The sequence below is a fragment of the Gastrolobium bilobum genome, unplaced genomic scaffold (assembly GCF_033153095.1).
Source record: "Gastrolobium bilobum isolate Gb01-03AN ecotype WA unplaced genomic scaffold, APGP_CSIRO_Gbil_v1 utg32371, whole genome shotgun sequence".
Classification (NCBI taxonomy): domain Eukaryota; kingdom Viridiplantae; phylum Streptophyta; class Magnoliopsida; order Fabales; family Fabaceae; genus Gastrolobium; species Gastrolobium bilobum.
In genome coordinates, this window is record NW_026898885.1 from 417,122 (window position 1) to 533,729 (window position 116,608).

The 116,608-nt window shown below is 32.9% G+C and overlaps 7 protein-coding genes and 1 pseudogene across 15 annotated transcripts; 3 read left to right on the forward strand and 5 right to left on the reverse strand.

Annotated features, from left to right (window-relative positions):
- Nucleotides 1-4,621: 4,621 nt before the first annotated feature.
- LOC133285058 (ubiquitin C-terminal hydrolase 13-like) lies at nt 4,622-12,887 on the reverse strand. The gene is made up of 22 exons (XM_061482214.1): nt 12,879-12,887; nt 12,429-12,492; nt 11,868-12,021; nt 11,606-11,763; nt 10,512-10,759; nt 10,268-10,387; nt 9,237-9,359; nt 8,598-8,675; nt 8,415-8,503; nt 8,219-8,327; nt 7,560-7,628; nt 7,327-7,428; nt 7,060-7,115; nt 6,741-6,918; nt 6,566-6,667; nt 6,406-6,477; nt 6,141-6,206; nt 5,856-5,921; nt 5,583-5,669; nt 5,339-5,455; nt 5,132-5,206; nt 4,622-4,999 (listed from the first exon to the last, which is right to left on the reverse strand). The coding sequence occupies exons 1-22, from the start codon at nt 12,885-12,887 to the stop codon at nt 4,622-4,624; spliced, it is 2,520 nt and encodes an 839-aa protein (XP_061338198.1).
- A 4,785-nt stretch (nt 12,888-17,672) lies between these two features.
- LOC133285042 (ubiquitin C-terminal hydrolase 13-like) lies at nt 17,673-25,460 on the reverse strand. 2 transcript variants are annotated; one of them, XM_061482197.1, is made up of 21 exons: nt 25,431-25,460; nt 24,919-25,063; nt 24,641-24,798; nt 23,818-24,053; nt 23,406-23,525; nt 22,444-22,566; nt 21,815-21,892; nt 21,628-21,716; nt 21,434-21,542; nt 20,796-20,864; nt 20,594-20,704; nt 20,286-20,341; nt 19,992-20,169; nt 19,817-19,918; nt 19,651-19,722; nt 19,386-19,451; nt 19,196-19,261; nt 18,917-19,000; nt 18,667-18,783; nt 18,459-18,533; nt 17,673-18,337 (listed from the first exon to the last, which is right to left on the reverse strand). In XM_061482197.1, the coding sequence occupies exons 1-21, from the start codon at nt 25,435-25,437 to the stop codon at nt 17,960-17,962; spliced, it is 2,439 nt and encodes an 812-aa protein (XP_061338181.1). In that variant the 5' UTR covers nt 25,438-25,460; the 3' UTR covers nt 17,673-17,959. The 2 variants fall into 2 exon arrangements, with proteins under 2 accessions (XP_061338181.1, XP_061338180.1); XM_061482196.1 differs by having other exon boundaries at nt 19,178-19,261.
- A 5,243-nt stretch (nt 25,461-30,703) lies between these two features.
- LOC133285040 (ubiquitin C-terminal hydrolase 12-like) lies at nt 30,704-45,058 on the reverse strand. Of its 4 annotated transcripts, none has more exons than XM_061482194.1 (32): nt 44,918-45,058; nt 44,495-44,564; nt 43,986-44,130; nt 43,712-43,869; nt 42,846-43,111; nt 42,521-42,739; nt 42,319-42,427; nt 42,117-42,232; nt 40,875-40,973; nt 40,074-40,183; nt 39,391-39,465; nt 38,115-38,193; nt 37,876-38,022; nt 36,691-36,771; nt 36,451-36,570; nt 35,675-35,797; nt 35,040-35,117; nt 34,856-34,944; nt 34,664-34,772; nt 34,262-34,330; nt 34,070-34,180; nt 33,771-33,826; nt 33,455-33,632; nt 33,280-33,381; nt 33,129-33,200; nt 32,783-32,848; nt 32,554-32,619; nt 32,271-32,357; nt 32,026-32,142; nt 31,781-31,855; nt 31,577-31,663; nt 30,704-31,417 (listed from the first exon to the last, which is right to left on the reverse strand). In XM_061482194.1, the coding sequence occupies exons 1-32, from the start codon at nt 44,945-44,947 to the stop codon at nt 31,376-31,378; spliced, it is 3,351 nt and encodes a 1,116-aa protein (XP_061338178.1). In that variant the 5' UTR covers nt 44,948-45,058; the 3' UTR covers nt 30,704-31,375. The 4 variants fall into 4 exon arrangements, with proteins under 4 accessions (XP_061338178.1, XP_061338176.1, XP_061338179.1 ...); XM_061482192.1 differs by having other exon boundaries at nt 43,986-44,136; XM_061482195.1 differs by having other exon boundaries at nt 44,495-44,561; nt 44,918-45,044.
- Nucleotides 45,059-51,533: 6,475 nt separating this feature from the next.
- LOC133285059 (glycine-rich cell wall structural protein 1.0-like) lies at nt 51,534-51,848 on the reverse strand. Its single transcript, XM_061482215.1, has one exon. It carries the CDS (start codon nt 51,846-51,848, stop codon nt 51,534-51,536), a length of 315 nt encoding a protein of 104 aa, XP_061338199.1.
- A 3,696-nt stretch (nt 51,849-55,544) lies between these two features.
- On the forward strand, nt 55,545-58,967 carry LOC133285074 (uncharacterized; annotated as a pseudogene).
- A 7,910-nt stretch (nt 58,968-66,877) lies between these two features.
- Nucleotides 66,878-77,985, forward strand: LOC133285044 (serine/threonine-protein kinase TOUSLED). 2 transcript variants are annotated; one of them, XM_061482201.1, is made up of 17 exons: nt 66,878-67,241; nt 67,352-67,594; nt 67,862-67,951; nt 68,184-68,390; nt 68,940-68,990; nt 69,222-69,329; nt 70,438-70,482; nt 70,789-70,901; nt 71,707-71,773; nt 73,410-73,476; nt 73,856-73,950; nt 74,023-74,202; nt 74,378-74,588; nt 74,742-75,006; nt 76,545-76,599; nt 76,794-76,960; nt 77,620-77,985. In XM_061482201.1, the coding sequence occupies exons 2-17, from the start codon at nt 67,370-67,372 to the stop codon at nt 77,639-77,641; spliced, it is 1,968 nt and encodes a 655-aa protein (XP_061338185.1). In that variant the 5' UTR covers nt 66,878-67,241; nt 67,352-67,369; the 3' UTR covers nt 77,642-77,985. The 2 variants fall into 2 exon arrangements, with proteins under 2 accessions (XP_061338185.1, XP_061338184.1); XM_061482200.1 differs by having other exon boundaries at nt 76,794-76,955; nt 77,620-77,983.
- A 1,269-nt stretch (nt 77,986-79,254) lies between these two features.
- On the reverse strand, nt 79,255-85,475 carry LOC133285075 (uncharacterized). 3 transcript variants are annotated; one of them, XM_061482231.1, is made up of 7 exons: nt 85,328-85,475; nt 84,624-84,814; nt 84,345-84,425; nt 83,455-83,575; nt 82,095-82,409; nt 81,006-81,071; nt 79,255-79,587 (listed from the first exon to the last, which is right to left on the reverse strand). In XM_061482231.1, exons 2-7 carry the CDS (start codon nt 84,812-84,814, stop codon nt 79,507-79,509), a joined length of 855 nt encoding a protein of 284 aa, XP_061338215.1. In that variant the 5' UTR covers nt 85,328-85,475; the 3' UTR covers nt 79,255-79,506. The 3 variants fall into 3 exon arrangements, with proteins under 3 accessions (XP_061338215.1, XP_061338214.1, XP_061338213.1); XM_061482230.1 differs by having other exon boundaries at nt 79,256-79,600; nt 84,624-84,817; XM_061482229.1 differs by having other exon boundaries at nt 79,257-79,600.
- Nucleotides 85,476-92,170: 6,695 nt separating this feature from the next.
- Nucleotides 92,171-114,797, forward strand: LOC133285032 (structural maintenance of chromosomes protein 3). 2 transcript variants are annotated; one of them, XM_061482180.1, is made up of 30 exons: nt 92,171-92,185; nt 92,712-92,748; nt 92,946-93,021; nt 96,402-96,440; nt 96,573-96,640; nt 96,745-96,816; nt 97,800-97,879; nt 97,993-98,071; nt 98,180-98,297; nt 98,400-98,575; nt 102,072-102,317; nt 102,399-102,520; nt 102,880-103,024; nt 103,443-103,615; nt 103,826-103,925; nt 105,020-105,156; nt 105,553-105,754; nt 108,050-108,137; nt 108,226-108,375; nt 108,781-108,932; nt 109,043-109,234; nt 109,304-109,487; nt 109,573-109,643; nt 109,717-109,868; nt 110,569-110,737; nt 111,137-111,283; nt 111,627-111,722; nt 112,131-112,305; nt 113,267-113,458; nt 114,438-114,797. In XM_061482180.1, exons 2-29 carry the CDS (start codon nt 92,734-92,736, stop codon nt 113,455-113,457), a joined length of 3,615 nt encoding a protein of 1,204 aa, XP_061338164.1. In that variant the 5' UTR covers nt 92,171-92,185; nt 92,712-92,733; the 3' UTR covers nt 113,458; nt 114,438-114,797. The 2 variants fall into 2 exon arrangements, with proteins under 2 accessions (XP_061338164.1, XP_061338165.1); XM_061482181.1 differs by lacking the exons at nt 92,171-92,185; nt 92,712-92,748; nt 92,946-93,021; ... (2 more) ...; nt 96,745-96,816; nt 97,800-97,879 and having other exon boundaries at nt 98,184-98,297.
- The last annotated feature ends 1,811 nt before the right edge of the window (nt 114,798-116,608 follow it).

The window sequence follows — 116,608 nt, forward strand, 5'->3', positions numbered from 1 at the left end:
TGTTATGAAATTTTATTATGCTATTTCTGAATTGTATCAATGTGATAGATTTTAAGTTTTAACCCTTTAATTTTGTTTCTGTGGAAGCTAAGAATGATCCACATCTGTGAGAGAGGCTTGGGTGCAGTATATTTAGTACGTGCACGACAACGTTCAACAGAAATTGTTCGCAATAGTGTTGTTTATATTACAGGGAGAGATATGAAAACCTGACACACTTTTGTTTTTCCAATGTACAATTCATTTGTGCTTTTCTAATTGCAGTCTGGTTATGAAAGTTTATGTTCCTTACGGTACATGCAAAACCACGCCATTAAAACTTTGCCACCACTTGTGTGTTGCCTTTTTGCCCAAGCTAAAGAGAAGGTTATAGATATATAGAGCATGTTCATTGTGGTTGTAGGGGCTATACAAGAGGAACACCACCATTTCATAGAATTACTTTGTTTCTAATTCTTTTAACAAAAAAAAAAAAAAGAAAGAAAGAAAGAAAAGGCCATCGACAAATAGAAGGGAATCGAAAACCGAACTATAGTAAACGAAAGACGAGAGAAGGCCAACCATATAACCTTATCAAATGCCAAAGATGAATAGCCATTGCATATGACAAATGCATGTCCATATATATAGAAGGAGAAATACTAATGCTCGCTTAAACTAAAGCCCTTTTTATAGAAACGAATAAGGAGCCCACAGCAACTCAGCCAAGCAACCATATGCAAAATTTCAATATGCATAGCTATGAAGTAAAAAAATAAAGGAAAAAAACATTGTACTAAATATATATCAATTGAAGAAAAGCAAGAAATTTTTTTTTTTACCTTGGTCCAAATATCTGACCTTAGAATATCAAATTGGGACATATAGAAATTAACAGCTTAATTACAAACGCTCACGACAAACAGGACAAGTATCTTTTCCAAAGAGTAACCAAGAGATGATGCAGGAAGAATGGAACTCATGAGAACAGACTCCAAAAGGTTGAATCAACTCTCCATTCTTGAAATCTTCAATGCAAATAGGACAATTACTTTGAGATTCAGTAGTTTCGTCCTCGGTGAAGCTTTTCATTAGGGGTAAGCGTCCCATGGCCACCCTGATCCTAGCCAAATGTACACTCAGCGAATAGGACACTGATTGTGAGATTTGCGTATTTAGAAATTGTTCCCACTCAGCCCTTTCGCTTCCTCCACTCACAGAATGAGTCATGGTTCTACGTAGTAGTGAGAAAACTCTGATCAGTAGCATCAGCACCCTGTGTGCTTTGTACGCTTTGAGATTCTCCTATGCTATAAACGTATATGTGTCGTCCCTCGCAGGGTATTAGATTTTAAATAAATAAATAAATCATAAAATATAAAAAATTACCAAAATTATTTTAAACTATCATTTAAGATACTCTAAAACATTATCAGATAAGATTAAAATATTATCATATATTTTTTATATATTCTGAGATTTTATTTAATATATTAAATTATAAATAATTTAAAATATATATTCTTAAAAGAGATAATCTAAAATATTATCAGAAATAATTAAAAATTATCAGATATTTTTCATATATTCTGAGATTTCACTATGATACTCTAAATTAAATTATAAAATTTAAAAAATATTTTTAAAAGATCATAAAAATTATCATAGGATACAAATAATATTATAAAATATTTTTCATATATTTTGAGAGTTCACATGAGATACTCTAAATTAAAATATAAAAAAATTTAAGAAAATTATTCTTAAAAGAACATTTAAGATATTCTAAATTATTTTAAAATATAATTAAAATATCATAAAATATTTTTCATATATTAATTTTAAGAGTTCATTTTGTTTACTAAGACATTAATAATTAAAAAAAGAAAAAAAAATAAGAGGGTAAATTTTTATAAATCTCATTATTCTTTTAATTCTCTTCCTTTTAAAAGAAAAAAAGAGAGAAAAATAGTATATAGGTATTTTTTCTTTGGGATCGATAGGATATTATGCCTACTTTTTTTATGTCTACTCTACCTACTTATATTTTCAACATCTTTAGATTACAATTTAAAGAGAAAAGAGAAAATATAAGGTCAGTTGAAATTGTGATCTAATGATATTGAATGAATTGTATTGTAGCGGGTATAGTTTAGTGGTAAAAGTGCGATTCGTTCTACGGACCCTTAAATAGAGTAGTTGAAGTAAACATGAAAAAAAGTATGCATAATATCCTATTCTTTTTTCTTTTATGTGATTTTTTTTCCTTCTGGATTGCATGGGTAGAATGTGGCGGAGCCACATATAAGCTGGGTGTGACCTCGACCCGGGCTAAATTTTAACAAATTGTACTTATTATATATAATTATATAACTAATTATAACTTGGTCTGGGTTAAAATTATAATTTAGCCTGGGCTATAATTTATAATTCGGCCCTATCTAAAACTTAAAGGCCCTATCTAAAACTTAAAATATCTTTGGTAAAAGAATTGGGTAAGTTGTATTAGGTTATGTGTTCAATTTTCACTTGTATAAAAAAATAAAATATTTTTTTGTAAAATTAAAAAATATTGAATAAAATTATAATTCTTCTTGGTGTTGCCTACTCAAATGTTCTGTATTTAATATAATTTAAATATATTATGATATGAATTAACTAAAATTAAAAAAAATAAATACGCATATATTTTTTGGCCCAGGCTCAAATTGGAGCCGACTCCACCACTGTGGGTAGAATAACTAAAGTAGTACGACAACTCTATTTTTCTTTTTCTTTTTCTCTTTTCCTTGGCTAGCAAGGAGTCATGAGAAACAATGACAATATCAAGGACTCACTCCTCTCTTCTCTCTTATATAAAATTAGGGAAATATTATTCTTATTATATATGAGATAATTATTTCATGTTATCTCACTTCAAAAATCTCACTCACTCTTTTTGTTTTTTGTTTTTTATCCTTTAATGGTGGGCCCCACATGACTTTTCTTTGTAACATGAGAGAACTACTCTCATGTAAAATGAGAGTAGTCTATTCCCCATAAAATTAAGGTATAACCTTACTTCTGAAAACGTATTGAACCCGCACATTTTTGCGACGAGTTTGAAATGACAAAATTAACCCTTAAACTTACATTTTTGAATTTGAAGAACGTTTATGAAAACACAAAAGTGTCTGTGCGTCGACATTTGTTGTCTGAACCCCTGCACATACTTGTCTCTTCCTCTCTGCATCTCCTTTCTCCAGTTGGCAAGCATCACATCTGCACATACCTCATCACTGGCTGTTGACCTAGATAAATTTTAGAGATGCGTGAAAAAAAACTGCCCAAAAATATATGATGGATACTGGGGCAGAAAGTAAAACTCCAAAGCCATTAAATCCAGCGAACATCAAACGTTTATTGAGAAAATATGTTTTTTTTTTTAATATTGAGCTTGTGAATGGTTTCATTGAGCTTAATCAGATATGGAGTCGAATTGGAAACTATGTGGACTTTTGCTTCCAGAGTCCCGGACTCCCATTTCAGATGAAAGACGAAGATGAAGAGAGAATGATTGGTCGTAAATAATCAATATGATGTAAATAAGGAATCATGGCCAATTATCTACCATTTGAAAGTAGAGATTAGTGTCTGTGGAGTTTGAATCAAGGGTATTTTGGTATCCATCAGGTTGTCCATCTTACCATTTACCCATGCAATTACAAATACCACCATCGAAGTTGTCATTCAGAACAGTGATTTATTTCCCATTTTACATGCATGCTTCAAATGCTAGGAAAATCTGTTAGATGGAGAAATATTTTAAAAACTTTCACCAAACATGACGTTATGTTTGGTAGGAGTATTATTTTCAAATGCATGGGAAAGTCATGGTGAGATTTCAAGACTCCCATGTTTGGTAGCAAATATGAAAAAAAAATTCCACTATTATCATTTGCCTAGGAGTCCATTTTTAGTGTAAAATGAGAACAAAAATACAACCCAAAAATACCACTAAGATAGTGGTATTCCAATTTTGCTGGGGATATGAAAAACTAAGGTTGGAAACTTTGACAAAAATAACCCACTTGAATATATCTTGGACTATTCAGTGTTGAAAAAAGGATAGGTAGCCGGCTGAAAAAAGGAGACAGTATGCTTCATTTTCAAATCAAAAAATAAAAATGTTAACAGGGTTAGTTTGATAATTTTATCACATTTTCCCATTAATATTTTACCTTCAACCAAACATAGACTCAGAAAATTTAGCTCAATTTTTTCAGTAATATTTTGATCTACCAAACAATTTTTTTTTAACTTTCCTACTAAATTCACTTTCTCACTATATTCCTAGTAATTGTATTTCCCTAGTAAAAAAAATTTTCTACTCCACCAAACGCGCGCTAAAAAAATATTATCGTTCAATATATAGATGGGTTTTATGTCTTTCCTTTTATTACAGTAGAATTCCCATCCGCATTTAAGACATAAAACACTAGGGGCCCACCTGAATTTTGATGGTGCCCCACACCCACGACCTAGCAGGTGTCAAGTTCAAGTTCTAAGAAACTTAATAGTAATACGACTTTGACAATTGTGAATATTGCATCTTTTGAAAGGAATAAGGAGCTCATCATCTAAGCAACTTGTGAAAAGCACCTTAGCACTCCCCAAAGGATGGAATAAGGCGGGCAAGCCAGCTATGGTCTGAAAAAGCACAGCACCGAACATTAGCAACCAAGTTATCAAGCTCTTGCTTGCGATCACCAGCCGCATCAATAACACTGCAAGACCCCAGAAACCTCAGCAACTCGGCCAAACAACCATAGGCAAAACCCCGATACTTGTTTGTAGAAGCTTCATCACGAATACGAACACAAGGATACTTCAGCAGAAATTCAGTTAACAAAGGCGCATCCTTTTTAGCTAGGTGGTTGCTAGAAACTAGCAACTCCAACTCCTTCACTCTAGGGACGCGACAATTGTCATTATGCTCCAACCCAAGATACTGGTCCCATGAAACATAAATGTCTCTTCTCTAACCCAAAATACAATAAATGGACAATGTAAACATGAACTCAAACATGTGAAAATGGTACTCACTATCATTTGATTTTAAATGAATGCAAATGTTTGTAGAAAAAGAAAATTTATTTATAAATGAATGCACCTGAAAACGACTAGATACAACGTCATTGTCCTGAAGGTACTCAGGATGCCCTGTTGAAACAAAAGCAAACTCCCACTGCCCAAACAAGAAAAATAATAAAAAATTAGTTGAACTAACTAAAATATAATAACCATTATTTACTCAATGAAACATCCATCTCTGAAATAAAGGAAGAAGCCTGATATACACAGTAGAAACAGGAAATACCATGGCAAAGGCATCATCAGGAACTTGAAGTTTCTTCTGTATTCGCACTTTAATTTCACCCAAAGTCTCATCTTTATGTATGACTAAGACAAAGGGTTCCCCAAAGTTTTGAATTTGCTGTACATATCAAATGGAAAACAAAGTTACACAAGGTTTAGCATACCATTGAAGCCAGCACGAAGTATAGAAAAAACTAAAATATTACAAATTGTACAGAGTGAATTGAACAATTTTAAGACTATACCATTTGTTTCTGATCAGCGCCTTCAGAAAAATGATAGACATGAATTAAATGACCATGTGGACCCACATTTTTATCTTCTTCCGGAATCTGTAACATTTATATACAACAAGAAAAAAGACTAGTTTATTTTGTTACAAAAACAGGAAAAAAAATATTCGTATAAAAAGATCCACTGGTGCTATTATTTGAATAGATAAAAGCGGGAACGCTTCATGGACTGAGAACTATCTCCGCCCTTCCCATCCCCACTCACACACAGAAAGAAACTGCTACCTCCTCTGCACGAAATGTCCAGTATTGATCATTGAGGTTTACAATCTTTTCATCGGGAGAGAAGATCTGCACCAGCAGAAAAAGGATGTAATGAACATATTTCAATAATAAAAAAAGGCCCTTCTCCACTAGTTAATTATATTTTCAGAAACATAAGCAATTGGAGGATCACAACTCAACACTAAATTTAGAATATTTAATCCTGATTCACCAATAATCTAATCAAAAACTAATCAAGAATAATAATAATAAACAGAGACAGTGAACATAGATGTTACGCCAAACCTTGTATATCTTGTGATTGAAGACTTCAAGCAACCTAAGGTCAATATTACGATGAGACAAAGACACCTGTACTAGCAGTAAAAAATGAGCGTTAGACATATAATACTATAACTGCAAAAACACAGGGCTTCGTTACCAAAAAAAAAAACCCTCAGATGAAGCCATAAGCAAAAGTTGGGTACAGTTGTGAAAGTAGTGTTCTGTTAGTAGCATAGTACAATGTAAGCAAGTTAATAAACTAAAGCAAAACATCACACAAAGCCACCTTTGTTTTAAGATCATCAAGGACATCCGCCACAGTACTCTGCTTTGGGAGTGTGACAGTAAGAATAACCACCTGAATAAACAATAAAAAAAATAAAATAAAACTATATGAAAAAAAGTCTAGATGAAAACCTGAAGAAAAATCAGATCCCTTTACTCACATCGTCTTTGGTTGCTTGGTGAAATCCAATTTTCAGATTTTTCCAACCATGTAAATCAAGCAAAGGGATGTCAAGTACTTCATAGTATAATATATCCGAAGTCTGACATAGAAGAAAGGAGTAAGATGTTTTGTTTTTAAATATGAGATATTATTAAGGATTGAACTATATCTACCGGATTGTCATCAACCAGCATATCAGATAAATGTTTCACCCCTCTGTACTCAATAGGCTGGGGTTTTGGTTGTTGAGAGGAGCAGTCGTGTGGGGTAAGCCTAATTTTGGATGGATCATCCAAACCAAGTTGTTGAGCCACTCTCTCCACCACATCATCATATGTATAGAGCATTGGCCTAGAAATTATAACATAGAATATGTGATAAGGATGGGATTCGAAGCATAGTAATATATAAATACTTAAATCCTCTCGCAAGAAAAATAATGCAATTGTATTAAATATAATGAATCTCTCCTATAAATTCCAAAAGGCTTACATCTTCAGGCAGAAGCTATCTTCTTTAGGTTTAGCTAGAGATCGGAAGTGAAAAACCTAAAATACATCCATTAGAGATTAAAAACAATCAGCTTATAACATTCAATATAAACAACTCATACAGATACCTGCCGATATGCACACAACGAAAATGAGGAAAGTAATACAATTCAGACATGATCGCATGAACAAATATAAGGGTAGCTTCATTTTTGCATATCATCAAACCAAACCAATTGCATTTAATTGAACCCCAAAGAGAAAATACCTGGAAATTGCGCGCGTATTCTAAGTATGAAGGCACATCTGGATAGCGGAAGCTTTTCTCACTATGCAGTTTCTGGAAGCATACAATATCTCCATTTTCTAGCTGCCAATATATATATATATATATATATATATATATATATATATATACACACGCGCGCGCACACACAATCAATGCTCCAACCAAAGATACGTTATCTCAATGTGCATGAATTGCATATATAATTTATTTACCTGGCTATCTCGAAATGTTAATTTCTTATCAATAGGATGACACATGATATTTGGTTCGAACCTAATTTCCTGCACAAGAATAGGCACATTTAATTCAATAATGCCACATGATTCATGTCAGTCGTGGAGATAAGAAACAGAAGAAAAAAAAATCTTCTCCCATCTGGTACTGCTTATGCCGGAATGAAAAAATTTAATGGAACATGATACACTTTATTGATCATCAACCACTAACAAGCTTAGTTACTAAATAATTGAAACCATAACTGTTTGACCCAAGCTCAGCAGGAAGCAGGTAAACAGGTGTAAGAGATTTAATACAAAATTATTCATGTATCCTCGCATAACAACTTAAGTTTTTGGGAGAATTCATTCATGACATGGCATCATAGCCCTACAATAAAAAGTTAAATTTAAGCACAAAGTAGGTAGATATGTGCATTACTATAGCACAAAGAGCTCTTGTGTGAGGGTACCCTTTAGAAATATAACACAAAACCATTCATATGTCCTCACCTATCCTAACAACTTAAGCTTTTGAGAGGAATAATTCATGACACAAAGCACACAGTTTTAGATCATACATAGATAAATTACAGTGTCAAAATTATCATGATATTTTCAACTGATTAATAATAAAGGATACAACACAAACCAACCTCATAAAGTCCAATCACTTCATCCGGATCATAACCAGCCATTACATTTAACCTCGTCACAATTTCTGATGGCTTACCAGTACTCTTCACAAAAATCCTTCCAACATAACTGCAATCATAGGGAAATACATGCATGTCAAACTATAGATCCACCTTTTACCCCAACATATGTTAAAATCGAGAAGTTACTCAATACCGTAGCTCCTCTTTTTCAAGATCATATAACTTGAAGAATAATAATATATCATCCATTTTCTTGTCAGGTGGTGCAATTGGTCGTAAATCCTAAATCATATTGTAGTTTGTTAACATTACTGTGTTTGAGTATAAATTAACATGCTATCAAAGTAGTATACAACTTCCACAATACAAATGTTACCAGCCCAAGATCCACTTCCAAAAACAAATTTAATTCTGCATTGTGAACCTTGTTTGATAACTCTCTCAATTCTCCAACCTGCAATGTATATCATATTGAGAAAAAATATGGTACAACTTCAGATCATTGAGAAAATGATGTATCGCAAAATTAAGCACCAAAAGCAGGCAGACATGAATCACAAAAAATTGAGCACCCCCACCAACATAACGAGGACAAACTACAGGATCCAAAATAATTAGTATGAAAAATATTTATATGGGTTGCAGTTTTTATTCATTTTCAAGATTCAAGAAATATAAAACAGCTAGCCAAAGATAGCAGAAATAAAAATAACAAAGCCAACACAGAGAGAATCAACTGATGGTCCAACCTGAGAAATGGAATCTAAAAAAAATGCAACCAGCCAGAATAACGGGAAAAATAGAAGGTTGATATAAGATGAAATTAAGCAAAGAACAGATTCAACAAAAAAACATATACGTGGGGTAAAAGGAGCTCATTTGTTTTAGAAAACCAACATTACCATGAAAGCATGAACCTAAACAGTCAGAGCTGGAAAAATCATAGATAAGAAGCTTGAAGGCGGATTATGATTAAAATAATAAGGAAAAGCTTCTTGCAAGCTCAGAAAATTACAGGTTGTGCTTCCTCAATGTGTGTCATTGGCCGATTAGGACGATATGTATCGTTTTGACGCTTTGTCCATAGCCAAAAGCGCTGGAATTGAACTGGTATGCCAAACTCTTTAGCAACCTCTTCCTGCTTATCACCGATTAGAAATCAGACATGAGAATCAAAGTTCAGAAAAATAGAGCATCTGTTGAGCAATCATCACCAACTTCATAGATCAAAAAACATAAGACCACAAAGATTGATATTATATATTTTGTTTCCTTCCAACTAAAGCGTCAAAAGTTGTATATTTTGGTACCGTTCTAAAAAGTAATTGTTGTATCAAAGGATGCAACTAAAATAATGATTTGTACTTTAGGAGTTCACAAACTAAACTTTCTCTAGTTCAATGACACTTAACATATCTGCCTATAAATTTGAGAAGATAGTAAGAAAAATTAATGCATTTATCCAAAAAGTAAAAAGACCAGCAACAAAAGCACTGGCCACAACAGTCAGTCATCAAAAATTTGAAGTTGTAATGATGATTATCAAATATTCCCACTTTCCAAATCCATCTTGGATGACATTCCATCCTTTGACATTCAAGCAACTATTCAACGGGTATCATCCCTTGTAAAGGGGATATCTTACGGGCCCCTAAATCCCTTGCGAGAAAAAATACAAAATTTTAGAGTATGTTCACCCGCTTTAAAAAAAATTAAACTGAAAAAGTATCGATGGCATGAAAATGCCGAGTAATCCTATTTTGAAATTAATTCCACAGTAGCATCGAAGAATATAGTTCGGTGGATATAGACAATTTTACATTATCTCCCTCATAACTATATCATAAATGATTAGTTCAAGACACTTTATGTCAGATTATTAATTTCTCATGTTTACCAATTTTTCAATGAAAAATTAACATTTTAAAAGGATATATTTACGATTGAGATCACAGCAAATTAGACAAGAAACAGCAATAGTTGTCATAGCATGCCAGGTTAAAGCACTTCTACCAGGAGGGCTAATGGTGTGATTAGTGATGATACCTTGAAAAGGTTAAAAGACCTCTGATTTAGGACACGGAAACTCCTCACTTTGTCATGGTCTACGAGATCAAAATATATATCCTTTCCAATTTGCACGGCAAGGTCTTTATCTCGTGCCACCTAAGAAGTATCAAATGTTATCAGTAATATATAAATCCCATTTGATTAAGCAACTCACAGGGACCATCTTGGTAAAGACACAAGCAATAATCAATTCTAAAAAAGCAAGTTAGGAACTAGGAACCTTTATAACAGTGAAAAGGTGAGCCTCTTCCTTTTCTTTGTTTTTGTTGTCTTTTTCTTCCTGTTCTTTCTTCGGCCCAGCATAGCCAATCGCTTTAATTGATTCATAAGTCCAGTCAACAATCCTCGTTTCAACTACGAGAGTATCATTCACAAGATACCCTCTACTAGGATCATGCAATTCACCAAGTGGCATGAAGGACGTGAAACCCCAATCACTTTCTCGTGCATTGAATTGGTGCTGCGTGTCTACATGGTGTACATAAAATGAAGTTAAAGACCCATGTCTATGCCCAAAAATTACATGGAATTATACTTTCTTTACTCTTTCTTTTTGTTTCATTTAACAAGTTAATACTAACAATTTCATTCAAGACATGTAATATAACTATATCCAGATTTAGATCCAAAGTTAAAAGGAAAAGAATATATGTACAAGGGGTAGTTTCAAATTTAGTGAAAATGTTTAATGAAGTGAAATTTGAATGAGAAGACCAAAGGCATATGAAAAGAAACAAGTATGTTTGTTAGGTTTGTGAAATTTTTATCAGGATATGCAAAAATAAATACTCAAGAAGAAATAGCATTGGAGATGATTATGATATACAGAGAGGTATTATTATGTGGATTTGATATAAAAATCTACCACAATTATTCAGGTTTACCTGTGAAAAATTAGTATAGCGACAAAAATAAATTCTTCACGTATTAAGTGCTCTTCCATTAATTTCAACAAACATCTAACAACATTCTTCACTTTTAATTCATCCAACGCTCTTTTCTACATACATGCATGGTACTTCTAGTTGTAACTACTAGAGATATATAAACCATTGATAGGCCTTCACTTAATAGCTTAAGCTTGGCTGAATTGGTTCTTTACATGGTATCAGAGCCTCGATGTTACGGGTTCAATCCTCACCGTCCCCCATTTATTTAATAATTAATTAAGTCTTGTTGAATTTCTTAGCACAGGTAAGTGGACTTGTGTATTATCCACCCTTCAAGTCCAATGGGCTCTCGTGCGAAGGGGGCGTGTTAGAAATGTATAAAATATTGATGGGCCTTCACTCAGGAACAAACTGAAGAGACTACCTTTTATCACAGAGTGCTTATTATGGATTTGACTAACTACTGCCATGCTAAACTGTGCATATCTGCTCCAATCATTGTGCAAACTAGCTGACTCTGCAACATCCAAATATATGGACAAATAGTCCACAGTTTTGCCTTTCGGGAAAATAAGCACACGCCTGCCAAGTGCAAAACAAGATTCAGGAGAGATAACTGAAAATAAGTAAACCTAGGAACTAAAATTTCCAAACAAATGAACATTAAATATGTGTAAGCACGATACCATTTATAGCCACCAACAGCAAATATTTCAGAATAGAGCTTATTTGCAGTAATCCTAGAAAAGTTGTGAATTCTCCATGTGAATCTAGATGATGAAGGGTCCTCAACACGCTGATTCTCCATAGTTTTGAGTCTTTTGACAGTTTCAGTTTGAGCTACAAGTAATGATCATCAAAATAAATGAAAAGAACAATTAAGTAACATGCCTTAATTAAATTAGCTAAAAACTGGGGGCAAAAATGAGTGACCTTAACTGAAATAGACCCGCTACTTGCTTCCTAATAAAGTAGATGAGAGGGAAATAATAACACAATTAATAAAGATATTAAAAATACTCAGACCTTCTAAAATGCAAACTAACAAGAAAGCACATTTTGTCTAGGGGGGGGACTAGAACTCTTAGAATTGAACAATTTATCACCTAGATATTCCCTTTCTCTCTGGCAAACAAACAATGCATGAAGTGATTTCGTGAACTCTTAAAGCAATTTGATTAGATCGTCAAAAAGGCAATAAATGGAGTGAACAAAAAAAGAGGGACAAAGCAATCAGTATTCAGTACCTTCCATGGGTTGGTGATTATTCCCACCCAAATCCGAATGTGGGACAAGTATCTCTTCCTCCTCCTGTAAAAGAAACGGTCATATTCTAATCCTCCTCCTGTAAAAGAAATGGTCATATTCTAATCCTCCTCCTTCTTCTAATCCATTATATTCGAGAGAGAAAAAAATCAGTTGAAAAAGAAAAAAGGAATATGAAAACAACCTAAGCAAACAAAAGTTAGTGACCAGGTGAATTTTTTTTTTTTTTTTTTTTTAGGCATCCGACCAGGTGAAAGGTTTTACTTGCTGCTCAAGTGTGCTTCGAAATTCCAAATGAAGTCTTTTTTTTTTTTTTTTTCACCGGGAATCATGATTAATAGAAATATAGTAGAAATTGAGTTTACTTGGAATCTTACCAAAGAGATGTTTGGTTCGCCAAAATATTACCGGGAATATTGGATAAAAATTACTGATTCCATATTTAGTTTAGAACGAAACATGACTTGGAATATGAGGTTATTTTACAAAAACAACCCCAAACTATTTTTACTTTTATAATTGATAGATTGGGTCTAGATTTTTATGTGTATTGAGGTATTTTTGTCTCAAAATTTATTGTTGTGTTTTCTCTTTACTTAGTATTCTGATTGGTATTCCGAATTACCATATTATTTTTGGTAATCTGAATAGTGAATTTTTTTTATAAATCAAATTACCGGTAATCCTTGAATATCCGGGAATCGTAATTTATTCCTTCTACCAAACGTGATAATTACATTCACAAAGAAGGATTACCGGTAATCCTCTTCAAAAACTTGAAACAAACATCCCCTTAATTTAAATCATCACTATATAGATTTCAGAAATCAAATATCTATACCCTCAAGTCTATATAAAATATTTTGAATATAGACCGACACCCTGATTTAATTTACTTTTTAAAAATAAAATGTAATACTAAAATTCATTTTGAAGGCCAATAATAGGTTCTAAAATAGGTATGCGGCCAAGTTATTAAGTACTTTTTTTCACATACATAATGTGTTTTATTATTTAAGTTAGCTAAGGTCTAATATGCAGGTTCCTGATAGGTTATCTAACCTATTTATATCCTTATTGCAAAGCATGTTTAGATGGGCTTAAAAAAAAATTATACATTATTTTAAAAAATAAATTTCAAAAGCCAGAATAATTCTAGATTCGTGTATCAATATTTCAAAGCATTTTTAATGAGAAGTAATATTTTAAAAAAAATTCTACAATTTTGATTTTCAAAAAAAAAAATCTAATTTTTATTTTTCAAAAGCGACATTTAAACATGGGAAAAGTGTGTATCATCTTAAAGGATGTAAAGTTGTGTCATCTTAAGTGAGAGAAAGAGATAGATAAAGGAGGAGAGAAAGTGGACAAAAAAATATAAAGGTATGGGTCCCATATCTTTATAAGAGTGAAAAGATATAAATTGTGTCATTTAAAAGGATAAACACTTTTCCCTTTAAACATATATAAAATATAAAAAATATCTAAAATACAACTTTTTGAAAAAGAATACATTCAAACATCACATTAATTACATTGCATGGGCTGCATGGGCTGGGAAGGACCAACGTAACTAAACGGACGTAAGTAGCTCGATGAAATTGCATGGGCTACATGCGTTGGGAAGGACCAAATTAAGCACAATTTTCTAAAGTTAAATCAAACTAATTTTAACCAAGACACATTTGGTATATAGCTGGGTCCTTTAAGCATATTGACATGGATTCGATCTCTGGCCTTGTGTATAGAAAAAGCTTTGTTCGAAGAGGCTGTATCCACAATCACGTGATCTCTCCATCTCGAGGGGATTAGTCCTTGACTTTCGGTTGGGAGATATTCTTGAAATAATTTCCGAAAAAAAATCAAACTAATTTTATCAGAATCACAATTTTTTTTTTCAAATTCGGAGGCTATATTTATCATGTATGGAAAACTAAACGGCTCATTTAATTAAACATTACTATTGGCAAAAAAATTAATTTAATGCTTTTTAAATAAAAGAATTATAAATTTATAGTTGTTTTGAAAATATTTACACATTTATTGCACAATGTCATGCTCCTTTTGGGCGTCACATGTCACGTCCAAAGAGGGCGTCATTGCCTTGTGGGTCACGCCCAAACCAAGCGTGACATGTGACGCCCAAAAGGGGCATAACCCATGTAGCCTATATAAATCCCCATTTTTTTATTTTTACCATTTCACACTCTCAGTGTAACCTCTCTTTAAGACGATTGTGCTCTCTACCTTGCATGGAATTTTGCGTAGCGAAACTCTGCTAACAAAAGTAAGTTTTTCATGCCTACTACATTAGGAATATGTTAGAGTTTAGCGTATATTAGTGACTTAGAAAATTGTTATAGTGACTTAAGAATATTACAGTGATTTAAGATGAGTTATGCATGCTGTATTGACTTAGGAATATTATAGTGACCTAGTATTATTATTATTTAATTACGAATAAATTAGTAACCTAGGTATTATTAGTATTTAATTACGAATTAATTAGTGACCTATTCTGAATTATTATTTAATTACGTATTAATTAGTAACTCAGGTATTATTATTTAATTACGAATTCATTAGTGAATTAGGTATTATTATTTAATTATGAATTAATTATTGACTTATGATATTATTATTATTTAATTATGAATTAATATACTTGATTATAAAATTGTTACGAACATGATGTGATATTTTGTACGAATTAATTAATTACGAATGAATAAATGACCTAGGGTTTTTGCTTAATAATTTTGCTTAATTGTTAGGAATTTGCTTAATTGATTTTTAAATTAAGGGTTCATTTTTTCTACAGTCAATGTAGATAATTTATCTACAGTGAGCCCAAAACGACATCGTTTTGAGGCAGAAATCAATGTATTTTAGTAATTATAATTTATTTCAAAGTTATAATAGTCTTTTTTACTATAATTTTTTAATTTTTCAACCCAAAATAACGTCATTTTGGGAGCGAATGTAGATAACTTATCTACATTCGCTTTAGAAACGTTAAAGCCTTAAATAAATGTTGTTGTTACATGTTGTAAGTAGTTTTTTTTTGTAAATGTTGTATTACACTTCTATGCATAATTTTATTAGAAATTAACGGTCACAATAAATGCTCAATTGTATAGTTTTTTATTATCGCTGATTCATCATCATCTGGGAGTTTTGCATCCGATCATGAGCCAGAGTCTACCGATCCTAGTATCTGTATCATACGTGGGCAGTCCTTTAGAAGAGGATGCATAGTGTCTATATTTCACATTGGGTGTGGAATACGGAACATGTTCGTCAGTTGAAGACCCGGCGTGACAAGGTACAGGGGCCTAATAGGCCTAATAGGCTTTAAATATTTTACATTGATTTAAGCTATCAAAATCAAAGTCTGACCTAGGTGACCCATTTACATCCCTCCTTCCAATGTTCATATCACTTTTCCATGTGCATATTTTTTCTGTTTAAAACCGTATTGGCATTGTATCCACACAAAAAAAAACCGTATTGGCACGAAGACACGGGGTATTAGTTTTATTAAAGGAGTCGATTGTTTATTCTCATAAATAACGAGATTTGGTAATTTATACTTATTACTTTTTTTCTTACTATCTCTTACTATCAAATCTTAACCGTTGATTTTCGTCAATCTAACAGTTATAATTAATTGGATCACACTTATTAATTAATTATTAATTTTCAATAAAAGTATAACTGTTAGATTGACAGAAATCAACGGTTAAGATTTAGTAGTAAAAAGTAGTAAGAAAAAAAGATAGTAAATATAACATTTTCCTTTATTATATACAAAATGAAAGAGTTATTGATATATCATCGATTCTTATGTTTAATTCATGTATTTTGGTAGCAGATATAATTTTGTCATTAATTTATTTGTCAAAGTATCATACAATACATCATTCAATATTTAAAAGTTTAAGAAAATAACACCCTTCTATAACACTGGTGCTTGATAACTAGTCTAATATTGTTTACTTATTAGATTATTACATTGTATTTACTTAGCCTGGTAGAATATACGGTAATCCTTCGATTGGATGCATAATTTTATTTTACAGAAGATAGATAGATGCCAAAGGTAATGGCAACCGTGTTACGTACCCAGAGGGCTGGGATTTATTTGAGCCTAAACTTGGTGAACTTCAAGCAAAGATGAGGGAAAGTTGGAATCTTTTATGTTGGGCATGTGTGATGAAATTTTATTATGCTGCTTCTGAACTGTATGAATGTGAATTTTTTAAGTTTTTATTAACCCTTCTTCAGTATATAAAGTATGTGCACGACAACGTTCAACAGAAATTATATTGTTTGCAATAGTGTTGGTTATATTAGAATAAATCTTTGGTACTACTGTAGCACCAAAGATTCAGTACATCCCATCAATAAAAATATTACATGTCAGCAAAAGTTCTTTTTTCTCTGCCAAATTTTTTCTCTCTCCTCTGATGTGTAATGCTCCTATTAGTGAAATGTACTGAATCTTGGTACTACAGTAGCACCAAAGATTTATTCGTTATATTACAGTGAGATCTGGAAACCTGGCACATTTTTTGTTTTTCCAATATACAATTCATTTGTGCTTTCATGGATTTCGATACTTAAATCACTGCGTACTTTGTTTGAATTGCAGTCTGGTTATGAACGTTTATGCCGCTTACGGTACATGCAACCACACCATTAACATTTTGCCACCACTTGTGTTTGCCTTTCGCCCAAGCTACTCAGGGAATAGGTTATAGAGCATGTGGTTGTAGGTGCAATGCAAGTGGAACGCCATTTCCTACAATTATTTTGTTTCTAATTCTCTTAACCAAAAAAACAAAAACAAAATAGAAAGAAAGAAAAAAAAGGCCATAGACAAATAGAAGGGAATCGAAAGCCAACTAGTAAACAAAAGAGAGGAGGCCAACCATAACCTTATCAAATGCCAAAGATGAATAGCGATTGCATATGACAAATGATGTCGATATATCGAAAAAGAAATACTAATGCTCAAAGCTACTAAAGATATAAATATAATGAGGAATCTCCACACCTTAAAATGAGTAGCAAAATGAGAACAATGAAATTATGAAAACTCATCCAATTGGATACTTCGTTATGATCAATTCGGAAAACGAAAAGAAGTCTGCATGAATTATTCAAAGTTCTCAAGGAATATTATCCTTCAATATATAAATTCAGCAAAAAAATTTGTTGGGCTAAAACTCCTTTTGAAACCATAGTGTAGCTCCCAATGACATTATTCGGGGAAAAAATAAATGAAAACCTCAACATAAGTCGAAATAAAAAAGTGAAAATGACAAATTAGAAGGAGAGGAGAGGAGAGGATCCAAGCAATGCTAGTACACCATTGTGAAGTTCAAGTTCTCATAAGCTTAAACTTATTAGTACCACGACCGTGACCATTGTGAAAGTTGCTTAAACTAAAGCCTTTATAGAAAGGAATAAGGACCTCATCATCTTAGCAAATTTTGAAAAGCACCTCTTAAAACTCTTCGAAGAAGGGAATAAGGTGAGCAAGCCAGCTATGTTCTGAAAAAGCACAGCTGCGAACATCAGCAACCAAGTTATCATACTCTTGCTTGCGATCACCAGCTGCATCAATAACACTACAAGACCCCAGAAACCTCAGCAACTCAGCCAAGCAACCATATGCAAAACCCCGATATTTGTTGGTAAAAGCTTCATCACGAATACGAACACAAGGATACTTCAACAGAAATTCAGTTAACAAAGGAACATCCTCTTTAACCAGGTGGTTGCTAGAAACTAGCAACCCCAACTCCTGCACTATAGGAATGCGACCATTCTCATTATGCTCCAACCCAAGATACTGTTCCCAAGCACCATAAACGTCTCTTCTCTATCCCAACAAACAATAAAAGGACAATGTAAACATGAATTCAAACATATGAAAATGGTACTAAATATCAATTGAATATAAAAGAAAAAAGGAAAGAGATTTTAATCATAAATGAATGTACCTGAAAACGACTATATACAATTTCACTGTCCTGAAGGTACTCAGGACGCCCTGATGAAACAAAAGCAAATTTCCACTGCCCAAACAAGAAATATAATAAAAAATTAGGTAAACTACCTGAAATATACTAACCATTATTTACTCAATGAAACATCCATCCCTCAAAAAAAATGAAGAAGCCTGATATACAGGGAAGAAACAGGAAATACCTTGGCAAAAGCATAATCAGTAATTTGAAGTTTCTTCTGTATTCGCACTTTAATTTCAGACAAAGTCTCACCTTTATGTACGACCAAGAAAAAGGGTTTCCCAAAGTTCTTAATTTTCTGTACATATCAAATGGAAAACAAAGTTAACAAAAGGTTTGGCAAACAATTAATGTCAGCACCAAGTATGGAAAAAAATTAAAAACATTACAAAATGTACAGATCAAAATGAATAATTTTAAAAACTATTTACAGTTTGTTCCTGAGCTGCTTCTTTGATAAAATGATAGACATGAATTAGATGACCATGAGGAACATTTTTCTCTTCTTCCGGAATCTGTAAAATTTATATACAATACAACCAGGAAAAGACTCATTTATTTTGTTACACAAACTGAAAAAACAATATAATTACTTATATAAAAAATCCACTTGGTGCTATTTATTTGAATAAATAAAAGCAGGACCGCTTCATGGACTAAGAGTTATCTCCTCCCTTCCCATCCCCACTCACACAGAAATAAACTGCTACCTCTTCTGCACGTAATGTCCAGTATTGATCATTGAGGTTTTTAATCTTTTCATTGGGAGAAAACACCTGCACAATATTTTACAATACTTAATTTACACTACTTAATCCTGATTCACCAATAACTTAATCAAAAAAATAATCAAGGATAATAATAAACCCAGAAGCAGTTATTATAGATGTATCGCCAAACCTTGTATATCTTGTGATAGAAGACTTCAAGCAACCTAAGCTCAACATCAGGACGAGACAATTCCACCTGTACTAACGGTAAAAAGTGAGCATGAGATGTATAACCAAACAATTAACGTGAAAAATCATAAATAAAGGAAAAGTTGACAACCTTATATCTTAAAACTACTACTTACATAACCCTACAACAACAGCACAAAACAGGCAAACATGGAAGAAAAAAAAAAATCAAATAAAGCCATAAAGCAAAAATCACACAAAGCCACCTTTGTTTTTAGATCATCAAGGACATCCGCCACAGTACTCTGCTTTGGGAGTCTGATGGTATGAACAACCACCTGAATAAACAAATAAAATAAAATAAAAAACTTTAAAAAATATGAAAATAGGACTAGATGAAAAACCCGAAGAGAATCAGATCCCTGTACTCACTTCATCCTTGGTAGCATGGTGAAATTCAACTTTCAGAGTTTTCCAACCTTGCAATTCTGGCAGAGGGATGTCAAGTACTTCATAGTATAACATATCGGAAGCCTGACATACATGAAATGAATAAGATGTTTTGTTTTTAAGTACGGGATATTATGAAGGATTGAACAATAACTACCTGATCATCGTGAATCAGCATATCAGATAAATGCTTCACCCCTCGGTAGTTAATAGGCCGGGGTTTTGGTTGTTTAGAGGAGCAGTCGTGTGGGGTAAGCCTAATTTTGGATGGATCATCCAGACCAAGTTGTTGAGCAACTTTCTCCACAACATCATCATATGTATAGATCCTTGTCCTAGAAATTATAAGATATAGTATATGATAAGGATGTGATTCTGAGCATAATAATATATAAATACTGCAATAGTGTTAAATATAATTAATCACTCCAATGAGTTCCAAAATGCTTACATCTTCAGGCAGAAGCTATCTTCTTTAGGTTTATCTAGAGATCGGAAGTGAACAACCTAAAATAGGTCCATTCGAGATAAAAAAAAAAAAAAAAAAATCATCTGATTGTTTACAATATAAACATAATGAAACTTGCAAGTCTTTTCGGATACACATACAGTTACGTGCATGCGTGCACACAGGGAAAATGAGGAAAGCGAAATAATGTAGACATAATAGCATGAACAAATATAAGGATAGCTTACATTTTTTCATATCACCAAAAACCAAACAAATTGCATTTAGTTGAACCCAAAAAAAGAAAATACCTGGCAGGTGCGCACGAAATCTAAGTATGAAGGCACATCTGGATAGCGGACACTTTTCTCACTATCCATTGCAGGAGATTTCTGAAAGCATATAATATCTCCATCTTCTAGCTGCAAATATAAAAAAAGAAAAAATGAGTGCTCCAACCAAGGAAACAGTATCTCAATGTGCATCAATTGAGTATATATATAATTTATTTACCTGGCTATCTCGAAATGTTAATTTATTATCAATTGGTTCGCACACCATATTTGGTTTAAACTTGATTTCCTGCACAACAAGAGGCACAGTTAATTCACTAATGCCACATGATTAATGTCACTAGTGGAGATCAGAACCTGAAGATGCCATCATAAATAAAGTTCCTCTCTCATCTGGAACATGATGTACTTTATTGGTCATCAATCACTAACAAGCTTAGTTACTAATCAATTGAAAACATGACTATTTGACCCAAACATAGTAGGTAAAGAAGTGTTAAGAGATTCAATAAAAAACTGTTCATATATTTAACTAAAAGCTTAAATTTTTGGGAGAGTTGGTTCACTATATGGTATCAAATCCCTGTCACCAATTAGTGAAGCGTTAATACTTGCCACATCCATTCTTCTAATTAAAAGTTGAATTTATGCCCATTATAAGTATAAAGAGCTCTTGCCTAATGAGACGTGTTAAAAATATAAGATCATTCATGTGTCTTCACCCAACCTAATAGCTTAAGTTTTTTTGAGAGAGCTAGTTGATGACAAAAATTATATGGTTTTAGATCATAAACTGCAGTATCATTATGAAGTTTTACAACTGATACATATTAAAGGGTACAACACACACTAACCAACCTCATAAAGTCCAATCTCTTCGTCAGGATCATAACCAGCCATTACATTTAACCTCATTAGGATTTCTGATGGCTTGCCAGTACTCTTCACAAAAAGCCTTCCAACATAACTGCCATCATATGGAAATACATCTATGTCAATCTTGGTCCACCTTTTACCGCAACAAATATTAAAATAGAGAAATTACTCAATACCGTAGCTCCTCTGTTTCAGGATCATATAACTTGAAGAATATTAAAATATCATCCTTTTCTTTGTCAGGTGGTGCAATTGGTCGTAAATCCTAATCAATAATGTAGTTTGTCAACATTTCTGAGCTTAGGAATGAGTATATCATGCTATCGAAAAAGTGTACAACATCCACATTAATACAAATGTTACCAGCCCAAGCTCCACTTCCAAAAATAATTTTAGTTCTGCATTGTGGAAATTGTTTGATTCCCATATCAACTGTCCAATCTGCAATGTGAATCAGATTGAGAAAAAATGTAGTACAACTTCGAATAATAGACAAACTGATGGATCTCAAAATTAAGCACCTACTTCAAGCAGAAATGAATCACCAAAAATTGAGCACCCCACCAGCATAACTATAACAAACTACAGTATCCAAAACATTTAATATGAAAAATATTTATACGGGTTACATTTTTTTTATTCATTTTTAAGAAATATAAAACAGCTAGCCAAAGATGGCAGAAATAAAAATAACAAATCCAACACACAGAGAATCAACAGTTGGTCCAGCCTGAGAAATGGAATCTGAAAAAATGCAATCAGCCAGGATAACCGTGAAATTAGATGGTTGATTAAGATGACATGAAGCATAGAACAGATTCAATAAAAAACATAAATGTGAGGTAAAAGGAACTCATTTGGTAGAAAACTAACATTGGTATAAATGCAAGAACCTAAACAATCAGAGCTGAAAAAATCATAGATAAGAAGCTTGAAGTGGGGTGTATGATTAAAATAATAAGGAAAAGCTTCTTGCAAGCTCAGAAATTTACAGATTGTGCTTCCTCAACATGTGTCAGTGGCCGATTAGGACGATATGTATAGTTTTGACGCTCTTGCCATAGCCAAAAGCGCTGGAATTGAACTGGTATGCCAAACTCTTTAGCAAAGTCTTCCTGAATATCACAGATTAGAAGTTAGACTTACAAAATCAAACTTATGAAAATAGAGAGCAATCGTAACCAACTTCATCAATTAAATTATGTGTAACAATTGTAGCATTAATGATAATTTCGATTGTAGCATCAATGTATTAGGATTGATTATTGTTATCACTGTAGCATTAAAGTATTATGATTACAGCATTAATGATGGTTACAAATCGTAACATTTTAAATTAATGAATAAAAAAAAACATAAGTCACAAAGATTCATATTATATATTTTATGAGATAGGTTATTCTACTTACCATTTTTTTGCCTACCTTTGCCTACCACTCTTCAATACCGTTAGATTAAAATCTAAAGAGAAGAGAGAAAGATAAATATTCATTAAGATTTTAATCTAATGGTCTTTTATAGTGGTAGGCAAAGGTGGGCAGAAAAAAATAGTAGGTAGAATAACTTATTCCATATTTTATTTTCTTCCAGCATCGGAGGTTTAGTATTTTGGTACTGTTTTAAATAACAATTGTTTTATCAGAGGCCACTAAATCCCTTGCAAGAAAAAATATCGATGAGATGAAACTGCCGAGTTTACCCTATTTTGAAATTATCTCCATTATCTCTTTCTTAAGTGAATCATGAATGAAAAGATTAAAACACTTCATGTCAGAATATTAATTTTTCCTGCATTCAAATTTTTCAAGGAAAAACCAACATTTTAAAATGAAATATTTACGACTGAGAGTGAGAGCAGAGCAGATAGAAGAGAAAATGCAATAGTTGTCATAGCATGCCTGCCAGGTCAAAGCACTTCTACCAGGAGAGCGAATAGTGTGATTAATGATGATACCTTGAAAAGGTTAAAAGACATATGATATTTTACACTGAAACTCCTCACTTTGTCATGGTCTACCAGATCAAAATACATATCCTTTCCAATCTGCTCAGCAAGGTCTTCATCTCGTGCCACCTAAGAAGTATCATCATATGTTATCACTAATATATTATAGGGAATTTCGTTTCTCACGACCCACTAAGAAGAAGAGAGAAAAAAAAAACAAGTGTGTCTCATCCACTTTTATATCTGTCCCATGATATAATTAAAATTGTCGCATTATATAATTAAAATTATATCATGCGACATGAAAAACAATATTCTCTATATTATAAATCCAATTTGATTAAGCAACTCACAGGGAAAGCATCTTGGTAAAGACACAAACAATACTCAATTCTAGAAAAGCAAGTTAGGAACTAGGAACCTTTATAACAGTGTAAAGGTGAGCCTCTTCGTTTTCTTTGATTTTGTTAACTTTTTCGTCCTGTTCTTTCTTCAGAACAACAGACCCAGTCTCCTTCTTTAAATCAATAAACTTGGCTTCAACTACAAGAGTATCATTCACAATATACCCTCCACAAAGATCATTCAATTCACCAAGTGGCATGAAGTACGTGAAACCCCAATCACTTTCTCGGGCATTGAATTCATGTTGCATCTCTGCATAGTGTAAGTAAAACGAAGTTACAACAAAACCTATGTCTATGCCCAAAAATTATGTGCATTTTCACTTTCTTTACTCTTTCGTTTGTTTCATTTAACAAGTCAATACTAACAATTTCATTTAAGACAAGTAATATAACTATATTTAGATTTAGATACAAAGTTAAAAGAAAAAGAATATATTTTACAAGTGGTAATTTCATATGTAGTAAAAATGTTTGATGAAGTAAAATTTGAATGAGAAGACCAAAGGAATATGATAAGAAACAAGTATGTTTGTTAATTAGGTTTAGAATTTTTATCAGGATATGCAAAAAATAAATGCTTAAGAATAAATGACATATGATATACAGAGAGGTATTATCATGTGGATTTGATATAAATCTACCACAATAATTCAGGCTTCTCAGTGAAAAATTAGTATTGCAACGACAATAGAATGTACAAGGATTAAATTTTCTTCCATTAATTGAAACAAACATTTTACAACATTCTTCACTTTTAATTCCAGCAACGCTCTTTTCTACATACATGCAAGGTACTTCATCCTGTAACAATTGCAAAGAACAAACTGAAGAGACTACCTTTTATCAGAGAGTCCTTTTTATAGACTTGATTAACTATTGTCAAGTTAAAGTTTGCATATATACTCCAACCATTGGGCAAACTAGCTGAATCTGCAACATCCAAATACAAGGACAAATAGTCCACATGGTTCCCTTTAGGGAAAATAAACACACGCCTGCACAGTACAAAACAAGATTCAGAAGGGATAACTGAAGATAAGTTAGTTCACCTAGGAACTAAAATGATAGAAAAATGAACATCATGAACCAATTGAGAGAATGTGTAAGCACAATACCATTTATGGCCACCAACAATAAATATTTCTGAATAGAGCTCTTTTTTAGTCAACCTAGAAAAGTTTTCAATTCTCCATGTGAATCTTGATGATGAAGGATCCTTGACAGGATCACTCTCCATAGTTTTGATTGCTTCAGGTTGAGCTACAAGTAATGATAATCAAAATAAATGAAAAGAACAGTTGAGTATCATGCCTTAAATCAGCTAAAAACTGAGGGGGGGAAATGAGTGACCTTAACTGAACTAGACTCAATTCTTGCTTACCAGGAAAGATGAGTAAAACAAGAGAAGAGAAAAATAATAACACACAATAATGACCTTGAAAATACACAAACCTTCCAAAGTGCTAATTAACAAGAAATCACTTTTTGTTCGGAAAAAGTGAACATAAAAAGCTAGAACTCTTATCCAATTTATCACTTTGTTATTCAACTATTTTAGAGTAATTTGATTGGATCATCTAAAAGACAATAAATGGAGTGACCAAAAAAGGAACAAAGCAATAAGTACCTTCCATGGGAGATAAGTATCACATCCCCTCTTTCTATTGCAAAAGTATAGGCCAAAAAAAATCATCGCCCTACTTTTAATCCTTTATACTAGGGAGAAGAAAAATTTCAGTTGAAAAAAAAAAAGTTATGAAAAAAAAACTTAGTAAATAAGATATAATTATTATATAAAGACCCAAAAAATTGAAAATGAAGCCGCCAAGAATCTCATTAAAAATAGGGGGGAAATAAAAAAAGGTTCGTTTTTTCTGCAGCAGATAAGTTATCTGCAGTAAGTCAATACGACGTCGTTTTGGGACGAAAATCATGGTGTTTTTGTAATTTTAATTTATTTTCGAATTATAATAGTCTTTTTATTTATAATTTTTTAAGATTTTAATACTAAAATGATGTCGTTTTGGGAAAAAATGCAGATAATTTCTCTGTATTAACTGCAGAAACATTTTTCCCATAAAAAAAATACAATAATATTTGAAATCGACTAGGGTTCCTGAATGCTATTGTGTAATTTTATTTTATTTTAGTACAATGCTATTGTGTATTTGTGTGCAAGAAATGTCCCAACACATCTGTCTTAAGGTTATTTATTTTAACCCATAAATAAAACAAGGGGAAAAAGTATCTAATGTTATTTTAGACAACTTTTTCTATTGTTCATCGAAACGACGTAGTTTTGCGATTGAAAAATTAAAAAATTAGAATGATAAAAACTATTATAATCCTGAAATAAATTAAAATTACAAAAATACCATGATTTCCGTCCAAAGTTTCGATGAACATTATATAAAGTTATCTAAAGTAACTTTAGAAAATATAAACTCATTAAATAATGATAAAAACTAGAAAAAAAATTTAATTTCAACATTTAAAAAAAAAAATTTACAGTTTAAAAGTAATAATAGCTTAATAAGAAAAATTTACAAAATATAAAATTTGAACTAGAATATTTACAAAATAAAATCAAAATTAAAATCAAAACAAAATATCTACACCAAGAAAATAAGAAAATAAGAAAATATTTTGCGCTATTATATTTTTTATTAATGTTTAATCAACTAAAGATTATTTAAAAAAATAGCCAACTTTAACAAAATGACAACACTCAGTAACAAAAAGAAAAAAGAAACACTATGAAAACAATGTATGAATAAAATAAACAAAAAGAAACAAGCACTGAAAACAAATTTGTAAAATGACGTTGTTTGAGCTCAAAATGACATTGTTTTAAGGCAGAAATCATGGTATTTTTGTAATTATAATTTATTTCAAAGTTATAATAGTCTTTCTTATTATGATTTTTTAATCTTTCAACTCAAAATGACTTCATTTTGAGAGTAAATATAGATAACTTCATTCACCAAAAAAAAATATAGATAACTTCTCTACATTCACTATAGACTATGAAGCACCGACACTTCAAAAATCCCGACGTGTCGTGTCCGACACTTCCCGACACTCTCGGACACTCTGACACTTCCCGACACTCCAACGCACGTTGTAAAAACTCAAAAAAAGGTTCAAAGGTTGCGTTGTGTTGCATTTTTAGTTCTAACTATTAGATTCGTTGGATTACTATTACTATTTATTGAATTTAATATAAATATTTGTGATATCTCATGTTTATTTGCAAAATTAATGAGTATTATAAGTTTGGCTTTATTTTTTTGTAAAATTATTAAATATTAAATATAATATACGCAACATAAATTAAAAATATTATTAAATATCAAAATGTGTCCTAACGTGTCGAAATCTAACATTTTTTAGAATTAACGTGTCGTCGTGTCGTGTCGTGTCCCGTGTCTCGTGTCAGTATATAGTAACATTAAATCCAAAAATAAATTGTGAAAATTATTTTTTGGTTTTCTTTATTATTATTATTATTTTATTTTAATTTGAAATTATTCCAACCCTCGAAGCTGAGAGATCACGCGATTGTTGGTACAGCCTCTCCCAACAAAGCTTTTTCTATACACACGGTGAGGAATTGAATCTCTATCAACATGACTAAAGGACTCAGTTATCTACTAACTGTATGGGACTTTGTTGGTTTATTTATTATTTTTATTCTTTCATATTGTTTATTTGAGGGGTTTTATGTTTATCATGTAACATGATATAACATCACTTTCTTACACACCACATTAAAGAGGTGGGGTTCACATGTTTTTCTTTCTCTTTCATCATTCCACTTTCTCTCTCCATTTTTGTGTGTGTGTTAGAAACAACACTTAAATCAGGTAACATAACACTAATAAAACCCTTATTTGAGAGAGATTAATAACAAAATTTGTCCCTCGTATTCTTGATTTTAAAAGTGAAACCTCGACAACTTCTTATGCTTTTTCATATCAAAGTGGCAAAGAAAAAAAATTAAAAAATAGAAAGATTACAATCTATACGTTATTTGTTAGAAATCGACACACGTACAACACACAAATCCAGCTTGAAAGAGAAATGGAAGAGAAATTGATATAGCGGTTTATTCTGGTTCACTCACCGTAGATTACGTTCAACTTATATGTACTATACTTGTCTCACTGATACTCGTTACGAGTCACTCAATTTTACAAGGGAATATAAACATAATTTAGAAAATCTTAGTAGCAATATTTTTCATGGGTCCAAACCCAAACTATTAAGAAAAAAAATATACAGTAAGTTAGAGGCCTCCTACTGACCCTGCCAATAAAGATCTTCATCTTCTTAAAAAAAAAAGATCTTCATCTTAATGCGAAGTATGAGTTATACCTAACATTATTCGCATCTTGTCACTCTTTCAGTGTCGTATTTTCCTTTCAGATTTAGTTCTTATGGACAATGTAATTTCGTTGGCTGATATTCTTGAACTCTATATGCTCTGTATTGTTTTTTCTGAACTCTCTTTTTTAGTCTATCTCCCTTTCTCTATATCAGTGTTTTCTAATACCTTTTTTTTTTCTCAATGTTTGACTTGCTATTTAAAAATTATAATCCTTCAATCAATCTCTCATGCTCATTTTATTTTAATATGGTTGGTAATTAGGAGAATATAGGGAAAATAAATAGATTTTTTAACCAAATCAAATTAAAATAGAAAATTTATGTGTTTAGCCTCTATGTCTGAAATGTTTCAATTAGGGCTAGATTTTGAATCTTGAGGAGAGGGATTAGATGACTAGGGTTTTACGTGTAGAAGACATGAATTGAGTAGACTGAAGACATGAGTTGGTAAAAAAAATGGATTGAGTGGATAGTAACTGACTTCACACTATCAAGTTAAAAGAAGATTTATTTATCTTTTTTTTCATTTTATTAGGGAAAAATATTTTTGTTTTTAGTGCAAAAAAAATTCTCTATCAGACTTCTATACAAGTGAGTGGGCCAAATTATAAAGAGAAGAAAAAAAAGATTAATAAAATTCACTCATTTTTACGTGAGTGTATAGAGAAATTTTTTCTATAGAAAAAGTAAAAAAAAATAGTAAAAAAATTATTATTATAAAATAAAAGCTAACCTGTCAAAATAGAATATTCACATATCATCAAGTGAGAGATTTTAGGTGTTTAGTTGTGCTTATTTGCTCTAAAAGAAGATTGAGCAGTTAACGAGATTACATTTGCAATTGTGCTTGTACCTGAAACAGTTTTCTGACGTTAAATCACCCTGACTTTTTTAGAACAACAAACTTTTTGAAATTAGTAGGCGATTTGTATGATCCATCGATACTTATCATGCATACGCGTAATTTAATTAACCACTGTCATCATATTCAATATTTTTTATCCCTAGTGCAGTAGCAGCACTGTCTTCAAACTTCAACAGTATGCATTAGGCACTATTAAATTCTAAATGAATTTTTTCAAGTATCTCCACCATTTAATATATTTAAAAAAAAAACTTCTTTGTGCAAATTGACATATGTAATGAATACTGCAAAATAACATGGTTTCCTAAGCTATATGGAAATTACCGTAATTGGCGAATGCAAAGGTGAGTGACATGTTCTATGTATTCTTCTTATTGTCTCATATTGAGCCGCATTGTTGTATGAGACAATGACCAGAATGTCACTCGTCATACAATAAGACCATATAATATTGGGGAATACATAAATGATTATGGGAGAATCGAGAAATTAGAAGAATATTGCACATTAATTAATTATAAGAAAAAATATGTGTTATTTTAAAGGGTTTTATGTTTATCATTTAACATAATATAACTTCACTTTCCTACACACACATTAAAGAGGTGGGGTCCACATGTTTTTCTTTCTCTTTCATCATTTTACTTTCTCTCTCTTTTGATGTGAGAGTTGGAAACAACACTTACATTATGTTACATAACACTAATAAAACCCTATTTTAAATAGAGAAATAATTCTCTGCTGTTGCATGAAAATTTTCATTTTTCCTGTACAGTCATCAAACTTTGCGTTTTGTTTTTTTTTTCCTTTTTTTTTGAAATCTGTGAGATCCGTTTATATATTTCAGCAGGAAATTTTTTTTTTATTATCTGTCACATAAAAAAATGCAATCCCTTTTAAATAATACAAGTTCTGCCATTTTATAAATATAAATAGATGAGAATTATAACTTATTTTTTTTTAATGAAACTCACACTTTTGTGTCATTTAAAATAACACACTTTTTCTTTAATTATATGGGATAAAACCAAATTCATTTATTCTGTTAGATATCCCAGTGTAATTATTATATGTAATAAATGAACTTGGTTTTATTCCATACAATTAATTAATAAATTTGATGTTTGTCATCTTAAATAACATAAGTTATCCTCCCACATGATATGATCATGTTAAATTACACATGAGAAGATCCATTTTCGTCATTTTTTGAGTGAAAATCTCACGTACAATCGATGAGTGAAAATGCACTACATTCTAGCAATGATGATTTTAGTGAAATGCATTCAAAACCAGATTTTGCTCCTGACTACTTAGTATAACAAAGATTTTTAAATCAGTTTTTTTATTTGCAATTCAATTCAGTTGACAGTTCAATTTTAATTTTTCTGTATAATTAGTGATAAACTATCCTTTTTGATACGAAAAGTTTATTACTATAACGTACTCAGCAAATATATTTTAACCTGACTGAGGTAATGAAAAGTGATGCCTACATTGTGTTCTTCTGTTTACTTTGTCTATGGCATTTTTTGTGGTGGATAGCAACATTATACTTTTTCTTAGAAATCAGGTCCTTTTATTATTTATTTTTCTGCCCTACAAAGATGAAAGTATAAAGGAATAATGGGCAGGAGTGGCTGGCCAACCCAAATACAAACCTCTTTTTTCTTAGACCAGGTGAAACGACATATTCGACGGATATTCATTTGATATCATGTCCTTCAAGACAAAGCCAAGTGACAGAAAGAAATACCAAAAAAGTAAAACAGACACAAGAAATAGACCAGATGGCGCTGCACATTACTAAATTTTATGCTAAGAGATATACGGAGGCTGGCGAGTCTTTTCTACAACATTACATAAACTCTGCTACACCATTTTGCAGCCCTCACTTAACACTTCTAACTGAACAAAATCTGAAAGCAATCAAGAAAATGACAAAAAAAAAAAAGAGTCAACCAACTATACCCTGTATACACTCACTAATCCAAAAATCATATGTACTGATACAGTGTAGTGATGATGATCAATGACCTCAACTTGAAGAACTTCCATATAAAATGGAAGTAGTAAAAAGCTCAAGGGGTTGTGATCGGCAGAAACAAAGTGTTGAGAGCAATGTCACTCCGTCGACAGAAAGAATTACATACCACACTTCTAATATAAAACCTGCAGACACCACCTCGTTTGCTGATCTCACAAGTTGGCCTATACAGAGTAGCCTTTCTCTATTTTCCCTGTTTTTACAAACCCATAGATGCAGAAGAATGGCAAATTTATCCCATGCAACAAGAGAAATCATCCATACAGGTTTCCTAATTATAAATCTTTACTGGCTTCTCAAATGTGTGGCGATTCTGAAAACAAAACACATGTAATTTGAAATGGTGCAACAAACCAAGTTCTTCAAACCTCAAAACTAAAACGTAGTAGAACCAAGTACAACGAGTAACCACCAAACTAATAAAGAACAAAATGTACTTAAGAAATCAGTTCATGCCAGCAAAGTTACTAACCTGGTTAACAGCATATGCTCTTTTAGGAGCATTGTCAGTATGCTCCAAGCCAAGATACTGCTCCCAAGCACCATAAATATCTCTTCTCTATCATAAGATACAATAAAAGGACAATGTAAACATAAATCCAAACATATGAAAATGGAACTAAATAACAATTGAATTAAAAAAATAAAAAAGAATTTTAAGTACAAACAAAGGCACCTGAAAACGACTGGATACAATGTCAGAGTCCTGAAGGTACTCAGGACGCCCTAATGAAAAAAAAGCAAACTTCCACTGGCCAAAAACGAGATAATAAAAAATTATTTAAACTAACATCAAGAGTAATATACTCAATGAATTTACAAAAAAAAAAATATACTCAATGAAACGTCCATCACTCAAAACAAAATTACTGGAAAAGGAAGATGCCTAATATGCACGTAAAACACAAGAGGAGGAAATACCTTGGCAAACTCATCATCAGGAACTTGAAGTTTCTTCTGTATTCGCACTTTAATTTCAGCCAAAGTCTCCCCTTCATGTATGACCAAGAAAAAAGGTTCCCCAAAGTTCTGAATTTGCTGTACATATCAAACAGAAAATAAAGTTACTAAAGGTTTGGTAAACAACTAATGTCAGCAGGAAATATCAAAGACATCAAAATACAACAAACTGTACAAAGCAAAATGAATCAACAAAAACAATTTACCATTTGGTTCTGAGCTGTGTCTTTGGTGAAATGATACACATGGATCAGACGATCCTGAGCACCAAGATTTTTCTCTTCTTCTGGAATCTGTAAAATTTGTGTACAACCAGAAGAGATACTCATTTATTTGGTTACACAAACTGAAAAAAATAATGTAATTACGTATTTAGAAAAATCCACCGGGAAATTATTTGAATAAATAAAAGCATGAACACTTCATGTACTGAAAGCTATCTCCTCCCTTCCCAGCCCCACTCATACACAGAAAGAAAGAAACTGCTACCTCCTCTGCACGTAATGTCCAGTACTGATCATTAATGCTTTCAATCTTTTCATTGGGAGGGAAGACCTGCACAGGCAGAGACAGGATGAAATGAACATATTTCAATTGGAGGATCATAAATCAACAATAAGTTTAGTATAATAATCCTGATTCCCCAAAAATTTAATCAGAAAAATAATCAAGAATAACAATAAATCCAGCAGCAGTTAACATAGATGTAACGCCACACCTTGTATATCTTGTGATAGAAGACTTCAAGCAACCTAAGCTCAGCATTAGGATGAGACAATTCCACCTGTACTAACAGTAAAAGTTAAGCATGAGCCGTATAATTAAGTAACTAATGTGAAAAATCATAAATTGAGAGGAATATTTGACAACCTTATATCAAAACAGCTGCTTACATAACACTGCAATAAAAACAGCACAAAACTGGCAAACAAGGCTTCGCTTACTTTTCCTTTTTAAAACTCAAATGAAGCCATGAATGGAAGTTGGGTGCAATTGTGATTGCAGTGTTCTGTGAGTAGCATCATACAATATTACTAACCAAAGCATAAATCACACAATCCCACCTTTGTTTTAAGATCATCAAGGACATCCCCTACAGTACTCTGCTTTGGGAGTCTGATGGTATGAATAACCACCTGGATAAATAATTTTAGGAAAAAATTATGAAAAGAAATTTAGATGAAAATCTAAAGAAAATCATGTCGCTATACTCACTTCATCCTCAGTAGCATGGTGAAATGCAACTTTCAGAGTTTTCAAACCTTGTAATTCTGGCAGAGGGATATCAAGTACTTCATAGTACAATATATCTGAAGTCTGAGATACAAGAAAGGAATAAGATGTTTTGTTTTTAAATAAGAGATATTATGAAGGATTGAACAACAACTACCTGATTGTAGTGAATCAGCATATCAGACAAATGCTCCACCCCTCGGTACTTAATAGGCTGGGGTTTTGGTTGTTGAGAGTAGCAGTTGTGTGGGGTAAGCCTAATTTTGGATGGATCATCCAATCCAAGTTGTTGAGCAACTCTCTCCACCACATCATCATATGTATAGAGCCTTGACCTATAAATTATTATACAGAGTATATGATAAGTATGCTATTCTGAGCATGACAATAAAAATACTTAAATCTTCTCTCAAGTAAAATACTGCAATAGAATAAATATAATGATTCACTAAAATGAATTCCACAATGCTTACATCTCCAGACAGAAGTCATCTTCCTTAGGTTTCTCTAGAGATCGAAAGTGAACAACCTAAAATACATCAATTAGAGATAAAAAAAACTCAGCTGATAGCTTACAATGTAAACATAATAAAACTTGCAAGGCTTATTGGCTACACATACAAACATGTGCATGCATATGCGCAGGGGAAATGAGGAAAGTAAAATAATTCAGACATAATAATCTGACTAAAATAAATGGGACGGTTTCATTTTTGCATCACACAAACCAAACAAATTGCCTTCAATTAATTGAACCCCAAAAAGAAAATACCTGTCGATTGTGCACATATTCCAAGTATGAAGGCACATCTGGATAGCGGAAACTTTCCTCACTATCCATAGGAGGAGCTTTCTGAAAGCATACAATATCTCCATCTTCTAGCTGCAAATATAAAAAACCAAATCAATGTGCAAACCAAATATACAGTAACTCAATTGTATATAAATTATGTATATAATTTACCTGGCTAGCTCTAAATGTTAATTTCTTATCGATAGGTTCGCACATGACATTTGGTTCAAACTTAATTTCCTGCACAAAAATAGGCACAGTTAATCCACTAATGCCACATAATTATCGTCACTCATTCAGATCAGAACCTGAAGATGCCAACAAAACTAAAGGTCCTCTCCCTTCTGGTAAGGCTTATGCAGGAAAGATAAATTTTCATGGAACATGATGCACTTTATTTGGAATCAATTACCAGCAAGGTTAGTAACTAAACAACTGAACCCAGGACTGCTTGACCCAAGCTTAGCAGGTAAAGAAGCATATGGTTTTAGATCAATCAATGATGAACTACAGCTTTAAATTTTCATAAAGTTTTAAAACAGATAAATATTAAACCAGAAACCATCAACCAACCTCATAAAGTCCAATCTCTTCATCAGGATCATAACCAGCCATTTCATTTAACTTCGTTAAGATTTCTGATGGCTTACCAGTACTCTTCACAAAAAGCCTTCCAATATAACTGCCATAGAGAAATACTTCTGATGTCAACCTAGGTCAACCTTTTACCCCAACATATGTTAAAATAAAGAAATTACTCAATACCGTAGCTCCTCTTTTTCAGGATCATATAACTTGAAGAAAAGTAATATATCATCCTTTGTCTTGTCAGGTGGTGCAATGGGACGTAAATCCTAAATAATAATGTAGTTCGTCAACAGGATTGTGTTCGTATATTAATGCTTCATGCTATGAAAATAGTATACAACTTCCATAATGCAAATGTTACCAGCCCAAGCTCCACTTCCAGAAACAATTTTAATTCTGCATTGTGAACCTTGTTTGATACCTCTCTCAATTGTCCAACCTGCAATGTGAATCAGATTGAGAAAAAATATAGTACTATTTCAGGTCATAGAGAAACTGATATGTTACAAAATTCAGCACCAACAAAAGGCAGACATGAATCACCGAAAATTGAGTACCCACACCAGCATAACTAGAAAAAACTACTGGATCCAAAACAATTAGGATGAAAAATATTTATATGGGTTGCATGTTTTATTCATTTTCAAGATTGGAGAAATATAAAACAGCCAGCCAAAAATGGCAGAAATAAAAATAACAAAGCCAACAAAAGAGAGAATTAACTGTTGGTCCAGCCTGAGAAATGGAATAAGAAAATCCAACCAGCAAGGATAACAGTGAAATTAGCAGGTTGAGATAAGATGACATGAAGCATAGAACAGATTCAACAAAAAAACAGAACCGAGGGGTAAAAGGAGCTTATTTGTTTTAGAAAACCAACATTGCCATAAAAGCATGAACATCAACAATCAGAGTTGGAAAAATCATAGATAAGAAGCTTGAGGAGTATATAAATAAAATAATAAGGAAAAGATTCCTGCAAGCTCAAGAATTTACAGATTGTGCTTCTTCAACGTGTGTCAGTGGCCGATTAGGACGATACGTATGGTTTTGACGCTTTGCCCAAAGCCAAAAGCGCTGGAATTGAACTGGTATTCCAAACTCTTTAGCAACCTCTTCCTGCATATACAGATTTTCAATCAGACATAAAAGTCAAAATTACGAAAATATTAGATCAAAAAAACATAAGACCACAAAGATTCATAAGATATATTTTATTTTCTTCCAACTAAAGCATCAGAAGGTCTTAGATTTTTGTAATGTTCTAAAAATAATTGTTATTTCAGAGGATGGAAACTTTCAATCCTTTGACATTCAGGCAACTCTTCAGCTCAGCTGGTATCATTCAAAGTGAAAGGAAAGGGTATATCTTTTAAGCTACTAAATATCATGCAAGAAAAAACATTGAAGTTATAGAATATGTGCACACTCATTCAAAAAATTAAACTGAAAAAATACTCCTGTCATGAAACTGCTGAATTCAACCCTATTGTGAAATAATTTTCACTTGGTGACATCGATAATATAGTTCTCCACGTATGGACAATTTTACATTTTCTTCCTCTTAAGTGTTTTATAAATGAATAGTTTAAGAAACTTTATGTAAGAATATTAATTTGTCCTGTATTCCAATTTCTCAATGAAAAAGCAACATTTTAAAAGGAAATATTTACTATTGAGACCAGATCAAGTAAGAAAAGAAACAACAATAGTTGGCAAAGCATGCCAGGTCACATTTCTAGCAGGAGAGCTATAAGTGTGATTAATGATACCTTGAAAAGGTTAAAAGACATTTGCTTTTGGACACGAAAACTCCTCACTTTCTCATGGTCTACGAGATCAAAATATATATCCTTTCCAATCTGCTCTGCAAGGTCTTCATCTCGTGCCACCTAAGAAGTACCATATGTTATCAGTCATATATAAATACAATTTGATTGAGCAACTCACAGTATCTTTGTAAGGCCACAAACAATACTCAATTATAGATAAGCAAGTTAGGGACTAGGAACCTTTATAATAGTGTAAAGGTGAGCCTCTGCCTTTTCTTTCTTTTTGTGTTCTTTTTCTTCCTGTTCTTTCTTCAACCTCTCCTGCATTGATCCATTGTACAATTAAGTACAGATTTTCCAGAATAAATAGAAATTCAAAAGACAGCAGCAAACAGAGCTTGGTTTGATTTGGCTTGAAACACTCATATGGAACTTGTTATAAGAGAAAAAACAAATAAAGAAATATTGGTCTAAGCAGAATTCAAATTGAAAAAAAAAATATGACATATAAAACGGTCTCATTGAGAATAAGGTTTAACCCGCCAAAAATGAGCCGGGTTGGGTTGGCCAAAATGAGCTGCCAACCCGGCTCGTTTCAACCCGTAAAAAAATGAGCCAACCCGCGGGTCAAACGAGCCAGCGCGCGGGTTGAGTTTTTTTTTTTTTATAAAAAATACAAAATATAATATACAAAAATGAACAAAACCCACACATGTTGTCATCATTTTTCTTCTTTCTCTAAACTTAAGTCTCTAATCTTCTCACATCCCTACCAATTTTATATTGTTAGGTTGTGCTAGCTCTGTTTGGTTCAAATATCTTACCCACTTGGTAGCAAGTGGTTCTGATTGTTTCTTGATGTTGATGCAAATTTGTTGTGAAGAAAATTCGAAACTAAAATATTTTGCTTTTATTTCTCATTTTGTAACCCTTTGTTTAAACTAATGGAAGTCACATAGCTGGTGCATTAATACTACAGGGTCATTTAAATAGGCTGAAAACGAGCCAACCCGCGAGCAATTTTCGAGCTAACCCGCGAGCCAATTTTCGAGCCAACTCGCGAGCTATTTTTTCAAGCCAACCCACGAGCCATATTTTTGAGCCAATCCGCGAGCCTGGGTTGGGTTTTCTGGCTCGTTTTTTTTCGAGCCAACCATAACCCGACTCGTTTTTTCTGGTTGAATGCGGGTTGGGTTAGGTTGGGTCGGGCCGGGTTGGCCCGTTTTGCCAACCCTAATTGAGAACAGTCATCAAGTTGATTGCAATAGCAGAATATGACATGCTTTCTTATGTCCACCATAAAATAAATTTGCCATCTGATTTTATTTTAAAAGTTAAAGTTGCATGCAGAAGACAAACATGTTGTGCTGTTTGGCTTGGGTTGATTAATTTCGTGCTCTAAGCTACATAAGAATAGTTGCATACCCTTAAATGCTCAGCAATGTCTTTCTCATCCACATTGCATATTACTTTGTCCTTGTCAGCTTCACGTATATACACCAGCATATAAGCATTTGAATATTTGGTGAATTTAAAAGGAGTGTTATTGAATCCAGGATTTGTCTGCGGTAACTGCTAAAATACAAGTGGTTGAATCATTAACAAGTAAATGTCAAATTCTTATAGGGACCAAATGCCACGGTAAATGCCAATAAAACAATTACCTCCTCCTCACCACCATATTGCTCCTCTAATGCCCGCTTAATGTCTTCTTTTGTCACCCTCTCATCATCAAATTTGTACCTGAGAGCCAGTCATATATTCAATTAAATCAGTAAAAGGCTCAGTCAGTCAGCAAAAAGCAATTAAAAATAACAAAAAGAAGGTCAAGCCCCCCTCAGTAAGTTGCATGATATACACAAGCTCATTACAACCATTATTTGAATAGTCGATCATCAATCTAACAAAAAGTGAAGCCTCTTTAATGGTTTATATTATAATCTAACACACCCCTTCACACGAGAACCATTGGGCTTGAAGGGTGGATAATGCACAGGCGCACCTACATGTGCTAAGAAAATTCCACAAGAGAAAGTGGAGGGGCGGTGAGGATCGAACCCGTGACACAAGGCCTTGATACCATCAGTGTTGTAAAAACGTAGTGTCGAAATGTAAAAACAGGCCGTGTCTACGTTTTTATGACCAAAATTGAGTCAAAACGGTAGTTGAAACGGGTTTTGAGTCGAAACGGTTCAAACGTAGTGTCGAAACGTAGAAACGGTTCAAACGTAGTGTCGAAACGTAATATGAATTTTTTTTGCATAGTTCAAATATATATATATATATATATAACACGTAATAATAAAAAAAATTATATATATTTTTAGTCATTAATTAGCTTAAATTTAATAACTTATATAATTAATACATTAAAATTATTCTATATAAATTAAAACAAAGATTAAAATTGACATTCTTATAAAATAAACATGTTGGTGGGTTTTGGTATTATATATGTTGGATATATATTTTATTTTTAATACGTTAGTAAACTCTTACGTTTCGTTTACGTTTTGCGATTTTACGTTTTTGCTCACCCCTACCGTTTTTACATAGACTCTACGTTTTAACAACATTGGATACCATATAAAGAACCAATTCAACCCAAAAGCTTAAGCTGTTAGGTGAGGGCCTCTTTAATGGTTTATATTATACTCTAACAACAATCTCAATCATAGCCACACTCCCACACAACACCTCTCAGCCCTCCCTCCCTGTGACAAAAGGATACTAGTAACATAACTGTGATAGGAAAATAATAAAAAAATGCATATTATACGTTGTATCACTAGTTATATATGTTCTCTAGAAAAACCAATTTATAAATGCAACAAAATCAGCAATCAAGCAGATATTGTAACATAGCTCCTCGCCCTCATCACATGTATGCACAATAGCATGCAGCGAACAGTTCAGACCTGTAAAGCCTAAAATACATACCACTGCTCAGAGAGAGTCGGCCTAATAAAAGCATAATAATGTCCACCATGCACACCACCACTGTGAACCAAAACACTGGGGAAAAAAAATCAAATTTGTCAAATACTAAACATTAGAGATTAAAATATGCATATACATCCAAATAATTGCACAACGATGGACTTCATTAACATGGAGAAAAAAAAATTAAAAATTTTATGCACTTCCTTGATTAAAGTTCTGCATAAATGGCAGCTTTTAATATTAATTATCTAAGTTTTACAGTTCCAAAATGATTTGAAAATACACTCCTCCACTTGATCTGAATGAGCATAGGGGATGGCTCTCCCTAAGATAAATTGTTTTCTTCTTTCTGTTCTATATCCTCACATCACTTTCTCCTTATTCTATTTTGTCTCTTTAATTCTTTCTATTGATTGTAAAAGCCATTAATTGATTGCAATAGACTCGAGTACATGGGTAAAAAAATGCCAGCATATATAACAATTGTGGTTCTAATAAAGTAAACCAAAGACAAAGAAGGGCATCATGCACCAAATCACAAACCACCAGATAAATATCACAAAAAAAGCACAACTACTAAAGAAGTCAGGAAACAAATGAGAAAGTTCACACAGACCGGCCCCAATGCAAAAAAGACATACAATCGGCAAAAAATATTGCTGACACTGCCACTAAATTACCTATGAAGTGTGTAAAGATTGCGGACATTCCTATCAGCCTCAGGTGATAAATACTTTCTGTCCTCACGATCGAGGTCAAGTTGCAAGGGGAACTCATAACGGTCATTAATCTAAATGGTGAGAAAAAAGAGAAAATTAAACTTCCATGCATGGAAAAGAGAGTTCAATCTCCCCATCAAAAGTCAAGAAATTATTGACAGAAAAGTAGAAACTAATGATAATAGCTAATGCCCATGCTCCCTCTAGCAGGCAGTCTTCATTCAGTGTATTCGTTTCAAATGATGTACAGAAATGTTAAAATGTACATATACAACCAAACAAAAGAGACCTCTCACCCAGAATGAAAAAAATTATCCACAAAAAAGCAATTTTCATATAAAAATAAATATTCAGAATACGCCCGGCAGAAATCCTCTGTGAATTTCAATATCGCAAGGCACCATTCTCTTCCAAACACACGATATTTTCCAAATCACTTTCTTGCATGAAGTAGCAGTAGTGTGAATGAATGCATAATACAAAAACAAGGATATCATTGTACATTTCCAGCATAACTAATGAGTTTAACCAAAATAATCTTCAATGGCATTTGGTTGTAGAGATGGAGCAAACTGCCTGCATATTACTATGGCCTATAACCAATAAAACAGCAGGACCAGTTGCAACTCAATTTCGGTGAACTAAGTAGCCAGAGTTCAAAATAAAAAGGAACTGCTAACTTCCTCTTCCTCATATGCCAGCAGAAAAATTACGAAGAAAAGGAAATATGCTACAAAGCAATGTGTCGTTTTGACTACCAACCTTTACCATAGTATCCCGCATAAAGTCATATTCAAATCTTTTCAGCTGAAGCTGCAGAACAGGCGGAAAATCAATGAATAGGACACCCTTTTTAGCATCCTGAAAAAATGAAAAATCTTCAGTTTACACATGAAACTAGATTAAAAAATGCTTACAGTAATTGTACTCTGACAATAAATATAAGAAACTTAAGGAAATGTCAAGAAATTGTTCCACGCAAATAAGAAAACTATTTAAACATAGAAACAAATTACTTCAAAATAATACAATATTTGAATCCAGGAGGTAGGTAAATTGAATCATACAATTCATGCTTTGTAGAAAAGGGGATAGCTATGAGTTACAACAATTAGACATCCAACTGAGAGAGGGTAAGGGGGAAAATTGATATATTTTATGGGTAGTCACAGTTCTATCAGTAATCACTCACACTGAGACATCCTAGACATAATTACAGATATATTATATATTACGACATCTAAGAAATATCACAGCGCACTTCTTAATTAACATGCTGTAAATATCAAATTGTAGCAGACATAGAAAAGAAGGGAAAAAAGATAACATAGTAGAGGTGATAAGACAGATATAAAAAAAAAGAGCAGTGTAAGGCCTAGAAACTTGCAACTAGTCATTTGTATTAATCATATTAAGTACTGCTGTCTAGACAAACAACTTAACTTTAAAGGGAGATTGAGACTTCCAAATGGCAAATAGGTTTATAAAGAAGGAATCTCAGATTAGGAGAATGATTTAGAAATTGGAAAAAGGGTTTGCATGAAAACACACCAGAAGCAACCAAATTTTAAATTCTCCTATCTGGAGTGAGAGAGAACATATGAGAACCTAGAACACCGGAACCGACTCTAGCTCTAGCTTCCCTATCATTCACTCTGTATGAAATTGCTAATTTTTTACACATTCAACTTTTTCAAAAAAAAAAAAAAAAAAACACTTGAGATATTTCAAATTTTACCACAAGAAAACACCGTCAAATTTCTCTCCCAACTAATGCATACCTTTTTAATAGACACACCAACATCCAACAAGCAAACATTAAATGACAGTGACACATCCACGATCACTTTTTTAATTTGAGATGGCAAGGTTGACAAAACACAGTAACAATAAAAAATACAAATCCACGTACGAAAATAAAATATTTATTTAACTCACAAGAATATTAACTTCTCGAAAATGATTTTTGACAATTAGATTCAGAACTTAACAGTTGTAACCAACCTGCAAACCATATTGTTCAGCATGATATTTGTTGTCCCCCTCAAGACGTTCAACTTCAACATACTTATCAAAGGAAGCATAAACATCATGACAGCCTTTGACATCAAGTTGAAGGTCTGCATGCATATGTAAAACAAAATTAGAATCAAGTGACAAGGTACAGCTACACATATAATTAACTTCAGCATGCTCATGAAAGTACCATAAAATGACTCCTTTCTAGTTGATTTATAGTCCACATTGATGCACTCAATATAGTTCATGTGGTGCCCTTCAAATAACTTCTGTATAGTTCCCTCAACAACAGTTCCCTAAAAACAAAATAAACATAATCCATAATGCTTTTGAGACAGTATTTCACCAAAAAGAAATTGTATACTAACATCTACAGGTCTTTCTGTTACCTTCATTTTGTCTTCAAGTTTTTCACAGAGAACTCTATTTAGTTCTTGAACATCATGCTGCATGAAAGAATCATATGTATCCCATCCAAAAGATTTTGTCAGCTCCTTTGTTGCAACACTGGTGTCACTATACTGGAGCTTGTAGAATAAGCTTTGCAGAGCCAAGGGGATGCTTCCAGAGGGCATATCATTCTCTGTTGTTGGCATATGGTACACAGCCTGAAATATGATATCCAGGACGCAACTTCCTTGTTATTTTCCAGTCAAACAAGTGAACTTCTGGAAAGAGAGGCCGGGTGTGGGGGGAAGAGAAGTAGTGCCTTACCTTTCGAAAATAAGGAATATGGTACAGAGTTTGGAGTAGAGAATTCATATAACATGTAGCTCCCTGGTTCTTAAGCCCAACATAGCCAGTCTCCTTCTTTGAATCATAAGTCCAGTAATCAACAATCTTACGAACAAGAACCTCGGCTTCAACTAGAAGAGTATCATTCACAAGATACCCTCTACTAGGATCATACAATTCACCAAGTGGCATGAAGGACGTGAAACCCCAATCACTTTCTCGTGCATTGAATTGGTGCTGCGTGTCTACATAGTGTAAGTAAAATGAAGTTACAACAAGACCCATGTCTATGCCCAAAAATTATGTGCCATTTCACTTTCTTTGCTCTTTCCTTGTTTAATTTAACAAGTTGATACTAACAATCTCATTTAAGACAAGTAATATACCTTATCCAGATTTAGATCCAAAATTAAGAGAAAAGAATATATGTATAATTGGTAGTTTCAAATTTAGTAAAAATGTTTAATGAAGAGAAATTTGATTGAGAAGATGAAAGACATATGAAAAGAAACAAGTATGTCAGCCGGTTTTGTTAAGTTTTGAAATTTTTTACAAGATCTGCAAAACTAAATGCTTAAGAAAAAATGGCATAGGAGATGAGTATGATGAACAGAGGTATTATTATAGGGATCTGATATAAATAAACTACCCCAATTATTCAGGCTTCTCAGTGAAAAAATAGTATTGCAACAAAAATATGTCCTTCAAGTATTAAATGTTCTTCCATTCATTGCAACAAACATCTAATAACATTCTTCACTTTTAATTCCAGCAATGCTCTTTTTTGCATATATGCATGGTACTTCATCTTTTAACAACTGTAAAGAACAAACTGAATAGACTACCTTTTCTCACAGAGTACTTATTATGTATTTGATTAACTACTGCCAAGCTAAACTGTGCATATCTACTCCAACCATAGGGCAAACTAGCTGAATCTGCAACATCCAAATACATGGACAAATAGTCCACATTGTTCCCTTTTGGGAAAATGAGCACGCGCCTGACCAGTACAAAACAAGATTCAGGAGAGATTACCGATGATAAGTACATATAGGAACTAATATTTAAGAAAAATGAACAACATGAATCAACTTAGAGAATGCATAAGCATGATACCATTTATAACCACCAACAACAAATATGTCCGAATAGAGCTTTTTTGTATTCATCCTAGAAAAGTTTTCAATTCTCCAAGTGAATCTTGATGATGAAGGATCCTCGACAGGTTGACTCTCCACAGTATTGGCAGCGTCAGGTTGAGCTACAACTAATAATCATCAAAATTAATGAGCAGAACAATTAAGTACCATATCTTAAATCAGCTGAAAACTGGCTAAATAAAATGAGTGACCTTAACTGAACTAGACCCTCTACTTGCTTCCCATGAAAGATGAGTTAAACAAGAGGAAAAGGAAAATAAAAACACAATCCATAAAACGGAAAAACTAGAACTTTCAGACAAAATTATCACTTAGGTCTTCCCTCTCTCTATTTCTGTCTGTCAACCAAACAATGCATGAAGTGGTTTCCTGAACTCTTACATCAATTCGATTAGATTCATCTACAAGGAAACAAATGAAGTGACTAAAACAGGGATCAAAAGAGGGACAAAAAGCAATAAGTACCTTCCATGGGTTGATGATTATTCTCGACCAAATCCGTGTGTGGGACAAGCATCTCCTCGTCCTCCTGCTGCTGCAAAAGCAAAGTCCAAACAAAAATCACCACACTACTTCGGATCCACCGATGAACCAAACCGAATTAAATCCCCCAAAATCCAAGCACGAAATGCATCGAAATTGAAGCAAATTCCACTCGCTCAGATCAAAACCACAACCCCTAGACGAAACCCCCATCACTACCCGCCATCTCCCGAATAGACCATCAAATTCATCCCAAACACATCATTCACCGAAAATAAATAAATAAATAAAACCAAATAAAATCATGCCGGAAAAAAAAAAAAGCAAAATTGGAAACGCGCAAGTAAATGAACGGAGGAGACGGAGCAAAACGCGAGTTGCAGAGTGAGAGGTAAGGAAACGTACGTCAATGGGAGCTGGAGTCATGACGGTCATGGTAACTATAGCAATTGACCTGCGTTGCTTATTCAGACACAATGGAAGAGAAAGAGAGAGAGATAGAAGAGAGAACACTGTAAGAAAACGAGATCACACACCAGAAGAAGCTATTGCTCGAGCCGAGAGGGAGAAATGTCTTTGGTCTTTATTTGTGCCTTTGGGCAATTTTGGTATTTCACACTTCAATTCCACACCTGATATTGTAATTATTATAGATTTCGTGTTTTTACTTTTAAAATTATAAGATATATATATAATGAAAAGAATAAAATATTTCTTAGGTACTTATGGGATCCAATTTAATCTCGAAGTAGGATATTATAATAATTAATTAGTGTTATTATCAATATTATTATCCATCAATTTCATCGTTAGATCGGTTATGTTCATTTTCATATTTGTATGGTTATGATTTCTCATATTTAATGTGAAATCATAATCATACAAAGATAGAAATAAATATAATTGTTGGATCAACATAATCGATCTAACGGTGGAATTAATTTATAGTAACATTGGTACTGGTAGTAACACTAATTATATAAGACCTGATTAAATTTTAATACTATCCAGCGTTTGGTATGGTATTGTATATGATAATATCTTTCAATATTTTTAAAACTAATATATTAAAAAAATATTTTAATATATTAATATTGAAATCATATTTTAGTTCTTGAAAATTGTACTTGTAAGCAATATTAATATAGCAACCTCTTATCAAACCTAATCTCATCCCCTTATGGCATGTTTGGTGCATAGTATAGTATAAGACCTGATAGTATAAGGCCTGATTGTATAAGACCTGATTGAATTTTAATACTATCCAGCGTTTGGCACGGTATTGTATAAAATAATATATTGTATAAGATAATATCATCTAATATTTGGTAATGCATTATATAATACTATATAAGATAAAAATAAATTTTTTAATAAAAATATTCTTTAATAAATAATTTATATAATTCTTCAAAAAATGTCATATGATATTAATTTTTATAAAAATTTATTGATTAGTGTGTCCAAAATATAAATTAATTTTTATAAAAATAAAAATATTCAATATTTTAAAAATTAATATATTGAAAAATTAATTTTTATTTTAATAGATTAATATTAAAATAATATATTAATTTTTTAGAATTACATTGGTCAACGATGTTAATACATCAATCTCTTATCAAGTCTTATCCCTCACCCTTAGGCCGGATTAAGTTATACATCGTTTTGATGTATTAACCTATTTAATCTCTTAGAAGAAAAGTCATCTCGTGATTTCTCTGAAATTTAAAATAGACACATATTAGTCTTGTTGAGGGACTAACAATTTTGATTAACTGTGTGTATTTTAAATTTCTTTTCTTTTTTTGGTAAATCTATTTTAAATTTCAAAAGGAGCACAGATCATTTTTTTCTAAAGAATTAAAATGGGAAGATCCAAAAACTCTAATAAAAATCATGAGCAAAAAAGTTAAATTTTTTAATTTAAATTTAAAAAAATTATTTTAATTAAAATAACTTTCTTTTAAAAAGTGCAAATATTTTTCACAATTTGCAAGTGATAAGGAAAGTAGGAGAAAAACTACGCACCAGCGGTGCGTGACCACTGACCGGAAGACGGAGAGGGTGTATTTCCAAATTCATAATAGTTTTGCACAATAATAAAGGTGTTTGCATTTATCATTTAACATGACACAAGAAAATTTTTTACATACATAATATTTTGTGGAGCTCACATTTTTTGAAGCAAAAAAAAAAAAAAAAAATTATGGCACGCAAAATGAATCTCTATAACATTACACAATTACTTTTCCTACAACATAACTCTTATAAAACCAATAATCAAAATAAACAATTCTTTTACTTTCTGCGTTTTTTTCTTTTTTACATTTATTATTACCACGTCGTAGTGTTTTTTATAACGCGTGCCATGACGTTTGGCATTTCTTTGGTCTCCGAGATTTGGCATTCCACTACTTGCGTGCTTTGTCACTCTTCTTCTTTCTTTCTTTTTCCTTTTCTTTTTCTTTTTTATTAAAGTGCAATTGTTTCTCTGAGATGTTCATGTAGGTTTTTCCGCAGCCGATTACGTACGATGTCGATGGTAAAAGACATTGAAATCAAAAAAATTGGTGAAGCACATTATTCATTAGATCCAAATGTACAAAAAACATTCAATTTAACTTTTTACAATATATTTATAGTTTAACTTTTTTCTTAGTTTTTATCATAATCAAAAATTTTAAATGATATGAGGGTAAATTATTAAATGATTGCATGACATTACCCGATAAATAATTAAATAAATAAGCTATTAGATCACCAAAAAAAAAAAAAAAGCTATTATGTCAAAATTAAATGTCTGTGATTTTCCTTAACTGTGTTTTAACCATCTAATGTGATGCTATTATGAGGAATAAGATATTACATATTAGTTAGTACTCAGTAGTCAGTACTATACTACTCAATTGCTCCATAGAGTAACCTCTAGAGTAAACCGTGACATATATGTTAAAAATAAAATAAAATTACTTATTTAAATTTCATGTGTTATTTTTTTAACATTAAAAACAATATAAACTAATTAGGAAAAAATCTGTAATAACTTCTATTCTAAATGCACTTCACTATAATTAATTGAAGTATGTGCAGATTGTCAGGCGGATCTCAACACAGATGATAATATAATTTTACGATATAATTATACTTAAAAAATATTACTGACATGTTTTCCGACAATTCTATGTTATACTAAATAACATTCATAATGTGCCAAAAAAAGATAGCATTTGAGAGATTCAATCTTAGACCAAAATCTAAATTTAGGTGTAATATTTGAAATAAATTCATATTTGACTCTCATTAATATTTAAGAAACTTATTTTCATATTTTAATATTGACATTTTTTGTTTAATTATAAGTTATACTTAACCATTACAAAATCATTTTAAAGAAATAGCATGACATGCTTGGAGAAATTCTGATATACTATTACAATAATATGTTTAATGACCACGATTTAATTTAAAAAAAAATACATAATATTTTCGAGTTATTATAATAGTTAGTATAATTATTAAATTTAGATATTATATTTTTCCAGTAGAGAAAACATATTTTTTAAAACATATGAGAATTTCTTAAAAAATTGAAATATATGCATGGCTATCGCAAATTCAATTTGAACACAATGAAAACTAAAGGTCTATATGATAAACCAACGGTAATGGGTGATATGAAAAAAAAATGTTATAGTTGCCCACTAATTTAAACCGGTTTTAATAAAAAAAAAAAATGTTCACATACAAGCTAAAAGATAAAAAGTTATTTTCAGTATTATAAAAACCTAAAATCAAAAATTATTATAGTCTGTTTTAGATAACAATTCCAAACAATATATAGAATATAATCAACAGTTTTTTCCATGTACAATTTTTTTTTTCTCAACTAAAAAAGTATCCCCAAACATGCACTCAGGAGTGTCGATGGTGCTATGGGCTTTATTTTTGGAGCTTACGGTTCTTTTTAGTTCTCACTTCACTATTAAGGTAGAAAAGTCTAGCTCTTTTTTTTTGTTTTTTGGTAACAAAGTATGGCTCTTTTACTTTTTAAGATACTTCGACTTAAATTCTTGTTATCCTTTAATTCAAGTTAGTGTCGTAACATACTTTATAAACGAGTCTTTTTTTCCCTACTAATTTTATAAACCCCCCATTTCCCCCGTTTTACATATTGTGGTCAGGTTCACATCCCATTCCCCCCGTTTTACATATTGTGGTCAAGTTCACGTGTATTATTCCTTAATAAGTTTAGTTTTCTCGTATAATATTCTATATCAATCGGCAAAGCTCTTACCCCCCCCCCCCCCCCCCCCCCCCCCCCCCCCCCCCCCCCTTCTGTATATATTCTGCTTGCAAGAGTTTTAGATAAACATTCTTCATTTTTTGTGTGAACTTGAATGCATATTTAAAAAAATAAAAGAATTTTTTTTTTTTAAGTAACCAGAAAGGAACAATAATGGAATAAATCTGTGTGTGTAATGGCAGAGCGGAGGTTATGTTATATATAGAATTAGCGAGTATATACAACTTGAAATGCATGATATAGGACACTTATATTTTATATACACAACACTCCCCCTCAAGTTGGAGCGTACAAATCATAAGCACCAAGCATGTTACATATATACTCTATTCGAGGATCCCTCAAATACTTTATAAATATATCTGCTAATTGATCATTAGAAGGTACACAACTAGTCACAACTTCAATAGTAAAGACCTTCTCTCAAACAAAATGACAATATATCTCGATATGCTTGATTCTTTCAAAAACACTAGATTGAAAGAAATATGTAATGTTGCATGGTTATCACAAATGAGGGTTGTTGATCCAATGTCTCCAAACTTGAGCACTCTAAGAATTTGCTTAAGTTAAATGAGCTAGCAAGTAGTAGTAGCCATGGAGAGATACTCTGCATCAGCACTTGATCTGGCAACTACTTATGCTTATTACTTTTCCAGAAAACCAAGTAGCCTCCAACAAAGACACAATATCATGTAATAGATCACCTGTCAGTAGGACAATCGGCTCAATAAGCATCAGAGTACCCAACAACTTTAACATGAACTTTATCTTCATATTCAAGGCCTTTTCCTGTACATGCCTTGATTATACTTGAGAATACGAATGGCGGCATTTCAATGATTTTGACACGGAGAATTAAGAAACTGACTTACCACACTAATTGCAAATGAAATGTCAAGCCGAGTGACTGTGAGGTAGTTTAGTTTTTCAATCAATCTTCTATACCTTTTAGAATCTGAAAAAGGCTCCCCTGATTCGGTAGAAGCTTGACATTTGGATCCATGTGGGTATCAACAGACTTAGAATTTAACAAAGCAGTCTATTAAAGAATGTCAAGAGCATATTTCTTTTGAGATATCACAATGGGACAAAACATTGGTGAAGGAAAAAAGAGTACAATAACCAAATCTTCATTCATTATATAAGGATATTCTTATCCAACATTCTTCAATTATATTTCGGGATTCATCTTTGTGCATATTGTGGTGGAGTAATTAGAACATAAATCGCACATCCAATAATTATAAGATTATAAATATTTGGCTACAGAGCATAAGCCAATTATGATGGAGAGAATTTATGATAAATTATTGGCATGATGCATATAAGTAATACTGCATGTAGAATAATATTTCCCCGCCGAAATGGGAACTTTGTTCTTAAATGCAATGATCCAACTATTAATTGGAGATATTTAATAAATAATTTGCTAAACCATTCCAGGTATAACGATTAGCAACAAACTATTCAACTGTGATTCAAGTTAATATATAATAATTGTCAAAAGCCTGATATGTAAAAGCGATAAATAAATGACTCAATTTATATTACAACAAAGTAAAGAAAAGCTAATAATATTATGAAGAATTAGACATGTTATTTTCAATGTTTCAATTGTCCCGTTTTGATTTCTTTTTCTATGTTTATCTATTTATTTCTCTTAACAATTTATTATTTTGCTATTTAGGTTCATGACCATCTATTTTAACTAATTTTTAATAAATGTTATATTGGTGTTAAATTCAAATGTTTCAATGCATATATATGTAGATTTTATTTGAATGTAGATTTTATTTGATTTAACATCTATTTTAACAATCATAAAAGGATATTTATGAATGTTAAGTGATTATTATTGCATTATTCGACAAACTTAACATGATGTTAATTCATTAAAGAGAAATCATTTTCTCAGTTACATGAGAAGAATTATCTCATGTAATATAGATAATATCACAAACGGAACCCACATATAAGAAAAAAAAAATAGAAGTTAAATTGCTTATATTTTATATGTAGGAACTTAGTTTCTCTGATGTGAAATGAGAGAAATATGTTATCAAAAAAAAAAAAAAATAAGAGAAATATAACCCTTCGTTAAATAGTAAAAAAAAATTATATTAATAATGATCTAGACACATATTACGAACTATATTTGGTCTAACTCATTATGATTCAAGAGCCCCAAAAGTCAGGATTTAAACAAATAAGGAAATGAGTCCATAATACATGTCATCTCGCAAAACCATAACTATGATAACAAGAACTCAAAACTCTACGGCCTTTGCAATAATTAAGGTAGTGTTTGGTTGGGGAGAAATTTTTTTAAAGTGGGTAGTTGTCTTTACTAGGAAAGACGTTGAAAAATTAGTTTGGTAGGAAAGTGTAAAAAAAGTTGTTTGGTTGTACAAAATATTACTAGGAAAATTGGGTTAAATATCCTGATGTGCGTTTAGTTGAAAATAAAATTGTGATGGGAAAAATAATGCAAAAGACGATATTAACCTTTTTATAAAATTATGCATTTTCTAACATGTATTCTCGATTCTTTTTCCTGGTTATGGATCAACGTTTGGTTAGGGGTTTGAAGGACAGTGACGAAATGGATCAATCATTCCTGGTAATGCTATCGAATCTCCTCCACTTCCACAATTCCTTAGACCCACCACCTCTCTCCTCTCTGACATAATCTCTTCCACAACCGCCACCGCCTCACCTTCCTCCGCCACATCCCCAACCTCTCTCCTCTACTCCTCCTCCATCGCCCCGCTTCTCTTCTTCACCATCGCCTCTGTCCTCTCCTACGTCGCCTCCACCCGCCCCACCACCACCGCCACAACCACCACGACTCAACCACATCCCAACGCCTCCGATTACTCTGTCTCCGCCTTCCGAGCCCTCACCACCGAACACATCTGGTCCCTCGAAGCCCCCCTCCGCGACGCACACTGGCGCTCCCTCTACGGCCTCTCCTACCCAGTCTTCACCACCGTCGTCGACAAACTCAAACCCCACATCGCCTTTCATATATGGTTTTGGATATCACTTGCTCACGTGTGATTAAGAAGGAGGGTATATGTGTCATGCCCTTCATCACTTTTTCAGTTATCCGATTTTTCAAACGAATTCCACATGTTCAGAGGCTTTCTCAACAGTGTCAAAATTCGTTTTTTACACTTCTTCTTGAATTGCTGGGCAAACTACATTGATGGGCAAATTTACCAAAAATCTTCAACCAAACGTGGTTTAATCAAATCTCCACATCCACTTTGCCATCAAAATTTTAACTTCTCCCCAACCAAACACTACCTAAGGGATATGTACTTGATTCCAGCTATGCCTAACAAATAGGCATATAGCATTCACGCACACATGATAGATTATAGAAGTCACCACAGTCTATCAATGACATAAATGTCATCATACTAAGGCATCATAAGCATGTATTCAACTATTATATAATGAAGACTTGAAGCAAATGTATGATCATCTTATTTATCTTAATTAAGGCTCATTGATTAAAAACTAACTTGAACGTTTGAATTGTCCTCCAAGTACTTCACATTTGTTCTAGGCAAACAAAGTTATCCGGCACCAGCCCAGCCATCTTAAAGGAGTATCCCGTGACAACATTCATTCGGAAAAAACTCACTCACATTCTCAACCATATGATTTAAGTAAACTTCTCTTTGAAGGTTCAAATAATATGTCAAAAATTAGATTTGTACATGCATGTAGATATGTAAGTTTGAGTCTATTATTCCTTTGAAAAAACTTAAAAAATAAGTGTGAAGACGGGAAAAAAAAGTTAAAGTCGAAACAACGTGATCTTCACAATAAATCTCAGTACTAATATATTTAATCTTTTTGGACATCATTCATTCATGCTACTGTGTGTGTGGATCATGTTCTGTGTAAATGAAACCTGAGACTGGCGGAATACAGATTAATAGATTTTACGACATTTCTGACAGGTTAAAAAAAATTAACTATACCTACATAAAAACCATTTTTAACATTGATTAACAAATATAAGTATATCATAATTTCTAATTTTTTTTGGTTACATCATAATTTCTAATTAATTAAAGGCAATAGCAAAACAGAGTTCTTTAGGCTTTGTTTGGGAGTTGGTTTTAAGAGGAGAAGGAAAGGAAAGAAAATGGAGGGTTTTAGTAAATCATTCCTTTGTTTGTGAGTTTAAAAAAAGGAGGGGAAGAGTTTGGGAATTTTTACTAAACCCTCCAAAATCCTCATTCTTCTTAAGATTAAAGTTCCCCTAATTTGGAGGGTTTGAGGGAAAAAATATTAAAAATTACTTATCTACCCTTAGCATTAAAATGTTAAAACTACATAATTGTGAATCATTTTTAAACGCGATATTATTAGAAAAGTCTCAAATACCGACAGAATTTATTGACGAAAAATATTTCGTCAAAAATAGTGATGAAATTTTTGATGAAAATCATATACATCAAAAAATTTCCGTCAAAACTAAAGACAAAATTAGAGAAGGAACCAGATTTTACCATAATTACTAACATAAATATTGTACGGAAAAAAAAAATTCAGTCAAAATTATTGATAGAATTTAAATTCCATCGAAACTTTTAACGAAAATATTTCTGTCCAAAATTTTGATGAAACACATTTCCATTGAAAAGTTTCGACGTAAAACATTACGTCAAAATTTTTTACGGAAAATATTTCCATCAAAATTTTGACGAAAAATGTTTCCATCAAAATTTGTGACTAAAAATATTTCTGTAAAAAATTTTGATGATTTTTTTTTTGTCAAAATTCTTTACGGAATCTAAATTTTGCCAAAATATTTCACAAAAAAATATATTCATTGAAATTTTTTACGTAAACTATTTCCATCAAAATTTTCAACGAAACACATTTCTATCGAAAATTGTTTACGAAAAAAAAATCATCAAAATTCTTAACATAATTTAAATTCTGCCGAAAGTTTTCGAGAGAAATATTTTCGTTAAACTTTTTGGCAAAAAAAATTTCTATCGAAAATTTTAACAAAACATATTTCTATCGAAAATTTTCGACGGAAAATATTTTCGTCGAGTTTTTTGATAGAAAGACATTTCCATCAAAATTTTCAACGGAACGCATTTCTGTAAAAAAAATTTGACAGGAAATATTTTCGTAAAATTTTCTGACAAAAAAAATATTCTGTCAAAATTCTTTACTGAATCTAAATTTCGTCGAAAGTTTCGAAAGAAACATTTCTCACAAAATTTCTAACAAAACAATTGCTGTCAAAATTTTCGTCAGAACATATTTCCATAGAAATTTTGAACGGAAAATGTTCCGTCAAAATTTTTGACAGAATTCTTTTTTCTTTTAAAACACTTGACGGAAACTAAATTTCGATAGAAAATTTATTTTTGTAAAAATTTTCATCGGTTGAAAAATTCCATCGCTTTTCGTCGAAAAGCATTCCTATGAAAAAATAATTTTGTGACGAAATTTTCATCGTTTGCAACGTAAAAATTTCATCTAAAATATGATCTTTTTTTGTGTTGTGAAAAGTATATACATAATTTTGTTAGAAATTTCAAATTTAATTTAATTTGTAAAGTATAATAATTATATTAAATTTAAAAAAAAGTAAAATGGTAAAAATATCTCATTGACCCTCCGTTATCCTCTCATTCCATTTTTTGACTCCCAAACAAGGGAAGGGGATACCCTCTAATTTCCTCCCCTTCCTTCCCTTCCCCTCCAAACTCCCAAACAAGGCCTTAGATTTCAGGGTAATTGTTGAATTAGATAAAAAAAAGTAGTAACGATTCATTTATCCAAAACTAAAAAAATGCAAACTCATTCTGCCAAAAATTCTTCCCACAACATTTTTAAGTATTTAGCGTTTTTGTTATTTTCAGTTCTAAGTACAACCCTAATGAAAACCTTCTTTATTTTTTCTATCCTCCACAATAATTTTTAATATTATTAGTTATCTGTATATCCCAGAAAATAAATTAAAATCGATAGATCTAACTTTAGTGATTAAAAAAAAACTTTAGTGTTTACATTGAGCCAATTGGGATTAGCTTTTGATAAAATAAATGCTAAAGAATTTAATTTATATTTAAAATGGTTTTTTAAAAGTCAGAGAGATATATCTTAGATTCTTAAGTGATCACGCAGGGTGATTTCGGGTTATATTTTATAAAATTAATTTTGAAAATTTCAATGTTGAAAAATATAATTTATGCTTTCAGAATGATGTTTTAATAACGAGTTATGAATTCGACGGTAGTTGAACTAAATTAAACCGGATTAGATAAATAAAGATCGTATAAAAAATGTAATTTAGAAAATTTGATTTCATTTAGATATAAAGTAGAATCGATTTTAAGATATAAATATAAGTATAAATAAAAAAAGTATAGCTATAAATATAAGTACATTTTTTTAATTTATAAAAAGTTAAAAATTATTTATCTTAAAATTAATTCTGTAAACCCAAAATGAACCAAACAAAATGTCTTGATGGTCCATTTTTATTTTTTTATGCAAACATGATTTCCACACAAAACAGTCAGGCTCCGAGTAACTATATAATGCATTAACAAAATATTACAAGTGATAAATAATTTGAAAAAGGCATAACAAATTGTTATTGTTATTGTTGATTATTGATAGATAATAATAATTTCCAAAAAGGACAGCGTCGATTGGAATTCAGAAGCAGCAATTAGGGTTAGGGTTAGGGTTTGGGGAAAATTGAAGGAAGATGGGAAGAAAAGAGAAGAAGAGAAAGCATGAAGAATATGCGACGAACGCTTCGACGTCGTTTGTCGTAGCAAGTACTGACGACGACGATGAGGCAAACGAGGGTCTCAGCCTCAAGATTGTCCAGAAGGCGCTGCTATTGCGTGCGCCCAACCCTCAAAACGAAAACGTATTGGATGGACCAAGAGGAATTGCTGCTTCGTAAGTGGATAGTGTCGTGATTAAGAGTGAGAGAAAGAAGAAGAAAAAGAAGAGGAAGCTAGAATCTGGGGATCAAATTGTAAGTGTTATTTCCACGTTTGGCTTGTTTTATTGAATGTTGATTGTGTAAAAAAATAAAATATTTTTTGTTTTAATGTAACTTGGCATTTTCATTGAAAGTTGTGTGAGCTTACTATGCGTCTATTGCATTAAGATTTTAAAACACTATTTTGAGATAAAAAAAATTATACATTCCAAAAGACTATCTAGTAGACTAGTAGTGACTTTATCTAGCAGTGACTTTAAAGATTTTTTTTACAATTAAGATTTTATAAGATTGAATTTTAAAAATCTTAGCTTGCATTAACATTAAATGGGTATGATTGCAACACACTCGAAATGCACATTCTGATTACACTGACATGGTTTAAAGACAAATTGAATTGAAATAATAAATTATTTATCCAAAAATAGTTAAGGTGCAAAAAAACAACTCAAAATTTCCATTTTATGTAGGCTGTTGTAGTTGAAGAAGAGGAGGCTGTAGAGACAATCAAAGCCACAGAGAAAAAGGAGCCTGCTGAAGCAGAGTAGCAGACACGGTTCAGATGAGTGACAATGCTGTTCTGCGGAAGCTGCTTGTGAGTTAAAAAATTCGTTCTAAAATGTGATTTTGAAAATGCTATGCATCTGTCTCCAAGGCTTAGTTGGGTATATGTTTCTATTCTATCAGCGGGGTCCAAGGTATTTTGATCCTCAACAGAAACTGGTTGGGGAACATGCTATAATTGTGGTGAAGAAGGTCATGCTGCAGTCAACTGTACAGCCGCGAAGCGCAAGAAACCTTGCTTTGTATGCGGCAGTTTGGGGCATAGTATTAAACAATGCAGCACGGTATGTCTGCTTTTCTTTTTTTATTCGTTTTGCTGTTTGAAGGTTCTCTGGATACGTTGTACAATATGTACTAGATGTGTTCTGTGTTTTTTTTACCATTTTTATTGATTGGCCGAGTCTATGGTGCAAGCTCTAATTTGGTTGCATTGCTGGCTTGGCAAAACTGCCATTGTGGTAGTATGTGGGCCATTGGATTGGATTGAATGAGTTTGATTAAAAAATTATTTCGGTAGAATCCTACACACGATAAATTTTGACATACTAATTCCACTGGTCCAAATGTGCAACAATATAATAGACTTTGTCTTATTATTTTGTCAAGGCTTAAGTGTTTTAACATTGTTTATCTAGATTTCCTTCATGTTTCTGTAGGCACGAGATTGCTTTATCTGCAAGAAAGGTGGCCACCGTGCCAAAGACTGTCCGGAGAAGTTCCAGGGTGGTTCTAAAACCTCGAGAATGTGTTTGAAGTGTGGAAATTCTGGACATGAGATGTTTTCATGCAAAAATGGTTATTCAAAGGATGATCTCAAGGTTGTTCTCATCCATCCATGTCTTTCTGCTTTCCCTTTCCTTTGTTTTTATGGGAAACTTTACAAAAGGTTTTCTGTTGAACTAACTCAAATATAGTGGGCTACATTGGATATGGATTGTAGAGAATTTAGTCGATGAAATCTTACTTGTTCCTTCTGTTTAACTAGGAAATGCAATGCTATGTTTGCAAAAGGTTTGGCCACTTATGCTGTGTCAATACTACAGACTACGCTAAGAGAAATTTCTTGTTACAAATGTGGTCAATTGGGTCATACTGGTTTTGTAAGTCTTTTTAATGGTTTATTGGCTTTGCCTGATATGAGTTTTTTATTTTCCCCCTTTAATCTCGACCATAATTTTTGCACGTCTCTTTTTTTCTGAGGGTAACCAGGTCTGCTGTTTCATTAATTTCATCTTTTTTCCTACCAGAAGTAAGACACATATGAAACTGTTTTTAAAAACTTTGACTGGACACATAAAATGCTTTTTTCTTAATTAAATTATGACTATATATGAGTATGAGGATCAATCAATGCAGGTATGTTCAAGGTTGCGAACTGAGACCACTGTTGCAGCCATACATAGTTTATGCAATAAGTGTGGTGAAGAAGGACATTTTACTCGAGAATGTTCATGTTTTGTTAAGGTAAATTTTGAGGATTTGTCTTTAAGGTTATTAAAATTATTTTATCTTTTTTATCTTTTTTATCTTTTTTGTTATAGTTTTTCTCCCCCTCAAAATTGACCATCATTTCTGCAGGGCTCTTTTTTTCCCAGGATAATTTGGTTTGCTTTTTCATTAATTTCATATTTTGTCGTACTATAAGTAACATACACAACTGATTTTTAAAAGCTGACTCAATATAGATAATGAATCTTTTTTATTTAAATTATAAGTATATATGAGTATGAGGATAAATTGATGCAGGCATGTTCGAGGTTTCAAATTGAGACCACTAGTGCAACCACACCTAGTTCATGCTATAAGGGTGATGAAGAAGGACACTTTGCTCAAGAATGCTCAAGTTCTGTTAAGGTGCATTTCAGGATAGGTCTTTAAAGTTTTTTTAATCGTTTTAGCTGTTTGATCTTTTCTGTTATTGGTTTTTAACATTTTATTCCTTATTTGTCACATAATAATTATCTCTGTACTCGGTTTTCTTTTAGAATAAGTAGTTTCTTGTCTTCTGGGTTCACCTCCACAGGTAGGCAAGAGGAGACCTGAATTATCAAGTACGAAAACTCCTAGATTCCAGAAAGAGGATGACAGCATGGGATATGTGTCTGCACCTCATGAAATGTGTAAGGCTCGTAAAAAGAAAAAGCCTCTTACAGAAGAAAGAAGCATTACAACTCCACAGAAATCAAAGCATATTGGTGGTTGGATGATAGAGCAACCTGAAGAGTTCTCTCATTTGAAGTCCAAAGGGAACAGTTGGAGTTGGAGGTCTCCAGTAACACCATCTAATAAAAGTACTAAAATTTATTCTTTTAGCAATGGAAGTCATACTCCAAGTTCTAAATATTCTAAGATGATGAACATCATAGATGGAACTCCTAATTCACAAGGATCAGCCAAGCCCTTTCATCATAGGTTCGCATCAAGGTTTTGCAACTCTGGTAGTGATGAATTTGGGAGAAGTTACAAATGGCGGTAGTTTTTAGAGAATTCTATAATATATTCTCTATCATGCCATATGTTAACCAATACAATCGCCCTCTAGAATATATTTCAAGTTTGACAATTTATATTCATTTTTCCTTCAGTTATTCTTTCTACATTATTGTGATAACTTTCAGTACTATCGTTCTTTGAATTAGGAGGAAATGGTAAAAAAGGTTCCGGAGAGGGAAGGTACCACTTAAGAAGTCCCCAATCGTTATTTTATTCATGGAACTCCCCATGTTCTCTCAGCTAGAACATCAGCTATTCCTTGTTTTCCTCAAGTACTTACTGTTCCACCTAGTTCTCATACCACACACGACTTTGCCTTTATTTTTTTCTTCAAATTTTACGGGAGGCGACGGCCCACTCTAACCCCATGGTTCTGCCTCCGCTCGACACGTTATTACAACGCTAAATGTCAAATGAACTGGTCAATGCATAAAAATGCAGTTTAAAATTTCCAATAAATATTAATGTATGAACTACTTTGTTTAATAATATAATTCAACCCAAAACTTAAAGTTATTAGGTGAGATTAGGACTTGTTTGATTTTTGTTTTTAAAAACAGTTTCTAAGTTTTTAGAATTAAAAAAGAGAAATATTACTCTCATTTTACATAAGATAACTTGTTTGTTTCATGTTCTCTCACTTCGATTTTCGCACCTCATCTTTTTTTTCTTCTTTTTTTCTAGTAATGGGGGACTCATCCATTTTTTCTTTATAACATAAGATAACTATCTTATGTGAAAGGAGACTAATAAAGCCCATTAAAAAAATAGTTTGAAAGAGATTATTTTGTAAAATAACTCCCAAAATAATAATTTTTTTAGTTTTTAAAACAAAAAAATGAGAACAACTTAGAGGTGTTCTAAAAAATTATTTTTTGGTTTTATTATTTTTGCGGTGGTAATTTTGTAATTATGAGGATCACTAATGATACTTTCGTAAATAAATACAACTTTTTTCAATATTAAAATATTTTACCAATTTTGTAATTGTGAAAGTTCATTAATGGCATTTTTGTAAATAAATACCACTTCTTTATAACTTTAAATCAAACCATATTCAAATAAGTTTTATTGTTTTCCTTTTGTCTAAATCAGTTTTCAAAATCTACTTTCAAAACATTTTTTAAAACAAAAAAAAAAACAATATCCAAACAAAGCCTATATTAATGATTTATATTTCTTTAATATGTATTTTTACACGAGAGTCAATTGGATTCAAATAATGAATGATGCTTCACATGTGCTAAAAAATTTCATGATATTTAATTATTTTTATTAAAAAAATAGGGACAATGAGTATTAAACTCATGAACACTTAGTCACATTAATTAACTCCAATACTATATTGGAAATTCTATGAAATCAAAGTTATTTTCATTATTGGGGAGACATGTACATATAGACGCATAAATACAAGATTGATAAATAACTAAGCAACTAATAGATAAAGATACAAATAGAAATCGTTTACGTAATTCAAATATTATCTTATCCATCATTCTTATTTATAATAAATACTCCTCCTCAACATGGAGGCAATAAATACCCAACTTGCAAACTAAAAAGAAAAAAAAAAATCTTGTCCAACTTTCTTAAAAAATGCCCATAAAACATTGCTAAAAAGACAACTTAAGAGACGTCAAGGAGATAAAAGTTGTTGAAAATCAACCTGAAGAGCTACTTGATGAAATGAGAATATTTTACTAGAATAACATCAGTATATATGTTGCTCGCTGGAATAAACATCAGCGGCAATGTTCTTCGCTAAAATAACCATCAGCCGAAATATCTTTGCAAGCAAATATATACAGCAATAATTAAAATTTTTCCAAATTTGTCAACAACAGTATTTGGAAGCTTAGACAGTAGGTAACTATTGAAACAAATGGGTTTTATTGAAGAAGAAAAAATTATAGGGGTTGCTGAAAACAAATGAAACTGAGTTGGAAAGCGGTGGCGTAGAGCTTCTAATATTAGGGAACTTCGCAGCGAAAAAGCAACAGAAAGCTCACGAGGATGAAACTGCTTTGATATCATAAAACCCTAAATAAATTCTATGAAATCACTTAAAATAAATAAATTCTATACTATTTTAATTATTGGAGAGACATCTATATATAAATGCTTAAATTCAATATTAATAAACAACTAAGCAACTAATAGATAAGAATAAAAACAAAAACTATATAATTAAAATATTATCTTATCCTTATAGCTAATCCTCATTCTTAATACCACGATATGTAAACGGTGAGTTGCACATAAATTGCTTCATTTTCTTCTTCTTCTCAATTTACTAAACTCTGCCAGATGAGATTAGTAGCGATGAGATAATGCTTTGGTTTTGGATTGAGGGTAGATCTTAGAAGCATACTCTCGAAAGTAGGCCTTACAGTTTCATATACCATATGCTTCTTGAAGTGAAGAGGTTTCTCTTGGCCCATTTGGGCAGCAATGTGAATATCTGTCACGAAACGCATCATGATCAGAATACATGTTTTGGCCACTAGTTAATTGTGTCACCTATCAAACATTCTTGCCACTCTCTATAGGAACTTCAACCTTTTTTTCTTTTTTCCTGAAAAACCTCCTTCCATTTGTATATTCATTCATGAATTGGGAAAACCCGTCTTTTCCCCATAATTAGTTATATCTCTATTTACTATCAAAGATGCTAGGATACTCAACAGGTTCATTTCAAAAGTCCTTTATCATCTGAGAAGCAAATAGGTAAGAAAAAGCTATCATCATAATAATGCCTCACTAGATTTAAGGAGCACCAGTCTCACATCACACGAAAATGGATGCTTCCAACACCTGCAAAAAATAAAAAACATGACATGGTCAGTGAGAATATTACAACCATATAAAAATGGATCAATAGTTATGATTTTGTAACTATTTATTTTAATATTTTTTTTTCTCTTTTCTTTTATTATCATTGATCCATCTTTATACGGTTATGGTGTAGGAGCAATTGTATCTGCGGAAGCGTTTCAGACCATTGTGGTTTGGATGTATAAGATCATCATAGTTTGGATGTATAAGATCATCATAGTTTATTATTACCTCTTGTTAGCGCAGATATGAGATGATGCTCCACATTCTTTGAATCTTTTGCGTCACAGCACGAACAGATCTCTACTGTTCTGGCAAACCTTCTAAACTATCTCTCGAGGGGGAAAGGGAAGTGCGTGGGCACTATTCAGATTTGAGCTTACCTCTCTATTCAAAATGACATTTGATGACTTAAGTGGTAATATTTATATGAGTTCTAAGAAACCCTAGCTCTAAGCTCATTGGGCTCTAGGTTTCTTGGGTTCTTCTCATACTGTTAGCCCATTTAGGCTTTAGTAAAAGACCACAAACCCAACATATGGTTCTTCACATGATATCATGACGACGTCATTTTTTTCACATGAGAGGATCCATATCCCATTTTAATACACACTTACTCCACATCATTTGTGTTCACCGTTTTCTTCTTTTTAATTTTTAATTTTCTTTTCTTTTCACTATAAAATCATTAATATAATCTCGCCTAACAGCTTAAGCTTTTAGGTTGAATCAGTTCTTTACATGGTATCTGGTCATCCGTGACCAATTGGTCAGGAATTCAATCCTCACCGCCCTCATTCTCTTAGAAAAATAATTATTTATTGTTAACTTTCTTGGAATAGTGATCATAATGCCATTGTTCACCAAATAAATTTTTAAAATGTCACGCGAACAGTACAACTTTCCAACATGCCACACGTTATAATTCGCTACACCAAGCAGCAAACTTTGTTTACTTATGTGACACGTTTCTGGTGACCACCTAATTCGCTACAGGTACAAGCAAACTAGGTGGTCAATGTATCAGTCCTCGCTTTGAGAAATTCAGGACACGTGGCAGCCCCATAGAAGTTCACTATAAGGTATAGAAAACTACTTCTAACGGTCAGAAAAAAAAGCCGATGGGCCACATGTTAGACATGCACAAGTTCGCTACACAAGATAGGGAACTATGTCCACTTGGCAGCATGGATAAATCCCCCCTCCACCCTTATTTCCCCACCCCAAACTCTTAATCTATCTCATTATCTTACTCTTTCTCTCTCTAAAATTTCAAAATTGTTCTCTCCCTAAGGTCAATGTTTTATAAATTATTATTTATACATTATTCGTGTTTCTTATTTTATTATTTATGCATTGTTAGTTTTTGAATATTATTTAAGGTTGAGATTTGAAACTTTAGGTTAGAAGATATGTTAATTTATTGAAACCATAGGATAGAACCAATATGTTTTATATTATTTATTTTATTAGTATTTATTTTATGACTTCACACCTTTGGTTAGCGGATATTTTGTATTTTTTTTAACTTTAAGATTTAGCCAATGAATTGACACCTTATATTAATTGAAAATGTAGGGAAAATATATTAAAATAGTAAGATAGTTAGTGAATTATTATATATTAAAAAAATAATTTTAAATTGTTTTATAGTAATTATTTAAACACATTTTATTTTAGGTCTCGTAACCTTAGATTAGAGGACATGTTATTATTTGGTGAATTAATATCTAGATGGTGAATTATTTAATATTTAAAAATTTAATTATCGTATCTAAATAGGAAAATAAATTAAAGGCTAATATAATATGATTATTCTTCTAAATATATCCATGGAGCATGTTGATGTCCCACATCCTGGGTCTCCGCGAAGCGTGATTGACCTCGGTCCCTTCGACCATTCTCTCCTGACATTACAGGAGAAACATATATCCACGCATGTATGGAATACCGCTGAGGATCCCAAAATGCAGGATCGTGTACTTGATGTTAGACATTTCTGATGCAGGCTGGTTTTTATCACGTTGCGCGCCTGCTCTACCATGAGGTAAGTATACTCTTATTGTATAACCTTGTATTATGGTGCTATGATAGTAATATATTGATGACATCATACCGTATTTGATTTCATATCGACTATCACCTTATGTCGGCGCTTGTCGAGCGATGGCGCCCAGAGATACGTACATTTCGTATGACGATGGGTGAGGTTACCATCACGTTGGAGGATGTACACTATCTATTGGGTTTGCCCACATATAGTGAGGTTATCTCGGGCCGCGTCGGATAATATCCATGTCGACAAATGATTCGTGACTTCTTAAGAATTGAGTCAGAGAACGATCAATATTTGCATGGAGGTTTATTGGGCCTCCACTTTCTGCGGGAGCGGTTTGACAATTATGGGGTCCACGCTGGCACAAAAGTTGGTCGTATGAGATACACCCACACATTTACATTTCGTATCTTGGTCGTGGCATTGTTTGTGGACACCACCTCCAGTTTTGTACCCGTAAGATATTTATTATTTCTAGATGATTTTCAACACTCAGATACTTTAGCTGGGGTTCCGCTGTTCTTGCATACTTGTACAAGGAGTTGTGCAAGGTTATAGACATGCGATGCTCCGATATGGGTGGGTGCGCATTGCTATTGTAATTATGGGCGTGAACCAGATTCCCGTCTATCTCTTCTGCTCTCTTGATGTGTCCGATCTAGATGCCATATACGGAGCTAAGTACTGCATACTTATTTTTTATTCAAGGACTATAAAATTATTCGGTTTATATATTGCTAATACTCCAAACTCACATTTGCAAGATTAATGTGTACACTATGCGACAGGTGTTATATACACACATCCGCAGATATCGCCATTATATGGTTACTAACCTGGATCTAGTGGGTCTTGTATTTCGACAATGCCCAAATAAGGAATCAGTTGACATGCTGGATTAGGCGGACAACAATCGAAATCACCGTCGACGTCCATATCCGATGAGTCACTGTCCGGAACAAGACCTTTGTCCACCTCTTCCTCTGAACTGTTCGTACGCCAAGTTAGATCGTACATGTCGTTGGCTGGAAACATTTCAGAATACATTGGTTGGGTTAGTGGTGGTGAGGGGTGAAACATACCTATCTTCCGGATTAACTAGCGGCTCCTTGTTATTGTTGATGCAGTCAATGGATGGGAAGGAATGTTGAATGCTTGACTGTTCGCCAGAGTTTACTTTCGCATACAGTTCGATAAATCTAGAGTCTTCATGTGATGATGTGCATGCGTATCTACTTACGCTACATCTTCATCCTCGACAATCTTCAAAGCAACCCACTATACCAGGTTACCCGAGGCGTATCTAGCAGTCAATCGAAAGAGAAATTGACCCCATTGTAATATTAGTTTCTTGTATATTATATTCTTTAGGTCATTATAATTGCATCGAGGGCTCATGCGAAATATTTTGTTATCACCTTAAAAAAACTTGACCATTCGGTCCAAAATATCTCCTCTCATTATAATATACAATGGTGATTAAATCATTCATATTATCACTCATGATGCAAAAATAGAAATAAAAATAACAAATAACAAGGAACAAAAAACTAGGGCTTAACAAATAAAATGCAAGTTTTTTTAAGGAAGATGAGCGGTCGTGGTAACTAGGGGTGTTCGCGGTCTGGATTGGATCGATTTTGGAAGCAAAAATCATCCGATCCAATTACTTCGATTTGATCATATAATCATCCAATCGGTTTTGATTTTTTTCAAATCTGATCCGATCCAATCCAATTTTTTTCGGTTTGGATTGGATCGGTTTTCGATTTTTTGAAAATCCTAAAATTTATTTTATGATTATTATGCAAATAACATATTTTGCATATATTGAATTTGTACATTTTTTTTTTTGAAATATAAAAGCATTAGTAAACTATAATATAATTTCATTTTTTTTTTGCAATGAGATATGAAGCTCTATAAAGATAAAATTTTGTTGATGAGATGTGATTAGATTTTTTCTTGGGTTTAATTGATAGGTTAACGGGTCTTGAGTTTAGAAATTTTTAGGCTATGATTAGGGAAAGATCCAAATAGGTAGAGGGGAATTAATATATTGGATCGGTTTGGATTGGATCGATTTTCATCAACCCATCCAAAAACCGATCCAATCCAATTAAAATTTTCGATTTTTAATCGGTTTTCGATTTTTCGGTTATCGGCTTTTCGGTCCGGTCACCGCGGTTTAAATCGGTTTGGATCGGTTGATGAACACCCTTAGTGGTAACGCTGGAAAAAGGGAAATGGGGATGGGTTTATATAACACTAAATTCGTTGGATATTATACCGAATTAGCCATGTGCCAAACCAATTTCGTTATGCCCCATAGCAAATTACTAGGGGCGTGCCTCGTGTCCTTTTTTGTCAGAGAAATTCGCTATGACACATAGTGAACTAGGTATTGTTATGCCACGTGTAGCTCACCTAGTTTGCTATGCCCCATAACGAATTTCTAAGGGGCTGCTACGTGTCCTGCTTTTCTCAGAGGACTGACATTTGACCACTTTGCTTGTACCTATAGTGAATTAGGTGGCCACTAAAAATATACCACAACAGCAAACAAAGTTTGCTGCTTGGTATAGCGAATTATAACGATGACATATTGGAAATTTGTACTATTTGCGTGACATTTTGGAAATTTATTTGGTTAACAGTGGTGTTATGGGCACTGTTCCAACTTTCTTAGCACGAGTAGGCTAAGCCTGATGAATCATCTATCCTTCGAATCCCATGGGCTCTCATGTAAGAGGACGTATTAAAGAAATATAAAGTCATTAATATAGCTTCACCCAATAGCTTAAATTTTTGGTTTGAATTGGTTCTTTATATTGTACTAAAATCTCGATATCACGCGTTCAATTCTCACCACTCCCTATTTAGTTAATAATTGATTAATTTTTATAAAGTTTTTTAGTACATATAAATTAATGATTGCAATGTCCATCCTTCAAACAAAAAAAAAAAAAATCGTGTGTGTAAGTTTTGGGCTGAATTGGTTTGTTTCTTTACACACTTCTTATGTACTACTCTGCCATGGTCCCAAAATTTTCACCCATAGAAACTCCTCTCTCCGAACAAAACAGCTTGCAAAAATTCAAAAAAGAAAAAGTCTTTTTTATTTGCTTGTTGCTTGCTTGTTGTGCAGTCATGCTGCTTTCTTCTTTCCTGTGCTCCATAAAATTCTTTTTTTCCCTCCCATGCTTTCGATTCTTCCACCTCTTTACCAAACAGCAAAACCCTAGATTTTCTCTTTTCAATTAAATTAATTTTCCGAGTTCTTCACCCAAAAGATACTCAAGATTCTGCCCCTTTTCTTCTTGCTTCCCGTCACATCTCCACCTCAGGGTTCTCTGACCTTTTGATTTCTACAACTGCTTCTGCTATTTTCCCTTTGCATAAATCCCCATTTCGTTACGTGGGTCATCGAGAAATTGCCACTTTTTTGCATTGTGATCACGAATGGGTATGGCCAAGTTCTACCAAAGGAACGATTTTTTTTTCTTTTTCTAAGTGGGTTGAATTTTTATTTTTCGGATGAATGATTTGAGAAACATTTTCTTTGTTGGCAAACAGTTTGCAGTTTCAGCAACAATGTCAGATGACATGCTGATGCATTTCTCGTCCAACTCTTCCAACCAATCGGATCAGTCACTTCCTACAAAGATTGCAAAGCTGGAAGCTCGCATGGTGGGTAAGGCTTCTTCCACTGCTGCTCAGCAGTCAGGTTGGCCCTCTCTTCCTTCAGCTGCCAAATTTGGAGGAGCTGCTGCTGAAGATTTGGCTGAACCATCCACTTCCAGTGATTCTGATGATGATGTAAGTCTTGGCCAAATTCAATGCTATGGGTTTGGTAATTTGTCTGCATTTATGGTTATGGCCTGAAGGGTAGCCGTGGCACAATGGCTTGATGATGATGATGATTATGGCTTATTTGTCTGTGTTGCTAGGGATTTTGAATGTTAATTTAGAAGTTTCTTTTGTTTAATTTGTTTTAGTGGTTGACTGGTTGTTTATCTTTCAATGGTTTTTGGATATAATAAGTGAATTGATCAGATTGTCTTTCTCTTCATATTTCATTTCCAGAATGGTGGGGAATTCTTAATACAAGCCAACACACAGAAGCGCTTAAAACTTCAAGAACATGATAACTCTAATGTTTTTGAACATGTTGAGGTTAGTTTTCATCTGATGACTCGGTAGACTCTTTGCTTTAGTAATAGAATAGCTGCATCTCATGTTGAAAATACATAAGCTCCCTGGATAAATTGCTTTCTTTTTGGCTTGCTTTTAAGTGCTTTGTTGTTATCATCTTCTGTTACTAGTATTTTGATGACTTTAGTCATTTGTAAGAAAGGGTACACTTTGTCTCAGAAGTTGTTTCCAACTGAAAAGCTTTACATATCAGGTTGCTACTGATGGAAGACAAACTAGTTTGGAGGCTGTGGAGACAAAAACTAATTTTGATGTGAATAGAAAGAAACACGGTCGTGGAAGAGCGAGTTCTGGTTCAGGTAGGGGCCGCGGTTCCAGAGTTAATGATCAGACCAGAATACAAATTTCTCCTCCAACTGTTTTGGCTTCAAATGGTCAGATTGAGAATGCATACCATAAAGTATGCTCCCTGCCCTGAGACATTTAGTTCTTTATTGTAATTGTCATTTGTCTATTGTCCCTATCAGTTTTTCCTAAACTGGTCTTACAATTGCGATTATATCTATAGTCTACACATGATTGCATGCATAGTTGTAACTGTAAAATCTTTAGCTGATTATAATGGAGACCTGAAATTGAAATCTCTTGGGTTATGGTACAGGACTACAGGAAGCTGATTGTATCTTCCTTAGTCTGTAACTTAAAGGAAATTTGATCGCATTGGTCTTTGGTGCCTTTTATTTTATTTTTATTTTTTAAAATAAGTGATTACTCAACTCCAGTGCAATGTCTTATAAATTGTGCTCTCTGTTCAGCAAGTTTGTTTGGCATTCTGGTCTGGTTGCATCTTTTAGCTGTTTGAAATATGCAAATTAGAGTCTTTCATGTTTCCTATGAATGGAAGATTCGTAGTTTAGGAAAGACATATTGCTTAAGCAATTAATTTTACAGATTGATCATATATATTTTCTCCTTGATTGTTCCCTATAGAGCTCATATTTATTTGCAGGATGGCAGACTCAAAGATCAGTTTCATAATGATAACTGTGCTACATTAGAGGTATAGCTTCTTCTAAACTTTTGAGTTCCACTTGTAGATTTTATGGTAAGTAAAAGAATGGGTAGCTTTATATGAAGATAATAGAAGTTTGATATGACCTCTTTAATTTCTCCCACCAGATCTGAATGACCTCGCTGATACTTTAACACTTCATTATTGTTATATTGGAGGCATTATTAGTTTGTAATTTTCAATTTTTTCATATTTCATTTCATTCTTATCTTAAATTAGGAGGAGGTTGCATCTCTACATGCTAAAGTTGTTGCATTGGAGGAGGAATTGCGTAAATCAAAGCAAGAGACCTCTGATTATCAGAACCTTTGTCGACAGTTAGAAAAGGTATATGAGTACTTGTCAAATCGCAATAAGCATCGTGAATCAGAAGGATGTTTTCTGAATCTTGAATTGTATCGAATCTTAAATTACCGTCATGAATTGATAAATAGAATAAAAAGGGTATACCTATAAAATGAAAGAAAATATTCAGTAATAGTTTTACCCCAAATTTAACTACATGTATATGAAATATGGAAATTAATTTGTTATCAAGAACTAGTAGTACATCTTACATAAATCTCAGATTCAAAGGTAATTAAGTCCAAACTCCAAAAATGACAATAATTTAGAGTAAATATACAATTTGGCCCGTAAAAGATGTTATTGTATTGCTTTGGTTCCTGAAAGTTTCCATATAAATTTATAAATTGGTCCCTGAAGTTGTCAACTTGCTATCAATTTCATCCCATTGAGGACCTATTTGTATAGACAAACTTTTCGGGACCAAAGTAACACAAGTAACATTTGTGACAGACCAAATTATATATAATTTAGAGTACATTTCCAGTAGGGGATGCTACTGTGTAGTTGCTATTATGGTACTTTTCTTTTTCTTTCCTCCTATTCACATGTACCATGGTATTTTCCAGTATAAAAACCTCTGTTGTACCTTTTATATCAGGCTTTTGAAGGAAAAATGCATTTAAATTTGAAATTAATGTGTATTTTCTATTTGGGTTGAGCAGATCTGAACTGGTTTGTTGCAACCTGACTAAAATATCCTCAAATCTACTATGCAGTTACACTTTGTAATTGTATCATAAATGCTCTGACATGGGCTTACTGCATCAAGTTTTTGAAGAAAGTGCAAAAATTTGAAAAATTCATGTATTTTACGATTTAGGTCACAAGATTCAAACCAGGTCCGTTGTGACCTGTCAAAAAATGCCTGTGAATTGGACCAAATTTTGTTATTCAATTTGCTAATTGTATGGTTTTAATAACATTGGCTAAATTAACAAGTTCTCACACTTTTGGGGACAAAGTAACATGGAATACATTGTCAATTGTAAAAATTATAAAATATAATTTATAGGTAATGAAATCAACAGTTGTTCAAATTGATGTGATAATTTTCTGTTCTTTTAATACTTGATTGTGGCATGTGCAGGAACTGAAGGACCTGACAGATCATGAACAGCAAATGAAACCTAAGGTGTGATTATTTTCAGCTTTTGATTGCACAGTAATTGTAGTTAAAGTTTTCTTCTTGAATCTATCAAAGCACTTCATTCCTAACGATATACGTGTTATTTAAAATACAAAGCATTTGATACCCTTGAGCCTTGTGGTGCATGCAATAGAGAGCATACAGTGAATCTTGCTTGTATAAAACTTCTATATGACAGCTTCTTATTGACCCCCCCCCCCCACAACAACAACAAAAAAAAGTTACAGAAAATTCTTTGTACTTTTCATCAATTAAGCAGGCATAGTTATATTTGATCCTTTTATTTTGCAGAGAACAAAAATAATATCGGATTTGTTGATATCAGTTTCAAAGGCTGAGAGACAAGAAGCAAGGCTTAAAGTACGACAAGACTCATTGAGACTTGGAAATGTTGGTGTAATCAGGTATAAGTGGAGCATTGTAAAACATGAAAGAAGAAAACTGAAATATTATTACTTTCTCAAATCAACATGTACAAAGGGTAATACTATATGCAGAGACTAATGGGTAGGGGTGTTTATCAACCGATCCAAACCGCGAAAACCGAACCGAAAAACCGATAACCGAATAAACCGAAAATCGAAAAATCGAAAACCGAAAGAAAACCGCAAATTTTAATTGGATTGGATCGGTTTTCGGATGGGTTGATGAAAACCGATACAATCCAAACCGATCCAATATATTAATTATCCTCTACCTACTTGTCCTTTCTCCAATCATAGCTCAAAAATTTCTAAACTTAAGACTCATTAACTCATCAACTAAACCCAAGAAAAAACTTAGTCACGTTTCATCAACTATAGTATTGTTTACTGATATTTTTGTATTTCAAAATTTTTTTTTACAAAGCCAATATATACAAAAGAAGTTATTTACACAATAATCATGAAACTAATTTTAGGATATTCAAAAAACCGAAAACCGATCCAATCCAAACCGAAAAAAATTGGATTGGATCGGATCGGATTTGAAAAAAATCTAAACCGAATGGATGATTACATGATCAAACCGAAGGGATTGGATCGGATGAGTTTTTCTTCCAAAACCGATCCAATCCAGACCGCGAACACCCCTACTAATGGGCCAAAGAGAATAAAACCAAAACTATATTTGGAAACACTAATCTAGTTAATAAAATACATGACTTACAAATATTTACAACAGTAAGAAATTTCTGTTCATGTCATCTTTTTTTATTATGAATTGTAGAGCTGGAACCATCTTATCTGAGACCTGGGAAGATGGTCAAGCATTAAAGGATCTGAATACCCAGCTTGTATGTCTCGTTTTCTTTCTCTCCCCCTTGTGTTATTTCTTTCTGATTTTGTATCATGCTGTTATTTATTTACTGATTTAATTTGTATTAAAGGATGTTGCTAATTATAATGAGAGAGCACAAAAGTTGTATTTCTTATCTATAAATGGAGTCGGGCAATGCAGGTCAACCCACCCCGCCTTTAACCTGACAAAAAACTGAGAGGGGTAGGTTGACCCACATTTAGAAATGAGTTGAAAACATTAACCCATCATGTTTTATGATGGCAGGTCAATCCACTTAAATAATAAAAATAAATAAATAAATAATTTTGAATATTAAAAAAAGGATTCACCCTCAAGGGTTATAATTTTCTTCATCAAATGATGTTATCTAAACTAGCATAGCTCAAAGAAAATAAAGCCATTCAACACATAAAAGACAAAGTACTTGGAATATCAACTATGCACTTGACATGATGAAACAATATGTCTAAGTGAAGATTGATTGGGTGAGTCAAGAGGGAGAGAGATTGATTAGGGAATTTAGGTTTTATGCATGGAAAGTGAGGAAACATAAGACCCAACACACTTTAGGGAATATATATTTATTTTTTTAAAAAGTAACCCTACGGGTCAACCTCCCAAACTTGGCAGGTGGCGGAATGGTTGTGGCTGATTGGTGGGTTAATAATTACAATCGAACCTGCCAAATATGGCAAGGTTAAATGGGCTGACCTGTCAAGTTGAACTTGTTTTGCTAGCTCTAGCTATAAATAGGTTGTTTATTTTTTTCTAAAGCGATCTACTTTGGGAGTCCTCTTCTGTATAGTTTGCACTAGATAGTTTTATAAATATTACTTGCCAAAAAATATGCAAATTTTAAAGGACAATAAGGGCTTCTTCCTAAGGACCATATGGCATATCCATTAGAAGTTTTTACCAAAGACATTTTTTTGTCTTGGCCCTGAATCCTGATTTACAGAATAATACCGTGTCTGAACTAGCATGACTGTTTCTGTCAAATCCCCAATCATTATATGGGTAAATTTGGAGCCTCTTTACAAATTTTGGTTTAGGAGCTGAATGGGCTTGCTAGATTCATTGAACATGACTCTTTTTTTGAGAGGAGATTGAACATGACTTTTCTATGTATACTAGTGATAATTGATCTTATTAATAGATATTTGGGAAAGAAAATGCCATGCAGATAAGAGACAGAAATTTAAACCTCCTATAATGCTTGAGATATAGATTTGGGCTATTTCATAAATATTCTTATGCATTCTATGAAGACAAACAAAATTGATTGTTTCTGATTGTGCAATTTAACCGTCAACCTCTAAAGATAATATTCATTTGTGTGATAGTGAGATTGTCCCCTTTATTAACCTTCTTAGATTATAAATACCCTCAAACTCGAACCCTTTTGCTTTGGCTGCATAGATGACTGTGTACAATTATAAGGATAGTGTTTTTGGAATTTAAAGTGTTTTCCTTTTTAGTAATATTTGGCCATAACCGGCATATTATGTCAATGGTACTATTACTTTTCTGTCTGTTAGTATTTTTTGCAATTGAAAGTCTTGCCTGTGATAATGATGGTAATTTGCATTAGTAATAATATGAATTCTTTTATGTCTTGATTCTTTTCACAGAGGCAACTAGTAGAAACAAAGGAGGCAATTGAACGGCAGCGCAAATTGTTTAAGAAAAAACAATCTGGTAATATCCTATTTCCTTTTCACTTCCAGCAATTGTGCTCGTAAAGTTGAGTGGGCCAAATTTGGGATTGCCGTTTCACTTTCCCCTCCCCTTCCTTCTTTTAGTTTATACTAGTTGTTAGTATGAACTTTCCATGGATCTTAATGAACCTGTACATTAAATACTTTTTACGTGATGATTTTTAATATCCTTCACCGTCTATTTATTTTCCAGTTACTATACAAATTATAAATGACTATACTCCCCTTAAGATGGCCCAATGGGCATAATAAGTATCTGTTGCGGGCTGTCAGATGCTGTATATTATATTATTCTGCTCACTGTGTTAATAGTTTGTGAATTGTGTTTGGTTTTGTTTGGGTCTTTTCTCTGGTTGAAGACAAGGGTGATGGAACAGAAACAGAGGCTGGATTACCGGAAGATGTTCTCATTCATGATGAAATCTATAAGTCTCGACTAGCTAGCATTAAACGAGTAAGTTGCTACTTTTGCTTGTCTGAATATTTTCTTTTCCCTTTATGTTTCTAATTGCCGAGAAATCTTCAGGAAGAAGAAATTATTTTGCGGGAGAGGGATCGCTATGAACTTGAGAAGGGGAGGTTGATACGTGAAATGAAACGCATACGGGATGAAGATGGCTCACGGTTTAACAACTTTCAGATTCTAAATCATCGCTATGCCCTTCTAAACCTTCTTGGGAAGGGAGGGTTCAGTGAGGTGTACAAGGTCAGAACTTCTATAAATATAATAACAATCATTTGATCATGTTGATATTATTTTAGCAAATACTGTAGAAGGTTTAGAGCTACTAATACCAGAATCTAGACAGTTCCTTTGCCTATATTGGCAATTGTAAATATATACCTTTTTGCAGTGATTTGAAGTAAGAAATTTCCAGCAGGCTTTTGACTTGGTGGAGCATAGATATGTTGCCTGCAAGCTTCATGGTTTAAATGCTCAATGGAGTGAAGAGAAGAAGCAAAGTTACATACGGCATGCCATTCGGGAGTATAATATTCACAAGACCCTGGTGCATCGTCACATTGTTCGTTTATGGGACATCTTTGAGATTGATCAAAATACATTCTGCACTGTTCTAGAGTACTGTAGTGGTATATATACTTAACCGTTTTATGAAGCCCATTATTTTGTTTATTTTGTGACAGACTATAAATATTACTTTGAATCTGAATCACTTTATAATCTTTGTTTGATTTCTTGTTTTATATGCCCCTCCCTCGATTGATCTTCCTCTTTTCTTCCAGGGAAGGATCTTGATGCTGTCCTTAAAGCAACACCTATATTGCCTGAGAGGGAGGCCAGGGTCATTCTAGTTCAGATTTTTCAAGGCCTTATTTATATGAATAAAAGAACACAGAAGATTATACATTATGATTTAAAGCCTGGAAATGTTCTGTTTGACGAGCTTGGTATTGCCAAAGTGACTGATTTTGGTCTTAGCAAAATAGTGGAGAATGATGTGGGATCCCAGGGTATGGAACTTACATCCCAGGGAGCTGGAACATATTGGTAAGTGATGAAGATCATTGTTAATGGAATTTGAAATTTGAAATAGTCCAAATGTGTAGGTTTCAAGCTTCACTTTCCTCATCCTCTTCTGTTTTGAGTTGCATTAAAATAATAGTTTAGATGTTAGTTTGAGTTATGCATATGCTAATACAGACTTTTGTAGAGTCTATCTTTTGAGATGAGAGAAGTGGTTTATATTTTCTTTTCTTTTTTCTTTTTTTGATATACCGACCCAAATTACCTTTTTGGGGCAAGTCAGCTTCGTAGGTATCCCGACAAGTTTCAACTCTTTGAATCGGCTATGGGACTAATCCCGAGTCAGAGCATAGTCACAGTTAAAGCTCTTTGCCCTTCCCCAAAGATGTATTTGGTGGAAATCGAAATCATGTTCTCTCCCCACCTACTCAGCTGTTTTGCTAACCGAGATTAATGTTGTTTGTCTCCCCTATCTCTATATCTATACTGAGAAAAAATGATCAGTTTAGGAAAGATGGCCCTAGCTCAGTATCATATATTAACTTCTTAACTATCCTCTCAGGTGTAGTAACATCAACATCAACATCACCTTTACTCCAAATTAATTGTGTGCGTGATAGGTATTAGAGATTAGGAAGCGAAAATTAAAGCAAAATGTAATTATATTATTGAACTCAGTCTCAGACTCAAACGATAGTGTTAACAGTATTCCCCAATCTGAATTACAAGTAATTAAAAGCAAATTACAAATATTGAAATCTGATATAACAGTGTGAGACAATTACAAGTTGAAATAAGTACTATAAATGCCTACTACCCAGAACAATTAGAGAGGCCCTGGTTCTCTCCCAATTCACCCAAGAGGATGCCCAAAATTCCCAGATTCCAAGATTCCCTTCCCTCACACTCACTGCACCTATTTGTAACAAACTTGGTAACGTCCCCTTGCTGTAAACGTGACCACACCCTTGCTCATTGCTTGTTGTTGCTGTCCACGTCTGTGGTTCCACTATCCACATGAGTAGTCCCACTAATTTCACCCAGTACAGCTGACTCATCCTGTCCATGTGTGTTCTGAATTCTATTGTATTTCTGCCTCCTCTTATAAACATGGCCAAACCTGCCCCTATTGAACGTATCAACATCAATATCACCTTTACTCCAAATTAATTGTGTGTGTGTGTGTGTGTGTGTGTTGTGGTGGGGGGGGGGGGGGGGGGCACATGTAAAGTTAAATTAAAAAAAAAATCTCATAAATGACTTTGTATAAAAACAATAATCTATTTTAGGGTTATGAATCCATATAAGATGATGGTTTATGGAAGTATTGGTGGATTATTAATTTATATGAATGTTTTCAGCTTTTTATAAGATTTTATATCTCTGATTTTTTACGTGCAATTTTGCCATTGTGAGTCATTAGTGCTAATCTAGATTCTTTATCTTTATCTTCCAATCAATATGACTTCAAACTTTGATACTCCTTTGTAGGTTTCCATGATCTTTCAACATTTACTTTGGGAAAACCTCTTTATGACACCTTTTCTTTTTTGAATTTGCAGGTATTTGCCTCCTGAATGCTTTGAGCTCAGCAAGACACCTCTGATATCATCAAAGGTAAAAAAAATTCTAAGTTGTAAATACATGTATAACTTTTTTTATTTTGATTTTAATTCTCATTTTCTCAGTCATTTTGGTCAAAGGATATTTGAGTTTAACACAAGTTTTATGATGGTTGGGATTGTGCAAAGAATCACCTTCCATTTGATTCTTTGGTTTGGCTCTTTTCTGACTTGTGTTGTGAAAGATAGGTTGATGTCTGGTCTGCTGGTATTTTGTTCTATCAAATGCTCTTTGGCAGACGTCCTTTCGGGCATGACCAAACACAGGAGAGAATACTTCGTGAAGACACAATTATTAAGGCACGCAAGGTTGAATTTCCTTCTAGACCTACTGTTTCTAATGAGGCAAAGGTGAGGTGCACCCTTGTTCTGATAATTGCTTCCCGTGGCTGCTTCTTCTTTGGGCATCTTTTATTTATTTATTTTCTTCTAATATTCTGTGATGGACAATCTTTGCTTCTTGCAGTTTATATTTATGGTAAATTTAAATAAATATATATATATATATATATATATATATATTATTGAAAAAAAAACACCTATTCTTCATTCCATGTGCTGAGTGCAGTTAGACATCATAATCTATCTGAATATGCAATTTCCCCCTTCATATCACAATGCTATTAAAATTATTGAATTTGATAGTTGAGGGTAATTTGCACCAATGAGAAAGTATTGGGGGTGACTTGCAAACAGAGTAAAGTTGAGGGTTTCATTTTAAAAATTTACCCTTCTAATTATGTCAGTGCCAGAACCATAAAAATCATTCAGAGGCTTGAGCATGGAACTACAGTTCTAACTAAATTTCCTCCTCTTCTTTTTCTAATGAAAACCTATCAGATGTTGGAAGGTTGTCGTTCCCATTTAAGACCCCAAATATACACATGATTATATCTGGTGTTATATTTTCATTTTCATTTATACAGTTTCTATACATAGCTGTAGAAAATAGTGTCTACAATTCTTATTGTCAAACCTGACAAGTATCTATACTGTTCCTACAATTTTTTGTCAGGATTTTATCCGGCGGTGTCTAACATATAACCAGGCTGAGAGACCAGATGTATTAACCATTGCTCAAGATCCATATCTCACTTACTCAAAGAAGTAATGACGTACATTGACATGGCTTTGTTACTCAGACTCCATAGAAAGAATTGAGGATCTCATCTTCTAACACAAGTTACTGATTATCTGTCAGATTTTGTATAGGTTGTAAAGATTTTGTTATCTTGTCAATGAGGTAGAGAGGTTCTCTTCGTGCATTTATCTTTTGGTTCAAAATATGGGCGGAGCACAAGGCAAGTGTGTTTGACTTGACCTTAGAAGGGTATGTATAGATCCTCACAAGTGAGAAAGCTTTCCTAATTTTTTATTACACTTGCCCCCAAATTTTAGGATATTAATGCTTTTTCTTTTATTTTTTCCCCCAAGCTAATAATTAGTGGAGAGAGAGGTGCTTTAAGTATATCAGATAAAGGGCTTGTTTATTTTATAATTGGCATGTCCAAATGGTATAACAAACAAGCAAAAATTAAACGGAAATTTGGGGCTTCTTAGCAGCTCTTTTTGACCAGGAACATTGTTATTGAAAATTACTTTAGTACAATGAACTAGAGTGTCTCATAAACGCACCAGCTATTATTTGTTATAACATTTATCGTTGCAGAAGTCATTATTTTTAGGGTGTACTATAATTTATACCCTTTAATTTTGATTCATGTATAAATTAGATCTTAAGATTCATAAAGGTGCAATATCCGTCTTTATTTCAGTTTGCAACGAAACACCGTCCATCAATGAAAGTATTATTTGACAGAATTACCATCTAATTACCATGACCCCTAAGAGTGGAAAATTTGAAAGATTCTTTCAACCAAATTAGCAAGGGTTTTCATTTTTTTTGTTTAAAAAAAAATGCCATTGGCACGGCAGGCTTTATGTTCATTTGGTCAAGAATAAACCATTAGAATTGACACGGCAAAAAGAAATGGAAAAAAAATTACCAGCTATATCTATAAAGATAGAATCCTGAAGTTGGGTAGCGCAACTGCAGCAAAACGCTAGCCAATTCAACCGTTAAAGAATAATACGTTATTATTGAAGTAAATAAGGCAAAAAAGCAGAGTTCTTTTTGTGCTGGTCGTAGTGCAATTTGGCTAATATGAATTCCATGCTAGAACAAAACACATCCACCACCTAAAATAAAATTTTATTCCGGGAATAATGGATGATGATTAGCTTAATTTACAGAACGCTTTTCAACCAGAAGTTATCTCAGCAACAAATAAAAACAAAAACAAAATATTGTACGCTAAAAACACAATAAACTAATTCAAATACATAGATGGAAAAATGAATGAGACAAATGTTAACAAGGACTAGGGAGAAGTTGAAGTTAAGCACAATCTTCACCACCTTACATGATTACCGGTTAAGAACTCAGGAGCAATAGCACTAAGTTTGTGGGTAACAAAGAGGAACATATCTCTCCATGATTTGATCGGCAAATTAATCTCCTAGTGAAAGGTTGTTGGTGATGTTCAGTTTTACTAAATATATTTTTATCTTGAAAAAAATTTATGTAAATTTATATGCAGTCAAATGGCAAAGCTAATACTTCGGAAAAGATCTGTCCCAAAATTTCAATTATAACAACCAATTAGCAAATAATTTCATTCACAGATAAATATATTATGACAATCCATTTCTAGTTTGTAAATAAATGTGAATTTTTATGGCCAAATACAAACAACCGTATAAAATTCAATGCCCACCAATGTAGATATACTTTCCCCTGCGATGCCAACATGGATTAAAATTTTCTTTTCTCTCTGCACTGGAGGAGCAAACTCAAGGAGCTCTTTTATAAATATCTAACTTGTAATTATATAAAAATGATCTACCTAACAGTCTGTTTCTGTTGCCATTTTCTGTTTACGCGACCTCTTCCTTTTCCTAGTTCTCTTCTGCACTGCGTTGTCTGCTTTCATTTCCTGCATAAAGGTAACAATCAATGAACATCTAACAAATCCCTAGTAAACAAAATTTAACTTCAGCAGATAAAACTAATTTAAAAGGAAGCATTCTAAACGTACTGTAAAAGGCAATTTGGAATTTACTCAAAGTCCATGCTAAAACAAACAGTCGAATAGGAAATATATTTTCATTGATATCTAAACTGTTTTGTAGAGTTCCAAAACAAATAATGCTATTAGCAGGCAACGTTTTGAACACCTTTCACATGTAATCTCTTGTTATCACTAAATCTCGCTCATAAAAATATTGCCTATATAAAATCAATCGGATACGCAACTTGGAACATTATTCAGTGTCCATTACCATGGCAAAGCCAGCTCAAAAGGGTAAATCTTAAGTACAACTGCATTCAATTGTTTAGCAGATTTCCCAGAACATGTTTGAAAAATGCTATATGCATACCACTTCTACACACATTCACACATTCACACATTCTCTCACATTCAATATTTAATCATTAAATCTTGCACAGTAGAAAGCTGGAATAGACAGGGAAAAGCTTCAGAAAAAGGAATATTGCCTGCCCAAGTATCTTCCCAAAATCTAACTTTTGAGCCATCATCCAGCTTTAAAGGAACAAATGGCATAAAAGAAGAGAACCTCGTGAAATGAATTTCTAAGGACTTGCTTGAATCACATTCTTTGCTATGCTGGCATCCCAGCCACTTAATGAAGACCACGCTTCAAGTCAATTTACCCAGTTTTTATTTGCTATATGACTTGGATATTGATTTATATTTAAGCTTAGATTTCAAATTCTTAGCTACATTATAAGTTAGTTAAATTCAACATACTAATATCAACATTAGTGAAAAAATTTATGCTATTTTTAATTATTGACTATGAATCTTATGATTCACAATTTCACAACTGATACGACTGGGCTGGGCAATGGAGGGCAGCCATCCATGTGGAGAGTTTACACTAGGAGAAATATAGCCCCTAGGCAAGCTATAGGTAGTGAGTTTCCATTCAGTTAGGAAAGGTCGACTTTTCTTTTAAGAGGTCAATTATCCCAGGAAGGAGGATTATTCCTCCTCTTGTACTGTTATTCAACATCAATAAAGATTCACATTTTGTCATTCCCTTGTGTTTATGCTCTGTTCTTCTATCTCTTAGTGACAGAATAATTTCTGGAGCGTAACAACAATTTCAATGTAATGTTTTTTACACTATTATCTACTGATGTGCCGGAAGAGTTAGACAACATGGGTAGTTGTTGTAAAAGTAAAACTCATTTAATGATTTGGCAATCTATGATTGAAGCTTCACCCTGACAGTGAATCAAATTAAATCCGAAGTTTATAAGGTAAGTGTTTACATGACCAAATTGAAGAAATTTATAAACCCTGCCAACCCTACCTTCAAAGGAGCAAGCTTTTGGTTTTCACAACTTTTCTTCTTCTTGCACGAAAGTGGGTTTGGACCCTGCAAAGTTGAAATGTAATATCATAAAAATGTGACACAAAACTAATGGTAACCATGAGGTGCTTAAACAATAAAGCTTTATTCAAATTAATTAAAACTCGTTCACTTGTAAAATTAATTAGCCCAACTTTCTATGCAACTGCATCAAAACTGCAGATAAAAAACAAAAGGGGAATCGCAAAGAAATTAATTCCTAGAAAAAATAATTCCAGTATATTGGTTAACACAATAATCAAAGAGTGGTGATTTACTAAACATTTTGTTAACAAGTTAAGTCATTAATCATTCCTAAACTGAAAAATTATACCAAGAATTTCTTTCTTTTAATTTCACCAAAAAAGTAAAATAATATACATATACCAAGATTTGCTCATCTTATATGTAAAACACTTGCCTACAGTTTAAAATCTGCACATACCATTTTTCCAACTAATGCCTTTCATTGTCAAAGTTCCATAAACAACCTTAATGCTTGAGGAAGCAATGCCTCCTATGGACAAGAAATACGCAAGACAGGGGACATGTCTAATATACAAGACAGCCATATAATTGAAGAGAATGACAATCAAAAATGAAATCATCATGACTATATGTTTCCTTAGATTGTGGGATTAGGTTTTCATTTTCCTGAAGAATAAAATTAGCAAAATGCCAGCATGAACCTGGTTGAATCTAATTCCAATGCTACAACACAAGTATACTGTTTCAGCATAAATGTACTTTCATTGAGACCAACCAATCAAATTGATGCATAATTAATAAAACAAAAACAAAAGGAATGAGAAAACAACTGGATTATAAAAACTAAGTAAAGCTTTATGCATTCAATCCCCAGAATATGTGAAAATATTAGAATGTCTGTGACTCATTTTGAACGGTTCATAAGAATTTCATTTCCTAGTTCCTACAGATTTCCATTAATGAAGTTAGCCACAACCACAAAATGGTAAAAGCTATAAGCCTAAAATATGGTAATCAGAACTCAAACGAGCAAACATATACAGCACAAGTGTAAATTATAACCTTTGCTCTTTTTCTCTTGAACTGAGGTTTATCCTTGATGTCCAACTGATTCCTTGCTGTAATACTCCTTTTTACTTCCTGCACATTTATGGTCTGATCTCCTGAACCCTCATTTTCCATTATTTCAGTAATTGAATTTTTGGCTTCCTCGCCAGCCAATCTATTTATTACCCTATCATTAAATATCTGGTACTCTTTCTTGGTCATATGCAATCGTCCTTCTTCAGAAATTTTGACATATTGCCGCTGAAATGCAGATGGAGGTTCAAGGAAAAGAGCATTTCTGAGACCAAATACAAGAGGCACACCAGGTACCTGCAATAAGCAGATTAAGAACAATAAATGTCTGTCTGAGGGTACAATTCTACACATCTTGCATCATTATAACAGCACCTCAACATATTTACAAGAAGTTTTCTGATTTTTCTTTTAATGAGTAAAGCATCATGCTCAATCAGAAAATGTAAAAAAGAAGTACATAAGGAACAAAAAGTACGGTAAATAACTTATGTAAAAATAGAAACCCTAGCCGAAGAATGAAAAATGAAACACAGCCATTTAAAATTCATAAGGTAACAACTAACAAGCTAGAGTTGAAAAGAACATGGAACAGACACCAGGCCAACGAGATGTTCTAGAATTTTCTCTTCAACCATTCCTGGAAATGCTCACCTACTGCTCTCAAAGCTAAAATCATCCATAATATAGATGTCCATGAAAAAACTAGCGTACGACTCAATCAACAATGCCAAGTTAGAAAGATGATTCAAGCATTTAGGCAAGGTGATGTAGCCGAGGGGTTAAAACTGAAATGTGATGTTAATGTAAAGGCACAAAGGGTTGAATGAAATAGGAGGAGTCCACCAGATTGGATAGAAATCGAAAAAGACTTCAGAAATCTAATCCCCTTCAATAAGAAATAGTCAAAATAAATAAGTCTGACTTGGAGTACTTCACTGGTTTGATCTGATGACAATTCCATGAAAACTCCTATTTATAGAACCTTGTAATGTTCTACAGCTGACTGAACAATTGATTTAAATAACAACTTAAACTAACATTTAGACTACCTTATATTAATTAGACCTCTAATTACAAGATCATACTTTTGAAGAACTAAATAAACTTATCGAATGCATATAACAATGACTTTTGAGATGTTCACTACCAAGAACATATTCTCATTCTCAAGACAAATGTATTCCAAGTTGATAAAGGAAAGATTCTATCCGAATATCATTCAAGTATACAGTTCATTAATTATGCAAATAGATTTTTATCGTGATTACAAAGAAAATATTAAAAAGAAACCTAACAAATCTAACTGATGCTATCAACATTTAAAAAAAATTATATTAACCTCTTGCAACTTTTTCCGCAGATCGGTGTCCTGAGTAGCGATAAAGAAGTGCCCAGAATTATTTTCTCCAACAACCTCCATGACGCAGGCATCTGCCCCAATACATTTGTCATGCTCACATCTGCAAATTGGTGTTTAGATCAAAGTAAATGAACATCTCAGCAATGATTGTGCTAAAATATCTTAAAACACGAGTGAATAAACCACAATGAACCTAGATGGTCCACTAATAGACCATCAGATGCAGAGGATTGCGACTAAAAATACAGCTTCATTTCTTCAAGTTGGAGAAATTTTTAACCTAACATTTCTCAGAATCAGAAAACTTAAAATTAAAATTAACAAGTAGTCCTATAAGATCTGCATGTGATTTGCATGACCCTCAGCATCTTGACTCAATGAGGATAAAGTAGGTTAATTGTTAGGCAAGGAGCTAAAGGTGGCTTTCTCAGCAAATACCCATAGTGCAAAGAAGAAGAGGGTAAAAAATGAACTTCAAATATTAGCAACAATTGTAAAGTAGAGGGCCTAAAGGATTTAGAAGCTTTAGTTAGCCTCTTCTTTTGAAGCGGTTTCCTTGTTGAAGGCAAAAGGAAGTGCTATTTCATGTTTATTTTTAATATATAAAAAACTACATTGTCCAAATAAGCTGGCCAAAATGTGCTGAGCCAGCCCATTTGACACCTCTATTTAATGAAGCCTGAAAGAAAAAAGCATATGTTCAAATTTCAAGCGGTTGTGGTTGTGGTTGTGGTTGTCCAACCTTGATCTTTTGTAATACATGTATATCATAATGAAACAAAAAAAAAAGTTTAGGAAATAATATATTTGACATCATATGTGATCCAGCAGTAAGGTGTATGCATATATAGAAAGAGAGGAAAGAAGACCTTGCAATTATGAGTTCATGAGCAGCCTCAAGGGCCTCAGAATATGAGCCACCAAGTCGTTTCAACTCAGCTAGAACACATCTGCATCATCTTCATCCAAAACCAAATTAACAAAAAAAAAAGTACAGATAAAGAAGAAACAAAAAGGATCCAAAACGAGACAAATTACATTTTATACCAACAATGATGACAAAAGAAACAGATGTTAAGAAATCTACATTAAAAATAGAAATTAGAAAAGAAAAAAAAAGGGGGGGGGGGGGGGGTGAAGAGAGAGACCTGGTCGTGTACAGCTTGACAGTAGCATTGAGGATGCTGTTAAGGGCCTTGTCAGCAGGTGTTATACGATTCGCAATAAGGTGATGCACAAATGTTCCATCACATAAAATCTTGAAAGGCTTTCGGAAACCAAAGCAAGCAGTGTAAAACGTCAAAGTCTTCCTATGCCTCTTCTGCTTTTTCACCTTCATCTGCTAAAACAGACAGAAAGCAAGTATTACCACATAGAAACTTAATGGATATATTTTGCCATTCCAGGCCTGACAAAGACGACAAAGACCACACCACCCAAAACCATGTTTTGCAGTACATATCAGACGAATGATCTGCTTCTTCCCTTCCCAAAGGCCCCAAACTCTCACTCAACGACTGTATCCCTTCCTTTATTATCCTTCCCTCCCTTATTATCCCTCTTCTGTCCCTTACTCACAATGAATACATTATCTTGGTTCCCTACAGTATATTCCAGTACCAGCCTTTTCTATTTCTCTTAACATACACTTCAAAATCCAAATTCCAAAGGAAGAATAAATCGTAAAACCACGACAATAATTGTATAGAAAACAGAATGTGTTATGAAACTGAGCATTTTGAAACTACTATAAACAATACATAACACTTTATAATTAAAGTTTTAAATTAAACTAACTAGACAAAATATGCCATTAAATAAAAGGATTTCAAGCATCAAAACAAAAACTAACCGCGACAATCCCTTTTTGTAACTACAGAACCGCGATTCTTGTGCTAGGGCAAATCTTCTGAGAGCACGAACTGAAATTTCACCTTGGTGCTTGTGCTAGAACCAAACCCAGATACCCGACGGCGAGAGAGAAGAAAGCACGACGCGAAGATGCTAGTAGCGGGAGAAAACAGAATCAGCCGTGCTGTGCACATCAAGGGCTCTCAAAATGGACTGCCATGGGCTAAACCCTAAACCCTGAATTGGGCTGTCCTGTCCTGTCTCGAGTTGGATCGGCCCAGTTTTTCAACTTGGCAACAGAAAAGTCAAGTGGTGCGGACAATGTGAAGTGCCCATTTCAAATGTGCAAAGCTACTCCGCTTTCATGCTTGGAACTATTTTATTTTATTTTGGATTAATCATGCTTGGAACTATTGATTATTGATATTAGAAGAACAAAAATCGAATGGCCGGGATAATAATAAGTGTTATATTTCTAAATTTATTTTTGCTAATTTCAGTTTTGTTTGAATTTTTTATTGCAGAAGAAAATATTCATTCATATACTTATATGATAAAATGGAATGAATATTTTTGTTAAAAAAAAAAACAAGTGAAGAATAACGGTGAATAAACATGTGAATTTATTAAGTCATTGAATCATCATTGTTCGTGTAAGTTACATATATCACACCTTGAGATATGCAGATCATTAAGAGGAGCAATAGAATTGGGGTCTTCTTCGAGAAGACTCCCTTGAGATTGAGATGTGAGAATTTCAAATTATTTTCGACATGATTATTGAACAATTATGTATATTTGCCTCGTCTTATATATATGGAGGTCATTTGACTTCAGAGTAAGACTTAATCTTTATAAAAGTCTTACTCTGGAGTCAAAAAAACTCTCCCCTATATATATATATATATATATATATATATATATATATATATATATATATATATAGGGTATGATTATTTTACACCGGTGTTAGAATAATAAGTCTTACACCAAATTTTAACCATTGATTTTTTGCATCTAACGGTTAAGATTTATTAGGTCTCGCTCATTAATTAATTTTTAATTCTCAATAAATCTCCACCGTTGGATGCACGGAAATCAATGGATAAGATTTATTATTCTTTCGTCGGTGTATGTTGATCATATATATATATATATATATATATATATATATATATATATGAGTTATGATTGAATGTTTTTTATTATATATTGATATGAATATTATACGCTAAAGATTGTAAAATACATAAAAATATATTTTGAAGAAATTGTGAATGTAATAAATGTTACTAAATTTAAATAAAAGACTAAATACTCATACATTAAGGGAGTGTTTGGTGGTATGGGATTTTTGATTGGAATGATGGGCAAGTGGGTTTGGTAATAAATTTTCAGCATGTTTGGTATGAAGATAGTAAGTAATTCCTAGGCAAAAAATATCTCGAGCATTTGAGTTGTTAACTAAAATGAGGATAAAAAAAATCCTTCTCTACCTGTGGTATTTATTTTTTCGTTGATTGTGGATTGTGAGTGAATTTTTTTCTAACTAAAACGCCCTCTTCTTTCACAGCCAGACACCATGTGTTATAAAACTTCAGCATATATATATATTTAAATATATATATATATATCAGTGAAGGCCTTATGGGCTGTAAGGTGCTCGTAGGGAGAGGAATTACGAATACAACAGGGCTATCAAAAAACTTACACCCATTCACTTTCCATTTCATCGGTTGTCTTGTGCACTGTGATGAATGTCAATGACCCACAACACCGGTTACAGGGACAGAGCTAATAATATAACTTTTCCAACATACTGAGATGGACCACGTACTAAAACGAACGTTGAACAATAGACGTACAAAATTGAAAAAGGAGGGGTAATTTGGTAAATTCAATTAACATTCTCATCAATATTTTACCATCAACCAAACGTAGTATAGTAAAATTAACCCTACTTTCCTGGAAATATTTTGGTCTACCAAACACCTTTTTAATACTTTCTTTTGAAAAATAGTTTCCTACCATACAGTGGCGGAGCCGGCTCAAAAATTTAGGTGGTGTCAAAAAATTTGACATATTAAAAAATTTGACATATTAAAATATTAAAATATTTATTATAATTATACAAATTTATCAGAGAAAAAATTTACTATGAATTTTAACATAGTTATTTAAATTATGTACTAAATAATGTCACACAATATTAAAAATTCAAATGAACAATTAACGTTGATTATATATCAAAGCAAACATATAAAAATGTACTAACCTTTTCGGTAAATATTTCAAACATGAGAATTTTACTTTCCTCCCACGACATATTAAGTAATGAACCAAACATTATCCTAAGGTAAAAATTTTGTGATTAAGTTTAGAAATAGGTCAACTAATCATTTTTGTGACTAAGTTTAGAAATCTTTTTTTTTAAATAATAGGAGTAAGAATAAATAACATAACTGATTAGAATAAAGCTGAAAAAAAATATACATGGTAAAAAATAAAAAAAAGGTAAAACACAAAAATAATCATACTATACATGTTCTTTATTATTTGTTTGCATTTAGATAGTTTGTTGTTACTTTGTATTGAGTATTTAATTTTATATTTAGATGGTGCCAAATTATAATTTTTACCTTGATTAATTATAATTAATTATATAATAAGTAAACAACAACAAAAAAACAAGCAGGTGCCAAGGCACCTGCTGCCTCGGCTGTAGCTCCGCCGTTGCTACCATATTCTTAGAAATATTTTTTCCCAGGTAAAAAAAATATCTCTTATACCAAACGCCCCCTAAAAGTCAAATCTTTTGATACATTTATTGGTAAACAATATTGTTAGTTTTTTTTTACATGAATTTATATTTTCATCTAAAATTAAAATCTTCAAATCTTCGTAAATTTTACTTTAGAAACAACAACATACAATTGTCCATGGGTAAAAACATACTTCGATAAGAATAGTCCCACATAAGAAAGAGATTGGTCGTGACTCTTATTAATGGTCATGGCAAAGTATAGACTAATTGGAAATTGTCTTCTTTCAAATCTCAAATGAATGCCAGAATCTGATAGAATCATATTCATTTGTGGAATGTAAACTTTGTGATAAATATAATTTCTTGTAACGATAGTTGCACCAATAATGTTGTTATTTTATAAATATTTATTTTATTATTTCCTTTATTGATACATATTTTTGATATTATTTTTTGAGTTTAAATCACAAAACAAAATTTTTATTTTATTTTTCTTATTAATATTATTTTTTATTTAAATTAATCATAAATCAAATATTTTTTTTATATTAAAAATTATAGATTTTGATTTAATTTTCGTATAGTAGGATACATGATACGTATCGTATGATAAAGGATTGCTTTATGTCATGTTTCATGCATGTATGAGCCATTTAAATCCTTTTAGATATGATAACTTGGGTGCCAAGGAAAGTATGAAATAGCATGATTAATGCACGTGTAATTGTTGAGAGATTAAGTTGGAGGGGGGTTATCTCATAGTACATAGCTTAAGTAGTGTATAATTTAAGAATGAATGTAATTAGTAAATAAGATAATTAGGGAGCAAGTAATGCATAATGCTATTGACTTGATATACAAGTAATCATTATAAAATAATATAAAATTGGAAAAAGTTTATCCGCATTTCCACTTAATAATTCTAACGTTATTTTCGCTGCAAGTAATTAATATTAAGTTGCACTTAATACCATAAAGTAAGATAACAAATCGGCTCGAGACAGGGTGTTACACTTGGAATCACTGATTCCATATAGGAATCCAATAATGTCTACAAGCATCGATTTTTATTAGTTGTTATAGATGAATAATAATGCGTTGAAGAAATAGAAGATGACGTTACCAACTAAACATGCAGTGTCATTATGATACTTTTCAACATCCTTGAATTCCACGAATGAAAAATCACTGATAGGAAGGTTGTCATCGACACTCTCTGTCACAACAATTCTTAGATTAAAAGTAAGACCATACTCATGTTGCATTGACTTAAATTATTTAAAATTATGGCCAGCACCAAAATTTCATATGACATACATTCCACATTATGCTAGTTGATCTCTTATCCTTATGGAATCCCGTAAGTCTTTATAACCTTACCACCTGTTATTACAAAAAAGAGGAGCCATAAACAATGTTTAATAGATGTATAAATTAGAAAAAACTAATTTCCACGACAAAAGTGCATAACAAAACTCAAATGTTCATATATTAAAATCATATCGACATTGTCTCCCATCTCCGGTCGATAAAAGTTGGGCGGCCTCCAGAATATAATAACCTTAACTTTGATCATCTATTGCTCTTTATATGGTGTCAGACCACGTATGAGATCAAATCTAGTAGCCATTTAAGCAGATATCGAAACACAGTTTGGCTAGAGAACAAATGAATGTATATTGTTTAATGAGTCAAACGAGTCAGCAAGTTGGGCTTATGATATGAGTTTGACTCATCAAATTGATGTTTATATTTTTCATTTAGGAGGTGTTTGGCTCGCCGCTTTTTAAAGAAACCTATGCAAATGTAAGAAGGATTCTTGAAATGAGATGTTTGGTTTAGGGTGATTTAGTGAGAAAGCTATCCATCCAATTTGCATGGGTTTTTAGATTTTGGAACAGAATGATAGGTTTATTTACTGTTGAGAAAGCTTTTTGGGAGGTGGGTTTTTGTTAAAAAGCTGGGTAATCTCACCGTTCACTCAAATTTTTCACTATATATTACCTCCAACCAAATATACATTTCCTAAAAGTTACCTAATTTTTCCAATAAAGTTTTTTCCCACCAAACAACTTTTTTTAACATTTTTCTATCTATCTCACTTTATCTCACTTTCTTACCATTTCTCTATCAATTCTATTTCCCTAGTATTCAAAAAATTTCTCCTCAACCAAACGCCCCCTTAATTTTAATTTTGAAGTTAGTTTATGTTTCTCATGTAGTTTTCATTTTTAATTTATTTTTCGTTTTTCATTTAGTTTCTGTTTTCATTTAATTTACGTTTTTCATTTTGTTCCCATTAAAGTATAAACTAATTTTTTTTTTGGGATGAAAAAAATCTGCTATTGCTGACTCATTTAGTTTTCGTTTTTCACGTAGTTTCTATTTTCATTTAATTTATGTTTTTCATGTAGCAACCGAGCTAGCAAGTTGAGCTTAATATGGACTTGACTCATCAAATGGATGTTTATATTTTTCATTTAATTTTCATTTTGAAATTAGTTTATGTTTTTCATTTAATTAATGTTTTTCATTTAGTTTTTGTTTCTCATTTATTTCTCGTTTTTCACGTAGTTCCCGTTTTTATTTAATTTACATTTTTCATGTAGTTAGCTGAGTCAATAAATTGGGCTTATGATATGGACTTGACTCATCAAATGGATGTTTCAATTTTCATTTTGAAATTAGTTTCCATTTTTCATTTTGTTTCTGCTTCTCATTTATTTTTCGTTTTCATGTAGTTTTTGTTTATTTTTTGGTTTTTCATGTAGTTTTCATTTTCATTTAATTTACGCTTTTCATGTAGTCAGCCAAGTCAGCAAGTTGGGCTAATGATATGGACTTGACTCATCAAATGAATGTTTCAATTTTTTGTTTAATTTTCATTTTGAAATTAGTTTTCATTACTCGTTTAGTTTCTGTTTCTCATATATTTTCTGTTTTTCATGTAGTTTATGTTTCATTTTTTTTTCCGTTTTTCATGTTGTTTCCATTTCCATTTAATTTACGTTTTCCACGTAGTCAGCAGAGTAAATAAGTTGGGCTCATGATATGGACTTGACTCGTCAAATGAATGTTTCTATTTTTTATTTTGAAGTAGTTTATGTTTTTTATTTAGTTTTGGTTTCTCATATAATTTTCATTTTTAATGTAGCATTTAGCTTGTGCTTTTCATTTAGTTTCCATTAATAAGTGTAAAAAAGAATATTATTCATGGGATTTAAAGAAGACATGTGACATTTTTTTTTTTTTGTTGTAAATAGACATGTGACATTTTTGTCTTCTAGTGACTTCTCTCAACTAGTTATATATAGAAGATATTATAGATAGATTTTTTTATTAATTTATTATTATTACTGTTATTAATCGGTTAAGTGTGAAAAGGAATATGGGCCTTGGGGTTTAGAGTAGATACATGGCATTTTTTTGTCTTTTAGTGACTTCTTCTAGTTATATATAAGATTTTTCATTTTCATTTAGTTTATGTCAATTTTAATTCATCGTCTGTCTTTGTCAATAGATAAAAAGAACGGGAGGAGAACGAAAGAGTGAGAGGTAACGAGAGAAAAGATAGAGGTAAAATGATTTATTTTACAGAAAGAGTGATAGACTATATGTTTTGGGGATAGCGTAACGCAGCAAGTAAATGCTATAGACTATATGTTTTGGGGATGTTATATTTATTATCTTTTTTTTTTATTATCAATTTTTAATCTTTATTTATATTTATTATCTTTTATTTTTATATCAATTTAATAATTATAATTTATTAAAAATTAATAAGTATAACTTAATAAATTATAATCATTAAATTAATTGAAATCAATGATTAAAATTTAATAATAAATAAATAAATAAATATAATCTCCCAGTATCTTTGGTAGGAAACGAAAACCGAAAATATTTCCCAATTTTTGCCGCTTTTTTTTTCTTTTGCCCATTCCTTCCACGTCGCTCGAATTACGCGGTGCTAAAGTTCGCCCCTGTAGCGCACGGCTTATCCTTCGCACCACGAATCACTTTTAAACAAATAAAAAAACACGGAAAACTTCAACTCCAACTTGGCTACTCAATTGTCACTGAACTTTTTCTGAGGTACTCTCTCTTGAACTCCACTCTCGAGCTAGTCCAATTGATTGATATGAATTATTCATATGTTTATGCTTCTCTTTGGTCTTTGCTCTGCAATCTCTTTTCTCACTTTCAGTTTTCTGAAAATCTTTTAAAACCCTAAAACGATTTCCGATATAGATTTTATCTGGATTTATTGTCCTCATACTTGATTTCGCTGCCAAAACGTGAAGGAAACCTTCATGCCTTTGTTTCGAACTAATTTGGCATAGTTGTTGAGAGCGTGGTTGCTTCTGTGTATTATTGAGTCTGCTTTAGAACTTGGACGCGTTGGGAATTAAATGTCTTCATTTATGAGTTTACAATAGCTTCACTTGGTTCTGTGAATATGCTCTGTTAGGAAGGAAGTGAATTTCGATTTCTATTGGGATGGTACTTTGTCTTATGTTTTACAAGTTCCCAACATCTGTGGCTGAAGAAAGCATGTACAATACTCCGTGCTGTGCTTCTAATATGATCATGCTTATGCTTTTTTTATTTGCTCTTGTAGGTACGCTTATGACAGTTTCAACATGTATATTAAGCAGGTAATTTTTCTTTGAAGTGCATTTATTTGCTTTTAATTCTATTAACTTTTGCTGTAATCTAAATTAGTAGATTTGTTTAGATTACATTTCTGTATTATGAGCACTTTCTCTGTTTCAGAAATCCTATATTATGTGATATTGGAGTTGGTTCCTCGCCAAATGGACTTTTGATGTATTTACATGCATTTCTTTTTTAGGTTGTGATCGAGGGTTTTAAGAGTTACAAAGATCAAATGCAAACGGATTCTTTCAGTCCTAAAGTTAATTGTGTTGGTAATAATTTTACTGAAATTCTTTTAGTTGCTTTCTTGTATTGATTCAGGAAAATCCTTTGACATGCATAACATGAGCATTTCATTCATGACATTCCACGATGGCAGCTAAACGAAGTACCTAATTGAAGCAACATGCAATAAACTGTTTAGTCAAATGTCGTTTGTATACACATATATTTGCATAGACTACATACATAGAAATGATAGCGTTCGTAAAAACCTATTAGAAGTCTCAATAATAAATCATATTTATCATCAAAGTTTGTAAATTGTGTTTATAAACAATTGCAAACAGGTGTATAATATTACTCTTGATAAGTTGTAAACTCTTTTCTATGTTATGATCTTATTCTGTTGTTCTCTCTCTCTCTTTTTTTGTGTGTGGATAAAAGGACATTTTATTAGAAAGGAAGAGAAACACAAAAGTTCAGGGTAAGGTATTGTCTTAGTAGTAACTAGAAGAAAATAACCGAAAAAATTCATTAAGAAAGCGTAGCCTGCCAATCCAGCTACATGACAAGTCCTCTAAAACAACCCATTAGTTGAACACCATAGGGAAGTCAAGCAGATAACTTGTTCTCATGTATTGAAGATCCTGCCGTTAAATCTGTTACTATTCTATTGCAAGGTATGAGATTTGGAGTCCCACATTAGAAACAGAATGTTCTGGTGTAGATTCTCAGCTTTAAGGCTTCATGCTCTGATTTCGGGATTGAAATGGAATGAAGTGCTGAAATAAAACTTCTATGCTGTATAGAAAGGTTCTTAGAGGAGACAATATGAGAGATAGAGTGTTGGGTACAAGACTATTTCCCTTTCCTTAAAGCAATAAGTAAGTCATCGGGATTTATGATATTAGGCTCATGAATAGAAGTATTGCATTCATTACTTGCCAGTGGTTTATACTATTGTTATTGCTGGTGCGACAGTATGGGTTCTTTTTTTTCCTTTGATACAATAATTTGGGTGCTTTAGCCTTCTGTAGATTTTCCTACAGATTGCTCAATGGGGCATGTTAAATGAAATATCAAGTAAACTACCAATTTCATAAACTTAGTCTGCTTGCTCATTGTCATATAATGTAGTAATTGGGGAAGATTCAATAGAGTTTGACTCAGGAGGTTTGGGTAAAGGAAAGTAGGACTCAGACTCGAGGACAATGGACGAAGATTCTGATTACTCTCCCCCTTAAGCTGAGTACGAGTGAAAAGGACTTATGATCATAAAAAGTGATGTCCATGGAGATGAAGAACTTGCAACTTGGAGGATGATAACATTTGTAGCCCTTTTTATTGCAGACATATCTTAGGATGATACCTTTAGAGCTCGGGGATTCAATGTATTGTGGTGCTACTTATGAACATGGATGAATGCAATACATCAAAGATTTGAGACCGAAGACTATGCATAATAGGGACAAATGGAAAAAAAGAGGTAATGAGGTGGGTGGGACTTACGTTTCGAAGAATTTGAGAGGGTAAGTAGTTGATCAAATATGCTGCAGTCATCACAACTTCTCAATAAGAATTGGGAATATAGGCCTAGAATATTAATGCTCTAGACACTTCAAATAGGTGATGATTTTATCTCTTAGCAACTCTATTCTGTTAAGTGGTATCTACACATGAACTCATGAATTATGCTGTTGTCCTTAATAAACTGTTGGAGGTGCTGGTTGATGTATTCGGTATTGTTATCAGACTGTAACCTTTTAATATTTTTGCCAAATTGTGTCTGAACCAAGTGATGAATAACTGGCACATTCTACTTGTCCTTCATTGGGAAAATTCAAGTTTCCCGAGCACGACCATCAATGAGAGAAACAAACCACTTAGCACTCGATATATTATGTATTATGTATTTTAGATGATCCCTAGACATTAGATTGAACTAGATCAAATGGTTTGACACTTTTCATGGAGCTAGAAGGAAATAATGTACGATGCTGTTTTGCAAACTCAATGAACTGGTTATGAGCCACCTGCATTTGTTCACAGGCACTACTTGCAACCTGTTTTTGAAGGAGATAGTACAATCCACCCTCCAATCCTCCTCCCTGTGGTGTTATTCTAAAATACACAATGAGTAGGCTAAAATGTTACGATACAATTAAAATTAGTGGGAACATTTTTTGAATGAGCATTATTCTGACATTTTTTGAATGAGAGGCTAAAATGTTATTCTGACATTTTTTGAATATTACGATACAATTCAAAATGTTACTATACAGTCTAAAAGATAATGAGCGTTTAGAAAATGAAGAACATTTTTTAGATATATGGAGGGTTGAACTTGATTGGTACCAGAATTCGCAATTAATACAGGGGATCCATCAATGACAGTTATAGTACGAATACTAGTGATGGGTTGATAGGAGAGAAAGATATTAGGCTGACAAGTCGTATGATTAGTTGCACCAGAGTCAATTCTCCACAACCTTTCAAAATTAGTGTCAGAAACAAGAAAAGATTGAGTACATGTATCCTTACCAATTATAGCAAACAAGCAAAAGTTAGAGGTCTTACTTAAGGTATCCATAAGGGTCCACAATATAGAGTGCTGATTTACTTAAGTTGCTAGAGGTCCCCAAACTGAGATAGAAAAATCATATGTGAGCAACGGAAGCCTGAACGAACAAAAGAAATCTAAGATTTTGGTGAAAGAAAGACCCATGATCAAAACCGGTTTGCATCATAAAGATGAGGGCAGATTTAATAGGAGGCTGAGGTGAGTTCAGTTATGCATGTTGCTGTTTCCGGTGATGTTCTTTTGGATTTTGGCTGATATGGGACTTGTGAGCTCACCTTGAGATTGATGGGTCAGAAAAATGGCCGTAAAGGTTATAGGCTGGAGAGAAAATAGTGGTTGAAACTTTTTGGTGTGTGTGGAGCAGTTCTTTGACGCGAGGCTGCTGTAGAAAATTAGATCGGGAAATTATAGGTAAAAAAAGTTGCTTTCTTGACTTGAAAAGTCCCCAGGAAAATTTCTCGGTGGCGGCTGGTGACCGAAAGTTGTAATATGACAACTGCGTAAGGGGATCCGCACTAATGAAAGAATTATACTAGACATGGTGGCTGCGGAAGCAAAAAGCTCTTTGATCGAGAGTTGTGATGCCAACTTGAATGGAGAAAATTGGAAAATATTATTGATTCTAAAGAGAACATGTTCCAAAGGGGGACAAGATATGGAGGGACTAATGTGCCTAAGGGAATAAATCTAAATCCTAAAGAATAAAGAAACACTATTTTGGCTAATAAAGGTAACAAATAATTATAGATATTTTCCATATTTACTACACATTTAGATCAATGTATCTTAATGGTAGTTGTTAGTTATATTAATATTATATGATGATTATATATTTATTGATGTTTGCAGTTGGTGCTAATGGATCTGGGAAGTCAAACTTTTTCCATGGTAAGAAAATCACCATTTTTTTCCTCTTCTACTTTTTATTTCTTGACTGGTATTTACTCTGACAAGTAACTGAAATTGGATATTTCACCTTCAATTTGCTACTTCTTTTCCCCATTTTTCTTTTGTATCTAGCCATTCGTTTTGTGTTGAGTGATCTCTTTCAGAACCTACGCAGTGAGGATAGGCATTCACTACTCCATGTATGGCACGGTTCATATTTCCTTATATTTCTACTACTTATTCTTACCCATTATTAATCAATTATAGAATTTGGTTATGCTTAAATGATTTATTCTCTGTACAGGAAGGAGCTGGAAACCAGGTTTTAACGGCTTTTGTGGAGATTGTGTTTGATAATTCAGACAACCGAATCCCGGTAATATTTTGGGAATAATAATTTTGTTTCCATCAAGGGGCACAAGGAGGATGATTTTCCAATTTTTCAAACTTCCTTTGATTTAAGTGCATTCTGAAAACATTTTTTTAGTCACACATGCATATTTTATATTAGGCAAAAAAATAAGAAATGATATTTTCTTCTTTTGTTGTATGAAAATTGTATATTAAATTGCATGACTGTCATGGTGATAAATGACCCCCAAGTCTCTCACCACTAGCCACTTCCAGTGGCTTACGCACTTATGGTTTTTAGTCATAGGATAAATTGTCTAGAGGCTGTTATGCTCATATTCACATGGATTCTGCAGACCACTCACCTTTTTTTGCTATTTTAAATCTATCAATTTCTACCTTTTTTAAGTGATGGTTGGTCAGATATTTTTCCTTTCTGGTGCAATGAATCCATATTATGGGTTATGCTGCTCAATCTATATACATAAAGGAGTGTGTAGGCAAAGAGAAGAATATATTAACAGAAAGATTTTGAATTTAGCTACATGAAGACTTGTTATGACTGGATGAAGATGTTTTGTGTCCTCTTTTAACTTCACACCATTTTTAAGTTATTTGGTTTCTATGTTGAACAAAGCCCTTCTTCTCATCTCCATTTTTGTAAGCCTTTGGCATTGAACTTTGGGATTCTGATGCTGCATACTTTCTGCTAGCTGAGAACTAATTAGATTAATGATGAGGTGCTCCGGGTTGGTCAGAGTTTTGATTTAACAGGACTTTTTTCATACAATTCCAATCTCGCAGACTTGTTTTTTTTTTCAACTATCCTTTTTTTGAAGTTGTCAGCAAAATCTTGTTATCAGTGCTTGTTAATGTGATTTTTACATTGCTTCAGAAGTGCTTCTTTTTCACTTTCTTTATCAAGGCTCACGTTTATGTTTTGTAACCAATTATTTGCGATGCTCTTACCTATGCACTATCTTAGCATCTACCTACGCTGGTGAATAGGTTGACAAGGAGGAAGTGCGCTTGCGCCGGACTATCAGTTCGAAAAAGGATGAGTATTTTCTGGATGGAAAACACATAACGTGAGTATAATAGATTAACACATTAGAGCATGGAGAAAAACATGTTTTATCTCTTATGTTTGGTCCTATGAGTATTTCCCTGGGCCTGAATAAATATTATAAATGATCTGTAGAAAAACTGAAGTGATGAATTTACTGGAAAGTGCTGGATTCTCTCGCTCAAATCCTTACTACGTTGTACAACAAGGAAAGGTATTGTTGCACAATGATGGTGCTTTTACCTGGTTTGGAGTTGAATGTTGTTATATTGATAAACTTTAAGTTGATTTCTAAACTTTTTCCTTTCTTACTATTGCATAGATAGCATCACTAACCTTGATGAAAGACTCCGAACGACTAGATTTGCTGAAGGAAATAGGTGGTACCCGAGTTTATGAGGAGAGGCGTCGTGAAAGTTTGAAAATTATGCAGGAAACTGGCAAGTCCTTCCTATTTATTTCTTTTTGCTTTTAAGTTTTTGCTTTGTAATGTTTATTATTGTTTTATTAATGTTTTTTTTTGTGCATTTCCTGTTGGACAGGTAATAAAAGAAAGCAAATAATTCAAGTTGTGCAGTATTTAGATGAGAGGTTGAAGGAACTAGATGAAGAGAAAGAGGAACTCAGAAAATATCAGCAGCTTGACAGGCAGAGAAAATCCTTGGAATATGCCATTTATAACAAAGAAGTTCAAGATGCCCAGCAAAAACTTACAGAGGTTATCCATGCTTAATATTACGGCATTTATAATTATTTGCATGATTTGTTACTCTGCTCTATTGTTTAGACTTGTATTTTCTTGATGATTGGATTGTTAATCATATTCATTGTGGGTGTGTAGTTTAAAAGCAATGTTACATCCCTAGAAATAAAAGAACTAAAGTTGAAATAAATTGTTATGAAGAACCCATTCTTGCTGTCAAATTGTATTTTGGTTGGGTCTGATTAAATATTTAGACGGAAATTCTGTATCTGCCTAACATAGGGCAGTCAATCGCTGTTCATATTGTGTTTTGGCATTGCATCTGTTACGGTCTTGATAGCCGCTGTTCCCTGTAAAGATCCTGTAGCTGTCACAATTCTTCTGAGGCACTGATGCTTCTCGGCAAGTATACCGATCGCACAAGTAATATAATAGTAAGAAAAGTTCGTCTCCATAGGATTGTGATCGTATATCAATTAATATTCCTTTCAAGAATGGAAAAGTGCAAAAGGGTTTGTTTGTGACAAATAATGTCGATTTGAGAAAAATTAAAAGTAAAGACTTGTTTTTGTATTTTTATATTGAAGAATAAAAATAAGAATAAAAATGAATTGATTTGTAAAAATGAGAAAAGCATTGTAGCTAGGACACACTCACCATATGATCCCCACTTCTTACTCTGGATTGATTTACACTATTCAATTATATAATTACTCAGATAAATTATTATCTAGAATTAATTAGTTAAATTTCAATTCCTTGGCAATTTAACCCTTTAACCTCAATTGGAATCCTAATCCCTTAGTAACCCCTCATGAGAATTAAGCAATGAACTCAATAATTTAAGCATCTGCAATTAAATATACATCTATTCCTAGCATGCATAGTAATTGTTATCTTACCCCCTTTCAAGATGAAAATCCCAATATTCCTATCTAGGGTTCTAACCCTCAAACTATCCTCAACTATTAGATTGATCAAGTCTAACAAAGAAGATATAAAATACGCACAAGGTAAGATAAAGATAATTATATAAACGAAAAAACCATAAATCAATCCATCGTAACAAGGGTTCACATAGGGTTCGTGACCCTAACTACAATAAAAATAAACTTAGCCAACCATATTCATGGCTAATAAATCAGTATTCAATATTCAATGGGATTAAAGAATGAAAGATGATCAAGAATCCTTCTCCGAAGCTCTTCTCCTTCAGCACGACGGTCTCCTTCGGTCTAGATACCTAATTCTATGCTGAGCCTCCTTTTTATAATACTCTTTTAGGTCTTCCAAATTTACCCTTTTGGACAAAACAGAGTTGCAGCATCGCACGCTGACGCTCTCAGCGTCAGATCCACGCTGTGGGCGTGGTTGCCTCTGAACTCCCACGCTGTCAGCTTGCTATCCACGCTGTGGGCGTGAGAAGAAGGATAATTTTTCACGCTATCAGCGTGGAATCCACGCTGTGGGCGTGGAAGCCTCTGGTTCTTCACGCTGTGAGCGTGGGTCTTTACTTTGGCAAATCCTCATTTTGCTCCAGATTTGTTTGCTTTTCCTACAAGTTAAGCATAAAATCAGTTGAACAATTCTGAAATTGGAATTTAAGCAAAGCAACACTAAACGTTGCCTTTTTACTGAGAATTAACCCATAATCTTTCTCTTTTTGGCTTGAATTTACCCATGTGCTGAAGGCACATCAGGCACAAAATCCCTGTTTTGCCCACACTAGTTGTTTAGTATTGAGGAGCAAAATTATGATTTACACCCATTATACGGTCAAATCCTTCACCCGTCCCACACCCATCCTTTAACCCATGCCTCTGTAAGAACGTTTCTGTTCTGCTCGTCCTTTTTCCAATCCAAATCCTGGAACCTAATGCCTTTTTTGTCCAAGCCCACTCGTATTCCAAACTCTGTTTTGCTGTCCATCCCCTATTGCTCTGTCTCTGTGAATTCCTACTTCCCAGCCCTTTTGCTCTGCTTCTGGTGAAGCTCACTTCGTTATTGTTCCCTGCAGCTTCTCTTTGATCTTTTTGATTACTGATGTGTCTTTAAGCAATGACTTTTGTGACCTAATTATGAGTTGGTCTAAAGTTTTGAGTACCTCTGTTTATTAAAAATTATTTGCATTGTATTGCTATTTTTGGTTTATCAATCACTTCACAATGTGCTATAACACTGTAGTGATTTTGGGGACTGGTAATTGCCTAACAATCCTTAAATATGTTGTGTCTCAATTTACGGTGCTGGGGTGTGAACTAGTCAACAAAATAGAATATATAGATAGAACTTGGAATTTATATGGATGAAAGATGAAGATCAGCTCCTACAATAGAGAAATCATCTCAGAACAGAATCTTAACCCAAAAGATATATGGGAAAATTCTATAGAAGATACCCAGAGATGGCCTAGAGGACCGTGATACACAGACCATTGTCCCATTCTCAACCTTTACACCAATTGCTTGAATTTTTCCTTCTTTCCTTCATTCTCCCTCTTCTCCTTATTCTCATTTCCCTTCCCTCTATTAATTCCGAAGACTTCCACACTATTCACATCCAAATCTTCTACCCCATCAGTCTCATGCCAGTTCTCCACTATGTTAATAGCCCCTTTCTGTCCTCCAATAGCATCTCCATTTGGCTATGGTCCATCCCTAATTAGCCCAATACCGTAGTTGTTATAATTTTACAAATCGTGATTGGACTCGTGTGATTTGGCTAATCAACCATCCTTATCATGTGATGAATCAGAGATGGCTTTGAGTCGTGTAATATATACATGAATTAGTGTGATTCCGTAAATTCAACAATTCGTTAACTTTTTTTTTGCTATTCTTTCATTAATTCTCACAGAGAAATTAAAATGTCAAATAATTATGAATTGTTAAATGAAAAAGAACTAAAAGAGTGTTATTAACTACATCCTGTTTCATTATTCCTTTGTCCTGTTTTCATTCTTCTGAAACAGGATCTTCACTTAGTCACTCACCTACTCCATGTATTTTATTTGGCTATTCCATCTCGTTTGGCTATATTATTTTTTTTTTTTCCATTGTTTTGAAACATAAACTTCATTGCTTTATGCGACTTAATTTTCTGACATGATTTTGTTTTGTGAGACTTATGGTTAAGTTGTTTTGTCGATTCCTAGTTTAAAATTATTACATTGAGCATCAAATATCATTTACATGATATATTTCAAACTGTTTTCATTGTGTCTCTGAATCTTATATTTCAAAAATTAGCTTGGTGATTCACAATTTGAATTGCGATTTGATAACCTGGACTTTCCTCCTCTTTTCCTACTATAAACTTGGGTAAAAGGCCTATCAATCACTTAATGCAGTTATTTGCAGTTTATAGTTGAATACTCTGATTTCTTTGTTGATCTTTATAGATCAATCATAATATTCGTTATCCAATATATAGTGTTCTTGACTTTTTAATCCCGTTTTTACTAAATTGGACTTATGATGCCTATGGTTGAATGCTCCTCATCTTGTTTTAGATAGAAGAAGCTCGGGCCAAGATTTCTGAAACATCTTCAAAGAAGTATAATGATGTTCTTGATGCACATGAGAAATCCAAAGATTTAGAGAATACATTGAAAGATGTAACAAAAGAATTTCAAAACTTTAACAAAGAGAAGGAAGTTATTGAAAAGCGACGAACGGAGGCATTAAAGAAGCACACAGAGCTTGAGCTTGATGTCAAAGACTTACAAGAGAAGATCTCTGGAAATATCCGAGCCAAAGTACTACTCTGATGAAATTCTCTTATGAGTTCTTTTGAATGGGTTCTGTACATGGTTCATCTTTTGCCTACATGCTTTCAGGAAGATGCTGCAAGACAACTGGAGTTACTTGAGAAAGAAATTCAAGAGTCAATGAATGAACTGGACAAAATCAGCCCTTTATATGAGGATCAAGTTAAGAAAGAAAAAGACATTACCAAGCGGTATGCTATGGTTGTACTTGTCTGCTAATATGCATAATAAAGTATATTGTATTTATCCCAATGTACATATTCAGACTTTCTGAGAAGGTGATATGATATAGCAAGTTAATCTTATATATATATATATATATATGTTTTTTATTTTACTAAAATTTGGGTTAGTTATGATGCTGGATAGTGAATTATCTTTTTATCTTCTCATGTTAGTGTAGCTTTTTACAAATCTTAATTGTTGTGTTACATATTGACAGCTTGTATGTGCATGGACATGTATTTGAGGCAATAAAGTTGATTCTATTGTTTGTAGAGGATATTCAATGGATTCTAATAGTTTTTGTCATAAATAAATAAATTGTTAGAATAATGGATCTTGAGAAGAAACTGAGTATACTATACCAAAAGCAAGGACGTGCGACCCAGTTTTCGAGTAAAGCTGCTCGTGATAAGTGGCTTCAAAAGGAGATTGATGATCTTGAACAGGTCCTTTCTTCAAATAAGGGGCAGGCAAGTGTTCATTTATCTGCTGCGTAAGCTATAATGAATTGTCCTATATACTCTTTTTTTAAATGTATGAATGTGTCAGCTAAATGGAAGTTCTTATGCTGCCTATTTTAAAAAGAATTGGGTTAGGTGCATAAATTTTACATGTTTTTTTCACTTCTTTAAACTGAAGTTATGTTCATAAGCCTTACTGGCTGTCAGGCCATTTGGAAATCAGATTATTGAGTTTGATATATGAAATTATATTTGTCTAAGTACTATTTTTTATGAAGGTGGTTAATCTTTGAGTATTAACTTTGATGGAATTGATGCCCCTTATGGCTTCCAATAATTCTTTTGGTATTTTCATATTGTTAATCACTATCTCTGTCTCTTCTACATTTCTCTTGCCTTTTTTTTTAATTGTTGTTTTGGGCCACAGGAGCAAAAGCTTATGGAAGAGATTGATCGGCTTAATGGTGAACTGCATGATTGTGATGAGTACATTAAGGGCCGTAAATCAGATATTACTACTATGGAATCTCTTATTGCTCAGTCACGAGAAGGGTTTAATCATCACAAAGTACAAAGAGACAAGTTGCATGATGAGAGGAAGTACGTACTTCTTTTCTTGTCTTTTCTATATATAAGTTTTCTGGATAAAGGAAGAAATTCTATTAGAGAGAATAAAGAAAGTGTAGGATGGTTGTCCTCCTTAGCAAAAGCAGAAAGGGTAAAGTGACGTAAACATAGCAATGGTATGTTGTTTATTACTTTTCTAAGTCAAGAAAATATTTATTATGATCTTATATTATTATATTGTAGGTCCCTATGGGGCAAAGAGAATGAACTTCTTGCTGAAATTGACAAGCTGAAAACAGAAGTTGAGAAGGCTGAAAAGAGCCTTGATCATTCAATTCCTGGTGTGAGTGATCACTCTTTCTAGCTTTTTTAACATCTCATTTCTCAACGACATTAGATTCTTAAGAAGCTTAGTCATGGTAGTTCTGAGGCATTTTATCTTTTCACTATGTATGAGGTTTTTCTGTGCTTTTTTAGTGTAGAAGTTTATAATAACTTATACACTCTGCCTGAATTAACTCAAAGTATCATCATAGATGTAAATTTATGTACTCAATGTTAGGACTAATTTTGACTTTGAGCTGTAAGGGTTTTTTAACAATTTTCTATGCAACATATAGATGCAGCAACATCTGATCCAAAAAAAAGTGCACAAACACTATACTTCCAGAGTTCCAGAAATGATATGACATTTTAACATGATAAACGGTATAAAGGAATCCTGTTCTGTGGTGGCAGTGCTTTTAATTTTTGAATTGGTAAATGAGTTTTGTAATTACTACTGTTTAGGTTATTAATATTAACAACACTTTTATATCAAAGCAAGAGAAGATTGAGAGAAAAAATAATAATAAAAACACTAAAAATTATAAAAGGAAAAAAAATTAAAATAAAAATCAAGTGAAAATAAGATACATAGGAGAGAGAAAAATACATAGGAGAAAAAAGAAATAAAAAAACAAAGAAAAAGAAATAAAAAATGAAAAATAAAAAAGATGAAATAAATAAATAAGAGAAAAAATTAGAATGGAAAAAAAAAAGTGGCTAATGGAAGAAATAAAGAGTGATATAGGAGAATACGACTAAAAAGGGACCATCTGAATGGGGAAAAAATAATGAAACTATCAAAATGAGTTGAAAAATTGGAAGGGGAATTGATGTATAACTTGTTATTGATGTCAGTTAAGGATGTGATTACACTTTCTGGTTCAGAGTATAAATTTTTTGGGTGTTTCTTCAAGTAAAGGCATAAGTTTTCCACAATAGTATATGATATTCGCATCTCAATGTTTAATTTCTTTATCTAATACTGATCAATGATGTTGTTAACTGCCCAGTTTGGGGAGGATCTGTCATGATGATATTTTTATTGACTTATTCTGGGACAGATTGACATTTTTTCCATCAGCATGTTTAACACTCTATTATAATGTTCAGGATGTGAGAAGAGGGTTGAATTCAGTTCGGAAGATCTGCAGGGAATATAACATTTCTGGAGTTCATGGTCCAATTATTGAGTTGCTAAATTGTGATGAAAGATTTTTCACTGCAGTTGAAGTTACTGCTGGAAACAGGTAATTTCTCCCTGATATTTCTTTTAATGTATAGGCTTCACCACTTACCACATTCATAAGACTCTTTTTTTCTTCTTTTTTGGCGGTAAGTTTGCTTCTTGTGACTAGAAGGTTATTGCTTCGAGTCTAGAAAACAGCCTCTAAAAATGTAAGGGTAAGGTTGTGTACAATCGACTCTCACCCCTACACTCGCAAATGATTGAGCTTTGTACATTGGAGTTTGCCCTTTGCCCTTTTTTGGTGGTAGAGGGAGGGGAGATTTGGCACATCCATAGCATGTGCTTGTTCCATCTTTTTTTAGCTCTGGTCTCTGTTCTTGGCCTGAATTCTTTACGGGTTTCATATTTTTGCATATTTCGCTTTAATTATCTTATTTAACATCTTTGTTTTGAACAGCTTATTTCACGTGGTTGTTGAAAATGATGACAAGTCAACCCAGATAATTAGACATCTTAATTCACAAAAAGGTGGGCGAGTTACATTTATTCCACTTAACAGAGTGAAGGGTCCAAACATCACTTATCCTCGGAGTTCTGATGTCATACCTCTTTTAAAGAAATTAAAATATGATCATCACTATAATTCCGCATTCAGTCAGGTTAGGTTCTACACAATTGTTCTCTTTTATTTACTCATGTGCATTACATCTTTGGGTGCTATCTGGTAAGTGACGGAAGTCTATGGTTTTTTTTCTATATGGTTTCAACATAACATGAAAGTTGATGCAGAATGGAGGAGCATGTTGATTTAGAATAATTATTTGAGGATTATTTTGTTATATAGGGATTGTTATATTTTAGAGATCCTTTCCTATTTTTATGGATGTTGTCTTTAATAAGTTTTAGTAAAATAATATCATGTTAGGATTTCGTATCTCTGATTTGATTTGATAAGGAATTTATATTTCAGGAAACTAATTAAGATTAGGATTTACCTAGGATTTTTATTATCTTTAGGTTATAAATACCCTTTAGGTGCCTTGTATTGTGTTGATATTGATTAATACAATTATTGAGTTGAATGCCAAAAATTCTGTGTTTTGGAATTCCGAGAATTCTTTGTTCTCTTCCTTCCCTGTTGTAGATAAAAAGTATAAGTGGATTGAGCATTCTATTCTTTTAGTTAAATGCATATATTTTTTAAATGCTCTTTAGTTTAGTATGTAAAAAGCCAATTTAACCCAAAATCTTAAGGTGTTAGGTCATAGTCTTTTTAATGGTTTATATTATTCTCTAACATACTCCCTCACAAATAAGGTGATGAGGTGAAAGAAAGAGAGAGATATCAATGATAAAAAATACGAATATGTAAAGGTCTATGCAAAAAGGTAGTGTAATAAAGCATCAATATAAATTAAATATGAATTCATCCATATATAGATGAATTTTTCCCTAGAACAAATAAATCAATAGTCCCGGGCCAATATAAAAACTGAGAAGGTTGATTCCAGAAAAATTAAAATCTTATTGAAATAAAAAGTTTTTAATTTAAATAGAGACTCCATTCTAGAATTAAGACCTAACCATTAATTGAGAAGTTGTGGGAACGACGGAAACTATGAATGCCTAGGATTTTTTTTAAACAAATCTTAATGATTCATTAGATGGGATAGCGGAACGAACCAAGAAACAATCCTTTGTTTGAAAGGTTGTGGGCTAACCCTACATTACATCTTAAATTGATAATGAAAGAGTAAAGATTCGCCCGCAAAAATTTAGATTTTATTGAATTTTAAATTTTTTGCCAATCCGATATGATAATAATAAAAAAGATTTGTTATAACCTTATAACATAACAACATTATTCAGTTCCATACGGATAACAAAAATCGTCTATTAAGAATACATACGAAATTATATATCAAAATAAGATATAAAAACTTCTAATAGACTAATAGAGTCACGCAAGAGCCCTTTGAGCTTGAAGATGAGAGGTGGTGAGGATCAAACTTGTAACCTTATGATCACTGAAACTCTGATACCATGTAAATAACCAATTCAATCCAAAACCTTAAGGTGTTAGATGAGAGCTTTTTCAATGGTTTATATTATTCTCTGTCACGATCAATGTAGAGTTCTAGCGTTTTTTGTGGTGTTTCTATATCTGCCTTGTGTATTATTGAAGTTAAATTGGCTTCATGTGTCCATCAATTTGCTGCATTGGCATTTTCTTCAGTTTATCCCTTTTGTTTTGTGTGCTTGTAGAGGATACCTCTTCCCAACGCTGCTGTAAATACTTTCTTTCTCATCTTTCTAATATAAATTGTTTTTTCTGTAAAAAATGAAAAAGCTGTGATTGGCAGTTTCTAAACTGTTGTAACACATGACACAAGCATCTGGAGACAAGGCCTTATGTTGCCTATGAACCTGCAACAGGTTATCACCCCCACCCGTGTCATATATTTTCATCAGATAAACACCATGTTTAGATATTCACCAGCTCATACACCCACTCCCTACCTATGAAAAATCAAAGACAAGGGAATTTTTTGAGTATTAACAATCAAGAAAATGGAATTTTGTAATTAATTTGTATTGCTTTAGCAAATAAGAGTTTCATTGTCGTTTTGATGAAATGGTGAATCTACAACGTTTGTCTTTGGAACTTGGTTTGTTCAGAAGGTTGGCTGGGTAAATTACAATATTGCTTATGAGATAGCCAAGTCATTTGAGTTGAACAGCTTTGTAGAGAATTGTTTTGGGAGATTTATCTGATGGGATTGTCATAGAAAGTTGGGGCTGTGTCTTTCCCATTTCTTTCTAAGTTTAAGGAATCTTAACTTAGATTTACAATTGCATATGATGATGTAATTAAAATAATTAGTTGATAGTATCCTCTTAATCATATAGATGCATTGGATGTCTGTCAACATCACCGATTATATTTCTCTTAGGTATTTGCTAGAACAGTTATCTGCGAGAATCTGGATGTGGCTTCAAGGGTTGCTCGTACTGATGGTCTGGACTGCATAACACTGGAAGGTTGGCTTAGTTCTTTACATTGTTTGTCTACGTGATCTTGGCTAGTGATATGTTTTATCTTGACAAATTGTTGTCCGTCTCATTACAGGTGATCAAGTAAGCAAGAAAGGCAGTATGACTGGAGGATTTTACGATCACAGACGATCAAAATTGAAGTTTGTGAATATCATTAAGCAGAATTCAGACAATATTCGCATTCGAGAGGAGCAATTGGATAAAGTTAGATTGAATCTACAAGATATCCTTTTAATGTTTATAACTAATTCTTTTGTTAAATAAACATTCCCTTATGCACTTCTTTTATGGACAGTCGGACACAGCTTGTGTATTGTTACTGTATTTTGTTGGTTCCATAAGCCTACTCTGAAGTTTAGTGATTCTTTTGGACTCTAATTTCTAGGAACATCTTTTATTCAGTGTTTCCTACGTTTTATTCGTTTATAGATGATGATTGATCTTGCTTTAAATTGTTTATTGCTTCATCTTTATGCTAATTTTTTTAATAGAGCCTCAATTTGTTTAAGACCAGATAACATGAAATGTCATATATCCATTAGTTTTGTGAATGATTTCTCTGATGACTATATTCCTTGCCATGAAACCATTTCCTCCAGTGGTTTTGTTTTCCCTGAACTAGTCTTACAGATAGACCAAAAGATTAATGAACTCGTTGCTGAGCAGCAGAAGATTGATGCCAAGTGTGCTCATGACAAATCAGAGCTGGAACAGCTTAAGCAGGACATTGCTAATGCTAACAAGCAGAAGCTATTGATTTCTAAAGCACATGCAAAAAAGGTATCAATTGATTTCTAGATTATAGTTAATTATCTCGGGGATAATTTTTCTGTTGGTAGTTGATTGTGGAATTTTTTTTACTGTAAATTGTTTTCCATAATTGCTTGCAGGAGAAGTCACTTGTGGATATCCAGACACAGATTGATCAGCTTAATGCTAGTATGGCAGTGAAAAAGGATGAGATGGGCACGGAGCTCATTGATCATCTAACACCTGAGGAAAAGAAGCTTTTATCAGATTTGAACCCTGAAATCAAAGACCTCAAAGAGAAGCTTGTTGCTTGCAAGACTGATCGCATTGAGGTTATTGAATAAATTGCGTTGATGCTTATAATCTTGATAGGGCTAGTATCCTTATTTTAACTTTTGCAGACAGAAGCAAGGAAAGCAGAGCTGGAAACTAATCTAACTACTAACCTTAGGAGAAGAAAGCAAGAGTTGGAGGCTGTAATATCATCGGTGGATGCTGACTCTTTGGTTGTTGATGCTGAATTGAAGGGGCAGGAACTTAGTGATGCTAAACTATTGGTGGATGATGCTACAGAGCAGCTTAGAAGTGAGACCTTCAATATATATTATCTTTTATGTGTATCCTCAAACTCAAATTATGGTTCCTTGTTTGACCAAATATTCTTCCTCAGGAGTTTCTGAAAGTATAAATGATCGAACATGGCAAATTAAAAATATCAAAGATGAAATGAATAAATTGAAGGTAATGCTCTTATAGATTGATTGCTGGTTATATTTGTTGTTGAACCCTCAATGATGATGAACTTTGGCTGCAGTCTTTGGAGGATGAGTATGAAAGAAAACTTCAGGAAGAAGCAAAAGAATTAGAGCAATTGCTGAGTAAAAAAAATATATATTCTGCTAAAGAAGATGAATATACCAAGAAAATAAGGGAATTGGGCCCATTGACATCGGATGCTTTTGAGACGTAAGACTTTTCTTGCAGCTTGTTTTTCCCTTTTGTTTCTTTGTGGATAAGATGAATTTTCATAGAGGCATAGGAAAAGAAAAGTAAAAAATGTTTTGGAAAGACCAAGAAATGACAGTTAACTTATGGAAGTCACTAAAGCACTTCATTCTCTTTACATGGGTGTCAGTAATTTATGTAAATATTATATTAGCAACAAATCTCAGCAGTAAAAGCAAAATTCTTCTCCAACAACAGATTCATTATCTTCAGCTTAAATGAGCTTCATGCTCTTGTCAAAAATTCCAAACTTCTGCCATTGCACATTTTCATGAAACATTTATTCCTTCTCACTTCATAGGCTTTCAATATAGCATGGATAACCCTTGTGGCTATGCCGACAGAATTTTTGTTCAAACAAACTACCAAGCATAAAATCCTTATTTCAATGTCTGCAACACATTATTACATGATTTTTCTTGACACATTATCCATATGTGGATTGTGTTACTAGTTCAGTTATTTTACGTTTTTTAATTAATATTAGGCGTTTAGTATTTTTTTGGAGATAAATTTGATTCCTATTCCATCATATTCTCTATAATCCATAAGATATGGTGCTCTTACAATTTATATCTTGCTGTGTTGTGGCTTACCATTTTTTCTGTACTCTGCTTTTTACTAACTTCAACTCCTTTCCTTTTATCATTGGAAATGACAGGTACAAACGGAGGAATATTAAAGATTTGCATAAAATGCTGCACAGGTGCAATGATCAATTGCAGCAGTTCAGTCATGTAAACAAGAAAGCACTTGACCAGTACATAAATTTCACAGAACAACGAGAAGAGCTTCAGAAAAGACAGGCTGAACTTGATGCAGGAGACGAGGTATGTTACTGGGATTTCAGTTAGGAAAATTCTTTATATTTGCTTCCAAAGAAACACAAATCTTTGATGGCTAAATTGCCTGATGAACACTGAGTTTTGCAATTTATTATCTGAAGGGTTTGAACAACTGATTTTTCATGGCTCTGAACATTGTTGTTTCTTTGTGTCCCTGAAATAGGTCTTGTTAACTGCTCACCTTTTTGTGGAATAATCTATTTTCTTGATATCTTGTTGAGTTTCCATCTTGTGATTTATGTAATGGAGAACGTTAATCTGTGTTCTGGTTTTAAGCTTGATTTTGAACGTAGGACTCGTTGCAATGCCAACTTTTACATTTCTGACTATACTATATCCAACATCACTAACTGGTTTGGCTTCTCTGTCATTGAATAATTGCAGAAAATTAGAGAGCTAATATCAGTGCTGGATCAACGAAAGGATGAATCAATAGAACGCACTTTCAAAGGTGTTGCTAGGCATTTTCGAGAAGTATTTTCTGAACTTGTACAGGGGGGCCATGGTCATCTGGTTATGATGAAGAAGAAGGTTTGTGATGGATAAATAATATCCTGGCTTCTACGTTCTATTCTTGTGATTGCGTTGGATGCAAAAATAGGTGCTTTATAACTTGTTATCTAGGTTTCATATCTTAAAATACTTTTAAATTTGTTAATGTTTTGATAATTTATTGACGTTATTAATTTATCAAAATAATGTTTAGATGTCAAACTGATTTCTTACTCCTGTTTGTATGTGATGCTTGATTGTCGCTTTATTTTATTGTATTTGCAAAATTTGTGTGAGGAATCTCTAGAGAGATGTTAGTTTTTAATTTTAGTTTTTGCAATTAATATTAAAGTGGTATTTATGTCTGATTATTTTTTGTCAGGATGGTGATCATGATGATGATGATCAAGATGAGGATGGTCCTCGTGAAGCAAATCCAGAGGGGAGAGTAGAAAAGTACATTGGAGTGAAAGTGAAGGCAAGTGTATTCTTGCCGTTCCTTTTTGTTTTTTATGTAATGTTTGTGCCAGAATGCTTGAGGGTATGTTTTGTACGTTAAAAGAGTCAAAGAAAATGACATGCCGTACAAAATATTATTATTGGTTTCTAGATGCATACATTTCATTTTCTGATTGGCATTTAGACAGAAATTACATTCATTACCTAGCACATCCAAACAAAAGAAGAAATTATATTATCCGACAAAGCAGACTACTTAATTATTTATTAATTAAATGGGAGGGGATGAAGATCGAACCTATTACACCGAAGATTTGATATCATGTAAAGAATCAATTCAATCCAAAAGTTTAAGCTGATGAATAATGCTACATTAATAGTTTTTATATATCTATAATCTATTCCTGGACATGTTTATTCCTTGCAGGTCTCTTTTACTGGACAAGGAGAGACACAGTCCATGAAGCAGTTGTCTGGCGGTCAGAAAACTGTTGTTGCCCTTACACTAATCTTTGCCATACAGCGATGTGATCCAGCCCCCTTTTATCTATTTGATGAGATTGATGCAGCACTAGATCCACAATACAGAACTGCTGTTGGAAGTATCCATTTTACCATTATGTTTGCTATCCTGTCATGTCAAATGACTGGTCCTGTGTGATTCTTCCGTTCGTTATTTACTGCATGCTGCATGTTCATCTCATAAATAATTGTTTTCTTTTACGGTCGGCTTGCTACACCTAACGCCAACCATGCTCCCTTACCCTGATTTGGGAAAGACCATACATGCATACATACATGCATAGGCGGAGTTGCATGCTGCATTATTCATTCCATAAAATTTGTTAGTGCATATTGGTGGGACTTCAACCATTGGAAATATAAAAGCTATCCTGTCGCTCTCACCAAATGACTTACAGCTCTTAGATATGTGGATCCTTAACATTGAGTGTCCCTGTTACCAAGTGATCCAGACACTAAGTTCATTCATTTCCCCCATTTTTAATTGTTAAATCTACATTTTGAGCCTCTTATCTCCTAATAACATAAAGCTTTTTCATTTAATTGTTTATTAGACATCCACAATTTTGAAAATAATTCTTCTTATGCCTACAGACTTGAGCATGTGGTCTTGTTTCATTAAGGTGCATAATGAAAATGATTAGACACGTGCTTTCCTATTTCTTTTCTTTCCTCAAGTATTGTTGGCAAAACAAATTCCACATAGCATGAGTTACTTTCTTCCATTGAGTACTTCTATTAGGAAAGAATAGAGATAATCTTTGACAGAAGTATATTTTAGCTTTGGTGTTGTTCTATTAGTGAAGGGTTGTCACTTTGTATAAACTATGCTTTTCTTGATTTTATTACTGCTAAACTAGGCTTCGGGTTATCCATTCCGGTAATCAGTATGATTTGAAATGGAAAAGGTTGGGGAAATATTTACATTGAGATATGGGCTTTTGGTGATATCTACATTTAAAAGTTCGTTCATGCTTAGGGTATTCTGAGTGGCATCTAGATTATACTGTTGTACCTTTTGGGATTCTTGAACTTCTGTAGATATGATCCGACGCCTGGCAGACATAGCGAATACTCAATTTATCACAACAACATTCCGACCAGAGCTAGTAAAAGTTGCTGACAAGATATATGGAGTGACACATCTAAACAGGGTCAGCCGTGTTAATGTTGTGTCTAAGGAAAGGGCACTAGAATTTATCGAGCTTGACCAGACGCAGAATGCTGAATAAGGTTAACCTTTTAACTTTTCCGCTCTTCCTCTTTCTGATGTTTATGATTGTGATGGATGCCCGCGCCTATTTGGGGCCAGGCGAAACGAAAGTAACTAGAGTGAAAGGACTGAAAAGCATTAATGGAAAACGGACAAATTTTATAATAGCTGTGGATTGGGACTTACCGGTAGCCTGGGACATCTCGAGGAGTAAGTGCCATCTAGTAGGGAAGTTGTACATATGGTGGCGCTTAAGTAGTAGTATTCATTTCTGCTAGATGGACTGGACTCCTTTATTTCATTTAAAAAAAAAAGATAAACTGGACTTACATTTAATCCAGTAAGAAAAATAAAATTTGTTTCTAGGTTTTTCTGTGGTATACCATTGGGAAAATAGTGCATCAGTTGGTCACTTCAGAATATACATTAAAAAATAAACTTTTTATTTCTTAGTATAAGTCCTAGTTTTTTTAGGGAAAAACTCAGTCATATGTTCTTTGGTACTCAAACTTTAAAATCGTGCGATTCTTAAAATTTTGAAAATTTGTTTTAGTTCTTAAATTTTTTTTCTCAAACATTAATTTAAATTGTCAACATTCAAGTCACGTGACCCTTTTCCTATTAAATTTCTTATTGAGAAAAGTGTAACTTTCTTTTTGTTACTAAAGCATTTTGGTTCTCAAATTTAAAAACGTGATAATTTCTATTGGTATTTGATGAAAAATTAGACGTAAGATTCAACTGCACATTGGTTCTGTTTTTCTTGAGTTAGTATGTGCCTTTGGTTATTGCAGGTGCAAAAACTTGTAAGTTTGTATGACGAGTTACATACTTTTCATTGAAAATGTACAAGACTTTTCCTCAAACTAAATTTTTTTTGTAACTTGTCTTCCCATTGGTGTAAATGACCCATTGATATACCAATTTTTTTTTTATAAGGGTGTACTGTAGTTGGCCCGTTGTGTCTATTTTATTGAAGTGGTATTTATGTGTTGTTAGGTGCTTCTGACTCCAATGATCTGATCTAAAATTAGTCGTCTCCGAGCGCTCGACACTGGCAACAACAATGTAACGTATATTGCAGACTCAAGTTCATTCAAATTCTACAACCTACACTTTTGTATGTTTTTTATTAACTTGTGCGACGCCAGCCTAGGTCTAGAGTAATGCAAAAGCTTGCTTAAACTCCCCCCATTTATGTAAATACTTTCTAGTTTGTTTATATGGCACTACCTTTTACTTACTGTAGTAAACGTAGATCCGTGGGGAAGATCCTGATTATGTATGAAAGAAGTTTTAAATATTCGAGATGTACATGTACAACTATATTGTCCATTTGAAAGTCTTTACATTTTTAATTGTGCGAGATGAAATCTATTTGATCCTTGTTCCTTGAATTCATGAATGGAGAAATTTACTTTGGTTGGTACATGTAAGTGTAATATCCCATATTTTCTTTTAATAAAATAATAATAATAATATAATAATAAATATTTTTGGATAATAATGATATTTAGTATTTTTGTAATTAATAATATTGGTATTTAATATTTTTAATTAATGAGTTAATAATAGTTAAAATAATAAGAGGTAAGATAATAATAGTAATATTATTTGATTTATGTGATAATTATATATATATATATATTAGATGATAAATTATGATTAATTGATTTATTAATTGATTGATGATTTATGTATTTATGTTTGATTAGTAATGATTGATTAGTAAATTGTTTAGATATGATGAGTGAACAAACATAAATTGTTTAGATATGATGAGTCAACAAACATAAATTGTTTAGATATGATGAGTCAGCATTGAGTCAGTAATCTGTAAGCCCTAAACTTCAACTATAAATAGAGGTCTAGCCTAACTAAACCAATTCACTCTTCAACATTTCTCCTCTACTATTATCTCTTCTTAGTTCAAAAACTTAGTTTAATTTGTTTTATATTCTTCTGATTACCAACCGGTTCTCTGCCCCAAATTATTCTTTTCTTCTAGAAGTTAGCGAAAACGGAGACCAGGTAATCCTAATTTCTAAGTGGTTGTAGATTTGTTGTGTATGAAATTTTATTGGGTGTATCCTAATCTTTAGGTAGTTATATGTTTGATATATGTAATCCTAATCCCCCTATGTTCTATTTGAATAATATGGAAGTTATGATGACCCTGAATATTGGATTTGGAAGTTTTGATATTCTTGGATAAATGATTTGGAAATTATAAAGGATTTGGAAATTATGATATTATTGAAAGATTGAATTTTGAAATTATACTCTTGATTAAATTGATGTGGAAATCATGAAAACTATTTGACAATTATGAGAATCGTGACAAGATTGAATTGATTGTATGTGATTGAATAAATTAATAGTGGGAGGATAGCTTTGGGATGGTACCTCCCAAGGTGATGAACACAACTTTTGGGCTTTATGCCTCCGATGTGAAACTGATGTGAAAAAGATTATATCCGTTCTTTCCAAAGTGGTGTCTGGCAGGGTTTCCCGGGATACTAGTAGCAACTTTGGGAAGAGGTGTGCACACTAGGAAGATGTGAATTGATTATGGCCAATATGATTTGTTTGTGACTGGCAGGGTTTCCCGGGTCACAGGGTAGACTGGCAGGGTTTCCCGGGTCTACCATGGTTCTCTTCCCACTAAGTACAATGAACTTAAACATGATTAATAATGAAATGTTATTTGACTTGATTATGATGAATGTCATCGAGTTGTGAATATTACCATTTATGTAATATTATGATTAATGTTGTGCTGAATATGTTAGTTGATAAATTACCCTTACTAAATACAATAAATGGACTAAATAAAGATTAATATAATTAATAACGGGTTGATACTTGATTTGAATTTTTGAGTTATATTACTTGATTTAATTATTATGAGTTCTATTTATTTATTTATTTATTTTTGTATTTTGATTTGGATTACCAGCTTTGCTGACTTTTGTGTTTGTTTGACTGCAATGATCCTGCGACTGCGGGAGAGCAGATTTTCAGTGAAACATGTTGCAAAGGATGGGGCTAGCTGTGGGCAGTGAGGATCACGACTCGGATATTTCAAGCTAGTTTTTAAGTTTAGAAATTGTACGAGATTTAAATAAATGCATAAGACATATTTCCTTTATTTAAACTTTAGTCTTTGG

Excerpts from the sequence above, each read along its gene's own strand:
- LOC133285075 (XM_061482230.1), bottom strand. The coding sequence starts at position 84,814 with ATGAAGGTGAAAAAGCAGAAGAGGCATAGGAAGACTTTGACGTTTTAC. Across the intron at positions 81,072-82,094 it reads TCAAGAGAAAAAGAGCAAAG|GGTCCAAACCCACTTTCGTG; the intron begins GTTATAATTTAC and ends TCAACTTTGCAG. Across the intron at positions 79,601-81,005 it reads AAAAGCTTGCTCCTTTGAAG|GAAATGAAAGCAGACAACGC; the intron begins GTAGGGTTGGCA and ends ACCTTTATGCAG.
- LOC133285042 (XM_061482196.1), bottom strand. Across the intron at positions 23,526-23,817 it reads ACCTTTACACTGTTATAAAG|GTGGCACGAGATGAAGACCT; the intron begins GTTCCTAGTTCC and ends GATACTTCTTAG. Across the intron at positions 19,452-19,650 it reads TTGATGATCTAAAAACAAAG|GTGGAATTGTCTCGTCCTGA; the intron begins GTGGCTTTGTGT and ends CCGTTAGTACAG.
- LOC133285044 (XM_061482200.1), top strand. The coding sequence starts at position 67,370 with ATGTCAGATGACATGCTGATGCATTTCTCGTCCAACTCTTCCAACCAA. Across the intron at positions 67,952-68,183 it reads ATGTTTTTGAACATGTTGAG|GTTGCTACTGATGGAAGACA; the intron begins GTTAGTTTTCAT and ends TTTACATATCAG. Across the intron at positions 76,600-76,793 it reads CACCTCTGATATCATCAAAG|GTTGATGTCTGGTCTGCTGG; the intron begins GTAAAAAAAATT and ends TGTGAAAGATAG.
- LOC133285032 (XM_061482180.1), top strand. Across the intron at positions 98,072-98,179 it reads ACGTTGTACAACAAGGAAAG|ATAGCATCACTAACCTTGAT; the intron begins GTATTGTTGCAC and ends ACTATTGCATAG. Across the intron at positions 103,025-103,442 it reads TTTCTTCAAATAAGGGGCAG|GAGCAAAAGCTTATGGAAGA; the intron begins GCAAGTGTTCAT and ends TTTGGGCCACAG.
- LOC133285058 (XM_061482214.1), bottom strand. Across the intron at positions 11,764-11,867 it reads GCTGTTGGTGGCTATAAATG|GCGTGTGCTTATTTTCCCGA; the intron begins GTATCGTGCTTA and ends TGCACTTGGCAG. Across the intron at positions 10,388-10,511 it reads ACCTTTTCACTGTTATAAAG|GTGGCACGAGATAAAGACCT; the intron begins GTTCCTAGTTCC and ends GATACTTCTTAG.
- LOC133285040 (XM_061482192.1), bottom strand. The coding sequence starts at position 44,947 with ATGACCGTCATGACTCCAGCTCCCATTGAC. Across the intron at positions 36,571-36,690 it reads ACCTTTACACTATTATAAAG|GTGGCACGAGATGAAGACCT; the intron begins GTTCCTAGTCCC and ends GGTACTTCTTAG. Across the intron at positions 35,798-36,450 it reads TGTCTTTTAACCTTTTCAAG|GAAGAGGTTGCTAAAGAGTT; the intron begins GTATCATTAATC and ends CTGTATATGCAG.
- LOC133285059 (XM_061482215.1), bottom strand. The coding sequence starts at position 51,848 with ATGAAAGGCGATGTGGGGTTTGAGTTTGTCGACGACGGTGGTGAAGAC.